The 144,179-nt window shown below is 29.7% G+C and overlaps 1 protein-coding gene and 1 long non-coding RNA gene across 2 annotated transcripts; one reads left to right on the forward strand and one right to left on the reverse strand.

Annotated features, from left to right (window-relative positions):
- The first annotated feature begins 14,891 nt into the window (after positions 1-14,891).
- Positions 14,892-101,698, forward strand: LOC127291666 (uncharacterized). The gene is made up of 4 exons (XR_007844641.1): positions 14,892-16,201; positions 36,270-36,350; positions 54,386-54,484; positions 101,521-101,698. It is a non-coding gene; the product is annotated as an uncharacterized LOC127291666 (long non-coding RNA).
- Positions 71,451-78,542, reverse strand: LOC127291665 (toll-like receptor Tollo). The gene has a single exon (XM_051320870.1). The coding sequence runs from the start codon at positions 77,998-78,000 to the stop codon at positions 74,101-74,103; it is 3,900 nt and encodes a 1,299-aa protein (XP_051176827.1). The 5' UTR covers positions 78,001-78,542; the 3' UTR covers positions 71,451-74,100.
- Positions 101,699-144,179: the final 42,481 nt, after the last annotated feature.

Raw genomic sequence — 144,179 nt, forward strand, 5'->3', positions numbered from 1 at the left:
GATTGAATGGCCTTATTTGCCAATTTTTGTTTTGTCAAAGAAAAAAATTAAAAGCTGTTTCTTTCTAATCCGTTTTTACAATATTTAATTTAATATTTCCTTGTAAATATAAATTTTTTTGTTACAAAAACTGAAAATTTGTCCCCTCCTCGATTAATATAAAAAAAGTGAATTAGATTCAATTGTAATTTTTCAACTTCTTTCACGTCCTCCGTAAGTTTCTTTCTTTTTCATTTATTTGACCTTTTCCATAATACTTGGAATATATATGCATATCGGTTGTAGAATTTATGTTTACCCTAGTTGCAGTCATATATATATATATATATATATGCGTAATGGAGTACTGACATTGGTTAAGTACGCATAATTATTTGCATGCACATTATTCTTGGAAAATGTAAATTTTATTAGAAGCTTTAAAGTTTAGTAATTTTGTGTGTCGACATTAGGAAAAGAAAAAGCCCAATTGAAGAAATTTATATATATATATATATATATATATTTATCACACACAAAACGTGAGTCACAATTACCATCACCACCAAACTACGTGACATCGATTAGTCGCTATCCTCCGATAAACCCGACAACTGTGGCTGGACGAATAATGTTCCTGGAATATTGTCCCTCTCTCTTTCTCTCTAACTTAAACGTCACGCAACGCATAACATTAAATTTTGCCTAAGCAAACCATGTCCTTTTTTGAACGTTAATTTATATTCTTAACTCGATATTTTTAATTCCAGACAGAGAGGAAGTGAAACGTAAAATCAATCTTTGTTTTTACAGTGCACTTTTAGTCTAGTTTTAACTCTTTGTTTTTATTTCGAAAAGCATTTTGACATTGTATTTATAAATTATTTTCTTTTTGTTTGAAAGCAATTTTTCCCTTTCCAAGTATGTATATATATATGCGTCTACATTTCTATTAATAAAGTGTAATTTAATTATTAACGTAGGGCTGATATGATATGGCAAAAAATAAATTTTACTCATTCAATACAGCAGATCCACTTGGAAAGATTCCCTGAAAAGTGCCCCCTGAGTGTTCTATCAGAATTCCGCCGGAAATTTCAACGTAATTGCGTCGGAATTCCATTGGAGTTCCAAAGAATTTCCGATGGGATTCCGCTTAATTTTTTTCAAAATTTTTAGAGTCCTAATTCCGTCGGAATTCTGTCAGAATTCCGTTGGAACTCGGTCGGAATCCCATAGGAAATTCTTTGGAACTCCGATGGGATTCCTACGGAATTATGTTGGAAGTTCCGGCGGAATTCTGATTGAACCTCCAGGGGGCACTTTCCGGGGAATCTTTCCAAAAAAATAGATTTTACTCATTCAATAGCAGACCCACTTGGAAAGATTCCCTGAAAAGTGCCCCCTGAGTGTTCTATCAGAATTCCGCCGGAAATTTCAACGTAATTGCGTCGGAATTCCATTGGAGTTCCAAAGAATTTCCGATGGGATTCCGCTTAATTTTTTTCAAAATTTTTAGAGTCCTAATTCCGTCGGAATTCTGTCAGAATTCCGTTGGAACTCGGTCGGAATCCCATAGGAAATTCTTTGGAACTCCGATGGGATTCCTACGGAATTATGTTGGAAGTTCCGGCGGAATTCTGATTGAACCTCCAGGGGGCACTTTCCGGGGAATCTTTCAAAAAAAATAGATTTTACTCATTCAATAGCAGACCCACTTGAAAAGGTTCCCCGGAAAGTGCCCCCTGGAGGTTCTATCAGAATTCCGCCGGAATTTCCAACGTAATTCCATCGGAATTCCAAAGAATTTCCGATGGGATTCCGACGGAGTTCCGATTAATTTTTTTCAAAATTTTTAGAGTCCTAATGACGTTAGAATTCCGTAGGAACTCCGTCGGAATCCCATCGGAAATTCTTTGGAATTCCGACGGAATTACGTTGGAAATTCCGGCAGAATTCTGATAGAACCTCCAGGGGGCACTTTCCGGGGAATCTTTCCAAGTGGGTCTGCTATTGAATGAGTAAAATCTATTTTTTTTAAAGATTCCCCGGAAAGTGCCCCCTGGAGGTTCTATCAGAATTCCGCCGGAATTTCCAACGTAATTCCGTCGGAATTCCAAAGAATTTCCGATGGGATTCCGACGGAGTTCCGAGTAATTTTTTTCAAAATTTTTAGAGTCCTAATGCCGTTAGAATTCCGTTGGAACTCCGTCGGAATCCCATAGGAAATTCTTTGGAACTCCGATGTGAATTCCGACGGAATTACGTTGGAACTTCCGGCGGAAATCTGATTGAACCTCCAGGGGGCACTTTCCGGGGAATCTTTCCAAATGGGGAAATACCAATTAAAATTAGTTAAAATTTTTACTAATTCACTTTTTTTTTTTTTTTTTTTTTTTTTGAATGAAATGAATTTGTTATAAGAATTATGATAATTTAAATATATCTTCAAAAAATATCTACATATATAAATATTTTTCCAAAGCCACTTCATTTTCAATGACAAAGCTTAAAATTGTCATTGGGGAAAAGGAAAAAATTCCCCGGACCCTCATATATATATATGAATAGATTTCATGGGCATCATTCTTCCCCCGTTCTTATATGTTATATGTGTCACAAAAGAAAGGACACACACACATAATGCATTGATCATCTTTTCCATTTTCATCTCGTGTTCCTCGAATTCGATACACTTTTTCGAGAAATGATTTCAGGATCACGTACAGACGCAATCGTTGAAGATGACACGACACAGGATCAAAATAGATTTTGACTCTTAAAAAGTGTCCCCTACAAAGGATATATATCTTAGTGCACCACAAAATTTCGTTAAGTCAAGAGAGAGAGAGAGAGTCTTGGTAGATTGTTGAATTGACTTTATTTATATATGGGGGGGATTGAAACAAAAATATGATTTATAGAAATATTTTCAATGTTTTAATTTGCCCAAAATGCATTTGTTTTGGAAGAGAGAGGGATATATGCGTCTCGACAATATTCAATAATTCATTTCAAGGCGAGTCATTAGGATTGAGAAATTAATATTGATGTGCATGAGTTTGCAAAAAGTTTTTATCCCAGAGAAAAATTACAGTTGAATCCACATAAGTAGTTTGCTGACTGCCTGTTTTACGAGTTAGTGAATATGCTGATGAGGGAAACTTTCTAAATTCGTACCCTCTGATATATGCATCGGATTTCAGCTTTTAGCTTTTCAGAGATTTATTTTCAATTACTGAAGCTAAAAAAAAAGAAAATATCCGTTAAAAATACATTTTCAAAATTAAATTATCACTGGACAAATTCAATTATTTGTATGTGGTATAATAAACTTATCTTTCACTCGGCAGATTTGTAAAAAAAAAATTTTTTTTTTTGTTTATAGAGAGATAATATTATTTTTTCTGCAAACGATTGTTTTTCTCTTTTTTTAATATAGTGATGTGTTAAAAAAAATGTATATAGGCACAAAATTGTATTTTATTATTTGTTTCTTTTTGCTTTAAAATGGGCGGAAACGCACTTTCGAGAGGTAATTTTGACCCTTGAGCACGTTTTCCTTAGGATTTACTCCCCGACATTAAAAGCAAAACAATCATCTTGTATAAATAGAGGTGAACACGTACAGGAAGAGGTAATTTAGAACGAACTTCACGTTTGTTTTATTTTTTACAAAAAAAAAAGGGGGTAAAATATTTTCAATTTTATATTTTTGATTTTTCATGAATAATTATAACTGGCAAATTCATGTAAAATTATACTTGTTTTTCAAATTAATTATTTATATAAAGTTAAGATAAAATTCGCGATGATTAACTTTTCTTGTTAATTATATAATTAAAAAATTTTAATTATAAGTTTATTTAAAGATTTAATACTGGTAGAATCTTACATCTATTGAATTAATAATAAGCTTTCAAAGCTTTTGAATTAGTAGCTGATTAATTAATTAATTTTCCTTCCTCATAAAAGGAAGGTTTTTTTTTAATTCACATTTAATATTGAATAAATTAAAGTTAAAATTAAATATAATTCAGATTTATAACTATTATTATTATTATTATTCTCTTTTTTAAAGTTAACTTATTTGTCATAGTTATATCTGAATAATAAATCTCATAAGGAAAGTTCTCGTTTGTTGAAATGCAAAATTAAGTGAATAATTCCAAGAATATTTACAGGACTTCATTTTCCCATTGTTTTCTATATTATACATAGTTAAACTCAGACATATTCAGACAGTTGACATTTTCAAACATTTGTAAGGTATGGTTATAGATATTCGGCTTTAAAGTCCTGAAACTCATTTTCGCGAATCACGTGCGGGAAAGAGGAAACCATTTTCAGTACAAAAAGGGATCAAAGTTAAACCCTTGTTGGCTTTTGATTCAATTATATTTTCCGTTGAAATAATAATACAGCCAGAGAGACTTATAACAAAAAAAAAGTACAAACAAAACTTTTGGTATTTTTTTTTAAATATTAAAAAATTAAATTATAATATATGAAACTATATATATTCGTGTGTGAATTTGGATATATAATTTTGACGATAGTTTCTGAATTCAGAACATAATATCAGACAGCAGGTTTCAAAGTTATTGGAATATCTTAGAACTTGGAAGGGTATTACTAATATATATCTGAATTTCGATATATATAATAGTTGAGACATTCTTGGCATTATAATACGAAAATTCTAATTTATTATTAAATATTAGAATATTTATATATATTCTATGAAATATAAATTTAATTATTTAAATATCAAGATTGGAATGTTAAATAAATATATACAGAGGGGGGAAAAAAAATGTGTAAAAATATAGTAAAAGCAAAATGAAAATGGCTTTGAGAATACAATATAGCCCAAAGGTGTGTTATATAAGTTCAAAGCGGAGAAATGAGCATTGTTCATACCTTTGCGAGATGCTCATTTGTCTGTTTTAAATGTGAAAATAATAATAATAAACATGCTCCCAAAGTGATTTTTCCTTTTCTCAAAATTCAGAAAAAAATGTAATATTTTTAGTATAAAAAGTTTTTTTTATTATAAATTATTTTTTTAATTAATTATTATAGAAATTTCATTACAATAATAGTAAAAATAAATAAATATACACTCAGAGAAATGATATATTTTTCTCACATCCTAATAAATATTTGATTCAAATAAATTTTTATTCTATTCAAATAAATTTTTATTTGATTTGAATAAATTTTTATTTGATTTAAATAAAAAAATTTTATTTACGCCAAATAAATAGGCTAATAGTCTGTGAGACAAATATACGTTTACTTAACTCAAATATATTATATTTAGTTCAAATAAAAAAATTTCTTTGGGTGTAAAAAAATTGTCTTTTGGCAATTCACGCACAAGAACCGAGAATTTTAAACTATGAATGGAATCACCATCCTGATGTATATTATTATACCTTTCTCATAACTACTTTCTTGAAAAAAAAAAAGTGATTTAAATCTGTCGGTGGAAACTGCGCTAACGAGGTGTTCCGCCAAGGTCGTTTTACATCAAGACTTCCGGCAGGTAACATCTGGTCTTGAAAGCATTTAACAGATATTGAAAGCTAGAATAAATATTGTTCTTTTCTTTTTCTAATTTTTTTTTCTTTTCTTTTAACAAAAAAAAAAAAAAGGCCAGTCTGACTTTTGTCAATCACTTTTTTTAATTCTTGATGAGTGTCCTAACGCTTTTAGAGGCATGAGAAAAATAAAAAAAAGAAAACAAATTAAGAGGGTTGAGAACTTGAAAAAACAATCTCGACGAAAAAACCGTGGGACATATGATGAAAATAGATTTTAATTATTACTTATTTTATTGAATTTTTTTTTTAAATTAACAAATATTTTTTTTGAAATTAATAATTTAATTGAAAGTTGAATGAGGGTGGGGCGAAATTAATATTGATAAGGGATATTGGAATTTAATTTTCAATATGAAAACGCGGTATAGACAAAAGGCGTTTCTCTCGTTAAAGAGAGACAGATTTGACTATATGTATATATAGTAGATAAATGTAGGTAGTGTGAGAACAGGGTGATTTGGCAAAGTTATCCGGGATGATTTGATCGCGGATATATATAGGTGTATATAGGGATGAGTATATATATATATATAAAGAGAGAAGGAGGGTCACGCACGGTGGTCTGTTGCGGTGTGGTCTCTGGGTCGCTGATAGCATTCTCACACACTCTCTTTTCTTTTTCCTTCTTGTCCGTCGTTCTCTTCTCTCTTCCTCATCTTCCTCATCTTCCTCATCTCTCCACAACTACCTTCCGATATTCGCTGCAACTACCAGTGAAATCGCGCTCCTCTCTCTCTTTTCCTCTCTCTCCCTCTCTTTCTCTATATCTCCCCTTTATACCCATGACCAAAGTACACATCCAATCTTTCCAATACTGGTAGTCGATATCGATACGCACCCTTTAGCTCTCGGAAATGCAATTTTCCTAACTGGATCTCCAATTTTCTCCTCCCTTTTGTAATTTTATTCTTTTAAAACGAAGAACAAAATTTTTCGTATTTTTCATGAGACTATAACTTTTATTTGCTCGTGTCTTTATTTTATATTTTTTTTCTCTCTTTCTCGATTCTAGGAAAATGTAATTAACTTGCGAGTTATCAATGTTTTAATTTTACGAATAAAGGAATATTGTGAAATTTATATATTGCGACTGTCAGTTTTATTAATCATGGTTATTAATAAAATGACATTCCTTTCTTCGAAAATTTTATGAAAGAAGTATATTATTAATTTGTTTTTTTTCCAGTAAATTTATAAAATAAGATATTATTATTTCTTTTTATTGGAGGAAATTTTATGAATACAGTATTTAATATTTAATATATTTATAATTCTTAATTATACTTATTGAGAGGAATTAAAATTTTATTGTTTCAGAAATATCTGATCCAATCCATGGGACTTGCTTCATTTATTCATCATTCATCGCTCCGGAATACCACCAATAAAATAGGGAAAAAGTTTCGAACAAAAAATGTATGGCGCACTTTTTGATTGGTCCAGCGGATGCTGAGCTACACACAAATAAATTTTTGAAAATTTTTCGAAAAATTAAATTTTCGAGATAATCGTTCGGGAATACCGCCAAAGTCTTTAGCAAAAAGTAGCGAACTAAAAATGTATGGCGCACTTTTTGATTGGTCCAGCGGATGCTGAGCTACACTAGAAAACAAATTTGGAAAAAATTTAGAAAAATTAAATTTGCGAGATAATCGCTCGGGAATAATGCCAAAAAATTGAGCAAAAAGTCTCGAACAAAAAATGTATGGCGCACTTTTTGATTGGTCCAGCGGATGCTGAGCTACACACAAATAAATTTTTGAAAATTTTTCGAAAAATTAAATTTTCGAGATAATCGTTCGGGAATACCGCCAAAGTCTTTAGCAAAAAGTAGCGAACTAAAAATGTATGGCGCACTTTTTGATTGGTCCAGCGGATGCTGAGCTACACTAGAAAACAAATTTGGAAAAAATTTAGAAAAATTAAATTTGCGAGATAATCGCTCGGGAATAATGCCAAAAAATTGAGCAAAAAGTCTCGAACAAAAAATGTATGGCGCACTTTTTGATTGGTCCAGCGGATGCTGAGCTACACTCACTAAAACTGGGAAAAAATTTTCGAAAAAAAAAATTTGCCAGATAATGACTCGGGAATAATACCAATAAAATAGGGAAAAAGTTTCGAACAAAAAATGTATGGCGCACTTTTTGATTGGTCCAGCGGATGCTGAGCTACACACAAATAAATTTTTGAAAATTTTTCGAAAAATTAAATTTTCGAGATAATCGTTCGGGAATACCGCCAAAGTCTTTAGCAAAAAGTAGCGAACTAAAAATGTATGGCGCACTTTTTGATTGGTCCAGCGGATGCTGAGCTACACTAGAAAACAAATTTGGAAAAAATTTAGAAAAATTAAATTTGCGAGATAATCGCTCGGGAATAATGCCAAAAAATTGAGCAAAAAGTCTCGAACAAAAAATGTATGGCGCACTTTTTGATTGGTCCAGCGGATGCTGAGCTACACTCACTAAAACTGGGAAAAAATTTTCAAAAAAAAAATTTGCCAGATAATGACTCGGGAATAATGCCAAAAAATTGAGCAAAAAGTCTCGAACAAAAAATGTATGGCGCACTTTTTGATTGGTCCAGCGGATGCTGAGCTACACTCCCTAAAACTGGGAAAAAATTTTCGAAAAAAAAATTTGCCAGATAATGACTCGGGAATAATACCAATAAAATAGGGAAAAAGTTTCGAACAAAAAATGTATGGCGCACTTTTTGATTGGTCCAGCGGATGCTGAGCTACACACAAATAAATTTTTGAAAATTTTTCGAAAAATTAAATTTTCGAGATAATCGTTCGGGAATACCGCCAAAGTCTTTAGCAAAAAGTAGCGAACTAAAAATGTATGGCGCACTTTTTGATTGGTCCAGCGGATGCTGAGCTACACTAGAAAACAAATTTGGAAAAAATTTAGAAAAATTAAATTTGCGAGATAATCGCTCGGGAATAATGCCAAAAAATTGAGCAAAAAGTCTCGAACAAAAAATGTATGGCGCACTTTTTGATTGGTCCAGCGGATGCTGAGCTACACTCACTAAAACTGGGAAAAAATTTTCGAAAAAAAAAATTTGCCAGATAATGACTCGGGAATAATGCCGAAAAATTGAGCAAAAAGTCTCGAACAAAAAATGTATGGCGCACTTTTTGATTGGTCCAGCGGATGCTGAGCTACACTCCCTAAAACTGGGAAAAAATTTTCGAAAAAAAAATTTGCCAGATAATGACTCGGGAATAATACCAATAAAATAGGGAAAAAGTTTCGAACAAAAAATGTATGGCGCACTTTTTGATTGGTCCAGCGGATGCTGAGCTACACACAAATAAATTTTTGAAAATTTTTCGAAAAATTAAATTTTCGAGATAATCGTTCGGGAATACCGCCAAAGTCTTTAGCAAAAAGTAGCGAACTAAAAATGTATGGCGCACTTTTTGATTGGTCCAGCGGATGCTGAGCTACACTAGAAAACAAATTTGGAAAAAATTTAGAAAAATTAAATTTGCGAGATAATCGCTCGGGAATAATGCCAAAAAATTGAGCAAAAAGTCTCGAACAAAAAATGTATGGCGCACTTTTTGATTGGTCCAGCGGATGCTGAGCTACACTCACTAAAACTGGGAAAAAATTTTCAAAAAAAAAATTTGCCAGATAATGACTCGGGAATAATGCCAAAAAATTGAGCAAAAAGTCTCGAACAAAAAATGTATGGCGCACTTTTTGATTGGTCCAGCGGATGCTGAGCTACACTCCCTAAAACTGGGAAAAAATTTTCGAAAAAAAAATTTGCCAGATAATGACTCGGGAATAATACCAATAAAATAGGGAAAAAGTTTCGAACAAAAAATGTATGGCGCACTTTTTGATTGGTCCAGCGGATGCTGAGCTACACACAAATAAATTTTTGAAAATTTTTCGAAAAATTAAATTTTCGAGATAATCGTTCGGGAATACCGCCAAAGTCTTTAGCAAAAAGTAGCGAACTAAAAATGTATGGCGCACTTTTTGATTGGTCCAGCGGATGCTGAGCTACACTAGAAAACAAATTTGGAAAAAATTTAGAAAAATTAAATTTGCGAGATAATCGCTCGGGAATAATGCCAAAAAATTGAGCAAAAAGTCTCGAACAAAAAATGTATGGCGCACTTTTTGATTGGTCCAGCGGATGCTGAGCTACACTCACTAAAACTGGGAAAAAATTTTCGAAAAAAAAAATTTGCCAGATAATGACTCGGGAATAATACCAATAAAATAGGGAAAAAGTTTCGAACAAAAAATGTATGGCGCACTTTTTGATTGGTCCAGCGGATGCTGAGCTACACACAAATAAATTTTTGAAAATTTTTCGAAAAATTAAATTTTCGAGATAATCGTTCGGGAATACCGCCAAAGTCTTTAGCAAAAAGTAGCGAACTAAAAATGTATGGCGCACTTTTTGATTGGTCCAGCTGATGCTGAGCTACACTAGAAAACAAATTTGGAAAAAATTTAGAAAAATTAAATTTGCGAGATAATCGCTCGGGAATAATGCCAAAAAATTGAGCAAAAAGTCTCGAACAAAAAATCTATGGCGCACTTTTTGATTGGTCCAGCGGATGCTGAGCTACACACAAATAAATTTTTGAAAATTTTTCGAAAAATTAAATTTTCGAGATAATCGTTCGGGAATACCGCCAAAGTCTTTAGCAAAAAGTAGCGAACTAAAAATGTATGGCGCACTTTTTGATTGGTCCAGCGGATGCTGAGCTACACTCACTAAAACTGGGAAAAAATTTTCGAAAAAAAAAATTCGCCAGATAATGACTCGGGAATAATGCCAAAAAATTGAGCAAAAAGTCTCGAACAAAAAATCTATAGCGCACTTTTTGATTGGTCCAGCGGATGCTGAGCTACACTAGAAAACAAATTTGGAAAAAATTTAGAAAAATTAAATTTGTGAGATAATCGCTCGGGAATAATGCCAAAAAATTGAGCACAAAGTCTCGAACAAAAAATGTATGGCGCACTTTTTGATTGGTCCAGCGGATGCTGAGCTACACTCACTAAAACTGGGAAAAAATTTTCGAAAAAAAAAATTTGCCAGATAATGACTCGGGAATAATACCAATAAAATAGGGAAAAAGTTTCGAACAAAAAATGTATGGCGCACTTTTTGATTGGTCCAGCGGATGCTGAGCTACACACAAATAAATTTTTGAAAATTTTTCGAAAAATTAAATTTTCGAGATAATCGTTCGGGAATACCGCCAAAGTCTTTAGCAAAAAGTAGCGAACTAAAAATGTATGGCGCACTTTTTGATTGGTCCAGCGGATGCTGAGCTACACTCACTAAAACCGGAAAAAAATTTTCGAAAAAAAAAATTTGCCAGATAATGACTCGGGAATAATACCAATAAAATAGGGAAAAAGTTTCGAACAAAAAATGTATGGCGCACTTTTTGATTGGTCCAGCGGATGCTGAGCTACACACAAATAAATTTTTGAAAATTTTTCGAAAAATTAAATTTTCGAGATAATCGTTCGGGAATACCGCCAAAGTCTTTAGCAAAAAGTAGCGAACTAAAAATGTATGGCGCACTTTTTGATTGGTCCAGCGGATGCTGAGCTACACTAGAAAACAAATTTGGAAAAAATTTAGAAAAATTAAATTTGCGAGATAATCGCTCGGGAATAATGCCAAAAAATTGAGCAAAAAGTCTCGAACAAAAAATGTATGGCGCACTTTTTGATTGGTCCAGCGGATGCTGAGCTACACTCACTAAAACTGGGAAAAAATTTTCGAAAAAAAAAATTTGCCAGATAATGACTCGGGAATAATGCCGAAAAATTGAGCAAAAAGTCTCGAACAAAAAATGTATGGCGCACTTTTTGATTGGTCCAGCGGATGCTGAGCTACACTCCCTAAAACTGGGAAAAAATTTTCGAAAAAAAAATTTGCCAGATAATGACTCGGGAATAATACCAATAAAATAGGGAAAAAGTTTCGAACAAAAAATGTATGGCGCACTTTTTGATTGGTCCAGCGGATGCTGAGCTACACACAAATAAATTTTTGAAAATTTTTCGAAAAATTAAATTTTCGAGATAATCGTTCGGGAATACCGCCAAAGTCTTTAGCAAAAAGTAGCGAACTAAAAATGTATGGCGCACTTTTTGATTGGTCCAGCGGATGCTGAGCTACACTAGAAAACAAATTTGGAAAAAATTTAGAAAAATTAAATTTGCGAGATAATCGCTCGGGAATAATGCCAAAAAATTGAGCAAAAAGTCTCGAACAAAAAATGTATGGCGCACTTTTTGATTGGTCCAGCGGATGCTGAGCTACACTCACTAAAACTGGGAAAAAATTTTCAAAAAAAAAATTTGCCAGATAATGACTCGGGAATAATGCCAAAAAATTGAGCAAAAAGTCTCGAACAAAAAATGTATGGCGCACTTTTTGATTGGTCCAGCGGATGCTGAGCTACACTCCCTAAAACTGGGAAAAAATTTTCGAAAAAAAAATTTGCCAGATAATGACTCGGGAATAATACCAATAAAATAGGGAAAAAGTTTCGAACAAAAAATGTATGGCGCACTTTTTGATTGGTCCAGCGGATGCTGAGCTACACACAAATAAATTTTTGAAAATTTTTCGAAAAATTAAATTTTCGAGATAATCGTTCGGGAATACCGCCAAAGTCTTTAGCAAAAAGTAGCGAACTAAAAATGTATGGCGCACTTTTTGATTGGTCCAGCGGATGCTGAGCTACACTAGAAAACAAATTTGGAAAAAATTTAGAAAAATTAAATTTGCGAGATAATCGCTCGGGAATAATGCCAAAAAATTGAGCAAAAAGTCTCGAACAAAAAATGTATGGCGCACTTTTTGATTGGTCCAGCGGATGCTGAGCTACACTCACTAAAACTGGGAAAAAATTTTCGAAAAAAAAAATTTGCCAGATAATGACTCGGGAATAATACCAATAAAATAGGGAAAAAGTTTCGAACAAAAAATGTATGGCGCACTTTTTGATTGGTCCAGCGGATGCTGAGCTACACACAAATAAATTTTTGAAAATTTTTCGAAAAATTAAATTTTCGAGATAATCGTTCGGGAATACCGCCAAAGTCTTTAGCAAAAAGTAGCGAACTAAAAATGTATGGCGCACTTTTTGATTGGTCCAGCTGATGCTGAGCTACACTAGAAAACAAATTTGGAAAAAATTTAGAAAAATTAAATTTGCGAGATAATCGCTCGGGAATAATGCCAAAAAATTGAGCAAAAAGTCTCGAACAAAAAATCTATGGCGCACTTTTTGATTGGTCCAGCGGATGCTGAGCTACACACAAATAAATTTTTGAAAATTTTTCGAAAAATTAAATTTTCGAGATAATCGTTCGGGAATACCGCCAAAGTCTTTAGCAAAAAGTAGCGAACTAAAAATGTATGGCGCACTTTTTGATTGGTCCAGCGGATGCTGAGCTACACTCACTAAAACTGGGAAAAAATTTTCGAAAAAAAAAATTCGCCAGATAATGACTCGGGAATAATGCCAAAAAATTGAGCAAAAAGTCTCGAACAAAAAATCTATAGCGCACTTTTTGATTGGTCCAGCGGATGCTGAGCTACACTAGAAAACAAATTTGGAAAAAATTTAGAAAAATTAAATTTGTGAGATAATCGCTCGGGAATAATGCCAAAAAATTGAGCACAAAGTCTCGAACAAAAAATGTATGGCGCACTTTTTGATTGGTCCAGCGGATGCTGAGCTACACTCACTAAAACTGGGAAAAAATTTTCGAAAAAAAAAATTTGCCAGATAATGACTCGGGAATAATACCAATAAAATAGGGAAAAAGTTTCGAACAAAAAATGTATGGCGCACTTTTTGATTGGTCCAGCGGATGCTGAGCTACACACAAATAAATTTTTGAAAATTTTTCGAAAAATTAAATTTTCGAGATAATCGTTCGGGAATACCGCCAAAGTCTTTAGCAAAAAGTAGCGAACTAAAAATGTATGGCGCACTTTTTGATTGGTCCAGCGGATGCTGAGCTACACTCACTAAAACCGGAAAAAAATTTTCGAAAAAAAAAATTTGCCAGATAATGACTCGGGAATAATACCAATAAAATAGGGAAAAAGTTTCGAACAAAAAATGTATGGCGCACTTTTTGATTGGTCCAGCGGATGCTGAGCTACACACAAATAAATTTTTGAAAATTTTTCGAAAAATTAAATTTTCGAGATAATCGTTCGGGAATACCGCCAAAGTCTTTAGCAAAAAGTAGCGAACTAAAAATGTATGGCGCACTTTTTGATTGGTCCAGCGGATGCTGAGCTACACTAGAAAACAAATTTGGAAAAAATTTAGAAAAATTAAATTTGCGAGATAATCGCTCGGGAATAATGCCAAAAAATTGAGCAAAAAGTCTCGAACAAAAAATGTATGGCGCACTTTTTGATTGGTCCAGCGGATGCTGAGCTACACTCACTAAAACTGGGAAAAAATTTTCAAAAAAAAAATTTGCCAGATAATGACTCGGGAATAATGCCAAAAAATTGAGCAAAAAGTCTCGAACAAAAAATGTATGGCGCACTTTTTGATTGGTCCAGCGGATGCTGAGCTACACACAAATAAATTTTTGAAAATTTTTCGAAAAATTAAATTTTCGAGATAATCGTTCGGGAATACCGCCAAAGTCTTTAGCAAAAAGTAGCGAACTAAAAATGTATGGCGCACTTTTTGATTGGTCCAGCGGATGCTGAGCTACACTAGAAAACAAATTTGGAAAAAATTTAGAAAAATTAAATTTGCGAGTTAATCGCTCGGGAATAATGCCAAAAAATTGAGCAAAAAGTCTCGAACAAAAAATGTATGGCGCACTTTTTGATTGGTCCAGCGGATGCTGAGCTACACTCACTAAAACTGGGAAAAAATTTTCAAAAAAAAAATTTGCCAGATAATGACTCGGGAATAATGCCAAAAAATTGAGCAAAAAGTCTCGAACAAAAAATGTATGGCGCACTTTTTGATTGGTCCAGCGGATGCTGAGCTACACTCCCTAAAACTGGGAAAAAATTTTCGAAAAAAAAATTTGCCAGATAATGACTCGGGAATAATACCAATAAAATAGGGAAAAAGTTTCGAACAAAAAATGTATGGCGCACTTTTTGATTGGTCCAGCGGATGCTGAGCTACACACAAATAAATTTTTGAAAATTTTTCGAAAAATTAAATTTTCGAGATAATCGTTCGGGAATACCGCCAAAGTCTTTAGCAAAAAGTAGCGAACTAAAAATGTATGGCGCACTTTTTGATTGGTCCAGCGGATGCTGAGCTACACTAGAAAACAAATTTAGAAAAAATTTAGAAAAATTAAATTTGCGAGATAATCGCTCGGGAATAATGCCAAAAAATTGAGCAAAAAGTCTCGAACAAAAAATGTATGGCGCACTTTTTGATTGGTCCAGCGGATGCTGAGCTACACTCACTAAAACTGGGAAAAAATTTTCGAAAAAAAAAATTTGCCAGATAATGACTCGGGAATAATGCCAAAAAATTGAGCAAAAAGTCTCGAACAAAAAATGTATGGCGCACTTTTTGATTGGTCCAGCGGATGCTGAGCTACACACAAATAAATTTTTGAAAATTTTTCGAAAAATTAAATTTTCGAGATAATCGTTCGGGAATACCGCCAAAGTCTTTAGCAAAAAGTAGCGAACTAAAAATGTATGGCGCACTTTTTGATTGGTCCAGCGGATGCTGAGCTACACTAGAAAACAAATTTGGAAAAAATTTAGAAAAATTAAATTTGCGAGATAATCGCTCGGGAATAATGCCAAAAAATTGAGCAAAAAGTCTCGAACAAAAAATCTATGGCGCACTTTTTGATTGGTCCAGCGGATGCTGAGCTACACACAAATAAATTTTTGAAAATTTTTCGAAAAATTAAATTTTCGAGATAATCGTTCGGGAATACCGCCAAAGTCTTTAGCAAAAAGTAGCGAACTAAAAATGTATGGCGCACTTTTTGATTGGTCCAGCGGATGCTGAGCTACACTCACTAAAACTGGGAAAAAATTTTCGAAAAAAAAAATTTGCCAGATAATGACTCGGGAATAATGCCAAAAAATTGAGCAAAAAGTCTCGAACAAAAAATGTATGGCGCACTTTTTGATTGGTCCAGCGGATGCTGAGCTACACACAAATAAATTTTTGAAAATTTTTCGAAAAATTAAATTTTCGAGATAATCGTTCGGGAATACCGCCAAAGTCTTTAGCAAAAAGTAGCGAACTAAAAATGTATGGCGCACTTTTTGATTGGTCCAGCGGATGCTGAGCTACACTAGAAAACAAATTTGGAAAAAATTTAGAAAAATTAAATTTGCGAGATAATCGCTCGGGAATAATGCCAAAAAATTGAGCAAAAAGTCTCGAACAAAAAATCTATGGCGCACTTTTTGATTGGTCCAGCGGATGCTGAGCTACACACAAATAAATTTTTGAAAATTTTTCGAAAAATTAAATTTTCGAGATAATCGTTCGGGAATACCGCCAAAGTCTTTAGCAAAAAGTAGCGAACTAAAAATGTATGGCGCACTTTTTGATTGGTCCAGCGGAAGCTGAGGTATAGGTCAAGTTAAATTTTTGGATTTTAAAATTTTTTTAAGATAATTGCATTTTATTTATTTCTGTTTTAATAATTCCGCCACAAATCTTGTTCGACGATTTTTTTTAATATCGTTTTTGTAGAGAATAAATTTACCTAACGTTTCTACATGTTTGTTGAATTAAAATTTATTTGGTGCAAGTAAATATTTACTTGATAATAGTCAAGTAGATTCTTTGAATCGAATAATTTTTTTTCAGTGTATGTATTTTTTTCTTTAGTTTAATTTTTTTAATTTTTGCTGTTGGTTTAATTTGGATTTTTATTATTTTTTTTTTGTATTCTCTTGCACCTCGTTATTTAAAGCATCTTTTTCGCAAATAGGTTTTCTTTCCCTTGTTTTGTGGGCTACTCTCTCTCTTTCTCTCTCTCATTTTCCTGTGATCTGCTTCGTTCAAAAGTTCTCATCTTTTGCGCGCGGGGTACAGGCCCCCTTATACCTTGTTGAGAAGTAGAAGTGGTGCCCCTCGAGGGGGTCAGTTAGGGGGCCTTATATATATATATATATATATAAAACCGAAGCAAGCGCCGTGATTTTTCGCCAACTCTCGCTCGTACAACATACAATTACTCGAAGGCCAGATTACTCCCTTCGTTTATGATCTCAACGCTGGGATCACACTGCACTGTAAGAAGAGTTGGGACCCGGGACGAACCTGGAAGCGTTTCAAAACGATGCGAGATACTTGAGAGAGAAAGAGAAAAAAAAGAGCAAGAGAGAGGACCTCGCGCAGAAAACTACGGTTAGTAAATTTAATCCGCGTTATTCCAGCCCGACTGGCTACATCGTTTTCCACGCCGACTTTGAGGTTGACTTGGGATCAAAAGTTTATACAAGGCACAAACTTTCTCGTATATATATATATTTTTTTTTTTTCCCCATCGTCTCTGCGCTGATTCTTTTATTTTTCTCTGCATTTGTTTTTTATCTTTTCCCAATCTCGAAATGAAGATTTTAATAAAGAAGTAATCCACTAATGCAGTTTGAAATTTGAAACTTCAATGAACTCTCGTCGTTGCCATTCCAAGTTGAAAAAAAAGAGAGGAAAAAAAAATAGAAAAGTCTAGGGAATGAAAAAAAAAAAAATATAGGAATGAGAAAATGCAACGATTGGACTCTGGACCTTTTTATGCTCTTTTCTCTTTCTAATTATTATTGTACTTAATGTGTATTAAAGGATACTTTTATCTCGGGTGAAATTTTTTGTTGCAAACTTTTTTACTAACAGGTTTTGTTCAAAGGGTAAAGTAAAATAATATATTTAGAAAGCTTTTCGATTGAATGTCCTTTTAGAGAAAGAGAGACGAAAAAAAAAATTCTATTAATCTTAAAACAATTGTTTTAATTTCTTTGAATCGATAATTTTAATTGAAAAATTCTTTTCCATGAAATAGAAAAAAAAACAGTTATCAACTGATAAGATTTCATTTTTAAATTGTATATAGTTTTATATTCTTAATAGCTACTATATTGACGTTAGATAAAAATAAATGGCGCAATTATAATATTTTCCTAGACTGGTTTTTTTTTAAAGTTTTCTTAGGACATCAGCGTTTGTTTAAATATACGTTTGTTGATTTGTTTAATATTATTCCAGAAACTTTTTTTTCAAAAATTTTTTACTCGCGCGGCTTTACTTTTATTATACACCCTGCTCTTTTTTTATTACCTGATAAGAGCGCGAAGATATTTTTAAAATGTTGGTCTCTTAATGTTTATCTGAAAATAGCTGCATATACGATTTATTGTTTTGAACGACGATGGAGAAATCTTAACAATTGTTTTTTATCTCTGTTGATTTAGGGGGTAGAGGGAGAAAAATAGAGAGAGAGAGAGAGATTTGTTACTATTAGGGAAGCAAAAGGTGTGTTTATTTAAGACAAAAATATTTCCTTCGAGGATGGCATTTTTATAGTTTTCTAACCGGCAACACAAGAGCAATTAGAGTGTTTTTCTTTTGCAAGGTAATTTGAAACGATATTTATATATTCCTTATTATATATTTGAGAAAATTTTGCCCCTAAGTTTTGAGAAAGTTCTCTCCTGTGAAAACATATGTATGCAGCTGGTAGGAGAATTTGTCTTTCTAAAAGGCTACCGAATCTGGTGGACCATTATTTCCTCATTGTACAAGGAAAAGACTTGTTTTTCTTAAAAAAAAAAAATACTTTCTAATAATTCCCCGCCTATATATATATATATATATATATATATATACTGCGAAATTACATTAGGAAATATAGGAAAGCCACAGAAGAGTAAATTAAGCAGGTATTTTACCTGAGATAATGATAGACATTTTCAATCAACCATTATATACACACACGCTTTTTTAGAATTCATCTTGTCGAGTTGAAATTATAGATATTACACCTATTACAATCTTTTCTCATATATAACAGAAAATATTCTTTAAAAGATATATATACAAATCATCAGTCATTTTGCTATTTATGTAAATTGTTCAGCAAATATGAGTCGAAATTTTGTCGCCTGGGGTTGTTCGAAATTTTTAGAAAGAGAGAAAAGGAAAAACAAAAAAATTTTCTAAAAATCACGAGAATATTTTTTTTTTTTTTTTGTTTCATCCAAATTTGTGAGGTTCACTTTTTTAGCAGAATTTCCATATTTAAAAAAAGTTTAATAACTTTTAGTCAAATTTTAATTAGTTAGAATTTCAACTAATTTTTAGTCATTTTTTTTTTACTAAAATTTTTGGTAAGAAATATTACTAATAGAGAGAAAAATGGAAAAACGAATAAAGTAACTTTTACTATACTTTAAAAGTAAAACCGGAATTATCCGCAGTTTCTGTCAATTTTTACACTCAAAAAAAAGGTATATTTGTCTCCGAGTCTACTAACTGATTTATTTGTTGCAAATATATTTCATTTCATTGAAATAAAAAATTTATTTGAGCCAAAGAAAAATTTATTTCTGACATATAAAATTTTTATTTACGCCAAATAAATAAGTTAGCACAGAAAATTAAAAGGCATTAAAATAAGCTGCAGCGCTTCTTATTTTAATCCAATTTTGCTTATTTTAATCCATTTTGGTATTAAAATAAGCAAAATTGGATTAAAATAAGAAGCGTTGCAGCTTTTTTTAATGCCTTTTAATTTTCTGTGAGTAGGCTTTGAGACAAATATACGTTTATTTAACTAAAATATATTTTATTTGGTTCAAATAAATCATTTCTCTGGGTTTACTCTAGAAAAATAGTAAAATTTACTATTTCTGGAATAATTTTTTACTATTTCATTAGTTAATTTTTCTATTTTTGGAGTAAATTTTACTATTTCTGGAATAAAAATTATCAGATGCGGACAGTTCCGGTTTTACTTTTAAAGTATAGTCAAAGTTACGTTATTCGTTTTATTTAAACAATTTTTTTATTATTATTCTTCTGTAGCTAATTCATTATTTTTCTTTTATATTAATAAAGGAATAAGAAAAGTTTTGAAAAACTTGTTCCTTTTTTTATATTATTACAATCAAAAAAATTGAAAAAATATGTCGATTCTCTAGATAAATATAGTAATCAGTCATAGTAAAATTTATTCTGTAGATATATAATTGGCTTAAATAAAAAAAAGAAGCAATTAGTAACGCTAGTCATTTTGTTTGGATTAAATGCATTTTTTTCTTACAAGTTATACTGATGATATCTGATAAGTCTATTTTGAAAAGAAATATATTTTCTTCCAATCGTTCAAGTATATAATTTTTCTTTCATTATATTAATTTTCAACTGTATACCACTACTGATCTGTTCCACCTGATAAATTCAGAATGGGAATATATATATATGAGTTTCTTAAAAAATTGATAGACATTTTAAAAAGGCCTTGTTAGGGGCACGAGTTTTTTGGATGATGGAATACAACAAAAGTGTATTTCTCGTAATGGGAATAATCGTTGGCAAGTGGCCAGAAGTTGAATACCTCTCTCTCTCTCTCTCTTTCTCTTGAGGTAAAAATGACGAGTTACGATCCTAAGCCTTCATTAAAAAAATCTGGCATATATGTAGTTCCCACTGTCAAAACCTACTAACTTCTAGAACCGCTCTCCTTTGACTTGTTATAAGGAAATTATAGCTATTTGAATCAGTCCCATATGGCAGCTGGATATAGTTAGTGTATATAAAAAAAAAACTAAAAAACGCCGCGGGTTAGCCAAACACATATATATGTAAGTTGATTTTTGTTTCGGTCCACAAATTCAGGTCGCGTATAACAATCTTCCGAGGGCATATGTATAATAAAATACCTGTTATATAAAGAACCACTAAATTGAATTCCTGAAAAATCATTCGTTGTCAGAGTCCAATTTTCTAAACTGAGTTTTTAATTAGCCGAAGCAAATTACTTTATTTATTGACCATTAAATGCACGAAATTAAAATAGGTACAAAATATTACTGTTTCTAAAAAAAAGCTTTTTAATGGCTTTTTAAAATTTTTATGTGAGAAATTCCTATGAAGAAATTTTTAAGTTTTTATGTTTAGGGAACATTTTCTTTTTTTTTGTAGAGAAATATTTTCCAATGATGATTATTATGAATTTTTATACAATATGAAAAGAGTTTTCTATTTTACTTGAATTTTCAGTTGCACTTTTTCACATGAAAAGCGTAATATTTCCTTCTTCACTCGTTTTTTTCCGCGCCACAGTCATTTTGAGTGCGAGAAAAAGCATTTGGAAACCCAAGGGAAAGTCTCGTGAAAGTACCTCGGTGTCCGTTTCTTTTTGAAAATTGTTTTACCATTCGATCAGTGCCTCGGGGAGGACCTTGCGGAATTCAATATATATATAATAATATATTATCTATATTATAGTTGAAATTTCGACAAAATATTTTTTTAATCTGTTTTTTTATATTTAAAAAGATTCTATAATTTTCGTGATTTTAATTATAGGCTGAAAAGTTGGAATTAAAAAAAAGGAACTATATATATAAAGAGACAAATTCCTATTGGGTCGATTAAATTACCTTTACTTTGGAATTAGGGAAAATGAGAAATTCAAAGCTTGCGCACCGACAGCAAGTTGAATTTCCTTGAAAGTTGGTCTTGATTTTAGAATTTGATTGAGCAGCGAAGGAACCACGATAATTTGATTTAATTAAAATTAACGTTCGTAAAACGTGGCGCTTATTATTTGTGAAAAAAAAAAAATAAACTCTCCCCCCCAAAAAAAAGAGAAAGAGGAGTCGAAAATTAAAATTAAAACTTCAAAGTAAATTCAACTTCCGCCAATGGCTCATTTCGTGCTCGCGCGCACTTTTCGTCTCAATTTCTACATTGCGGTCGGTCTCGTTTTTCAAGAGAGATCAAGAGGCGCAGAAATTAGTATCAAAAGTCAGTCGCTCTTTCATCGCTATATAACGGAAGCACCTGTCTCTTTCTCGAGTTGATCCCTCCCCCCCCTGAAATAAAAATAAAATAAAATAAAATCTAACCATACAATCAAGTTTATATGGTGGAAAAAGGAAGTGTTTTTAAAACACAGGATAAAGAGAGAGATGCGTTCAAACCGGGTTATTACATGCCTTGTTATATATATATACACATAGGGAGGAAAGAAGGGCAGGTGCTTCGTTTTAATTTTCGACAATTAAAGTGCTCGATCTTGTTGGACTCTCTCTCTCTCTCTCTTTCTTTCTTTTGTAACTATATATAATATCGACTCAAGGATGTTACTGATCCTTTTCGGCACACGCCAGATTAAGAATCGCGCGTTTCGAAGAAGCTTTATATGTAGTAGGTATAGTATATACTATAAACTTTAACCAAAACGATTGCTTTAAAACGAAAACCCTCAAATTATTCTTAACTGCCCAATTTTACGGGGGGAAAAAAAATTATACTTTTACCTTATTTTTTTTTTTTTTTCTCAGATAATATTTACCTTGAAAAGTTAAATAGTATTTGATCAAGAAATTTTATGAACTCCTAACTTGTTGTAATCTATATTCAAATTTAAAATCATACTCTGCTCTGACTGCGTGTATATATATACTTGGAAATTGAAATTTTTTTTTCTTTTTCAACATTCGCAAGAATTTAAAAATAAAAAAGTTTATTTTATTCATTTTTTGCTTCCTCGTGAAGGAAGCTTTGTTGTCCTTTTGTTTATTAAAAATTTTCAAAGTGTCGGAAACAAATTTTTCTCTATATAGAAACATGTTATATGAGATCCTGATCAATTGTCCGGATGTATGTATGTGTGTGTGTGGATCCCTTTTTTTGTTAGAAGATAATTGTAACAGGTTTTAATGGATTTAGATAAAATTTGTTAGGCTTATTTATCATATTAATCGCACTTGAAAAGATTCCCCGGAAAGTGCCCCCTGGAGGTTCTATCAGAATTCCGCTGGAACTTCCAACGTAATTCTGTCGGAATTCCATCGGAGTTCCAAAGAATTTCCGATGGGATTCTGACGAAAATCCGATTAATTTTTTCAAAATTTTTAGATTCCTAATTTCGTCGGAATTCAGTCAGATTTCCGCCGGAACTTCCAACGTAATTCCGTCGGAATTCTATCGGAGTTCCAAAGAATTTCCGATGGGATTCCGACGGAGTTCTGACGGAATTCCGATTAATTTTTTCAAAATTTTTAGAGTCCTAATTCCGTTGGAATTCCGTCAGAATTTCGTCAGAACTCCGTCGGAATCCCATCGGAAATTCTTTGGAACTCCGATGGAATTCTGACGGAATTACGTTGGAAGTTTCAGCGAAATTCTGATAGAATCTTCAGGGGGCACTTTCTGGGGAATCTTTCCAAGTGGAATATCTGAAAACTGACCAAAGGATTTTAAAAAATACCCAAAAAAACAAATTTTATCGTCTTTTTTCCAAAAATTTTTTTTTAATCGAAAAAATTTTTAAATAGAAAAATTTGAGGTTATATATATATATATATAATAAAATCGTATTCCTTACGTCAAGACAAATCGATCGGTATATATAAAGTATATAGTTTTAATTTAAATTTAAAGAATTAATGAAAGTTAAAAAATCAAAAAATCACATTTTGGCTATAAAATTTTGTGATTATTCAAATTTAAGTTTATAGATAAAATAGTTGAATTCCTTGCGTGGAAACGAATTGATTGTTAAATATAAAATTAAAATTTGAGATAAATTTAATAAATTAATGAAAGTTAAAAAATAGAAAATTCACATTTTAGCTGAAAAATTTTCTATTTATTTAAATTGAAGTTTAACTTGTTTTCATTGTATGGATTTTAAATTTAGATTTTCTACAAATAAAAAGAAATTTATTTTATCCAAATAATCGCAGTTACTTATTAAATATTTATTTGTATTAAATAAAATATTTATTTGTATCAAATAATTATTATTTGAGATGGTAATTGATACAAATACAGAAATTATTAGTTTAAATACAATTTATTTAATTTAAATAAATATTATTTGGCTCAAATAAATATTTACTTTGATTTTTTTGAACAAATACCAATTAATTGACTCAAATAATTAGTTAAAATACTTAAATAAATATTTATTTGATAATAAATTAATAATACATAAATAATATTATATAAAAAAATTAATTAAATATTATTTATTTAAATTACATAAATTAATTAATAATTAATAATACATAATTATTAATAATATGAAATTTATTTTGTGATCAAGGTGATACGATATTGTTTAATTTTTGTCTTCATTTAATGTCCTTATTATAAATAATTATTTAAGAACGGTAACAGTTTTTTTATCCTGTAAATTAAAATTTACAACTCAGTAATATACACTGAGAAAAATGTTTAGTATCATCTACCAAAGTTTGGTTCTCTCTACCAAATTTTTTATTTGATATATGTGCAACTAATCCGTTTGGTTCGGGCTACTAAATTTTTTCGTTGAATCATTTTGTTCGGTCTACCAAATTTTTTGTTTTGCACAACTAACTTATTGTTTTTAAGCAAACAAAAAATTTAGTTAAATGAAATTTTTTTTTTTATTTTCTCAACCAACTTATTTTTTTGTTTCACCCTTTTCTCTTTATATAACCTACCTATGCCTACTTAAATTAATTTCTATCGCGGAAAAAACCTAACACTGCTGGGGCTCGAACCCTCAGACTACGCAACGCTAGTCGAGAACGCTGACCACTACTCTACGAATCCTACTAACAATTTGAGATTAAATCATTTTCACAATGTATAAAAGCTTGAAAAAAACTTTCGTTCTTGTAACAAGTTTTATTTATTTATTTTCACTACATAAACTTTTTTTTTTAAAAAATGTCTGAAAAACATAAAAACTTCAACACTGAAACTTCACGACACGAACGACATATGGTTAATGTTGACATCCCGTGAATGGGAAGCGACGCCATATTTACGAGAAGAGCGCGTGCGCAATACAGCATGTCAGCTATTTAGTACTGGGAACCAAACTATTTAGTTCGTAAACATGAAAGCTTCAAATATATTTTTTGGTTGAGCCAACTAAACTTCCCGATTTATTGCCACTTTCTATTCTGTTGTGACAACCATATTTTAGTAACGCCAACTAAAAAAGCTCAACTAAATTATTTTCTTATTATTACGAAATTATTTTTCTCAGTGTAGTCAAGAAAAAATCCTTTGAAAATTATATTAATTATTACATATAAAGAATTTAATTCCTAAAGCAATATTTTCCACATACTTTTTGCCCTCACATATATTCCTGACAATTTAATTAATATTCTATTCCACAATCGTGAGAAGAAAATTTAATTAAATATAAATTTAGATCGATAATAATAAAACTTAATAAAAAAAATATTAATAACTATTTTTTGGTTAAAAAAAATACAAATTGTTTTTGAAATATTATATATATATATATATTCTTGACCGGAAATAAATACGGACATCTTATCAAAGTCGAGAGAGAGAGTTTTATTCCGACTATATTTATTTTAATTATTCTAATATTAACTTATCTTTGCAGGTGCGCGCGCGAGCATATTTATCTATATAAAAAAGGGCTTCATTGTTTGAGAGAGACACTATTCTTCTATCGAGATTATAAACTACTCCAATAACTATATATGATGATGATATAGTCGGCAATTCTCGAGCCATCTAATCTAAAAGATAAAACTTGCATTTCTTATATGATAAAAAAAAAAAATTTCCATGTAGCTCCGGTAGCGTATTTGAGATGCATCTTTAAAACTGCATGACTAAAGCAGTTTTAAAATATCCTCTTATGCACATCGGTATTTTTAGTTACTCTATATCTACTTCGAATTAGTTTTAATGTGAGCGCGCGCTCTTTTCATTTAAAGCGACGGAGATAAAGTTTGCAAAAAAAAAAATTTTCCTTATCTGTTAATTGTAATTATATCTAAGAAATTACAAAATATAATTATAAAATTAGGCTAAATAAAAATTCGGTTCCTTGCGAAAGTTTACCTTACTAAATTTTGGCTAAATTAAAATACAGAGAGTTAAAAAATTATATATAAAATTCGGCTAAATATAAAATTCCATTTTATTTAATTTCGTCCAAATAAAAATACTGCCAAATAAAATTCATCTAAATTCAAATTCCGAATATTGAAAATTTTACCCTATAAAATTTGGCTAAATACAAAATGTATAAAATTTTAATTAGTAAACTTTAGCTAAATAAAAATTACATTAATTTGCCATTATACTGTATAAAATTCGGTTAAATATAAAATTCTTTTTTTTTATTAAACTTCGGCTAAATAAAAATTAGATTTATTGTAAATTCTAACATATAAATTTCGGCATAATTAAAATACACATATTAAATTTTGGCTAAATAGAATTCACTTTAATGAAAATTCTTTTTAAGCAAAATTCTACTTTATAAATTTCGGCTAAATAATAATTGCGGATAATTGAAAAATTACCTTTCTAAAATTTGGCAAAATATGTATAAAATTTTAATCGGTAAACTTTGGCTAAATAAAAATTATATTAATTTATAATACTACAGTACAAAATTCGGCTTATTATAAAATGCTTTTTAATTGAACTTTAGTTGAATAAAAATTCGGTTCCTTGCGAAAGTTTAACTTACTAAATTTCGGCTAAATAAAAATTCGGTTCACTGAAAAATCGACCTTATAAATTTCGGCTAAATTAAAATACAGAGAGTTTAAAAATTCTATATAAAATTCAGCTAAATATAAAATTCCATTTTATTTAATTTAGGCCAAATAAAAATAGAGTTAAAATAAAAATACTGTCAAATAAAATTCATTTAAAATTCAAATTCCGAATAGTGCAAATTTTACCCTATAAAAATTGGCTAAATAGAAAATGTATAAAATTTTAATTAGTAAACTTTGACTAAATAAAAATTACATTAATTTGCCATCATACTGTATAAAATTTGGTTAAATATAAAATTCTTTTTTTTATTAAACTTGAGCTAAATAAAAATTCGATTTATTGTAAATTCTAACATATAAATTTCGGCATTATAAAAATACAGATATTAAATTTTGGCTAAATAGAATTCACTTTAATGAAAATTTTATTTAAGCAAAATTCTACTTTATAAATTTCGGCTAAATAAAAATTGCGTATAATTGAAAATTCAACCTTTTTAAAATTTGGCAAAATATGTATAAAATTTTAATCGGTAAAACTTTGGCTAAATAAAAATTATATTAATTTGCAATACAAGAGTACAAAATTCGGCGAAATATAAAATTCTCTTTAATTGAACTTTGGTTGAATAAAAATTCGGTTCACTGCAAATTCTGCTTTACAAATTCCGGTTAAATTTTTAAATTCGGATTAAGTAATATCGTATGCCTTTCATTTTCATTATTTATTTTAATCTTTAAATAATAATTCCAGCTTAATAACGATTTAATGTAATTCTATATAAATTAACAAGGGTATAGAAATAGCATTTTTTTTTTTTTGCGCAAAGGGCAATATTTTCAATAGCTTAAAATTAAATGAAAAAAGCTCTTTTATTAAATTTCTTATGCATCAGTTAGCTCTGGTATAAGGAACAAAATTATATGATGAGAATGAAGAAAATAGAATAGCGCAAGTTTTTCCTTTGACTCAATATTTCAAGAGAATAATATTTTTTTTTCTTCTAATTTTTGTTTAGTTAATTTCCTGATGAATTTTCTCGTTAATTTCTTCATCACTGTGTATAAAAATAAAAAAAAAAAAAAAGATGTTTGTTTTTTGTACTCCTATGGTGTATGTAAAGGGCTCAACGAATTAAAAATGTAGCATGTCATAGAGAGAGAAAGAGAGAGAGAGAGAGAGACCCTTCACGGCTGACTGATAGCCACGGTATCAATTTTCTCGGTAACAAAATAAATATCTTCTGGGTGTGCCGTTTAAGTACGTATTAAAATATGGCGTCCCTTGCTCGGGGCATCTATAACGACTATGCTCTCGTCTTTTCTCGTTGCTGAAGTCATGCCACTCCTGCAATCTTCAACACAGTATATATATATATGTATATATGTACAGGACGTTTCAGGGCCGCACGCCCAGATTTCATCTTCTTTTTTTGTTTTTTTTTTTGTTTTTTTTTAATAATTCCTCAGCTTTTATAGTCCAAAGTAGCATGGGACACACTGTAATTAATTTATCCTTCTCGATCATAAATTAATAACCTCATGTTATTATTAATTCTCAAGAATATAAACTCCCACTAGAATAAAATTAACTAAAAAATTAAGAATTGTAAATATATATATATATGTTTATAAAATTCTCGACAATTAATCAGATTTTGATTTAATTATGGCTTCTATACAGGAAATGTGTTGATTTATATTTAAATATTTACAAATAATATATAGGGTAAGTGTACCAATTACGGCGCGTTCATAAAAAATAACCCAGGTAAAAAAATTAACGTTACTAATGTTACTAACGTTAGTACCTAAAAAAAAATTAAGAGTTTCTAAAATATATTTTCACGAAAACTTTGCCACTACTTTCCCATTACCACTTTCACTTCCACTTAAACTTTTTATAATTTTCATTTCCATTTCTACTTCTACTTTTTCTAATTCTCATTCGCACTTCCATTCTCACTTCTACGCTTTCTAATTCTCATTCCCACTTCACTTCCACTTTTTCTAATTTTCATTCCCCATTTCCACTTCCACTTTTTTATATTCATTGCCACTTCCACTTTTTCTATTTTTCATTCCCATTCCTATTTCCACTTCCAGTTTTTTATATTCATTGCCACTAGCACTTTTTCTAATTCTCATTCCCACTTTCACTTCCACTTGTTCCAATTTTCATTCCCATTTCATCTTCCACTTTTTTATTTTCATTACAACTTTTTTATATTTTCACTCCCACTTCCATTCTTATTTTTTAAATTTTCATTACCACTTTCACTTTTTCTAATTTCCATCCATTGTAATTAAAAAACGTGGAAATGGTTGTGTAAATGGAAACTAGAAAGAGTTTTAGTCAAAATGGCAACAGCTAATGAAAATTAGAAGTGGAAAAAATGGGAGTAGAAGTGGGAATGAAAATTAGAAAAAGGGAAGTGGGAATAAAAATTAGAAAAAGTGGAAGTGGAAGTGGTAATGAAAATAAAAAAGTGAAAATGGGAATGAAAATTAGAAAAAGTGAAAGTGAAAGTGGAAATGAGGATTAGAAAGAGTGGAAGTGGAAGTGATAATGTAAATAAAAAAGTGGAAGTGAAAACGGGCATGAAAATTATAAAAAATGGAAGTGACAATGGGAATAAGAATTAGAAAAAGTGAAAGTGGAAACGGTAATGAAAATAAAAAAGTGGAAGTGATTTTCGACAAGTTTCTACAAAAATACAATTTAGAAACAGTTTCTTAATTTTTTTATAGGTACTAACGTTAGTAACATTAGTAACGTTAGTAATATTAGTAACGTTAGTAATGTTAATTTTTCTACCTGGGTAACTATTATTACTATTATATTTAATATAACTGTTGCAAAATGATTTTAAAAAATTATTTTAATCTTTTTTCGATACAATTACTTATAAAGATGCACATTTAAACAATTATTAATTTAATTATTATTTGTGATCAAATTTTTTTCCTCGCCGCAATTGAAACGTTTTTAAGATTTCCATTGGCTCCAATTTCGGCGAGCAAAGTACTTCAAAATATACGTAATTTTTTGGTCATCGAAATTGATACACCGAAAACTGATACAAACGCGCCGTAATAGAAAATTACGATATTAGTTTTAATTTCTTATATTTGTTTAAATAATCGATTTTTATAAAGTTTAATTTTTTTTAATATGTAAATAACATAAGCTAATAAAAGAATTGAAAAAATTATTATTATTAATTATTAATTATTAATAAAAATAAATATTTATTTAATAATAGTCAAGTAACAGAAAATTTGAATGAAATAATTTTTATTTATCGTTATAATTATTTGATGATTAATTAAGATCTAATTTATTGTCTCTCTCTCTCTCACTTTTTTTTTAAAAATTCCCAAACGTTATGCTCGATAAATCTGGGATCACTTTGGTGATCTCTCTCTCTCTCTTTATCTCTTTCTCTCTCTCGTGTGGTACAATTAAATTAAAGTTCATTTGTTAGAATTCAACCGAGTGGTACATTTGAGAAGTGAATCGAGAAGTAATAGTCTATTCTCTAATTTCATGGCTATTAGTTGAATTACACGTGGAGGGCCATGCGCGATTTCACGCTTTGTTCAACGCGTATATTCCATTCCATATATATATATATATATACATCGAAGAAGCTTTCAAGTTTTTTGGTAAAAAATTAGTTTCTTTTGCTCACAAAACACGCGATGTGTTAAAATTCATAGTGTTTTTTTTTTCTTTATTGTCGTCATGGATATCTATTCGAAAAGAAAGAGACTTTAATTATTCGGAAATTTAAAAGTTTAGAAAAAAGTATGATTGAATCATCAGAAAGAATTTTTATATAATAAAAATGCTTTGTCATTTTTGGAAATGTAAAATTTTTTTTCTACTTTTGTACTTGGTACAGCGATAAGTTTCACTGAAATAGAGATATGTTTTACTAAAACAAGGAAAGTATTTTCGCTATTCTAGAGTAACATATCGCTGTTCCAGATAAAGATTTTTTTTCCATATAAATAAGAATTTATCCTTTTTGGATTAATTAATTTTTTTGTCATGGATTTTCTATTGTGATTAATGTACTTTTCAGGAAATATGAGTTTTTATCGTGTTTGTAACGTTAAATTATATATCCAGTATTGTTGAAAGTTTCGAGAAAAAAAAAAAAAGAGTTTGAAGAAAAGTCTCTTCTTTTGTTCGTCTTCCTTGTTTTCTGAAACTGATGGGGTAAAAGTGATAGAGACTTCTCTTCGTTGTAGGTATATATGTATATACATATATGTGAAGGCAAACTCTGAGTCATATAAGTAACGTTAGGGTTGGACGAAGAAGGAAAGTTTTATTCCCATAAGAATTGTAGTGTTTCAACAATAAGGCCCTCGAGTATCAAAAGCCCCAATGTTGCTTGTTTCTGGTCCATTTTAATGGCCACAAATGAAGGGCTTGAGAGTCATAAGCTATTATACAAGAGAGAGAGATAATGTTAGAAATGTGATTTTTTTTTTAATTTTCATATCTTTCCTTTTTATATTATTTTATAAAAGCAGATTTATACAATTTTGCTCTCATTGAATATACCTTTCTTAGAGACTTTATCTTCTTAAATATAAATGATTTTGGGATTATTTAAAATTAATTACTTAATTCTAAATTAATTAAATTAAAATCGAATAGTATTTGAAAAATAATTATTTACTAATAAATAATAAAAAAAAATATTAATAATCCCACTTGGAAAGATTCCCCGGAAAGTGCCCTCTGGAGATTCCATCAGAATTCCGTCGGAATTTCATCGGAATGCCAAAGAATTTCCGATTGGATTCCAATGAAATTCTAACGGAAATACGTTTTTTTTTAATCTTTTGAGTCATACACTAAGATAATGTTTCATAAAAAATAAATTTTTTTTTAGTAAAGTTTCTATGATAAAAATTCTATTTTATAATAATAATAATTATTTTCTTAATGTAGGACTCTAAAAATTAAAAAAGAATTAATCGGAATTCCATCGGAATCTCATTGGAAATTCTTTGGAACTCCGCGATGAAATTCCGACAGAATTCCGTTGGAAGTTCGGACGGAATTCTTGTGGAATCTCCAGGGGAATCTTTGCAAGTGGGAATTGAAAATAATAATAGTAATAAAATAATAATAATAATACTGATAAATTAATTTATCTTTCTAAATATATAGACAAATAACTATTTATGAAATAAAAATCAGATTCTTTGGAAAAAGAACCATTTTTTTTTTATTACAAAATACACATTTTTCTATATAGTGAATATTAAGCTTTATGAAACAAACAATAAATGGACCAGAAAACTGTCGTTTCTCAAGTAGTTTGCCGCGTGTTATTAGAATATAAACATATCAAATAAATAGATTTCTCATGGGAAAGAAAGTGAATAAACTTTTCTTTTTTTTTTTTTTATTATTATTAAATTAGTGATTATGGTCTTGTAATCGAAAAAAGTTGGATCTTGTAAACAACGGAGGGAGTTTTTTTTTTTTCTCCTAAAATCAATATATCATCGCACTTCCTGATTCTGTGGGGTTCGTATAAGTAGGTCAATGGATATGCGACTAGCCAGCAGAGAATACATTTTATGCTAATATTACTCTTGTATTTTTTTTCTTCTTCTTTTTTTCTAATTAGAAAAGTTGAACTCTTATTCAACAAAAAAAAAAAATATATATATATATATATATTTCGTTGTAAACCCCATATAATTATATATGTGAAGAATCGTAAATATTTCCAAATGGAGTCGAGAGGTTGATAAATTTTGTTCTGTTGTACATATAAATTGGTTATAAATCATATGCATTTAAAGATATTTTTATTCTCAAAAATTTAAACGAATATTGTAAATGGGTTTAAATTTGGTCAAAAATTAAAAATATTTTACCGAAAAACTATTAACATTTTTTAATTATACTAGCTGTTTTTATAATTATAAAATTACGTGATTTATTAAAATTTGAAAGATACTTTTTTTTAACTTTTTAAAAAATTTGATTATGTAAATCTCTGTCTCTCGATTTATTAATTTGACATTAACATATATTTTTGAAATTCGTGTATAATGTTATTTGCAAAGTAAAAAAAAAAAAAAATTCTGCACGCGAATCTAAAAAATCTTCAAGTCAACATATCGTTACGCTAAATTGCGTGATATATCTTGACAGCTGCTATATACATATAATATCGTTTTCTCATTATACCATAATTTGTGTATAGCAAAAATATAAATTGGCACCTGCAAAATTATTTATCATAAAAATATATATATATATTTATTTTTTGTCGCATATCATTTATATAATTTCAGTTTGAAAATTTATTATTATTGCCAATATAATTATCACGTATATATATATGTGATCAGGGCTTAATGTGGCGAACGTTTCAATTTATTCAAAAGTCTGATCGAAATAATTTCACTCTCCATAATTATAATGTAAACTATATTTAAATTTTTACCGCAATTTCATTCATTTATTATTATGTAGAAAATATATTAACTTGATTTTGATATACTTTAAAGTAAATATATACATTTGTCTAAGAGGTAAATAAATATTTGTTTTAAATAGATTTTATTTGTTTTAAATTGAATTTTTTCATTTAAAACAAATAGGGGCCATGGGGCAGGGAGGGGGGTAAATTACCGGTAAAATTCCTATAGCCCCCTATAGGTTTACACTGAAAAAAAGGTTTGGTATTAACAACCAAACATTTAGTTGTGGTATTTAAGCAACCAAATTCACTCAGAAAAAAATTCGTTTGAAGCAACCAAATTTTGGTTAAATCAACAAAATAAATGCATTGATATATAGTTAACCAAACATTTGGTTGCATAAACCAAATGTTTATTTAGCCCAATCAAATTTTTTCTTTGTTCAAAAAATTTATAAAAAATAAACCAAACATTTATTTAGATCAAATAAATATTTATTTGACTTAAATACAAATTTTGTTTGAACTAACCAAAAAATTGGGTAAATATAAAAAAATGGTACATTTGGTTCAAACATATATCTTTTTTCTGAGTGTTTTTTTTTTTTTTTTTTTTGTTGAATCAACAAAATTTTGGTTGTCCCAATCAAACTTTACTTATAGGACAACAAAAATCCTTTTTTTATAATTTTCGTTGTGTCAAACAAATTTTGATTGAGACAATTAAAATTTTGTTGATTTAACAAAAAAATTTTTGGTTTAAATACCAACCAAACGTTTGGTTATCAATACCAAACCCTTTTTTCAGTGTATCAGTGTAACAAAAATATTTTTATTCGAATCAAATAAATTTTTTTATTAGACTTTTTTAAAAAAAAAAAAGCCTAAAATATATTTTTATTTGCTTCAAATAAATTATGTCTGTATAATAAAAGCAAAATATTTCTCTGAATATATAGTGAAAGTTTAAAAAATTTATTATTTCTAAGGAAATTATTTTTAATTTTCCACTTCTTTTTTATCACCAGTTTTCAATTATTAGAATACGACTGTAATAAATGTGACTAATTTACAGCATCCCCCCCTCACATTTTTTTTTCCTGAGAATCTTTGAGATTTCCCACTATATATATATAGGGGAGAGAATATATATATATATACATATATCTCTCTACTGGACATGGTGGGTTCAATTACTGGAAAAGGTTCAATTACATCGGCTTGCAGTTGAGTGTCTCCTAAACTAGCCAGAAGCTGAAACATTCCCCCCTTGACTTTTGGAGCAGTCATCAATAATTCATGTAACCGGAGGGTCCAAAGGAGGGAGGGAGGGGGGGAGGTCAATACTTAACATCAGGTTAAACGCAACCGTAGCAATCAGTGCTGGCATGCAAGGCAGATCCGGCTGACTCAATAATTACGTCTGATACCAGGTCGCCTTGTATATATATATATATGTATATAGAAAATGTAGGGAAACGATGATCCCCGTGAATATAAGAAGAAAGAGAGAAATGCGCGGGAGGAGATTGGACTGACCAAGATGAACCTTGGGTCCAGAATCCATATAGTGCCTTCTTGGTTTTGTGTATAGTAGACGGAAAAAAGTTTGCAGAAGAGGTGAGAGAGAGAGAAGAGAGAGAGAGAGAAAAGGAGAGGAGAAGAGATAAAAAGATGGAAAGAGAGAAGGAGAGAGAGAGAGAATATAGGGAAAGGTATATACTATATAGAAGTCCTCTGGTAAAGAAGAGAAAATAAAAGAGGAAGGAAGAGAAGAAAGAGCGCGATTGCGTGCGGGTGGTCCCCCGCGGCATGACTAGCTTGTTGTATAGAGCTGCACGTCAGATATTTCACTTTGCTTCTTATTCCCTTTAACCCAAATTTTTTTTATCCTTTTTTTTTTACCAAAAAATCTCTTATTTCCTTCTTTATCACTTTCCCAAGGAAAATACTTTTTCGACATGGAAAAGAGTATAACACAAAACTTTTCTATTAATGCTTGTTTACATGTCGCGATATTTACACTCGGGATGAAAATGATGTCGAACAAATTTTCTGAATGAAATCTTTATATTGAGAAAAACAAAATTCATATATATATATATATTTTTCAAAAGAATAAACATTATTCATTTACTCTATTTTTCATCAATATTTTAATCCGTATGAAAAGTTTTTCAATTCAATTTCGCGGGAATATTTTTCATCACATGAATCATAATAATAATTTATTATTATAGAAAGGAAAAATTGTAATTTGACTTTATATATATATAATAGAAAAGAGTTTTTCTATTTTGAAATATAATAATCGATTCTTTTGAAAGAGAAGAAGAGAAGGAAAAAAAAGAGAATTGTTTGTAGAGGACTTGTTATCGGGTGTTCCGACACTTTCAATTTCTTCAACCGGACACCTGTGAGACCTCCCGGGATTCTGGTTCTGCCGACGCAGCAGGCACTCTCTTTCTCTCTCTCCCTCTCTCTCTCTCTCTGAGACTTCAAGTCTTGTATTACCACATTCATGTCAACACGATGTCAACTACTTTCCAAGAAGGTTTATACACTTGGAAATTTTCGTTAAACGATTTTTTGATTTTTTGTATAAATAAACTCCCTGTCACTGTATGTGATAGATGTTATTTGGTATATTTTTAAAAAATCTTGAAAAAATAATTAAAACTTGTTTTAAATTATTTTTTTGTTCTGCTTTTTAGTTAGCGATACTAGCGCTCTAGCGGACAAATTGTTGCAACTCAGGTGAGAGATAATGGCGGACTACCTTTCTTTGACGCCGCACACATATTATAACATTTTGAGTGTAAATATGTTTTCAAAATTTAAATACTTTAACGGAGCAATTAAAAAAAATTTTGTCTTTGCCACAAACAAATTTCGTGTTCAAATTACCGCGAGCCATCGAATGACAAAAAAAAAAAAGAGAGAAATAAAATATAGAACAATTTGTATACGCAAGAGTTGTAAAAGCATCGAGCGATAAAAGTTGTTTTGAGTTGTGATTTTCATTGGCAATATAATTGATAGGGGCGGCATATCCAGACAATCGGGGTGGTCCGTCAACCGAATTTATAGTTAATTATGACATATGACCCTTGATGAGAAAGAGAGAGAGAGAAATTTCTGATGGCCACAAGAAATCTATGATTTAATACCCGTGATATTTCGAGAATACTCGAGAGTCTATTCAAAAAAGAAAAAAAAATCTCACCGAAAAAAGAATGTATGTATGTGAGAGAGAGAGAGAATCTAAAACCAGAATTTAAAAGCGGATCTAAATTTTTGACGAATGAGGGATCGCACTCATTGCCCAGAAGTACCCGATGAATTTTTCATGACCTATTACTTCATTTTTTTTTTTTTTTAATCTTTATTTATTTTTAGCCATTTAACTGGTATTACAATTTTCAATTTAATTTTCATTTTACAGAATTATGTGACCGAATTTCCGGAATGAATCTGATAACAAAAGGGTCAAATCTGATAATGTCGCGAAGATCTCCTGATTTTGGTAAGTGCTGTTCAATATCATTTTAATAATTTTTTACATATGTTTTTTAAAATGAAAAAACGAATTTAAAATTAAATTTTTTAATATATCTTGAAAATTTCCATTAGGAGAGATTAAAAGAATTTCAATTTACTCATTTTTAGACTAATTGAAATTCCTTTTTTGTGTTTTTTTTTTTTTTTTTTTTTTTGATCATGGGTCAAAGCAACAAACAATAGTTGTTTGCTTTATAGAGGTAGGATTTGTGTATAGCTGGGTAATTACGTGTATATAAACTGTTTGCATGTGAAGCTGTCTGTGAAAGAGTGAATCTGAATTTCAAAGCAAGTCCAACCCCTTCGAGAATTGAAATCAGCCGAATCAACCCTAAAACAAACTTCAGTATTCTCTATATCTCTCTATCTCACTTTATCAATATCAATATATATGTATAGACACAAACAATCGGTTGTTTTTCATATGATATATAAACAATTTCGCAATTTATTTTTTCAATGGAAAATATATATTTATTTTTTATTGTTCTTTTTTTTTTTAAAAAAAAAGAAAAGCTTGAATAATTGAAAATTAATTTTTCAAACAAAATAAATATTTATTTTACATTATATTTAAAAATAAAAATTACATTAAAAATATTCGTGGTAGAAAAAAAAAATATTTTTATAAAATACAAATTTTAATTTTAGGTTTTCTGATATCGAATTATTAAAATCGCGATAGTGGAAACATATATATATAATTCATGCATTATTTCGTCATGTGAATTGGTTAATAGATAGAGACTTATTTTTTTGAAGAAAAATTCCCCTGTTTGCAACTGAGTTATTGATCCTAACAAAAGAATTCATTTCATCACTTTCAATCGTTCAGAAGGACTTGGGATATCCAATGAGCTGAATGTATTGAATCAGGGGTGCGTATATATATATATATATATTGAAGGGATGAAAAAAATTCCCTTTTTCACTGAACGCAATCCACCGCAAAATACTTCTGGTATAGTGCTAATTAATTTTTCCGAATACGAATGTTTGAATTATACATCACATCCTTTTTTCAATCCCATAAAAATCGGGGTGGTACTTTTTCATTAAGTGACAAGTTTTATTTATCGTCTTTTTTCAATACACTATATAATTAATTTATTTTTTCTGTATACTAGAAAAAGTTAGCTGTGGCAGCGAACTATTTGCTGTCACATCAAATTACGTTATAGCCAATATACATATATATGAACAAATTTACTGTGGTTTCCAAAAAGTTTGCTGTGACAGTAATTTTTAAAAAATTAATACTGATACAGTGCAACCTCGATTATCCGAACTAATACTTAGACAGGACCGGGTTCGGATAAACGAAAATTCGGATAATAGAAATTTCAAACGTTTTTATATATAATTAAAGTAAAACAATGTCACAAACTATAATATATACTGAAAAAAAAATTTATTTGATTCAAATACTTGATTACTTAAGTATCATCAAATAAATATTTACTTCAACCAAATATAATTTTTATTTGAATTAAATAAATTTGTATTTTTGAACCAATAATTTCTGTATTTGAAACAAATACCGCATTTAATTGATTCAAATAATAATTATTTGTTACAAATAAATATTTATTTTAAATTAAATGTATATACATATATTAAATAATAGTTAAGATATAAATACTGCCGTGTTTTCTAAAAACTTAGGTAACTGCAAAAAAATCGAAAAATGAGTTTTTTATATCGTCGGAATCGTGGAAAAAAGATACACCTGTTAATGCAAATTATTTTTAAAAATTGTTAATATTATTAATAATAATTTTTGCATAAATAATTGAAAATACCGGTAACTGCAAAAATTGATGAGTGATAATTTGAGAAACTTAGGTAACTGCTATAAAAACTTGGGTGTCTTTGGGTGTTGTGACGTATTTTGTAGGTCGTGATTTGAAGAACTTAGGTAACTGCACCAGTGCCTAAGTTTCTCAAAACACGGACCTCATTTTTCGAGCCCTCGTCGCATGGAAAACTTAGGTAACTACAGAGTGCTATCAGAGCACTGTAGTTACCTAAGTTTTCTATGCGACGAGGCCTCGAAAAAGGAGGTCCGTGTTTTGAAGGACCAAGTAACTGCAAAATCTTATACATTTCTTTAAAATTACAATGTTTTTTGTGCAATTAATAATTTATAATGACAATAAATAATGAAATAAAAAACTCCAATACTATATATATATATATATATATATATATATATAATTATTATTATTATTAAGTATTAATTTTAATAAATAACATAAAAGCATTAATAAATTAAGAAAATGAAGTTCAGTAATATGTTTATTTCATGATTAATATATAATTAATTTAGTTCAATTATTTAAAAAATTAAAATCGTTTTTAATTATTTAAATAAACGTTAATAAAGCAGCGAACTACATTACCTACAACAATTTGACTTTAATATTGTAAAATTAAAATAAATTCAATCATTTAGTTTAATATTTGTAAAAAACAATAATTATAATGATAACTTTCGCATCTTATTAAATAATTACACTTTATTATTTATTATTTATTTTTATATTATTTTTTTTTATATTATTTTTTTTTATTTTATTTAATATAATTATTTAATATATTTTTACTATTTTTTAATTTCTTTAAGGAATTTAATTTTATTTTATATTATTATTTAATATATTCTGAGTTAATACAATATTTGACTCTAATATTGTATAATTAAAATAAATTTAACCATAAAATTAAATATTTGTAAAAAACAATAATTATAGTGACAACTTTCGCAGCTTATTAAATAATTATAGTTTATTATTTAATATATTTTTACTATTTTTTGCCCAGAAAGATGAAAATTCTTATATATTCCCTGCAGTTACCTAAGTTTTCTGTGCGACGAGAGGCCTAATACGGGCGCTCGTAGCACGAGGGACCAAGTAACTACCAGTTACCTAAGTTTCTCGTGCGACGACCCTCGAATCAGCATACCGGTAACTACATTTTTAATAATTTATTGAATGTTTAAACAAATACAACATTTATTTTTACATAATTAAAAAGAATAAATTTAGACGAATCGAAGGAACAAAACGGCATTTAAAAATTTTAATTAGGCTTTGCGGTACATATCAATGAAGTTTAAACAGTTTTTCGCGTTTTTCTCGAAATCTTTCATTCTGCAGTTACCTAAGTTTTTAGAAAACACGGCAGAATACATTAATAAAATGAAAAGACAAAAAAAAGTTCGGATAACAGAAGGTACGGATAACAGGGGTTCGGATAATCGAGGTTCCACTGTATTGCGCGTTTATCACATTTTTTTCGTACACAAACATTCTGCGCAGGCGCAAAATTTAGCCCACTTGTTTAGTACGTCAGAGGATTAAATTTAACCCTCCTGATTGGCTCTCGGTGTAGCCAGCCTCATAGCAAAAAATTTAGCTGTTGTTACTAATTTTGATAAATCCGATAGCAAATATTAGCATTTTTTAAGCAATTCCTTTTTTTGCCGTGTAAGGATAACAAAAATAGTTCGCTTATAATTTTGTTTATTAATTTTACATTAATAAGAAAATTTAACTTACTATAATTTTTACTGAAACTAAAAATTAAGATAATATTTCGGTATTATTAAAAAGTAAATATATAACACTGTTAATACTTCAATTAAGAGGTAAACATAATTAATGACTCAGAATCGTATGTGGCGCATTTATGTTCTTGATTATACATATATGATTCATTGTGTATTTTTCATTAAATATAATTTTTATACATTATTTAATTTGTAAACTATAGTTTCAGTATAGAAGAATTTAATGATAAATTTTATTATTTTAACGAAAAAGTATAAAATAAATTCAAAACTTAAAATTTCAAACTTAGAAATAAATTATAATAATTCCTTCATTATAATAGAATTTAAAATGGATAAACGTATAATAATTGGTTTTTAGAAAGTTGTTAAAATTTCTAACCCACTTGTAAAGATTCCCCGGTAAGTGCCCCCTGGAGGTTCTATCAGAATTCCGCCGGAACTTCCAATGTAATTCCGTCGGAATTCCAAAGAATTTCCAATGGAATTCTGACGGAATTCCGATTAATTTTTTTCAAAATTTTTAGAGTCCTAATTCCATCGGAATCCCATCGGAAATTCTTTAGAACTCCTATGGAATTACGTTGGAAATTCCAGCGGAATTCTGATAGAACCTCCAGGGGGCACTTTCCGGGGAATCTTTCCAGGTGGGAACTTAGAAATAAATTAATAATATTCCTTCATTATAATAGAATTTAAAAGGAATAAACGTATATAATTGGTTTTTAGAAAGTTGTTATAATGTATATAATATTCGAAAACCTACTTTGGGATATTTTAGGGAACATTAATCAACATAATTCGGCGCATCGTTCTCGCATGTATAATTTAAACCAACTGGTAATTGTCGACGTAATTAGTCAAGCACATTTCAACGCGATCGTACAAGTGCGCGCACATATTATATATATATATATACACACACGAGGAAGAATTTTAGTTAATGGATGTATAGCTTTATCTAAAGGACGATTTGTGCATTTGTTCCATTATCGATTACAAAATGAAATTGGATTATACTCATCACACGAATGGTTTGTTTTATTTAATAGAGCATAATTACAATATTGTTTATATAAACACAATCGATTAAATATAGTTACAATTATATATATATATATATATATGGTACAGTAGTTTTAGATAGAAACTAAATATAGATATTCTTGAAAACCATTAAAAAAAAATATATATGCCATATTGTGTTGATTTTTCAACTTTTGGTTTACTTAAGAAACAATAGTTATTATAAAGATAAATAAAGAATCCGTTTTTTTTGAAAAAACAGAAGCATTTTTATATTGTGTAGAAAAAAAGCTTATGATGTATAACATCTGTGATGGCGTGCGAGAAAAATGTAACCACTTATGGGCGTTTAATGGGCTTTTCCGTTTTGATGATAATCTTAAAATTGAAAACGGACTTTTGAATGACTCGACTAGATTTTCATGAGATATGTATATGTATATGGGAAATTTAAAGTAAAAGCTGACTAATTTCAATGCTAGGGAATATATATACATGTGCCAATCAGGGATGTTTTTTTTTCTTCTCGTTAACTCTTTTTTAAGTATTTTTCTAGTTGCAAAAATTCAATTTTTCTAAATTTACTTTTAATGTCCTTTTGTATATATATTTTTCGAACTATATTTTAAGTGCGGCTATTAAAATTTCATTTCTTTGAATGTTTCAAATATAAAGTAAAAACCGCATTTCAATGTGGTTGAAAAAACGTTTTTAAAATATTTCTAAACCGTTTCAAAAATTTCAGAATAAAAACATTTCGTTTATACAATGGTAAAAAAAATAAAAGCCACTTTTTTATTTTAATGTAATTCCATTAATAGATGGGTAGGATTTGTAATTGATAAAGTATGGATTTGTAAAATGAGATGGGGGACACGTTTTTTTTGGGGTTGGAAATAAACCGCATATAGGCATTTAAGGTACACAGCTGGTGCCAGAGCGCAAGCCTTGATGAAATATAATCTGTCAGTCGTCAATATGGGATTCGGACGATGAGACAGAAGAGACAAAAAAAAAAAAAATATATACAAGCGAGACAAAGACAATAAAATTTTAAAACATGGTTTTTTATATCTTGAAAATCAGATTCTATGTTAATGAATACTCGCATAAATAATTAATGCATTTCACACATAAATTCTGTTTCTCTGGAAATTTGAAACTATATTCCCTTCTAAAAACCGAGAAATTACGACAGTTCTTTTTCACAAAAACTAAAATCGAAAGAAAAATGTCCCGAGAATTTGTGACCGCACAGATTTCTCGCATTACCATATGGTCCATAACAGCTGGCATATTAGAAATTTTGGATTGTTGCCAGGACAATTTTCCCTATAGAAGCAGAGTTTGATTGCCACTTTTATTGCGATCTTTAATTCACTGTCATCGTTTGATTTGAATTTGAAATTTGCATTTGAAGGAACACGATCAGAGAGATAGATAGATAGAGAATATACACTTAGGGCAATACGTTGATTAACCCAAGACATTTACTCGTGACTCATTGTCAAGTCCGATTAATCTTACAGAACAATTGATTCTTATTAGCAGAAGTAAAATTACCATATGTCCTCAATTTCTATAATTTTCTCATTTATAATTTTGTTAAAAAATTATTCCCAAGTTATTAATACGAAAATTTTTGCCACTTGTTGATTATATACAGAATTTTTTTTTTTTTAACTTCAGACAATATGAATTTTTTAAAAATATATAATTTAAATCAAAAATCACTCAGACATTTATTGATATACTTTGGAAAAAAAATGGAAATAAGATTTTAATTAAATTTTCCGTCATTTTGGAGACAAAAAAAAAAAAAGGAAATTATAACACATGTCGTAAATGAGAATTTTTTTCTGGAAAAAAAAATATCTTTCTTTTTTTTCATTTGAGGTTTTAGATTATATATACACCTTGTAAAAGAGGACGAAACCCATTTCCTGTGGCCTTTCTGTGTACATTCCTTGTCAAGGAAGATGTGAACGTTAATTAAGAAGGTTGCCTTACCTCTTGGTGTATAAAAGCATTTATGAATCTGGGATTAAGCGTAATATAGAAACAGGTCAGGCAATACACACTTGCATTCCTCACAACGATGAACTTTAACACATTTATTACTCCCTTTTTGTGCGCCTCTTTTCAACATATATACATATATACCGGGAAAGATGTCTTCCATATGTTTTCCACAAGACTTCCTCACAATTTTGAAACAACCGCAATTCTCTAGATTTTTATACGAAAGAGCACTTATATTTGGAAAATTAACAAAGTCGCAAAGAATAAATTTCTTTTTACATTCTTATATATACAGTGAGAAAAAAAATTTAGTCTTTGCAACAAAATTGTTTAGTTAGGCAATTTTAGTTTTTGTAACCAAATTTTGGTTGGCTGAAACAACAAAATAATTTGGTCTAAAAAACCAAATGATTATTTGTTGTCCTAACCAAAATTTGGTTGCGACAACCAAATAATTTGATTCGCTCTCAGCTCATAACTTAAGAGAACAGTTACACAGAAAATTAAAATGCATTAAAATAAGCCGCAACGCTTATTATTTTAATCCAATTTTGCTTATTTTAATCCATTTTGGTATTAAAATAAGCAAAATTGGATTAAAATAATAAGCGTTGCAGCTTATTTTAATACCTTATATCTTTCTGTGTAGTTTAAATCTCTCACGAGGATGAGTAGTCCAGTGGTCAGAGCTCCCGACCTTCAGTTTTAAAACAGAGGTTCGATCCCAGGTGGAGATGAGATTTTTCAAAATCCACAAATATTTCAATTGGTTAAATATAAATTCAATGTTAAATTGATAATAAATAAATAATGAAAAAAAAGAAAAAGAAATAAGGTAGAATAAAATTTTTAATTTTACAAAAAAAACTGTTTGTTTGATTAACCAAACATTTTTGTTGACCTAAAAAAAAATTTGGTTGAACTAACCAAACATTTTTGTTATGCCAACAAAAAACACTCAACCAAATTTTTTGGTTGAAGCTCAAACAAATAGTTTGGTTGCTTAAATACCAAAAAAATTTTTTTGTTGGCCCAACCAAATTTTAGTTGCTCTGACTAAACATTTTTCTCAGTGTATATATCTTTCTATATATTATAAAAAGATTTCGCCGTCGCCGCCGCTGTTTCAGAAATTTTGACCTAGGAGGGGCGGAGTCCCCCCCCTCCTAAATTTTGAGGTAATGTTCGTTTCTAGACTCTGAATATAGCCGCAAGTCCCCTCCCCTCTTCCGCAAGAAATGACCTAAATTTTGAGGTTATGTTCGTTTCAAGGCTCTGAATATAGTCGCAAGTCCACCATCCCTCCTCTCATTTCCCCTCCTCCGTCAAAAATGACCTAAATTTTGAGGTTATGTTTGTTTTAAGACTCTGAATAAAGCAGTAAGTCCTTCCCCGCTTCCCTCATCTCTCTCCGTATTTCCCGTCAAAAATGACATAAATTTTGAGGTTATGTAAATTTCAAAACTTTCAATATAGCCGTAAGTGGAGGTTGAGTTTCTGCCAAAAATGACTTGAATTTAAAGGTTATGTTTGTTTCAAGACTTTTTAATAATTTATTCGTTTTTAGACAATTTCATTGAAATTATTTTTAAAAATAATTTCTTAATGTCGATTTTAATTTTAATAATATTTATTTAGATTTCAATGAATTTGTAATAATAATTCTTTGAAATAGATGGTTCATTTGGAAAAATAAGATCCTAGTATATATATATATATATATATATATAATATTAATAGAAATATGTAAATCAAAAGAAAAAAATTTGTTTGAATTAAAAATTTCAAAATATTAATATATTTTTTATTTACTCTTTTTCACCGCAAAATTGCATATATGCGAAAAACATTTCATCGACGAAAATTTGAAATCCTTTTTATATTCTATATATTTTTCTTCAATTCTAAATATTTGCTTTTCATTACCTAAAATAAATGTTTATTTGTTTGTGTGAAATTTTTGTAGAAAAATTGTAATTTTTCCAAATCAATTACTATCAGAAAATTTTTAATCACATTTTCGAAAAATGTTTGTTAAAAAAACGAAATTTTTTTTAATTTCGAAAAATAGGAAGAATAAATCAAAGGAGATATTTTCTATAAATGTTTGTTTATCTTTTCAAAGCGTCATAATCCTTCTTAGATTTATTGAAAGAAACGCAAACATTCTATATTAAGGATCAATATTAAAATATATTTTAAAAAAAGAGTAAACATATTCTTTCACCTTACTTTATTTCAGTAGTATATGTTTATCTCTCTTTTCTGTATAAAAATGTCCATTTTTGCACGCCCATTTTTATTTCCATATCGATTTTTATATTTTTGCGAGAAATTTCCAGATGAATTTTTTTTATAAATTGTAAAAGTAACGCGCATATATATATGATTTCTTAAAGAGAGACGCACCTGGAAAAATCTTTTCTTCATCATATCATTTTTATTCCGTAAACAAAAAAGCCATATCCATAGAAGATGCTGACAGTCTTCAATCCAATGACAAAATGCCTTGGTCCACGTTTCAAAATCTAAGTTGAAAAAAAAAAAAAAAATTAACCGTGGAGACCCGAGGTATCCGGTTAAATTGGTCACGGGATTGTACACGTGTTCGTTGCTATCCTTGTCGAATTGAGCTCCATTTTTCCCACAGAAACTCCTGACGATTCTACCATATATATATATATATGTACTCTATATACTTTTCGACCCTGATGCTTTTACTTCTCCATTCAAGACTATGCCCGAATAAAACTCGATAACTTTTCTTTCTCAACGAATTCGGATAATGGTGTATATATATACAAGACGTGAAAGCTGACGTTTTTTTTTTTTTAGAAAAAAAGATTTAAAAATTTTTATTACCGTTATTTACTACTGTATATAAGCTGCAAATGCACTATTCTTTTAAAAAATAGGAATTTTTTTTACTGTATGTGATCTGAATTTTATAAAGGTTATTTCTGACTGACAGAAAGTTCCATTAAAACGATTTTCGAAATTACAGAACTTTTACATAATCTATTATTTACTTAATATTTATTTTAAAATTTAAAAGAATTTTTTTTTTGATAGAATTTTTCTTATTTAGCAGAATAATTTGTTTAAATTTTCATTTTTTTACAAAACATTTAAACAAATTTTTATTCATCAGAATTTCATTAATCCGTGTTGAAATTTTGCCAGGGCTCAGATCGGGTCCGAATTAGGCCTAATTTGTAATCGCCCTAATTTGGCCCTGATCAGGTGAGGCGTTTCATTCCCCATTAGGGCCCTAATAGGTCAATTTCTACACGGGAATTAGCATTTTCTTTTCGTTGAATAATTTTTCGAATTATTATTTGACAGAATTTTCATTTAACCGATTTTTCCTCGGATTTTTTTTTATTACCGAATTTTTTGTATATTTAACCAAAATTTCATTTAAGAGAATTTTTATTTCATCAAATTTCTATTTTACAGAACTTTCATTTGTTCAAATAAATAAACAATTCGACAGAAATATTTGGGCGCGAATTTTAAAAAGTAATGTATAAAATTTTTCCGTTTGGTTATTAATTATAAAATTCGTAGCCAAAAAGTTTCTGGTGGAAGTTAATTTGAATAAATAAAAATGTCCGCCTCAAGGTAATATTACCAGGAATATTACTGTAATATTAACGGTAATATTACAGTAATATTACAGACTGATTTGAGTTATTCATAAAGCATAAAAAACGTAAATATATTATAAGTCAATTTGGCTTGTTGGTAAAACTCTGGACTCGTGTGCTTTGAGTTCGGGGTTCGATTCCCTGGATGGGTAGATTTTTTTCGTAAAGAAATGTTCCCATAATATTACTGTAATATTCTCTTGTAATATTACCTTAATATTCTCTTGTAATATTACCTTAATATTACGGTATAATATTACTGCAATATTACTGTAATATTACCTTAATATTAGCGCGTAATATTACAGTAACATTACCGGTAATATTACCTTGAGGCGGACATTTTAAGATCACTGTAAGATTACTGTAATATTACAACGTTATATTACATGTAATATTACCTTGATAATGAGGTTATATTACGTGCTTCTTGGGCAGTTTATTTAATTCAAATAAAAATTATATTTGATTCAAGTTAATATTTATTTGATAATAGTCAAGTAACCGAGTATTTGAATCAAATAAATTTTTTTTTTTTCAGTGTATTTTATAAAATCGAGATAAAATTCTCCTAAATAAAAATTCGTTTAAAATTGGCTATTCTGTTAACTGAAAATTGAACAAATAAAAATTTTGACAAACAAAAATTAGAAATTCTATAAAGTGAATTAAAAATTTTGCCATACAAAATCGATTTAATGAAAATTCTCTATTTAAAAAGTAATTCGGTTTAAAAAAAATTCTATATCTAATGAAATTCTTTAAAATAAAAATTCTAATAAATTAATTTTCGGTTTGAAGCGTTTTCATTTTTTTTGTAGAACCAAATTATTATGTAGATCGCCCAAAAATTAAACATGATATTAGTGACATGTCACATGTTTGTCCTCTTTGTAACAGGATATATACAATATATTATTTTCAAAATTGATTATAACGACAAAAATAGAAAAAAAAGTCACTCGGTGTGCGGTTTTTAGGGAAATATTTCCTATTCATATAAATAAATAGAGCTGAGAAAGCAATAACTCGAGCAATAGTACAAATAGAAAGAAATAGAGATTTTTGAAGGACATTTTGTTTGGAACATGTACATGATATTTTTGTCGTGTGTGTAAATAGTATATATATATATATACATATAGTAAGGGACTAGCAAATTCATGAGCTGTGCCAATATGCGGAGCACTACAAATCGCTGAACCCATCGCCTTTTCGGACTGTGCAAACAATTGGACATTTTTAAGGGTGCGCAGATGCGCGCCTCTCTTTTTCTCTCCTTCTCCTTTTTTTTCTCTCATTTTACTCGGTGCATGATCTCGCTTCCGGAACCACTCTTGTGTAAACATATAGATATATACATATATATTCGTATCGAGAGAAGGAAAATTTATGCACATTCATTTTCTATGTGGGCGAGTCGACAGGTTAGCGAATATCATCGAAATGCAGATAGCAACTTCCACGATCTTTGATATAATCATTGTTTTAATCACGTACAGCCCGAGGGAATTTAATAACGGTTTTGTAATTTATTTTAATAGGAGAGTAGCTTCGTTTGTAATTTGAATATATTATATTATAGTCGTGTGTTACAAATGGGAATAAATGGTTAGCTAAACAAACACAAGAGTTTTGAGAAAGGATGATTTGAATTGTTTTTTTTTTAAATCTTATTTTTAAGATTAATAAATAAATAAATAAAAACTAAATAATTAGTTTTTTAATAAATAATGTTCTATAATGAAAATTGGAAAGTTTCTTTCAAGTATACCGTGTTTCTTAAGTGTTCGAACTATATATAGCTAACCACTTGGAAGACATTCAAAACTTATAAACTTCACACGAGAGAAAAGTGTACTTCTACTCGCTAAACTTGAAAGTGCTTATGAGGTTGCAGCAGCTCATTTTCGAAAACGGCGTGTTCAATGTTTCGCAACTTCATCATCACTTTTAGTCTTTGCATTTGGTATATTTTTTTTCTCCCCCACTAAATAATTTCTAATCTGTTACGAATAACACAGGTTTACAGTGAATTTGTCACTCGAACAAAACATATTTTTTTCAATTAATATGTGTTTTTTGAGTAAGAAAATCATATTTTAAATTTTTTTCCCTCGTGCAATTTTTTTGTAACAGCAATTTATGCATTTTCCAGGTGTGACGTCACTTAAAGTCACCGGTAGAGAAAGCAGTTAATACAAATGTAAAAAATAAATCACTATTTGAAAGATAATTAAATTACCTTTCAAACCATTGGTCAACCAATAAAATCCATTCAAAATTGGCAGAGTTACAGTCGATCAAAGTTCAATTTTAAAGCAAATTTTAATGATTTTTAGACATTCGACTAAATTTCGCTAATTTTTTCAAAGTCAAACAATCAAAAAAAGGCAAGTTTTAAATTTTTTATTAATAATATATTTAATAACGAAACTTTTAAGCCTTTATAGACCTCGATCGGATAAAAAATGACAATTCTACACTACATTTTATTGAACAAAGTACTTTTTCACTTTTAATATATTTTCAAGTGATTTCGATCTACATATATCAGTTTTGTATAAAATTAAGTTAAGCGAAGCTCACTAAAATGAGTAGTCGGGGGTTTTCGGGGTCGCTGATTACGAATTCGAGATCAGTTTTTCAAAATTCAAAATGGCGGATCCAATATGGCGGACAAAATTTTAATAATTAGAAATGAATTTTGAAAAACAGACCTCAGATTCGTAATCAGCGACCACGAAAACCACCGAGTACTCATTTTGGTGTACTTAGCTCTAATTACTAAAATTTTGTCCGCCATATTGGATCCGCCATTTTGAATTTTGAAAAACTGACCTCGAATTCGTAATCAGCGACCCTGAAAACCCCCGATTACTCCCCCCGAAATCACTCGAAAATATACTAAAAGTGAAAAAGTACTTTGTTCAATAAATGTAGTGTAGAATTGTCATTTTTTATCCGATCGAGGTCTATAAAGGCTTAAAAGTTTCGTTATTAAATATATTATTAATAAAAAATTTAAAACTTGCCTTTTTTTGATTGTTTGACTTTGAAAAAATTAGCGAAAGTTAGACAAATGTCTAAAAATCATTAAAATTTGCTTGAAATTTGAACTTTGATCGACTGTAACTCTGACAATTTTAAATGGATTTTATTGAATGACCAATGGTTTGAAAGGTAATTTAATTATCTTTCAAATAGTGATTTATTTTTTACATTTGGATTAACTGCTTTCTCTACCGGTGACTTTAAGTGACGTCACACCTGGAAAATGCATAATTTGCTGTTACAAAAAAATTGCACGAGGGAAAAAAATTTAAAATATGATTTTCTTACTTAAAAAACACATATTAATGGAAAAAAATATGTTTTGTTCGAGTGACAAAAAAAAAAATTGAAATTTGTAAACCTGTGTAATATAAGTTTTTCATATTTTTTTTTTTCAGTAAAAGAGAAATTTTTTCAAATTACAAAAATTTTGCACTTTTTCCACTATTGTAAATTAGCAGCTGCTGATGTGGGGGATTGTTGGATTTAAAAATTTGAAGACTTCCGTTTCTATATGCTCGAGAGAGCGTTGAGGAATTTGTAAAAGCGCGCAAGCTGCGATTGTCTACAACTTAAAACGGCAATTAGTAAGGTACATGCGGACAAAAAAGGTTGTTTAAACGATGAACCATTCCGCTCAGAACCTTACCGGCGCCATCCGCTAACTTGTACAAATATTGAATTATGACCGCGCCTCCATCCAATCTATGTACCATACCGACAGGTTTGATTTTCTCTCTTTTTCTCTCTCTCTCTCTTGTTTCTTTTGATGTTTGACATGTGTGTACGCGGGTATTATGTATAGCTTCGTTTGCTTGGACACTTCAGAATGCCCTGTACCTGCATATATTTACAAAAAATGTCAAAAAAAAAACTCAGTAATTAAAAATTATTTTTCTCTCTCATGAATCAGAATTGTTTTTGAAAAAAAAAAAATAATCAAAATAAAAACTAATTGAAAACAAAATAATAAAAAATATTTCAATTTAATGGAAAAAAAAATTCTTTTAGACGAAAAATATTTTGACATAAACAAATAATCGTTTCATTTGATTAGAGATTTTTTTTTTTATGCAAATAAAAATGTTTTGTATTTCAAGGTGCACTTGTATGAATTTTTTTTTTTTTTCCATTTGACGGGGAAAAAATTAATGAAAAAATAGTTTTGGACGCATTTATAGAATGTGCTTTATATATATACACCGCGAGGCTATACGTCTACTGATGAATATTTTGAAATTCGCTTTGATGCCAATGAATGCTTATTCACCTCTTAATATTCTCATTTACGCTTTTCAAAAGTATTCGTAATTTTTTTTTTTTTTCTACTTTTTTTTTTTATTTATTGAATAAACATTTCGTCTGATTTCAAAGGAAAAATAAATGTAGTTCGATTATTTCGCCACAATGAAAATTTTATTTCACTAAAAAGAATATATATGTATATATGTGGGTGTGTATTGTGTGTGAATTTATCTTCAAATGGATACATATGGAAAGGCAGCTTTTCACTATAGTCATAAATGAAACATTGTATTCGTGCAAAAAAAAAAAAAAAATGCTTGCCCGCACACTTTTTTTTTCTATCAGAATTTTTGTATTTTTATGAATTTTTCATGAACAAATTCAAGTTCACAGTAGTGTGAAATATCAAGTTTTTTTTTTTTCACCAACAATATAGAACTAATTTTTTCCTATATTCTAATTTGCCCTACTGGTTTTTCGCAAACTTTTATTTATTTACTTTTTTCTGTTTTCTTTCTATTTTTTTTCGAATTTTTGTTTGTAATTTAATATAAAAAAATAAATAAGTCCTTCTTTAGTTTGTATAAAAATATTTAATTAAATTTTTATATATTTGATGACATTTTCAATTTACATATATTTGTTTTTTTTTTTTGAAAAAAATCACCGAGGATTAAATGACAATTTTATTTAAATTCTAATTGAAAGTATAAATGATGTAAATTATAGAAATTATTAAAGTCGTTAAAATGTTAAATGCACACACATTGGCGATATAAGTGTCGATCGTATTAAACACTTTTCTTTATGCTTCAGTGTAAAGTAATTCATAAATAACGACGCAATAAATAATCTGTCCTAAGGAGTGTAAATGTATTTTCAAATTGCAATTTTCAATGTTAGAAGTAGAATTAAATTGCAAACACACATATATATATATATATATATATATGTGTATTGAATCCGTAAAAGCTTCTACGACCTATTTATCTCGTGTCAGTGTACGATTTCAGTGTTACGTATTTTAACGATCAGCAAACACGCTATTCAGTTACATGGATTTCAAATTGTTCTTCCGTCGCTAAAGTGCTGATTTATGTATCTTTTAGCCCCCAGCTTTATTTTATTCTTTTTTTTTTGTTTTTGTTTAAAAAAAGAATAAATAAATAAACACTCGATTGTTGTCTCACGAATCGCGTGTTATTAATATCTCTTAATGGTTTGTTTCTGTTTATTGCTTAGGATAGAATTTTTATTTTTACACTTTGGAAAATTGCAATCGTATATATATAATTTGGAAACAGTTATGCATTTTAGTTGTTTTTTTTATTGAATATTTTGTTATGGTTATCAGTAGGAGATACAGAGAGGGGAGAAGATTATTTGTTTTCACTTTCCTCATTTCACTTCCTGGTTTCGATTTTCCAGTCTCTATACGGTTTTCACTTTTCCTTTTCTGTCTTCTATTACACACTGCCGACTTTTCACAATTCCGTTTCCTTTCATTTTTTTTTATAATCCCTACTTTACACTTTTTTTTACCTTTTTTATTATTTCCAAGTTCACTTCTTTTCAATTATTTATCTTTTTCTACTTACAATTTTTTTTTTTACTGTTTTTTGTTTCCTAATTCTACTTTCTGTATTCCTACTTTTTTATTTTCTGACCCCTACTTTTTCATTTCCTAATTCTACTTTCTGTATTCCCATTTTTTTAATTCCTGACTATTTTTTCATTTCTTAATTCTACTTTCTGTATTCCTGGTTTTCTATTTCCTAATTCTACTTTTTGTATTCCTACTTTTTAATTTCCTAATTTTTTATTTCCTAATTCTACTTTCTGTATTTCTACTTTTTTATTTCCGAATTCTACTTTCTGTATTCCTACTTTTTTGGTTTCTAATTCTTCTTTCTGTATTTCTACTTTTTTATTTCCTAATTCTACTTTTTGTATTCCTACTTTTTATTTCCTAATTCTACTTTTTGTATTCCTACTTTTTAATTTCTTAATTTTTTATTTCCTAATTCTACTTTCTGTATTTCTACTTTTTTATTTCCGAATTCTACTTTCTGTATTCCTACTTTTTTGGTTTCTAATTCTTCTTTCTGTATTTCTACTTTTTTATTTCCTAATTCTACTTTTTGTATTCCTACTTTTTTATTTCCTAATTCTACTTTTTGTATTCCTACTTTATTATTTCCTAATTCTACTTTTTGTATTCCTACTTTTTAATTTCCTAATTTTTTATTTCCTAATTCTACTTTCTGTATTTCTACTTTTTTATTTCCTAATTCTACTTTTTGTATTCCTACTTTTTAATTTCTTAATTTTTTATTTCCTAATTCTACTTTCTGTATTTCTACTTTTTTATTTCCTAATTCTACTTTCTGTATTCCTACTTTTTTATTTTCTGACCCCTACTTTTTCATTTCCTAATTCTGCTTTCTGTATTCTTAATTTTTTGTTTCCTAATTCTACTTTCTGTATTCCCATTTTTTTAATTCCTGACTATTTTTTCATTTCTTAATTCTACTTTCTGTATTCCTGGTTTTCTATTTCCTAATTCTACTTTTTGTATTCCTACTTTTTTATTTCGTAATTCTACTTTTTGTATTCCTACTTTTTAATTTCCTAATTCTATTTTTTGTATTCCTACTTTTTAATTTCCTAATTTTTTATTTCCTAATTCTACTTTCTGTATTTCTACTTTTTTATTTCCTAATTCTACTTTTTGTATTCCTACTTTTTAATTTCTTAATTTTTTATTTCCTAATTCTACTTTCTGTATTTCTACTTTTTTATTTCCTAATTCTACTTTCTGTATTCCTACTTTTTTGGTTTCTAATTCTTCTTTCTGTATTCCTGCTTTTTTGTTTCCTAATTCTACTTTTTTATTTCCTGATTCTACTTTCTGTATTCCTACTTTTTATTTTCAATTTCTAATTCTTTTTAATTATTTTGTACTTGAATCAATATTTTTTAATTATTAATTGATTTAGAATTATTCGTTACTTTAAAATCGCTATACATGCTTTGAAAACTAATTAAATTCGGAAAGAGAAAAATCGCACAGTCATGGAGAATCGAACCCCGGTCCTTGCTGTTGCAAATCCAGTGGGGAAGCCACCCAGCTACCTCAGGCGTTAATTCAGGCATGACAAATTTTACATATATACGGGACAATTTACTTCTCGTTTTCTTTTTCAAAAATCGAAATTATAAAAGTAAGGAAGTAGAAAACTAGAAAAAGGTATACATAATGAACCCTGAGATTTTCTAAATATATCGATTTGTAGCGCATCTAATTGAGAACTAGAAATATCGGAAATAAAGAAACAGATCACTTTTTTTTTTCTTTGAAAGAATGCTTTGTTAAATTGTAATTCGTATCCTGTCAATAATGAGAATTTTTTTTTTCTTTCTTTTCAGAGTGACCTTTAGAAATTAGTCATCAAAAAAATCATGTAATCTGCGTTGTCTGGATTTTTCGTATCATTGATGTGTGTCTGCGGTCCATGAAACAAATTGGTAAGTGAGTTTTGTATTTTTATATATATACATTTATATATATTCGTATCTCGTTTCATTCGCGAAGATATAAGGCTACAAGGCCGAAGGACGCAGATGGACAAAAACTACTGGAACGAGGTTAGGGTATATCTTTTCTGACCTGAGATATAGTATATCTATATATATATATATAGCTCTCGTGTGACTCGTGAGCGTCCGAGACGAACTCGGATTAGTCAAGGGCTGCGGGAGGCTGTGTACCACCCGGCATTTTTCGTCTGATCTATCCGTGCCGCGATCTTCGCGCAGATAGACCGAATCCAACACGGGAAAAAGAATTCCCCCAGCTGACACACGAACACGAATGGAAAATCGTTGTCGCATTGTGCGGTATATATTAATGTTAAAGAAAAGATTCTCTCCTGAAAACTACGTACATTTGCGGTTCATAAGAAAACAGAAAAAAAAAAAATAATTCTTTTCATTCATGCACTTCTTATTATATATATACTCAAGCGTATCGCGTTTTATTTTTTTGAGGTATCAAAGATCTATGATGCCCCTCACACCTGCTCTCTTGACGATACTTCCACATTTATTTATGCAGCCGGAGAATATTGCTTTCTTCTTTATCATGTGACGAAATTTTTACCTTGATTTTCAAACACCTTGCACGTTGATCGATTTTATTTTTCCTCCAATTCTTATGATGAATTGAAAAAATGAAATTTTGATTTTCTTCTTTCTTTCTTGTGGAGAAATATTGAAGGGGTCCTGGCAGGGCTTAAGTAGGGAAGCTCTAAATTCGTAGGAAACAGGGAACCCGATCGGGGCCACAGAAGAGCGCCCTACTTCAAGCCGATTAAAATCGAGTAAAACCGAAGCCCGACCAGGGCCTGATTTGACCCCGGTTTCCCTTCCTTATTGAAATTGCCATATTTGGGACAAAAATGGCTTGAAACGCCTCACCCAATAAGGGCCAGACCTGGGAAGCGTCAAAATGTGGCTTTATCTTGTGGTCCAAATCGGGAAAGGCCAATTTTATGGACGCCAGATTTGAACCAGGTTTGAGCCATGACAAATTTTCTACCCGGGCTGTTACAAACAGATCAGGGCCAGGTTTGCGAATTTCTACACGGGGTTTTTTTTTGTCTTCACAGGATATACAAAAACTACGAAAGTTTGCTGGAAAAATTTGCACAATAACTCGTGGAGAAATATTGAAAGGGTCCTGGCAGGGCCCAAGTCGGGAAGCTCCAAATTCGTAGAAAACAGAGAACCCTATCGGGGCCACAGAAGAAAGCCCTATTTCAGCCCGATTCAAATCGATTACAACCGGGGCCCGACCAGGGCCTGATTTGACCCCGGTTGGATTCCCTCCCTTATAGATATTGACATATTTGGCCCAAAAATGGCTTGAAACGCCTCACCCAATATGGGCCAGACCTGGGAAGCGTCAAAATGTGGCTTTATCTTGTGGTCCAAATCGGGTATGGCCAATTTTATGGACGCCAGATTTGAACCAGGTTTGAGCCATGACAAATTTTCTACCCGGGCTGTTACAAACAGATCAGGGCCAGGTTTGCGAATTTCTACACGGGGTTTTTTTTGTCTTCACAGGAAATACAAAAACTACGAAAGTTTGCTGGAAAAATTTGCACAATAACTCGTGGAGAAATATTGAAAGGGTCCTGGCAGGGCCCAAGTCGGGAAGCTCCAAATTCGTATGAAACAGGGAACCCTATCAAAGCCACAGAAGAAAGCCCTACTTCAGGCCGATTAAAATCGATTAAAACCGGGGCCCGACCAGGGCCTGGTTTGGCCCTGGTCGGATTCCCTCCTGTATAGAAATTGCCATATTTGGGCCAAAAATGGCTTGAAACGCCTCACTCAATATGGGCCAGACCTAGGAAGCGTTAAAATTTGGCTTTATCTTGTGGCACAAATCGGGTAAGGCCAATTTTATGGACGCCAGATTTGACCCAGGTTTGAGCCATGACAAAATTTATACCCGGGCTGTTACAAACAGATCAGGGCCAGGTTTGCGAATTTCTACACGGGGACAGAAGAGCGCCCTACTTCAAGCCGATTAAAATCGATTAAAACCGGGGCCTGACCAGGGCCTGACCAGGGCCTGGCTTGGCCCCGGTTCCCTGTTTCAACCAGGTCAGAGCCAGGATAGCGAATTTCTGCACAGTAAGAATAAAACCCGGGTAGAAATATTGTCATGGCCCAAACCGGGGTCAAACCTGGCGTCAATAAAATTCGCATATTTAATTGACTTAAATAGTAAATATTTGATAACAGTCAAGTTATTATTTAAAGTAAATAAATTTTTTCTGTAATAAATTAAATAATTTTTATTATAATTGAATTTTAATTATTTAAAAAATTAAAGATAAATTTTAAAAAGAAATATTTCTCTTGAATGAACATTTGTTTAATTTTTGCTGAAAGGAGAGAAGATTGAGGAGATTTTCTTAGTGTCGCTATATGGTTAGACTTTCTGTTTTTCGATGCGTCCTAAAAAGACAATGACGTCGAACTTCTTTTATATATAATGAAAGAGATTATATTTTTACGACAATGTTACGTTTTTTGTGGTTGCGTCCCTAAAGGCTATATATATTGGAAGCCAAAAGGAAGAATTTCTATTTTCGCTTTGCCCCAGTGTATAACCCCGTAATTATGTCCATTAGTCAGAGAATATATATATATATATATATATATATATATATATATATATATATATATATACCGTTAACATCACTTTATTTTCTACTGATTAGTTTTCAAAAAATTTTTACAAAAAAATACATCTCTTAAAGTGAAGATGATGAGGGAAATCGTTTTCAAACGAGTCGGTAATTACTTTCAAAATAGTGTCGCGCGCGTGAGTTAAAAACAATTTTTAATGATAATTTGTGTAGGTATAATTATATATACTTATTTTTCCATAAGTTAAAACATTTCTTTTTTAAGTTTTTAAATTTCTCTTTATTTTAATCCCATTTTTTCGTTAATTATCCTTAGTTAAGTTAATTTAATTTCATATTAAATAAAAATTTTATATATTTTTTTTCGGTGAATTTTATTTTGATTTCAAATATTGGTCAATTTTTTATTTTCTAACCACCTTTTTTTGAGAATCTATATTAGTGACATACGACGTCTTTGACCTTTTTTTTTTTTGTGATGCGAGAAAAGCGCACATAGGTCGACGGCGCAATCGAGCAGGAAGCTCTTCTCAAATCCGTATAGACTTTTTCGATCAACTTTCTTTTTTTTTTCTTTTTTTTTCGGTGAGATCCTCTCTTTGAACCATTCGGCAAAGGATATCTTTTCATCTCGTAAATTCGATTTATTACATCTGAAAACCGCGACTGTGTGCGAACTCGGAAACATGTCCTTGAACGCGCGAGATGAACTTTAATTGGAATTCAGCCAAGAGTATCGAAACCATATATATTGTATATAGTGTTTAATGATTGATTAACAATGTAATTTATCGAGTCATTTTTAGTCACACATTCGGAATTTATTGAAAAAAAAGCGTATATCAATAATAATTTATTAGTGGATGAAATATATATTTATTGGAGGAACTTTTGGAAATTTTGTTTTTAAGGAAAAATATTCATATGAAGCCTTTTTAAACTCATGCAGAAATTCGCTAACTTGGCCCTGACCTGGTTTGAAACAGGGAACCGGGGCCAAACTAGGCCCTGGTCAGGCCCCGGTTTTAATCGATTTTAATCGGCTTGCAGTAGGGCGCTCTTCTGTTCGGCCCCGATCGGGTTCCCTGTTTTATGCGAATTTGAAGCTTCCCAACTTGGGCCCTGCCAGGACCCTTTCAAAATTTCTGCACTGATTTCCAGGTCTGGCCCATATAGGGTGAGGCGTTTCAAGCCATTTTTGGGCCAAATATGGCTATTTCTATACGGGAGGGAATCCGACCGGGGTCAAATCAGGCCCTGGTGGGGTCCCGGTTGTAATCGATTTTAATCTGGCTGAAATAGGGCTTTTTCTGTGGCCCCGATAGGGTTCTCTGTTTTCTACGAATTTGGAGCTTCCCGACGTGGGCCCTACCAGGGCCCTTTCAAAATTTCTGCAATTATTTTCTTCTCCCGTGAAAAAGTTTTGCCAGGGCCCAGATCGGGGGTGGATCAGGCTGCCTTATTAGGAAATGAAACGCCGCGTCTGATGTGGCTCTGATTAGGAAATATAAATTTTCCGGTCGCCCTGATTTGGCTCTGATCAGATGTGGTGTTTCATTCCCTACTAGGGCCCTGGTAGGGCAATTACTACACGGGCTTCTTATGGGAATATTTATACCTATAATATAGTAATTTCGATTAAATGCCAACTAGGTTCATTCTCTCTTTATTGGGGTTAATCTTTTGTATATTTAAAAATGAATAGATTTTTGTTGAAAAAATAAATGAAATTGAAATTTTGAAATTTTATGCGGGCTTTTATATATATACATATGTTGTTCTCAATATTGTGTGTAGCATAAATTTTTATATATAGGGAGAGATAGGCAGTGGCCTTTTGTATATAGCCTTGACCAATGTGTGTATATGTGTGTTCGAAGATTCCTTGAACTGCGGCAGCCCTTCTCAACTCACAGATATGTGACGGACGGCTGCGAGGTTGATTAAACGATGAATAATGTGCCACTTGACGGGTTAATAAATATACCGTGGATGCAAGCAACAAAAATATAAGACAGGACAGCGAATGAGTTAAAAACTTGACAAACTCACACGGTTCTGAATATCTTCTTCCAAGTACGCGTATACATATATATATATTTATAAATATATATATATATATATATAAGCGCAAAGAACAAGCAAAATACCAAACGATGTTTTTCTCGACAATAATAGTCTTGGATTTCTTTTGTTTTGATAGCGCAAAGCGAACTTTCTCAGTATATATAAGATAACCAGTTTGCAACTTATCGACAGGATTTCCTGAACTCCAGTGTCATGTGAATGACAATTAGAATTGCATTTTTTTTGCCTGCTTTTCTGACAAAAAAAATTTTTATTTTAAAAAGATTATTTTTCTTTTTCACTTCTGCTTTTTAAAGAATATTATGGCTCATACACAAATGTAAATAAGCCGCACTTTATTTAAAGAAACGAAAAAAAAATGTTGTTTTTATACTTAGAAGAAGATTTTGTTTGAAAGAAACAAATTTTGATTGAATCAAAACTCTTTCTTCAATTGAAAAATTTATTAAAAGTAAATAAGTATTTAAATCTAGGATTTAATAAAAAATTATTTTATCGAAACATTTATTTAAAATAATCTAAAAATTATGTTAATAAAAAAAAATAGTATATATTATTTGATTCAAGGAAAACTTATTTTTTTGCATTTTTCACTATTTTTCAAAAATAGATGCAATTTCACGTTAGTAGAAGGATATAATCTTGAAACTCGTTATTCATCAGTTTAATCATCTATCACCTGTTCTTTTTAGTTCTATAACATATTATATATGGATAAACTGCTTATACAATGGAATACATCAAATTAACAATAAATCAAGTTACCTCTATGTATATATATATATATATATATTTATTGCTTTACACACGATCGGTAACCAATCAACTCAAAGTTACTTTATATTCCTGACGTCGCGAATTTCTGACATGTGTGAGCAATTATCATTAATATTATCTCACCTTATATACTCGTAGAGAATTTTCCTTCAATTTTTGTTTGCAAAACACATAGAGTTTTCAGTTAATTTTATATAGACTTCACAGATAATTTTCTATATTTAGAGATTTTTTTTTTATAATTCGTCTATAATAACATTTTATTTGTTTTAAATACAAAAAAAATTATTTAGAGCAAATACAATTTCTAGAATTTCGTATCCCAGGCCCGAAAACGTAGTTTCGCTTTGGCGTCCGTCCGTCTGTCCGTCGTACATGGTAACCGTTTCCATAGGAACAGTATTACTATGGCAACAGTTACTATGGCAACAGTTACTATGGCAACAGTTACTACGGCAACAGTTACTATTGTAACAGTTACTATTGTAACAGTTACTATAAAAAAAGTTACTATATGGCAAAAGTTACTATGGTAACAGTTACTTCGTATGGCAAAAGTTACTATGGAAAAAGTTATTATGGCAAAAATTAGTTACTAGGGCAACAGTTATTATGGCAAAAGTTACTATGGCAACCGTTACTATGGCAACAGTATTACTATGGCAAATTTTAGTTACTAGGGCAACAGTTATTATGTCAATAGTTACTATGGCAACAGTTACTTACTATGGCAAAAGTTACTATGGCAAAAGTTAGTTTCTGGGGCAAAAGTTACTATGGCAACAGTTACTTTGGCAACAGTTACTTACTATGGCAAAAGTTAGTTTCTGGGGCAAAAGTTACTATGGCAACAGTTACTTTGGCAACAGTTACTTACTATGGCAAAAGTTACTATGGCAACAGTTAGTTACTAGGGCAAGAGTTCCTATGGCAAAAGTTACTGTGGCAACAGTATTACTATGGCAAATGTTAGTTACTAGGGCAACAGTTATTATGTCAATAGTTACTATGGCAACAGTTACTTACTATGGCAAAAGTTACTATGGCAAAAGTTAGTTTCTGGGGCAAAAGTTACTATGGCAACAGTTACTTACTATGACAAAAGTTACTATGGCAACAGTTACTTTGGCAAAAGTTAGTTACTAGGGCAAGTGTTACTATGGCAACAGTTAGTTTCTGGGGCAAAAGTTACTATGGCAACAGTTACTTTGGCAACAGTTACTTACAATGGCAAAAGTTAGTTTCTGGGGCAAAAGTTACTATGGCAACAGTTACTTTGGCAACAGTTACTTACTATGGCAAAAGTTAGTTTCTGGGGCAAAAGTTACTATGGCAACAGTTACTTTGGCAACAGTTACTTACTATGGCAAAAGTTACTATGGCAACAGTTAGTTACTAGGGCAAGAGTTCCTATGGCAAAAGTTACTGTGGCAACAGTATTACTATGGCAAATGTTAGTTACTAGGGCAACAGTTATTATGTCAATAGTTACTATGGCAACAGTTACTTACTATGGCAAAAGTTACTATGGCAAAAGTTAGTTTCTGGGGCAAAAGTTACTATGGCAACAGTTACTTACTATGACAAAAGTTACTATGGCAACAGTTACTTTGGCAAAAGTTAGTTACTAGGGCAAGTGTTACTATGGCAACAGTTAGTTTCTGGGGCAAAAGTTACTATGGCAACAGTTACTTTGGCAACAGTTACTTACAATGGCAAAAGTTAGTTTCTGGGGCAAAAGTTACTATGGCAACAGTTACTTTGGCAACAGTTACTTACTATGGCAAAAGTTACTATAGCAAAAGTTAGTTTCTGGGGCAAAAGTTTCTATGGCAACAGTTACTTTGGCAACAGTTACTTACTATGGCAAAAGTTACTATGGCAACAGTTAGTTACTAGGGCATGAGTTCCTATGGCAAAAGTTACTGTGGCAACAGTATTACTATGGCAAATGTTAGTTACTAGGGCAACAGTTATTATGTCAATAGTTACTATGGCAACAGTTATTTACTATGGCAAAAAGTTACTATGGTAACAGTTACTTACTATGGCAACAGTTACTTTGGCAAAAGTTAGTTACTAGGGCAACAGTTATTATGTCAGTATAGTTACTATGGCAAAAGTTACTACGGCAACAGTTGATTTCCATAGCAACTGTTACCATGCGCCTGCTTCTCTCATATCTTATATTTATCAAGAATAAAATTATAACAAATTATAAATTCTATTTAGCACAAATAAAATTTTTTATTCATCTCCATCGAGATGAGAAAAGAGGAAGCTGATTAATATATGATTATTAAACTGAACAAAGACTTAAAACAAATGAATGTCCCTGTCTTTTGGTGCGGATATCTCTCTTTTCAGATGAATTAACGAATAGCGCGTGTGGTTTATATTAGGTACATATATAGGAATTTATAGACGATTCGCATGTCATCGTCATTCTGTTTATATGCACGAGGGGTTTTGACTTGGTATTTATTACAAACATATATTATTATTATAGCAGTATATAATTACTTTATTAATCTCTTAACTGGTGGATAGTGTTTTGTCCAAGCACAAGACTTTTATTGCATACTTATGCGGTGCATTTAGTACGTGCAAGTATGCAATAAGGATACTTGAGACTTAAGTTCCTAGTTCCTGTATATATATATAGAGAGAGATGGAAGAAATTATCCTTTGAGCTTTAAAAATTATTAACGTTGGAAGTTCAGTCTTTAAAATATTTAATGAACATTATTATATAGCTGTTTTTAATTTAAAAATATTCTTATGTACATTTTATACATATAATTAAATTGATGAATATCCATTTAATTTTTTGCTTTTTTTGGGGTTAAGAAAATAATGGAAAAACAACTAGGGGAAAATAATTTTTAACCCAAGCTCCAAAATCGCATGAAACAGGAAACCCGATCGGGGCCACAGAAGAAAGCCCTATTTCAGCCCGATTAAAATCGATTACAACCGGGGCCCGACCAGGGCCTGATTTGACCCCGGTCAGATTCCCTCGCGTATAGAAATTGCCATATTTGGTCCAAAAATGGCTTTAAACGCCTCACCCAATATGGGCCAGACCTGGGGAGCGTCAAAATTTGGCTTTATCTTGTGGCCCAAATAGTTAAAGGCCAATTTTATGGACGCCAGATTTGGCCCAGGTTTGAGCCATGACAAAATTTCTACCCGGGCTGTTACAAACAGATCAAGGCCAGGTTTGCGAATTTCTACACGGGTTTTTTTTTGTCTTCACAGGAAATACAAAAACTTTAACTAAAGTTTGATGGAAAAATTTGCACAATAACCCGTGCAGAAATTTTGAAAGGGTCCTGGCAGGGCCCAAGTTGGGAAGCTCCAATTTCGCATGAAACAGGAAACCCGATCGGGGCCGCACAGAAAAAGCCCTATTACAGTCCGATTAAAACCGCGGCCTGACCAGAGCCTGGTTTGGCCCCGGTTCCCTGTTTCAACCAGGTCAGGGCCAGGTTTGCGAATTTCTGCACGGGAATAAATAATAAATAAACCCGTGTAGAAATTACCCCACCACGGCCCTAGTAGGGAATGAAACGCTGTTCAGGTCCAAATCAGGGCGAAATGTGGATTTCCTAATCAGGGCCACATCAAGCGCGACGTTTCATTCCCTAATAGGGCACCCTAATCTGGCCCCTGGCAAAATTTCTGCAAAAATAATAAAATTTTTCAACCAAATTTGTTTATTTGGCTCAATCAAATTCATTCTTCATTCGAAAAAAATTAATAAAATAAATCAAACGTTTATTTTAGACTAAATATCGAATAAATTTTGTTTGGAGCAAATAAATATTTATTGGTATCAAACATTTGGAACAAATAAATATTTATTGGAATCAAACATTTAAAACAAATAAATATATTTATTGGAATCAAATTATATTTATAAATTATTTAAAACAATGAACAAAACTGATAGAAATGAAATCTAAAAAAAAAAATATTAGAGATTATTTTATTGCAGTGACATTGAATAGCGTGATATTCGAATGGGTTGTGTTTGTCATTCCTCTGTGGATCATAAACAATTACAAGCCTTGTTCCAGGCTCGTTGAATTCTCAATAGGCATTAACCGTCGTCGTCAATTTGCCTTTATCAATTGTCTCCTCTCGAGGCAAAAGCATATATATAGCAAACAGTCTCTGCGGCCGCTTCATCTGCTGCAAAACTTTCCAACACGAATTCATCCCAGAGTATTATATATATATATATGCTGCTACTTCTGCTCTCGTGCAATGCACTTAATTATATGATTCGTTGGAAGCAGAGTACATGGGAAGAAATCTTACTGGATTTAATAAAATCCTCCTGGGCTTAGGAAATGTCAGCGGTCAAATGAGTAACGCCAGGGACACAGAAATATGTTATACATGTTGACTCAATGGACATTGAAATTAATCTCCCGAGGGAGAGAAAAAGATAAAGAAAACGAGAGAGAGAGAGTGACGGTGATTTAGAAGCGTTAATTTCTGATTAACTATTAGATTATTTTAGCAGACATTGTACATTACATTTTCGTTGAATTCAAATTTCTCGCACATATACAAGAAAACATATTTTTATTCTAAAATTATATTTTTATTATTAAAATATTTTTAAAAATACAAAATAAATAAATTGATAATAATTTATTATAAATCTAAATTAGTTAAAACTTAAAAATATTTTTTTTTTACAATTTGTTTTATTCATACACTGTAAAAAAATTAGGGAGTTAAATTTTTCGAGTTAAAAATCAACTCAAAAAAGGAGTTAATAATGAAATTAACTCCTTAAAACCAACTCCCTAGGCATAAAATTAACTCCCTTCGCTTCAACTCCAAAAGGGTGGGATTTTTATAACATCCCCTAGGGAGTTGAAATTCAACTCCTTTTTTTTTACTGTGTATATTTCTTTGATTCAAATGAAAATTTGTTTGATTCAAATATAAATATTACTTTGATAAATAAATATTTCTTTGATTCAAGTGAATATTTGATTCAAATAAATATTTATTTAATCTAAATAAACATTATTTTTTTAAAATAAATTTTTCGAAAAAAGAATTTAAGTTAAATAAATTTTTTATTGATACAACCAAAACTTTGGTTAATTGGTATATATAGCAATTGATTATTTTTTGCTTAGAAATTTTTTCTATATAAATTCTATTTTTAAAATGGAAATATTTTGCTGTTTCTTAATTTGAGAAGTGTTTGATTTAGGAGGGAATTTTTTTTTGTTGGATTAAAAAATTTTATTTAAGATTATTCTCTTATAAATATAATATATATGTATAATAGGAAAAAGAAAAGAGTTTTGCCTCTTTTTTAAAAAAATGGGGTGGTTTTTAGCTTCAGTTACTTTGGGATATATATATATATTTGAATAAGAGGGAAAGATTTAACGAGCCTGGAATTTACATAACTTGTTGCATCGCACTATTAGGAACTAATATAACTTCACTCTGTGCCAAATTATTAATGGAGCTAAAAATACTTGCAACTTTCATATATAAGAGATTCAAATTTTTCATCTTTAATTCTCAATTTAAAAATAGTTTCATATTCTTGAAAATTATTTTTAAAAAAATCATTTTTCTCTTCTTTTTTTTCCTCATAAAAATTATTAGTTTTGTAATGAATTAAATAATTAATAATTATTAATAATAAATTAAACCCTTCTTCAATTGTCCAATTTATTACATTTTTTTTTAATGTAAATTTTTATACAGACTTGTTCGTTATCTGTTTTATTTATCTTTTAATGAAAAACCCGTATGACTTTTTTGATAAAATTTATATTTTCTACAAGTTGTTAGCAATATATATATTTATAAAAAGCTGTCGTGTAATTAAGTTCTCGATGTGGTAAAGTTTTCGAATTTTCTTTTTTTTTTTTGTCAATAAGAATATCGAATCAAAGTGAACTTGATTTGAAATTTATATATATATATATATAATACACAGAAAGTAGAGGAAATGTTCGTTTGAGTTTTCGATGAAAGTCGATTCTCTCGATTGCGGTATATGGTAAAAATTTCCCCAACTTTTGTTTACTCCCAAGTTTTTTCATTATTGTCGAATTTGGTTGAGAGAAAAAGAGAGAGAGAAAGAAAGGGAAAAAAGAGGTTTTCGTGCATTGAAATGGAAACAGCGTTTGACTGTTATAAAAAAAGTTATATTTTTGATAATACTGATCTCAATCGATTTTTCATATATTTATTTCCGTTTTGTTGTTTTTTTTTTTGAAATTAAAAAACAATAATTATAGCAATAACAATAAAAAATTAATTTCTAAATTTTAAATTGAATATTTTTGTAGTTTAGTAAAATAATAAATAAATTCTGAATAATTGGAATTTGTAATTTTTTTTTTTAAATTTTCATTTATTTTATTCATTTTATCCTGAATTTTTTTGCTGTTAAAAACATTATTATTTATATTTTTATTTGAAAACAATTATTTTTGCAATGATTTTATGTGTGAGATAATTTCTGTTTTTTGTATTATATATCGAAATGATTATATTGTGAATTTTTAATTTTGTTTCTTTCCTTTATATATTGATAATGCTTTATAAAAGGGAAACATGTGTATATATATAATAATTGTATATCAATCAGCTTCCGTGCAATTCTTTTATCCACGTTTTATATACCGCGCTATTCTCATGGTCATATATATATATTTGAAAAATAATTAATTTTCAATTATAAATTCTTTCCTTTATATTTTCATAAAAATATATGTTTGATATACAAATTATATACGACCTTAATCCAATATTTATTTTTAAACTTTTTTTTTTTTTATTATCAATCCTGAATTGAAATTTTTAATTATAAATAAAAATTATATAAATAATTTATAGTCATATTTAATATGAAAAAGGGGGGAAAATGAAGATATATATATATAAATATATAAATAAAAAATAAATAGTAAAATTATTCAAATTGCGATAAAATTTTATGTCATTTGAAATTTTGGGTATCATTTTTTTTTTTTAATAAACAAATTAAACACTGAAGCACTAAAAAGATGCGCTCATTAACGAGTATAGTTACTGGAACCGTGACTCTTTGCTGACGGAGCACGCGGGAGCAACCAGTAAAAGGATGCCCTTAATTGATGTAAGCTGACCGAGGGTAGATTACATCATCATCGTCTCGGAGCAGTATAGTTGTAATCGTACAGAGAAAAAAAATGTCGTTAGAATACCGTATAGGGTAATTTGGACCACCTAAGAAAAACTTCATATCTTTACGTATATATCTCTCTTACAACATATATATATATATATATATATATATATATATATATATATATAAATGTGTGTTACACTTCTTTTTAAAATTTTATTATTATCATTTGCGACATAAATTCAAAATTAGTATATTTTCTTTCTTATCCTATATCATATATATATGTAAAAACCAACAACAAAGGGAAATTATGAATTTTTAATTAAAGAAATACATCCCATAGATGCGGGGGGAAGATTATTATTTATATTCCTATATATATATGTTAATGATGATTAGTGAGAGAATTATTCTTGTTTGTTAATAAAAATGATTGTGGGACTTGTTCTCTTTGTGGAAAAAAACCGCACATTCTCTAAATTTCTCATACATATATATATATATATATATAGTTGAAGGACATTTGTATAATACAATAAATAATAATGCAAATTATTATTTTTTATTTAATAATTTTTAATTTGAAAAAAAAGAAGAATTCGATTTGCTTTTTAATAATAAATATATACGAAATGAAATCAATTTTCTTAAGAGAATCAGCTGACAAAGAAACTTGATGAATATAAGAGACGCGGGGTAGAATCGAATCTCAGTACCAATTATTGATCAATAAATCCAATTTCGATTATACTTGCGAGAGCGATTTGTGGGAGGGATATATATATATATATATATAGAAGGGGGAAATAAGATTGGGATCAAAAAAATATCAAATAATTGAACCTATTAAACGGCGTGCGATATGATTAAACGATATATATATATATATATAATATTCTGCGGGTCTTTTTTTCTTTTTTTTAAATAAGTTTCATTTCGGGGCCATTGGGTCAACTTTTTAATGAAAAACACATTTGCCCCCATTTTTTCCCCCTCTGATATAATTCATCAATCAGCGATATAATTATAATTTATCGTATATAAATATCTGTATATATACCTTCCATAAACCTTGAATTTTCAGAGTTCATTGTCCTCTTGTTTGATTGGTTGGAAATTTTCAAAAAGCGGGTTGAATTGTAAATTTTCAAAAATTTTTATAATTTTGTCAATCAAGTTAAAAAATATTCATTAAATAAGTAAAATAAAAATTTACTTAAGTGATTAATTAATTTTTTAATAATTTCTGAAAACAATAGTTAAACTAAAAAATTTTTTTATTCCTTATAAGGTCATCCAATTTAATGTCCTGGAAAAATAAGAAATTTGTCCTGGAAAGTCATGAAAAAGTCCTTGAATTTTAATTCAGATTTTTAGTAGACACCCTGATTTTTATTTAATTTTATTTCAATTTAAAAATATGATTTAAAGTTTGTTTTCCTTTAAAAAAAAATTCATTTCACTTATTATTTTTTGTAAACAAAAAAATTGTCGATCGCAATCGGTATTTTTAGGGACTAATTTTGATAATCATAGTGCATGGGAATCAATTGCCCCTTTGAGAGAAAGAGTTGATCGGTTAGATTGCAATGAAGTTATTGCCTCGTATGCTGTTTTGCTCTCTCTCTCTCTCTCTCTCTCTCTCTCTCTCTCTCTCTCTCTCTCTCTCTCTCTCTCTCTCTCTCTCTCTCTCTCTCTCTCTCTCTCTCTCTCTTTCTCTCTTTCTCACAAGCTAATAATGATTGTCTTGAACGACTATAGGGATCTCTTCTGTCGTCTTGTGCTTAATTGGCTGCCTCACTGCCAGTACGTTTGTCAAACCGCGCGTCGGTTACGTTCCAACTACTAAAATTCCACTCGCGAATGATTGAAAAAAAAGAAAAGAAAAGAAAAGAAAAAGAAATACCTTTTTCTTACACGCCAAACAATTTTGATCAGTGCCCTCATAATTAATTTAATTAATTAAATTCATTAAGATGATACGCCATACCATCCACTATTATATGCTCCAAGTCATACTACAAATATTTCTTTGTCTTCTTATCTTTACCAAACTTTTTCTTCTTAATTCTACCCCTTCTCGTCTTCTTCTTCTTCTTGTATTATTTTTATTATCTTATATTATTATTATTTATTCAATTTTTATTGATTTTATTATTTAGTTAAAATATTTATTAAAGTTACTATGGCGAAAGTTAGTTACTAGGGCAACAGTTATTATGGCAAAAGTTACTATGGCAATCGTTACTATGGCAACAGTTACTTACTATGTCAAAAGTTACTATGGTAAAAGTTACTTACTATGGCAAAATTTACTACGGCAAAAATTAGTTACTAGGGCAAAAGTTACTTTGGCAAAAGTTACTAGGGCAACAGTTACTATGGCAGCAGTTACTTTAGCAAAAGTTACTAGGGCAAAAGTTAGTTACTAGGGCAAAAGTTACTAGGGCAGCAGTTACTTACTATGGTAAAAGTTACTATGACAAAAGTTAGTTACTAGGGCAAAAGTTACTTTGGCAAATGTTACTAGGGCAACAGTTACTATGGCAGCAGTTACTTACTATGGTAAAAGTTACTATGACAAAAGTTAGTTACTAGGGCAAAAGTTATTATGTCAATATTTACTATGGCAACAGTTACTTACTATGTCAAAAGTTACTATGGTAACAGTTACTTACTAGGGCAAAAGTTACTATGGTAACAGTTACTTACTATGGCAAAATTTACTACGGCAAAAATTAGTTACTAGGGCAAAAGTTACTTTGGCAAAAGTTACTAGGGCAACAGTTACTATGGCAGCAGTTACTTTAGCAAAAGTTACTAGGGCAAAAGTTAGTTACTAGGGCAAAAGTTACTAGGGCAGCAGTTACTTACTATGGTAAAAGTTACTATGACAAAAGTTAGTTACTAGGGCAAAAGTTACTTTGGCAAATGTTACTAGGGCAACAGTTACTATGGCAGCAGTTACTTACTATGGTAAAAGTTACTTTGGCAAATGTTACTAGGGCAACAGTTACTATGGCAGCAGTTACTTACTATGGTAAAAGTTACTATGACAAAAGTTAGTTACTAGGGCAAAAGTTATTATGTTAATATTTACTATGGCAACAGTTACTTACTATGTCAAAAGTTACTATGGTAACAGTTACTTACTAGGGCAAAAGTTACTATGGTAACAGTTACTTACTATGGCAAAATTTTCTACGGCAAAAATTAGTTACTAGGGCAACAGTTATTATGGCAAAAGTTACTATGGCAATCGTTACTATGGCAACAGTTACTTACTATGGCAAAAGTTAGTATGGCAAAAGTTACAATGGCAAAAGTTACTATGGTAACAGTTACTATGGAAATTTTCTATATTGTAGATCGAAAAAAACTGATATTGATTAAAATTTGTCTCGTTAGGAATAATTTGTCAAAAAATTTATTTAAATTTTATTTTAAATTAAAATAATCTATCCTTTTTTAAATATATTCACATAAAAGGTAAAACGTTATACTTGAAAAAACTTTATCGTTGATTTTTTTTTTTTTCCAATGAAAAATACCGATAGGAAAGTATACTGAATTCTGAGTTAATGAATTCACCAAGTTTATTACCTGTCGTATATAACAAGAGTTGCAAATTGTGTGAGAGTTCAAAAATGTTGCACCGACAAGAAATTTGCCGCGCGCGCGCAAAGAAGAAAAGAAAATGTATATATATATATAGTTTCGTTAAAGTTCCAAGTAATTTTCTTTCCGTAAACTTCATGAGAAGAAAACCTCTGTTATATATATATATATATATATGAAAAGAGGTAAGAGTTCGCTAATGCAAGTCTTGCTTCGCAATAGCTCAATAAAGAATTACACGCGGGGCAAGTAAGTCGGGAAGCTATTACCGTTGCTTGCTTTCAAAGTGATTATAATTTTATAAACGAGAATTGGGTGTATATAGGAGGGGTTTATAATGAAATTCATACACGTGCAACTTTCTTATGAAAACGTTTTTTTTATTCTTCTATATGCCGCTTTCCTTCAAATAACGATTATTTCGTTTTTTTTTCACATTACTTTTTTTTTTTATACAACAAAACCTGACTAAAGAGCCAAAATACAATAGACAGCCAGAGCAAATATATTTACAGGAATATATTTATAATATATTTTTTTTTTTTTTATTTATATACGAGTTTATATTAAGCGCTCTATTTTTTTTATCTCTCATTCTCATTCCTATATTCATACAAAGTTTATTTTTTTTTGCGCTGAGATTTATATTATTTACAAAATTACATTATTTACAACGAATTTTTTTTTTTCTTATATTCTAATAAGCGTCGAGCGACTATCAATATGATAATCGCGAAAGTCTTAGGAACGAGATCTCACACGATTTGACCTCAATCTCGATATTTAAAACGCCACTACTAAAAAAAAAATGTACAATATTATTTCAGTTAATTCGAGAAATTTAAGTCATTGAGAATTCAAATTATACAATTGAAAAGAATTCGAAATTTAAATATATACAGTATTGTCAAATTAAAAAATATTTACAATTATATTTTTCATTTTCTCGATTTCTGTTTTCGCTGTCCATATTGCTTTTTTTAAATATTCTCGAAAAAAAAGAATTGGAAAATTTTGTCGGGGGTTTTTTTCAATACAATTTTTTTTTTTTTATTTACAAATTGACATTTAACTTTGTCGCTATATTCATTTCACTTGCACAAGTTTTTCAAGACTATATATAATATACATATATATATATATAGTCAAGTACAGTGTGGAATCCATAAACCACGTTTATTAAATCCCGTTAGGAATAATGTTGCATTTCGAACCAGCCGAATGACACATTATCAACCTTTGAAATCACGCTCACAATATTACAGTTTCTATGACTGTCGACGTTAATGCCTCTCTCTCTCTCTCACTCACTCACTCCTGTTATCGAACTATAGTACTACAAAACTTGATCATTCACCCGTAAAGGTTAACCCAGATCTTGCTTTACAACTGGATACTAATGCACATTGAGAAAAATTTACGATCTTGTTGAAAATCAACTGAAATCGAGAGAAAATAAAATTTTCATCAATTTGGAAAAAAAAGTCATTATGATTTTCTCGTTGTGCATCACAAAAAAAATTTTCAATAAATACAAAATCTTTTTTTTTTTTGTCGAATAAATACAAACATTTTTTTTACTATATATAATTTAAAATTATTTTCTCACACAAAATTAAAATTCACATGGCCCATGTAATATATACCTTTCTTATCTATTTTTATTATTCCAATCAGTAAAGAATTTGCTGTTGTGAAAAAAAATTTTTTTTTTGGAAAAATACTTTGAAAACGTAATTTAAATAAAAAATATTAACCAAATATTTACATAAAATTAAACAATTATTTTACCTTGAACTAGATCCATAAAAAAAAATTATGATAACGAAACAAATATATTATTTGGGCCAATTTTTTTTTTTATCAGACGCTAACATTGCATTTCTTCAATAATTTCCCTTTTGTCTTCAAAAAAAATTTCTCTCCGACAAAAATGGAAATTATTGATTTCGTAAAAAGAGACAAAAAATGGCACTATATTTGACTATACGATAATTTTGTGAAGCAAGTCTATCATTCACACACTCACACACACACAGACTTTTTTATTTTTCGAACATTTTACTCTAATCTTGAATAGTCTCGTCCTTTTTCTCTTTTTTTTTTTATCACAGTTACAACCATTCCTGACAGAAAAATTTCTCAGTTAAAAATAGAAATTATTTTTTAATACAATAAAGCACTCACATAACGTTCTATACGCTATAAATTTGGTAATCATTTCTCGTAACTTGATGTCGATTAAATTGATTAAATTTATGCGATTCAGGCATTTTAAATATGAGGAAAAAAGAATTTATAGGTGTCGAAATTAATTCTTTGAATAAAAACCGCAAAACCGGTTAAATATATACACACATATATATTTTTGTGTCGTGTGTGCGATTTTAGATGAATTAATTTTGACTCACCATTATTTACAATACGACGAAAAAAAAAACACGAAAATTTATGCTAATTTTAACACATTGTTTGCTTATTGGACATTAATCATATGCTAAAGATCGTTTTCAGTTCATTAATTTAATTCTACGAAAATCATATCTTTAGCGATTGTTTCTGAAATACGAGATTTTTTTCAAGTATTTTGCACCTTGAAGATTAGTTTAAATGTTATAATTACATTTTAATGTAACAATTACATTTAAAATAACCCGAAAATGATTTTTACTCGTTTTTTTTTAGTTGAAATTGTTACAAAAGCTTTTTTAGCATTTCATGTAAATAGAGAACCGGCTAAAATTCCTTTTCGATAAGATCTTGTCTTCACAAAAGAGAATTATAAACAAAAGATTCAATATCATCTATAGTCTAAAATTTACTCAAGCTTTCAAGATATACATGTATATATATCTTTCGTAGAAGGGAGATCTTGTTGAAAAGCAATTCCACTTTCGAGAAAGAAAATTAATGAGAAAATTACATTCTCATTTTGTTCTCGGTTCTGCGCGCGCGGTAGCGGTGAAACAATAATGCATTGTACAAAACTGTAAAGCCTCTGAGCGAACATTAATTCATTCAGTCAAGTGTGCATTTACGTTTGAGTGAAACAACCAAAAATTCTCGAAAAATAATGACAAAGGAACATAACAACGGCCCAACATTTATTGTCTCGAGAGAGAAAATAAAATTTAACCATAAGAGAAACAACTTACAAAAAAGAAATTATTTTTACAAATTCTCGTGATTTCTTTTTGGCCTCGAACAATTTTTTTAAAGAAATCAAAATTTATGCTTTAATTATGCAATAAAAAAAAATTCCTATTAAATTAAACAAAATAAGTACGAGGATTCATTGGGATCGATGAATTACCAAATGAGGGCGACGTGAGTACCGGAAGTTCAGGAATGGTGCTGTAAAGATGACTGCCCCTTGACGAGAGGCTGGGAGGACGTTGAACATTGCTACCATGCAATGCACTGTAATCACTGTTGATGTGATGTTGATGTTCAGCACCGCTGTCCTCGTCCTCAGTTCTACTGGATGCAGAACTCATATACGTTGACTGTGTAGGTGTTGGTGTTGGCGCATGAATTGGTACCAAAAGATTGTTGACTGGTTTTGTCCATGCATCAGCGGCAAGTGGAGCTGCCGTATATCTAGCCGGAATGCGATTTCTTTCAGACGTTGCACTTTTTGTTTCTCGCCTTTTGTCAGCTGAATCAGGCATTGCGTAACGCAATTTCTCCCAAAACCTCTTCTCACCCCAAACAATCACTGTACACGTTTGCAAAAGAAGTTGTAATTCAGGATCACGAAGTGGTGCCTCCGTTGCCAGGAGAATGATAATTCGTCTTCGTCTCGAAGCAGGTCGAATATTCTCCAAGGCTGTGTGAAGAGCCGTGCGGAATTCAATATTCTGCCATTCCTTCGTGAGAAATACTGGCGAAAATGCAATGATTATACGTCGTGCAGCGGCCGCTGCTGACGGTAATGTCTCCTGCGTTCTCGACGGTGGTAAATCACGCCAATGTAAGCAAAGAGCAAGACCCGATTGCTCGAGTTCAGCAGCCAAATAACGTGAAACAAAATCCTCATCCCTCTCGCTGTAGATAAAATAACCATCGTAAAGTCGATCACGTTCCTCCTCAGGTGGTGTGGCAACCTTGCCAAGCCTCAGGCCATAACGTGCATGTGCCCAAAGTCGAACATCCTGACGAAAAGCAAATGCCAATGCAACAAAGAGACAAACAGCAATTACCATGACTAGAGCACCAGCAAGTAGAGGTACAAAATTCCCTCCAACTAATGGACCTTCTTGAATGCCATGTGTCACAGCCTCCGTGGATGGATCACCGCAACGTCTCAAAGCCTCAGCAAGAGTTTCCGTACCGTCTTTACAATACATTTTCTCCGGATCGCCCTGATGTAACGCCAACCATCTACGCAATCGTGCAGCATTACCACAATCACAACTCCAAGTGTTACCCTCAAGTGATACCGCGGCTCCATGTCCAGCATCGGTTAAAGCATCCCATGGTCGAAAGTCCACAATTCTATTGTTGTCCAACTTGAGCAATTCGAGATTCTTCATATTGTTAAATGTCGCATTGTCCACCATTGCAATGGCATTGTGATCCAAGTAAAGTTCAGACATACGTTCAAGTTGATTAAATTCACTGCCCTTAAGCTCACGCAATCCATTACTCTCAAGATGAAGAACCTTGAGCGATTCAACACCATTAAATGTCTTATTATGAATCGATGATATTCCACTATTATTTAAATAAAGCACCTCAAGATGACGTTTACCAATAAACACATGATTACCCAAATCACCCAATTCATTTCCATCGAGATAAATCTCAGTCGCGTCCATTGGAATACGATCGGGCACAAATCGATAACCGGCATTTGAACAATCGACAACATTACTTGACCAACTGTGATCATGATAACATGAACAATTATCCGGACATGTCATTTCACAATCACAAGCATCAAAATCACAACAATGACACAATTCAAAGCAATGGGCCTCATATCGACAAACAAAATCTTTAGACTTGAGTGACAAGAGTGGTCGTCGTGGTGATGCGCGAGCGTGTACCATTTCACAAGTAATCGAATCAAGATCCATAACGCGTGGATGTTGCCGTAATCTTGCCAATTCATTTATACGCGGTAACCATTCCATGGTACAATCACATAAAATTGGATTATTGCCAATATAAAATGATGGCACTTGACGATTTCCTGGCACAAGTTGTAATTCAAGTGCAGCTACCTCCAAATGTTGAATCTCATTACCATAGAGCACAACTTTATCAAGATTTGTTTTATCCAAAAATGTACCGTCTGCAATTTTATTAATTTTATTATTATTCAAAAACAATGTTTCAATGCTATTTGGTATATTAATGTCTGATATTTCGGTGATAAAATTATAACTCGCGTCCAACATCTTTATTTGAAGATTATCCTGACGGGCATAATAATTGCCGAGTTTATTTATCTGATTGGCATGCATATCCAACCATGTTAAACTCGGTGGCACATCAGTATAATCAAACCAAAGTAATTTATTGTCCGATATATTTAACCATACTAAAGATGACAGTCCAGCGAATACACCGCGAATTTCCGTAAGTTGATTACTGTCCAATCTTATAGCGCGCATAACCGTATTTTTGGCAAATGCATCCGGTTCCACATGACGAATCATATTACTCGCAAGATTTAATACCTGAAGGGATGGTAATGACGCGAATGCATTACGCGAAATGTTCTCTAATTTATTATCCACTAAACGTAATCCATAAAGCTCGTTTAATCCAACAAACGACTCGTTATCGATCCGAGACACGCGGTTGTTACCGAGATCAAGGGTCTTCAACGACTGTAATTCTCGCACTGCTTCCGGCACATCCGACAGGGCATTTCCGCTCAACGACAAGTCTTGAAGTTTGCTTAAATTTTTAAACGCATGTCCCTCAATTCCACGTATTCTATTGTCATCAAGGAACAATTGTTCAAGACTTGACAATCCAACTGAATGTGATGCATCAAATGTGAATATTTTATTGTGCGACAATGTTAGTGAACGTAAATTTACAAGTGATGAAAAACACTTACTGCCAAGTGTTTCAATCACATTATGCTCGAGTTTAAGCACTTGTATATTGCGTAATCCTTTAAAAACATGAACATCAATCTTTGTCAATGCATTATAGGATAAATCAAGAAAAACTAAATGCATAAGACGAGAGAAAGTGTCACGATTTACCCAATGACTTGTCAATTTATTATTACTCAAATCAAGTGATTGTAGTTGCTCTAAATTTTCCAATAGACCCGGGGCCAATACAGTGAGTGAATTATTGCTCAATATAATTTCTCTTAAATCCTTTGTCCATGAAAATAGATCCGGTGGCAATGCAACTAAATTGTTACTTGACATATTGAGTGATTTGAGATTAATCAATCCACTTAGTGCATTATCGCCAACGGCGGCAATTTTATTATTTTGCAATTTAAGTACAGTTAAATTACGAAGACTATTTAGACAATTATCGGGCAAGGCACTAATGTCATTTCTACTTAAATCCAATGTTTTCAAACGTAATGGACACGATGATTCCCAATCGGAGAAGCCAAGCGATGGTATATCCTGTAACTTGTTGCTCGTGAGATTTAAACTGGCGAGGTTTCGCGTGGGACAAAACAATTCAGTTGGCAATGTCCATATATTATTTTCAGCTAGATCTAATCTTTCAAGATCTAATAGACCCTGCAATGCATCACGATGAATGTCAAGTGATGTCGCTGACCATTCACTATTATGCGTGCGAATTTCAAGAATTCGTAATTTGTGACTTGATGCAAATGCACCACCAGGTAGATAGCGGATTTTACAATGTTCCATACGAAGTTTCTCAAGCCGTGAAAGTGGAGCCAGAAAGCCGCGCGGTTCATCATTCATTTGACTTTCAAAGAACAATGCCTCGTTGCATTCTAATTGCAATGACATAATGGAATCGGATTGTGCCGATGAAAGATTTCCAACAAGTGCAGGTGCATTAGCAATGGTCCTTAAACGACAAACGAGGGTTCTTTCTTTTCCCTCTTTTTGCCAACTGCAACCTCTTGGCGCTTCCAAACTGCTGATACTGCGACCGGCAACCATTCCCACACTCAATATCAACATCACTATTCGTCCAAGATTCATTTTTGCAAAACTTTTTGATCATCACCGTGAATAGAATACTTGGAATTAATTTTTTCCAAATTAAAAAAAAAAGTTTTGTCACGCATACATTGTCACTAAACCACTTCGGTTTCTGCACAATTGTTTCCTAAACACTTGGTGCCATTTAGAGTTAAACACTGAATTTTAACACTGATTTAAATAGCACAAACCGACACAATCATCACTGATATCCTTTTTTGAAATAACACTAATTTTTGTTTGTTTGCGAACAACACTGAAAATATTTTTAAATCCTTGAAAGAATTTGTTAAATAATAAAATAGATTTTGTTTGAATTTGCTTTTAGCGCGCGTGTTATTCCGGGAGAGAAGGTTGTTGTACACAACATTCCTCCACGAGCATCGGAGAGCAACTGACTAAGACTGACTCAACGTTCCTACTAGTCGGCGATGCTGGGGTTTTGAATTCAAGCCGACGGTCATGCTCCCTGCATGACTGGCAGCGAATTTCTCTCTCTTTCTCTCTCTCTTTCTCTTTCCTTCTTGTTGCTTGTATTTCTCTCTCCCGACTCCCTCATCGTTTCAAAATCCCTACCGTCACAAATTATACTCCCGCCACCAGCAACGGAGAGTCGATTCCCACTCCAAACTAGTCTGAACTAGTCGCCGGGCCAGTACGCCCACGAATGCCAGAATGCATATACTGGCCTGTCACATAGCAGCGAACTAAACACGGACCTACATTGACCGGCTGCATGTCCTTATTTTATATATGCATATATATATTCCTCGAAAGGCTTAGGATCAACCAGCTTTTAAATATTTTAATCGACAAAACAATAAAATACTTACATTCAAGAATTAAGGAATTCTAAATTGTTTTCTATAGATAAAAATTTTTCATTTAAATGCAATTACTAATTGTTTAAAAAAACACTTGAACTTTGAATATTAATTTTTAATACTACCAATGCAGAAATTCGCCAACTTGGCCCTGACCTGGTTGAAACAGAGAAGCCGACCAGGGCCAAAGCAGCCCCTGGTCGGGCCCTGGTTTTAGTCGATTTTAATTGGACTGAAATAGGGCTTCTTCTGTAGCCCTGATTGGGTTCTCTGTTTTATGCGAATTTGGAGCTTCCCAATCTGGGCTCTGCCGGGGCCCTTTCAAAATTTCTCCATGGGTATGTACAGAAATTTTGCCAGGGCCCAGATCGGGGCCGGATCAGGCTGCCCTATTAGAGAATAAAACGCCTCGTCTGATGTGGCTCTGATTAGGAAATCTACATTTTTCTTGTCGCCCTGACCCGTGTAGAAATTGCCCTATCAGGGCTCTAGTAGGGAACGCAACGCCACACCTGATCAGGGCCAAATGTGGATTTCCTAATCAGGCGCAGCGTTTCATTCCCTAATAGGGCAGCCTGATCCGGCCCCGATCTGGGCCCTGGCAAAATTTCTACATTGAGATTTGCCCATGATCGGGTGTGGTGTTTCATTCCCTACTAGGGCCCTGATAGGTCAATTTCTACACGGGTCAGGGCGACAAGAAAAATGTGGATTTCCTAATCAGGGCCACATCAGGCGCAGCGTTTCATTCCCTAATAGGGCAGCCTGATCCGGCCCCGATCTGGGCCCTGATCGGGTATGGTGTTTCATTCCCTACTAGGGCCCTGATAGGGCAATTTCTACACGGGTCAGGGCGACAAGAAAAATGTGGATTTCCTAATCAGGGCCACATCAGGCGCGGCATTTCATTCCCTAATAGGGCAGCCTGATCCGGCCCCGATCTGAGCCCTGGCAAAATGTATACACTGGGATTTGTCCTTGATCGGGTGTGGTGTTTCATTCCCTACTAGGGCCCTGATAGGGCAATTTCTACACGGGTCAGGGCGACAAGAAAAATGTGGATTTCCTAATCGGGGCCACATCAGGCGCAGCGTTTCATTCCCTAATAAGGCAGCCTGATCCGGCTCCGATCTGGGCCCTGATCGGGTGTGGTGTTTCATTCCCTACTAGGGCCCTGACAGGGCAATTTCTACATTTAAAAATTAAATACACAAAAAATTTCCATTTAACTTATTCAAAGTTTAAATTTAAATATTTCTTTAATTTTCAATTCGATTCTAATATTCGAATTAAGGTAAAATTAATTTCAACAAACAATTAATTTAAAATGTTTAGAGTATTAATTTGAAATCACATTCTTTTTTTCTATGTATATATATTGGAAGTACATCAAACACTCTTCGACGGAAATCAAATATTTATTTTTTACTTGTGTGCCTTAGACTTATGGGATGGTCAACTTAAATATTTCAATCTCTCTCTCTCTATATATATATGCGTGTATATATATACGTGCACACTCACGGTTTTGCGAGTCCTTTCGATCTATCTTTTTCTCAACCGCAATATATTTAGCATGAGTTGATCCTCGCGCTCGAATAGTTGGAACGCGCGAAACCGAAATGTAATTTAGCACGAAGGAATGTAAATGAGGGATATCAAACACTTTCCTGGTAACGAGGCGTATATATGCGAAAATAATATCTATTTTTATCGTCCGACACTAAACTGAAAGGGGTAGATTATCAGTTACAATTAATGAGTAACAGGTGATTAAAAATAATGATTGATGGAGTTGTTTCCATATGTACATTATCGGAATAAAAAGTATATTTGCTAATTTGTTATATTGATTGAAACAGCAAATATTTTTTTTTTTTTTTTCATTTCACGATGAATATATAGACTTGTTTGAATTTATTAACTATGACACATGTATATAGTCATTTTTCTTCCTCTAGATTGACTAATTGTTTAAATTAGCATAAAATTTGAAAAAATATATCTATCTTCAAAAAAAGATATAAAATTTTCTAAATTCAAAGAACAATTCAAAGAAGAAAAAAATCTTGGAAATGATTTATTTTTGATTCGCTAATTCGTATATAGTGTAGATTTATATGAGCGAGGGAATTGAATTTTATTCGCAGAATGTAATAAATTATATTGTCAAGGCAGTAAAATTCTATTTGTGAGTCAAGCACTTTCTCTGAATGTTCGTAACATAAAAATGACATTGTTAGTTTTACCAAGGATAAACTGTCACAGTGTTATATACATGTAAAATGCCCCGGCACAAAGATATAGAATGCTTTGTCCTTCGTCCTAGGACACACAGTATCAGCTTAAACTTCGGCTGTGGAATGTAATGTAAACCATATAACCTTTTTTTAACGCCATCTCTTCTAGAACCTCTGAACTTTCAGAAAATTTATAATCTATAAAGAATTATACGAGTTTTATAAATATATTATGAGAATTTTGATTTACTATTATTTCAAAACGCAGACATTATTAATGTCAATGTGAAATCATTTTTTTTTTTTTTTTTTTAAATAAATTTAGTTTAGATTTGCGATTTTGTTGATAATATTGTCAAAATATCAATTTTAGAAATTTATCATACTATCTATATTTGATTTTGCAAATTCTAAAATCGGTGGTCAATTTGTCTGCGGATCGGGTTACGCGTTTAAATAACGTGCAGGTGAAAAGAATCTCTGCCGCTGTAGTATATTTCAAAAATTTTAGATCTATATCTATACGTGAAAAATCAACTAATTTGCATCATATATAAAATCTCGGTGAATCATTTTTTTTTTCACTATTATCTTTCGATCAATTCGGAAATCGTATAAAATCACATTTATTTTTATTCAGACAAATTTGACATTTTTTCAATACTATATAACGCAGTTTTATTTGCGTATTTTAAATTCGCTTCTTAATTTATAAACATTTTTCCATTCTATTTTCAATAAAAAAAAGGAAACAAAAGATTTAGAAAAAATATCGAAATTATAATTAAACGAATGGCTATCAAATATCCGTCTACTACTTTAACTTTAAACATTCTTAAGTTTAAGTACCTCCAAACTTTGGCGCTTTTAAATTTGAACTTACTTAAATTCAAGTGCATACAAACTTTGGCGCCTTTAACGTTAAACGTTCCAAAGTTAAAGTGCATCGAAACCTAGGAGTTATTAAATTTAAACTTTCTAAAATTCAAGTGCCTTTAAACTTTGGCGCCTTTAACGTTAACCGTTCCAAAGTGCAAGTGCATCTAAACTTTGGCGCCATTAACGTTGAACGTTTCCAAAGTTCAAGTGCATCCAAACTTTGAAGACAAAAATTTTTAACGTTGCGAAATTCAAGTGCAGCCAAACTTTAGTACTTTTAACGTTAAACGTTCAACTGCATCCAAACTTTTGTGCCGTTAACGTTAAACGTTCCAAAGTGCAAGTGCATCTAAACTTTGGTGCCATTAACGTTGAACGTTTCCAAAGTTCAAGTTTCAACGTTCAACTGCATCCAAACTTTGGTGCCTTTAACGTTAAACGTTCCAAAGTGCAAGTTTCAACGTTCAACTGTATCCAAACTTTGGTGCCTTTAACGTTAAACGTTGCAAAGTGCAAGTACATCTAAACTTTGGCGCCATTAACGTTGAACGTTTCCAAAGTTCAAGTTTCAACGTTCAACTGCATCCAAACTTTGGCGCCTTTAACGTTAACCGTTCCAAAGTGCAAGTGCATCTTAAATTTGGCGCCATTAACGTTGAACGTTTCCAAAGTTCAAGTGCATCCAAACTTTGAAGTTAAAAATTTTAAACGTTGCCAAATTCAAGTGCATCCAAACCTTAGCGCTTTTAACGTTAAACGTTTCAATGTTCAAGTGCATCCAAACTTTGGTGTCTTTAACGTTAAACGTTCCAAAGTTCAAGTGCTTGAAAACTTTGGAGTTTTTAAATTTGAACGTTCCAAAGTTCAAGTGCTCTTAAACTTTGGTGCCTTTACCATTAAACACTCTACAGTTCAAGTGCATCTAAAATTTGTGCGCCTTTAACGTTGAACGTTCCAAAGTGTAAGTGCATCCGAGTGCATCCAAACTTTAGCGCTTTTAACGTTAAACGTTTCAATGTTCAAGTGTATCCAAACTTTATGGTACTTTTAATATATAAACACTCCAAAGTTCAAGTGCAGCCAAACTTTGGAGTTTTTTTAAATTTGCACGTTCCAAAGTTCAAGTACGAATCCAAAAATTGTTATTTAAAAAAGAATTAAAATCTAAACGCTGATAAATTGATACTTAAATTTTACTTCCTTTTAAGTAAAAAATAATAAATATTAAATATATTTAAGAAAATAAATAAAAAAAGCATATGTATATGAAAATGCGACTTTTAACAAAAGGAAATTGGACCAATTTAGAGATAATCCATTTTTATTGCTAAATATGTAATACCGGAAGGAACATCTGGTATCTTTGGTCCAAGGAAGATGAGTTTTGTGATTTTTTGAACTAGTTTTCGTGAATAAACGAAGGGGGCATATGGTCAGGTTGTAAAGATGTGAAAAAGAGGGAAAGAGGGCACATTTCCGAAGTCGATATTCTATATACATATATACAGTATAAACTCCTTATGGTCGTTTGTGATATGATGAAGGAGAATATTGGCACTCATCGAGGTTGGAGGGAAAAAATGATAAAATAAACGATCTGGTTTCTGTACAAGAAGAATACAAGGAGGTGGGCTTCAGGCGGAGCTTTCATCGAGTACCGCCTTGGTATAGACCGCCCCAGAGTGGCCCATCTTTTTTTTTTATATATATATATAAAAGAGAGAACCCTAACATTTTTCCTTTACTTTTTTATTTTTTAAAGTGTGTATTTTGTTCCCGTGCCCTTAACTTATATACATATATAAGAATGGGGAGGAGCAGGAACGATGCTCCAGGTGTGCTCCAGGTGTGTTCTCTGATGCCGCAAGTAGTATAAGCCTCTTCGGCGTGCATCGTTCCTTAATGATTGTAATATTATCATCGCTAACTTTCTGAAAAATTGTAATTTTCGTCTGATCTTGTCAGTGTATATATGTATATTGTGTGGTGTGGTACATTGCACACACTGCAGCAGGGTGGTCCAAAGAATCAGGTTCCTTTTTTTTCAAACTTTTTGAAAGTACACAAATAATACAGGCGCGTAAGTCTTCAGCAAAATTAATCACCACAACTTCACTATATGTATATGTATATATGTATATACCCACCTGAAGCACTTTTTCTTCTTCAAGGACAAAATTATTATTATAGAAAATTACAGACCTTTACACAATTTTAATTGACTTGATTCTTTCGCTCAACGACATGTTATTTTGCTAACAAGTTTGTTTTACAGACGTTTCCGTTTTCAAATTAACCGACATTATATATGTATATATATATATATATGTTTTCAAGAATAAGCTAAAACTATCGTAAAATCCGATCGAAAATAAGTTTCCGTTTTTTTAAAAATTTATTTAACGATAGTAGAGAAAAAAAAAGAACTTCGTCTTGATTTTTTTGTTTTCGTACATTTATTATTTAATCTAAATCCCAGTGTTTATTTTAAAGTTGAGAAAATCGTCATTTTTTGAAAGCGCAACGAAACAAATCCTCTTTTGCCCCATCGACTGAAACCAAGCTTTTGTTAATCTCTTAAAAATACATTTTCTATCCTGCACATTGTCCGATGAACATATGAGGGATGTTTAGGCTTCGCCTCTGACGTGCTTTGCTTTTTGGAACATTTCAAATTCCGATATTTGACGGGATATCTCCAGGGCATATAATATTCTGGAAAATTCATTTCTTTCAAGAAATATGTCGATTCAAAATAGTAAAATTTCTCTTTAAAATATAGAATCTATTATTCGGCTATTTTGAATTTAAAATTAATTAATTTCATTCAAAAGATAATATTCGATTCAAATTAAAAAATAATTTATTCGTTTCCTTTTTTTTTTAAATACATGTTATTTCTTTTACTTGAACGGCGTGAAATTCTCGCATTGACTCCTATTTAACTAAAGTGGAACTGGACCAATATTTTTGAGGATTAGCATTTTGAAGGAAGTTGAAAAAACACTGGAATTCTTTTTTTTTTAGTCTCTCTGTAATATTTATGCTGAAGCGATAAATTTCTGTGATTCTGTGTTTATTTTCATGTTTATTTTGATAAAGAATGTCTGGCACGATAAAAGCTTTTGTTCAGGTGCCCAAAAAAGATAAGCCTCCCAAAAGTAAAGACAGCACTGACCCATACAACGAAGCACGTTTTTCCATATTGACCCTTCTGAAGAGAGAGAAAGAGAGAGAGAGAGAGAAAGAGAGAGAGAGCAGGTTTTTGGTTCATGCAAATTCGTCGTTGTAGTTCTTCGACTTCCTCCCATCAATATTATGGCCCAGCCTCCATCGAGTTTATTCTTATATGAATCTCCATGCGGTCGTGTACAAGGGGGTGAATATCCAACAGCGCGCCATAGGGATTAAATAAGATTAGGAGATTTTGACACTCCGACTAACTGAAGTCGACGGGTACCTCTTTAAAAATAACCTTCGTCCATATAAGTAAAAAAAAGAAGAGCGTCACGGATATTTTCTACTCGAAATCCCGGATTAAAATTTATAATTTTTTTTTTTTTTTTAATGAAAGTCAGACTTTTCAAAAGGACATTTTATATATTAAAATCATCTTTTTTTTCAGTGTCATTTTCTTTTAATTCACAAAAAAAGTGACAAATTGATCTTATTTTGCCATAGGAATAGTAGCAACAAGGAAAAATTTATTGCTATTTTTGTAGCGCCTTTCATTTTAGATTATACAACTCTCCTACTCTATTTTTAATTTAAATTATAACAATTTAAAGATTAATTTTAACACTTCATTTAAAAACTTAATTTTAATGTTGGCGTTTTTAACTTTATGAAAGTTTAAGTGCTCTCAAACTTTGGAGTTTTTAAATTTAAACGTTCCAAAATTCAAGTGTTTTCAAATTTTGGCGTCTTTAACGTTAAAGGTTCCAAAGTTCATCTAAACATTGCAGTTTTTAAATTTAAACGTTCCAAGGTTTAAGTTCACCCAAACATTGGTGTTTTTAAATTTAAACGTTCTAAAGTGCATTTAAACTTTGGCGCCTTTAACGTTGAACGTTCCAAAGTTCAAGTGCATCCAAACATAGGAGTTAATAAATTTAAACATTCCAAAATTCAATTGCCTTTAAACTTTGGCGCCTTTAATGTTAAACGTTCTAAAGTGCAAGTGCATCCAAACTTTGCAGTTTAATAATTTAAAAGTTTCCAAATTCCAATTCCTCCAAACTTTGGCGCTTTAACGTTAAACGTTCCAAAACTCAAGTGCTGCGAAACTTCAGAGGGTTTAAATTTGAACGTTCCTAAGTTCAAATGCCTCCAAACTTTGGCGCCTTTAAATTTGAACGTTCGTAAGTTCAAGTCCCTACATACTTTGGCGCCTTTAACGTTAAACATTCCAAAGTTCAAGTGCAGCAAAACCTAGGAGTTATTTAATTTAAAATTTCCAAAATTCAAGTGCCTTTAAGCTTTGGCTCCTTTAACGTTAAACGTTCCAAAGTGCAAGTGCATCTAAACTTTGGCACCAATAACGTTGAACGTTCCAAAGTTCAAGTGCATCCAAACTTTGCAGTTTAATAATTTAAACGTTTCCAAATTCCAATTCCTCCAAACTTTGGAGCTTTGACGTTAAACGTTCCAAAACTCAAGTGCTGCCAAACTATGGAGTGTTTAAATTTGAACGTTCCTAAGTTCAAATGCCTCCAAACTTTGGTGCCTTTAAATATGAACGTTCGTAAGTTCAAGTCCCTACATACTTTGGCGCCTTTAACGTTAAACATTCCAAAGTTCAAGTGCAGCAAAACCTAGGAGTTATTTAATTAAAAATTTCCAAAATTCAAGTGCCTTTAAGCTTTGGCGCCTTAAACTTTAAACATTCCAAAGTGCAAGTGCTTCTGCATTTTGGCGCTAATAACGTTAAACGTTCCAAAGTTCAAGTGCAGTTAAAAATTTTTAACGTTGCCAAATTTAAGTGCCTTTAAACTTTGGCGCTTTTAACGTTAAACGTTTCAAACTTGTAGTGCATCCAAACTTTGCAGTTTTTAAATTTGAACGTCTAAAAATCAAGTGCATCTAAACTTTGGCGCCTTTAATGTTAAACGTCCCAAAGTGCAAGTGCCTCCAAACTTTGAAGTTTTTGAATTTGAACTTTCCTAAGTTCAAGTACATCCAAATTTTGGCGCCTTTAAATTTGAACCTTCCTAAGTTCTAGTGCCTTCGAACTTTGGCACCTTTAACGTCAAATGTTCTAAAGTTCAAGTGCATCCAAACTTTGCAGTTTAAAATCTTTAATGTTTCGAAATTCAGGTGCCTCCAAACTTTGGCGCTTTTATTGTTAAACGTTCCAAAATTCAAGTGCTACCAAACTTTGAAGTATTTGAATTTGAACTTTCCTAAGTTCAAGTACCTCCAAACTTTGCCGCCTTTAAATTTGAACCCTTCTAAGTTCAAGTGCCTTTGAACTTTGTGCCTTTAACGTTAAACGTTCCAAAGTTCAAGTGCATCCAAACTTTGCAGTTTAAAATCTTAAATGTTTCGAAATTCAAGTGCCTCCAAACCTTGGCGCCTTTATTGTTAAACGTTCCAAATTTCAAGTGCTACCAAACTTTGAAGTTTTTGAATTTGATCTTTCCTAAGTTCAAGTACCTCCAAACTTTGGCGCCTTTAAATTTGAACCTTCCAAAGTTCAAGTGCCTTCGAACTTTGGTGCCTTTAACGTCGAACGTTTCAAAGTTCAAGTGCATCGAAACTTCGGTCCTTTATATTTTTTGTGTATTCTTAATTTTTTTAAATTTAAATATTTAATTTAATTCTCGAACTTGTCAGTTATAGTGACACTTACAAAATTTATGAACTTTTAAACACTTTGAAAGTATATGTATATTTTATTTTTACACAATCACTCAAAATTTCAGATTAAGATTTATATAATTTTTCATTTAGTATATATATAGTCTTAACTTTTCATAAGAACATATATATCTTTGAATAATTATTAGTACATATAATTATTATATAATGTCATATATATTAATCTTTTTTTTTTTAATGCCTTCTCTTAATTTTCTCCACAATTGAGAAATTCGTCATATGTGTTTGACAAATTAGAATAAAAAAGTGATATATGGAAAGAAGGAAAATCCTTTGAAGTATCAGTCATGTCTCCTCTTGTATGATTGAAAATGAAATTATGCGTATGAAAAGGAGTTTGCATAAATTAGCGAATGACCAAGTTATAAATGTATATGACACGTTACATATATATATATAAATTTGATACGCTGAGAAGAAAGAAACTGTGTTGTTATAAAATATGCATAACGTGATGTGAAGCTAACAATGAACTAAACACTCTTTCCCGGAATATACTTTGATATAATAATGAAAGTCTGAAAAGCGTGAGTCTCATCTAATCACATGCACAATGCAATATATATATATATATGTATATAACTAACTCAGCATTCTCAGAGCGATAGCTCCGTTTCGTAACTAGTAGGTCGTTGAATGCCTGATTATACAAGTGAAGTGAACGACTTTGAAAGATCGACTTTGGTCCTCACGAGAGCGCCAATTTACATATTTTTTCTCTCGTTATTATATTTCATGAAAATGACCACAAGTCACTCATAAACGGATCGTGTTGATTTTTTTCTTTTTTTTTTTTTTTTTTTTTTTTTCTTTACTACAGTTCAGTGAACAACTGGAGAACCGGATATATTGCATATTCATATTCTTTTCATAGTTTGGTTTTTTTTTTTTAGATTTAGACAAGTCGAATGACGATTTATGAATGTCGTTATTGAAATATTTGAACCTAACTGGAATGTCTAGGTTAATTATTCTCACTTTTTGCTTGTTGCTTTTCGTTATCAAGATATGGAATAATATAACACTCGTGTGAGGCAATTATATACATATATATATATATGAGGAATTTTTATTCATCGGTAATTTTCTAATAAAGTCTTTTATTAATGGCAATTCACACTATTTTTGAAAGATAGTTTTAGAATTATCATAAAAAAAATGAATCCCAAATTAAGATTAGAAAAAAAAAAGTTGTTTCCTCATATACCGGAGAATTAGAATTTAAAAAAGAAGAGGTTAATAAAACTCTATTGTTTGAATCATTATAATAGAAAATATATCCTGAAAGATATTTCGCTTCTTCAAACAGGAAACCTTTTTTTCCGTTCCTGTGACGACGACATTGCGACTTCCACGGGAAATGTTCCCGGAACGGATTGAAGATTAACTGTATACCTTTTTTTCTGTCTGACGTTTCAACGTAAAAACAACAGGGAAATGTAGCCTTAACGAGGACACGTATAGGAATAAAACGAAAGATACTAACGAATGCAGACAAAATAGAAACACATGTGTAAAATAAAAAAAAAATCAACTTTATTTTTAAAATGAAAGAAAGTGTATTTTTTAACTCACGCGCGATAATTGGTAATGCAAAGAGAGGGTTACAAGAGAGTGAGAGAGAGATGACTATTAAATATTTCTCTTTGAAATGATGAGAGAGTTTTTCATTCGGAAAAACTTTGTGACTGCGAGAATCCTTGGATAGATTAACTGTTACGCTTTTATATCTATATATATATTATACGAAAGGCAAACGCTGCAGAAATAACAACGAAATGTTGCTTTAACAAGACACTGCGAATGGATGAACGTATAGTATAATTGATTTGAAAAGAAAAGAGGCGTGTCCCGTACGCTAGTTTTTTTTTTTTTTTTTTATAAACGACGGGTTGCGACAGTCCCTCTTTTCACTCAATTTATATACCCTCCAGCTAAATGAGTCTCTTGTTTTAAAAAATATTTTTTCTGCGAATTATATATATATACTTTTAAATTCCGCGCAATTTTTTCTTTTATTTCCATTTTTATGCAATTCGATATTAATTTTCTTTCTTAAAATTCTTAATTAGAATTATTTTGTAGCAAAATATAATATATCCAATGCAAAAATCAAATTCTCTCATATATAATTAGATGATAATTTGATTCAATTTTAAAAAACATTTTTTTTTTTTTTTTTGCCTAATTGAATATTTAAAAAGAGATTGTTTTTTATTAAAATGAATTTGAACACGTTGGTGTAAACATATATATATATTGAACGTCCCACATTCCGAGCATCAAGATTATATTTTTGTTTGAATTATTATTTGTGCCAGAAAAAAAAAAGAGATGAAATTTAATTTGTCGAAAGGCGATGATGTTACTTTGAATATATATATATATATATATATATATATTATTATTCGATATAATTGATTTCAAAATATTGCTTGTAATGAAATGTATTTTAAGTTACTCGATTATAATCGTGAAAATTTGAAACTCACCAATCATGTTGCAACGCGAGAAATTTATATTCGTACACAAACTTGTGACTCATGACATTCTGATGATTTAGGATATAAAATATGTTGCAACTTATTTCTCTCTTATATATATATATATATACAAGACGAGGAACAACAATGTGAACATAATTTTTAATTTGCCACTATCTCTTATCATTTTAATAGATTGAGGACATGTTTCGTCATCTTTGGATTCTTTTTTTTTTCGTAAATTTGTCCTCAGGATATGAGATTTGTATTTACAAAAATTGCTTACTTTTTTCGTAATTTATAAAAATATTGTTGAAATTCTGTGCAGAATTTTAATCTCTTTCGTATTTTCATTTGTGAATATAATAATTATACACTATATACTCTTTGCAAAATTTGCTTTTCGAAAACTGCAGAAAGTGTATTAGTATAATATTATAACTTTATGTGCAACTAAATTCATTTTCAAAATTGAATTATATATAAATACAAATTTCATATACATATTTTGTGTAACTTCAAATAAATGTTAATTAATTAATTTAAGCAATGAACTTCAAATCAGACAGTGAATTTAATTAACTAAATTATTATTTATTGATAATTGTTATTTATTAAACAACTAGGAAAATTAAACGCGCGCAAGCGCGCCAAATTGTGTATTTAATTGTTTGTTATAAAGAAATTAAAGATTAATATTATCAATAATAATTTAATTTAATAGAATATTATTACATATTAAATGATAATAATGAAAATTATATATGTTTACAGGCCTCGAATTATACGACTTTTTTCAAAAATACGACTTTTATCGACTTATTTTAATAAAATGCGACATTTTTTTACATTTGAAAAAAAAATGTAAATAAAATACATTTTTTTAGTATAAAATTTATATCTTCTTCAGATCTTCTTCAATTCAATTATTTAACAAATTTTGAACTAAAATGATTCTTCACTAAATTAATTATTTTTTAATAATTTTAATTAAATACATCACAAATTCAATTATATCAAACATTATTTTTCAATTAAAATTTTTATGAAATTTAACAATTGCTTATAAAAAAAAAATTTTTAAATTTATTTAAAAAAAAAAATATCACAGTAAAATTGAATTTTTTTTTTTAAATTTCAATTCAAAATAAACTAAAATTCAATTATTACCCGAAATTTTAATTCAATATCAATTAAAAATCCAATAATTATCAAAAATTTTCAATTTAAAATTTAATTATTTGCCAAGTTTTCAATTTGAAATGAAATAAAATTCAATTATTTTCTAAAATTTCTATTCAAAATTAATTATCCAAATTTTCAATCAAAAATGAACTTAATAATTAAATTATTATCCAAAATTTCAATTAAAATTCAATTATTTCCCAAAATTTTCAATTCAAAATGAACTGAAATTCAATGATTTTCCAAATTTAAAATCAAATAAAATTTCATTATTCTCAAAAATTTGAATTCAAAATTAATTGAATTTTCAATAATTTGAATTTAAAAGCATCTAAAATTTAATTATTTTTAAAATTTTCCATCGAAAATTTTTTTTTGAAATTTAATAATTTCAGTAATAACTCTAAGGAAATTCAATTATTTTTAACTATTTTAATAATATTCTTTGAAAATTCAACTATCTGAAACCATTTTTCAATTAAAAATGATTTTCAAATTATTGTATTTTGTCCGCATTTTCTAATAAATTTTTAGTGAAATCATCTAAAATTTTAATTAAAAATCACTTAAAGTTTCAATTAATTTCAAAAATCTCAATTTTAAATCTTTGAAAATTCAATTAAATTTAAAAACCAAAATTTTAATTCAAAATCAATTAAAAATCCAATAATTATCCAAAATTTTCAATTTAAAATGAAATAAAATTCAATTATTTTCTAAAATTTCTATTCAAAATTAATTATCCAAATTTTCAATCAAAAATGAAGTTAAATTAAATTATTATACAAAATTTCAATTGAATTTCAATTATTTTCAAAGTTTTTAATTCAAAATCAAAGAAAATTCAATTATTTTCCAAAATTTCAATTCAAAATCAAAGAAAATTCAATTATTTTCCAAAATTTCAATTCGAAATCAAATAAAATTCAATTATTTTCCAAAATTTTCAATTGTAAATTAAATAAAATGTAATTATTTTCAAAATTTTCAATTCCAAATTAATTATTATCAAAATTTTTAATCAAAAATCAACTAAAATTAAATTATTATCCAAAATTTTAATTAAAATTCAATTATTTTCAAAAATTTGAATTTAAAAGCTTCTAAAATTTAATTACATATTTCAAAAATTTTCCATCGAAAATTTTTTGAAATTTAATTAATTTTAATTTAATATAATTTCATAAAAATGGTATTCAAATTATTGTATTTTGTCCGCATTTTCTAATAAATTTTTAGTGAAATTATCTAAAATTTTAATTAAAAATCACTTAAAGTTTCAATTAATTTCAAAAATCTCAATTTTAAATCTTTGAAAATTCAATTAAATTTAAAAAATATTTTCCAAAAATTGTTTTGATAAATTATTTTTAGTTCTGTAAAATTTAATAATTGTTTGAAAATTAACAATATATCTTTTGAAATTTAATTATTTCTAAAAATTTCAACTTTAACCCTTCGAAAAGGATTATTATTAAAAAAAAAAGATTTTTTATTTAAAAATCTGTAAAATATTTTTGTTAAAATTAAAAAACAAATCCACTTTTTTTTTGGAATATAAATCGACTAAAACGACTTTTTGTGTCTTTAAGTTGATTCGAGGCCTGTGTTTTGATAATTAATATTTAATAGGTAATCGTTGGCCCCTAGTACCTTAAAAATTAATTTTTAAAAATTGGCAATAATTGAATTTTCGAATTGGGAATTTTAAAGAAACTTATTCCGAAATTTGGAAACACAATTATACAACTTTGGCAAAATTGAGAAAAAGAATTGTCAAAATTTGACACGTTACTATTGAAAAAAACACGTGAAATCAGAAAAGGCCAACTTCAAGTTAGGACAGAAGGACAGACCAAGCATTTTATTATTATATAATTATTAATAATTTTTATTTATTAAATAATTTATAAACAAATGTTTCTTTAAAGAAAAAAATATTTTTTCCCCAAAATTTTGGAAACAAAAAATTTTTGGCAAGAGTTAACGGGACATTTGGTCAAAAAAAAAAAAAGTGTGTAAAACTATAATGGCCGGAAAATGGTGTCTCCTTAAAACATGAAATGGACCATTGAAATTGCGTTAATGTGTTCGCTAACCCGCTGTGCAGCATCTCAACGTTTTTTTTTTTCTTTTTTTTCCTTTTTGTCGGCACTTATGGAAGGTCATAAGTGAAGATAAACACAATACCGGAAATAAATTCTAACACAAGGTCATATTAGACATTATTTTTTTTTTTTTTTGAAGTATTTACGTAAATTTGAGGCAACATGCCGGTCGTGTGCGAGCGAGCGCAAAAGCACCGTTTCACTTTTTGGAAGTCATTTTCAAAAACTTGTCGATAATTCTGTAAAATTTTTTTTCTTCTTCTTCTTTTCTTTCTTAAATAACGTACAAGTCACGAAACTAAAAGAGCAACGGGAAAAAAGTCAGGGGTCTGTCTGAAAAATATCTTCTCATGTATATTATATATATATATGTATATATACCTGTTCAAGGATTTCAGGGAAAATGAATTTGGGATTTAACAGTTCTCTGACTTGAGGTGAATTCCTGCTTTTTCGAGCCCAAAGCTATTAAATGCACTTCAATCGAAATTTTTTCCCATAAGAAAAAGGAAAATAAAATTTTAAAAAAAAAAACCACCGAAAAGCATATTTTGGAAATTATATATTAATATGAAACTATTAAATTCCATTTAGAGAAAAAACAAAAAGAAAATAAAAATAATTCTTCTTTTTTTTTCTTCTAAAGAATTTTTTCGAGAAAAAAATTTAGAAATGAAAGTAAAATCCTTTTTTTCTAAATTAAAATTTCGAAAAATTATGGCAAAAAGAAGAGGGGGGGAAAAGTGTTTTTTTTTTTTAGTTGATTTCAGTGATCATTTTAAAGAGTCTTTTATAGCTCAATCAATCACGAAAACGAAAGTCGTTGGCGTTATATTACATGACGGAATTTGAGGAGTGAGAGAGAGAGAGAGAGAAACAAGTTACGGTATATAACGCCGAGGCCGCATCATTGACCCTGCCGATAGAATAAGTCAGGTAAGACCGTGAACACAAGTCCTGAGATCATCGTGGTGGCGTATGTACAGCTTTAATGCATTCATGAAATTCAATGTACCTTGTGCTATCGATGGGAACTTTCGTGATCGCTGACATGCACGAGCGACGTTATCTCTTTCTTTATCTAGCAACCCACGACAGCCAGATCGGGACTTCGAAGCCTTTGGAAAAACATTACCCATTCCGTGAGAATGGGATGGAACCTTATTCTTGGAATTATCCAAATTTAATTACGCGCACAATCCTTCCAATGTCCTTTTTTCAATATATATATTTATCTACCTCGTTTTTTTAACATAATTTTATTTCGTTGAAAATTCCCTTAAATTTATCTCTCATAATTTTTATTCGAAAAAATAAATCTTAATTTCTTAAAATTATTTTTTTTTTTACTTAAAAAAATTAATTACGTCATTTTCCAATTAGTAGCAATTTAGGAATTTTATTCTGTAAGCAGAATATTGTTTAGCAAGCAGTTTCCCTTGAAATCATTTAGCAATAAATATTATGTATATTGTTTAAGATATATAATGAAAGTTCACTGGAAAATATTTTTTTTTAGAATTATTTGGTAAATTAATTTATTTTAATATTCTTTGTTAAATTAATTATGTTTATTAGTTTCTTTTTTAAATAAAAGAATATTTCATAAAAAAAATTATTAACATTTTTGGAATTATTTAAAAAATATTCGGTAAAAAAAAAAATTGGACGCTCTACTCTCTAAATAAGAATTAGGATAAATTTTAACTAATTTGAATAATTGATTCATTTTTTGCTTTTGAATTAGTAAAATTTGAATTAATTAATAGTAGAAATTTTATTTTTTTTTACTATCCAATTAGTAAAATTTTATTAATTAATAGTAGAAAAAAAATTTTTGTTTACTATTGAATTAGTAAAATTTAACTAAATTCAAAAGCAAAAATTGAATCACTAATTTAAATTCATTTTTACTAATTCAAATTTAGAGAGTAAATCTGATTTAGCTAAGGAAACCTAGTTAATGAAAAATTTAAGTAAAAATTACATCTTGGCTGAATGTTTTTCACGAATTTAGTAAAAAATAACTAATTATTAGCAATAAATAGTAAAAATACTAATCTCTAAATTTGCTTTAGCGTGAATTCATTCACTAATTCAAATTAGTACAAATTTTCACTAATTTTTAGTAAAATACTATACAATTTGATTTAGTATTTTTTTTAATTTAAAAAAAAATTTTTTTTACTAAATTTTTTTTGAAAAATGTCTAAAATTAGTAGAAATTTCTAATTAGTATATGAATTATCACTAATTTAAAAAAGAGTATTATTAGAATTAGTAACTGAGTTTATACTAGAAAATTAGTTATTTTTAACTAATTCAAATTTAGAGAGTAAATTTGATTTAGCTAAAAAAACATAATTAATAAAAAAAATCGAGTAAGAAATTTAGTATAAACTATAATAGTAAAATCTTAGCTGAATTTTATTCAGAGATTATTGAAAAATATCTAATAGTAAAAAAAAATTAGTAAAAATACTAATCTCTAAATTTGCTTTAGCGTGAAGTCCTTCCCTAATTCAAATTAGTACAAATTTTCTCTAATTTTTAGTAAAATACTACAATTTGATTTAGTATTTTTTTAATTTAAAAAAAAAATTTTTTTACTAAATTTTTACTGAAAATAGTCTAAAATTAGTAAAAATACTAATCTCTAAATTTGCTTTAGCGTGAAGTCCTTCCCTAATTCAAATTAGTACAAATTTTCTCTAATTTTTAGTAAAATACTACAATTTGATTTAGTATTTTTTTTAATGTAAAAAAAAAGTTTTTTTTACTAAATTTTTACTAAAAAATGTCTAAAATTAGTAGAAATTTCTAATTAGTAAATGAATTATTACTAATTAAAAAAAGAGTATTATTAGAATTAGTAACTGAGTTTTTACTAGAAAATTAGTTATTTTTAACTAATTCAAATTTAGAAAGTAAATTTGATTTAGCTAAAAAAACATAATTAATAAAAAATCGAGTAAGAAATTTAGTAAAAAATTGCAATAGTAAAATCGTCTCGTTAGAGATTAATAAAAAATATCTAATAGTGAAAAAAAATTAGTAAAAATACTCATCTCTAAATTTGCTTTAGCGTTAATTCCTTTTCCTAATTTAAATTAGTACAAATTTTCACTAATTTTTAGTAAAGTACTACAATTTGATTTATTTAATTTTCTTGTACTAAATTTTTAGTGAAAAATGATTAGTAGAAATTTTCACTAGTTCAAATTAGTTAAATAAATTCTCACCAATTTAAATTTAGGGAGTATTAGAGTCAGTAACTGACTTTTTACTACCAAATTAGTTATTTGTAACTAATTCAAATTTAGAGAAATATAAAAATAAAAAAATAATAAAAAGAAAATAAAAAATAAAAAGAAATAAAAAATATAAAATATAAAATATAAAATATAAAATATAAAATATAAAATATAAAATATAAAATACAAAATACCAAATATTAAATATTAAAATTAAACTAAAAAATTCAAATTATCAATACTGTTGATTTACGTCAGTATAAATATCAATTTTGACTTTGATGGAATTTCAATAAAAAAAAAAAAAGAGAATTTTATATTTGACATGACATTTTGATAGGTACGACCTCCAGGAGAAATTTTTTTTTTCCATAGAGAGAGGTCGATTAGATCTCTTTTTTTTTTGGGAAATATGAAACGTTTCTTGAATTTATTATAAAAAAAAAAAAATCTAAAATATGAATGATAAATTTTTTTTAATCGCATTATAAACATTGTGTCATTGGAATAATTTTCAATTTATCTATCACCTCCTCTCGTTTTCTGAATATTATAATATATCTATGTAAATATAGGGTGATAAATAGCTAATTCTAGGTTGTTATTATTGTATATATATATTTATCTGTCCTTGCTTAAATGGGCGCACAGTTGGCGTAAAAATTTCAATGCTAAACTGTGAACAGAAAGTCACCCAGTTTAAGTAAAGCTTTATTTTTCCATCTGTGCTCATATTTGTATGGACAACATTTTGCCTATTTTGCCCGCCCCCTCTACACGCGACTAGAAATTTATTTCCTTTGAAAAATAAATCCTAGAGATTTAACAGAGAGGGGGTGAGGGGTATAAATCTAATAAATTGTATTAATTGACTTTGTTATATTGAAGAAAGAAAAGTCTTTTTCGCGACAATTGTTATAATTTATGATGACTCGTCAAGGTTCATAATATCCATTTTTGTCCAAGGTCTTTTACTCTCCTTTTAGGAGATTTAAAAGGACGAGTGCGACCTTCAAAGAAAATGTCTTAAATGACAATGTTTCGAAGGAAAAAAAAAAAAAAAAAAAAAAAAATTTCTCTACAAGATGAGGACAAGTCATTGTTTGAAGTATTAGTTTCATTCAAGGTAACTTATCGTTTTATGGATAGTTTTTCAAAAAACCTGTATTTTGCCACTTTTCTTTAGGTACGGTGATAAATTTTTTCGCTCGGAAAGAAAAGACGCAATTTGGACAAACAACTTTCACTGTATTTATTGTAATTTCGCGAGTAAAAAAAAATTTAATTGCCTTCGCTATAAGGGAATAATAAATTTTTTTTTTCTTCCTTTTTTTTGTACAAGATATTGTTATTCTGAGAAAATAATATGCATAGTCAAGCCTGTCAAAACCGAGTAGGCGACACCCTTAACAAACTTGTTCTAAGTGCAAGAGATTTATCAAGATTGATCACGCAATCACGTGCATATACACTTCGTGAAAAGAAGAAGAAGAAGAAAAGGACGAGAAAATGGGAAATAAAAATGAGAAATGAAAATAGAAATGAAAATGAGAAATGAAAATAAAAATAAAAAGTAAAAATCAAAAATAAAAAAGAAAAATAAAAAATAAAAATAGAAAAAAAGAAGAAAATAAAAAAGAAATAAAATAGAAAGAAAAGATTTTCAGATATCAAAAACCGATAATCAATACCTTTTTGAAAATTCAGTAAATCATCATTTGCCATTTATTTTCATATTCGATTTTTGGGCGGTTATCTTTCGGCATCGATTTGTGGAATAGAATATAAAATATATATCTTTGGCGCATTCATTTTGTCAACAGAATGGTAAAAAATGATATTCTTTACTTAGAATAAAAAAAAAATGCTTTTATGACTTTTTGTTTTGGGCGTTGTAGGTTTCCCGCTGGTTTTCAAACTAAACTCAACCGTCAACAACAACGGGGAACGTGTCAAAATAGGAATATCAGGGTCAAAAATGGGGAGAGTCACATTTATTGTTGGAACCCCCTCCCCCCACTCTCCTTTTCCTCTCTTCTTCCCTTTATGGGATGCTGGAGGCAAAATTGTTAACCTTCCTTTACATAAAAGGTTTTTGGACCTTTCCTTAACGATCCTTTTCAGCGGAATGTCGACCTCTACCTGCGGCACACTGTCCGTCAGGATTATCTATATATATATATCGTTCTGTGTGTTTGAACCTATCCGCGTTTTAAGTTATAATTAAATTTTCATTTCGCTTAATAGAAGTAGCCAGAATATGCATTCAGGCAAAAAAATAAAGCAGATTTTAAATCTTCATCAAAGATTTCTTTCCTGATGATTTTTAATTTTTTTTCTTTTTTTCTCTCTTTCTGCCCCTTTTAACAGATTGAAATCTTGTGCCAACATCGAAAATTGTTTCCATTAAAAAATTAGTGATTTATACAGAAGCGAGATTAAACATTTTTTTTTTTTGTTTCCGCGGTTATTTTTAAAAAAGAAAAATTCTCACTATTTTCAATAATATTAATAAAATTGAAAATATTTAAAAAAATTTTAAAATTTAAAAAAATTAAAATTTAAAAAATTTTAAAATTCAAAAAATTTTATTAGTTCATTTTTCGTTAGAAAAAAAAATTGACTATTTTCCGTCATTTATGTATAAGTTATTTTTATTTTTTTTTTTTTTAACTTACTGGAAGTGAAGATTTTAAAGGAGCTTTAATTAGAGAACTTTTGAAACCTTGTTGCATTCTGAGGAGGTGCTTTAGAGAAGAGGGAGAGGGGGGGGGCAAAAAAAAAAGGAAGAAGAAAAAAAAAATAATATTTTGCTTATGAAAGAAATTTAAAACCTCGCGCAGCATAATATTTTCTGTGTCAAAAGGTAAAATCCTTGGAACTTCTTATTTACGAGATTTCCGTTACTTCAAGTCGATTCCCTTTAGAAGTTTTAGAAGCGAGAAGAATGAAATCTCAATTTAAAGCTTGATAGAAAAAGTTTTTGCATCTTGAAAATTTCGAATTTTCTAGATTTCAGAGGTTCTTGTCATTACATATAATGTATTATATATATATATATATATTAGAGCAACAATTTTTATAAGGCTGAACAAAAAAATGTTTATTCAATATTTTTTTATTTGAGAATAACAAATATTTGACAGTAATTATTTATTTTTATCGTTATTCGTATTTTATATTTTTTTTTATATTGTATTTTTTTATATTGTATTTTTTATATTTTATTTTCTATATTTTATTTTTTATATTTTATTTCTTATATTTTATTTTTTATATTTTATTTCTTATATTTTATTTTTTATATTTTATTTTTTTATATTAATTTTATTGATTAATTAAAAATACTGAATATTTATTTTAATTTATAATGAGTAATTAATTTTTAAAAAAATTGTATCCACAGAAAATTAAAAGGCATTAAAATAAGCTGCAACGCTTATTATTTTAATCCAATTTTGCTTATTTTAATCCATTTTTGTATTAATAACAAATTATTATTATTTTAATACCAAAATGGATTAAAATAATAAGCGTTGCAGCTTATTTTAATACCTTATAATTTTCTGTGTTATTTTTTTTTTTTTTGCTATTGTGAAAGATTTTGCAAAGGAACTTTTAATTGTCCCCTTGACAAAAAAAGAGACTTCTCAGGAAACATTAAACTATTATTGTAGCTAATCTAGCAATTGTCTCAGTTATATTTAAACTCGTGAATCATTCTTCATTTGAATATATATTACAATTAAATATAGAACTGACATTAAATCTACGAATTATTAAGCAATATCAATAGTTTCAAATAAAAATATAAAATATAATAAAATAAATAAAAAAAAAAATATATTGTTACAATAAAAATTGAAACATTAAAATAAAAAGTATTATCTAAAATATAAAACATAAATTTACAATTAAAGAATAAATTTATTAAACATATTTGCAACTTTTTCTCGTGACGAGATATTTTCTTTTTTTTTTTGGTCCTAAAAGAATAAAAACGGTTGACTAACTTTTTTTCAATTTAACTTTTATCCTTTTCCCATTACAACTGATTATAAATTCTTTTTTATTCTTTGTCGGGAAGTGAAAAGTTGGAGAATTTTTGACATTATATAACTTAGAAACGTTCACTTTGGAAAAAGAGAGTGAGAGAGAGAGAGAGAAAAAAAAACTTGAGACTCATTCTTAATGAGAAACTTGAGAAACTAAAAAGATGTTTCATTATGCAAAAGAAAATTCTAAAAGAATTATTCCTTTGACTCGATTTGGTTAAAAGAACAAAAAAAAATCGTTATTAGAAAACATTGTTTATTTGACATATCCGATGACATTGTTTTTTTTTTAATCTAAGAAATCTACAGAGAAATAGAGGATGAACAAATAATATACAAAAAAAAAACTTTATTTTGCTTTGTCAGAGAGAGAGAGAGAGGCTAATATTCTTGCGCGGAGAAAAATTAGATTATAAAGAGAAAACTGACCCTTCTAACCCAGATTTTTTGTCGTATAATCCTAGAATTTTTTTTTTTTTTATTATTACAAACAAATAAACATTCAAAGACTTTTGTGTGTCAATTATTCTTTAGAATATATTTTCAAAAATTAAGTTTGATTTACAACTTATAGAAAATTTTTGTAGATGAATTTTTTTTTTTTTTTTGCAGGCAGAAATTGTTTGTTCGAGGTCATCATCCAGTTACGGAAAATCACTGCGGAGTTCAATGGAATAAATTGACGGTATGTGTATGCCTTTTTCACTTTCCAGGGGGTCTTTTCATTTCAGGACATTTTTTCTAAAGAGAGAGAGAGAGAGATAGAGAGAGAGAAAAAAAGGGTAAGGGATTTAGCTTTATACTCACTTTCTCTCGGAAAATTCATTAAAAATAAAAGTGGCACGACGGGGTCTATATAAGCATTACAAGCTAAAATTGGAAGAGACTAAATTAGGGTTGAATATATATACTAAATGTACGTGTGGGTTAAATAAAAAATATCAGGCTTAAATATCAAAGAATGTTGCAAAAGGAATATTTAATTCGAAACGAAAAATGTACTTTTCACTTTTTGTGTTAATAATAATAAAAAAAAAAAAAAAAAAAAAAAACAGCGACAGATAAATCAAAATTCGGAATTTCTGAAAATTTTTATAGAAACTAATTCGAACACGGATTTAACCCTTTGAAGCATACATTTTTCTTTAACAGGAATTTATCTTTGAAGTGCATTATAGGGGGGTTTTAAGGGTCGCTGATTACGAATCCAAAGCCAGATTTAAAAAATTTTCAAAATTCAAAATGGCGGATCCAATATGGCGGACAATTTTTTTTTTTTTTAAATTGATCATATTCGCTCGAAACTGGTTACTCAGGGGTTTTTGGGGTCGCTGATTACGAATCCGATGTCAGTTTTTCAAAATTCAAAATGGCGGATCCAATATCAAAAACACCGTAGTAACAATAAGTTTCAAGCAAATCCGATCAATTTTTCATTTTGTCATCCGCCATTTTGAATTTTGAAAGTCCAACGTCATATTCGTAATCAGCGACCTCAAAAACCCCCGCATAACAAGTTTTAAGCAAATTCGATCAATTCTTCATTTTGTTATCCGCCATATTGGATCCGCCATTTTGAATTTTGATAATCCAACATCATATTCGTCACGAGCGACCCAAAAACCCCCCGAGTAACAAGTTTCAAGCCATTCCTATAAATTTTTCATTTTCTCATCCGCCATATTGGATCCGCCATTTTGAATTTTGAAAATCTAACGTCATATTCGTAATCAGCGCCCCCAAAAACCCACGAGTTACAAGTTTCAAGGGAATCCGATCAATTTTTCATTTTGTCATCCGCCATATTGGATCCGCCATTTTGAATTTTGAAAATCTAATGCCAGATTCGTAATCAGCGACCCCGAAAACTTTATAGTCATTATTGTTAGGTTATTTCCTATTGTTGTTTAGTCACAATTACATTTATTGTAAAAAAAAACGCTATTTTTAAACTTAATTTGTTTATAAAATTTATTTTATAAAAAACACTTTTTTAATGTAGTTATATTGTAATAGATATTCTAAAATACATTTTAAATACATTTTGTTACTGAAATGTGTAAAATAGTGGCTGAATAAAAAAAGTGCAAGAAAAAAGGTGACACTCTGGAGTGTCACTATGCCGCAAAGGATTAATAAAAAATAATTGAAAAAAAACCTTGATTTTTATTATTATTGTTGTATTAATTTATTATTAAACTTTATTAATAAATAATATTAACAAAAAATAATAAAATAAAATAATTTTTGAAAATGTACAAATAAAAATAAATGCGCCTCCAGTATTAAAATTTCAAGTGTCTATAATTGTCTATAAATAATAATAATAATAGGAAATATTTTGTCAGGTGAAAATATAATATAATAAGTAAAAGTTATTATATTCACTTATGTCTTTTTATGTCGCATGATAAGAAAGCGGAATAAATTGTCTATTTTGATTAGAGATGAATTCTTCACTTTCACTCTTGTTTGAGGTCACCACAACAACATTTGATAGTTGATGAAAAGTTTATATATTCGAATTCATTGAAATCATTAATCATAGTTATGATCTCAGTAATAAACTACTAAGTCATTCTACTGTTAAATATCCAATTAAAGCGTTCATTTTAGATCTATAGTTTATAATATATATATATATATATACGAGGAGTATGAATTATTGTTCTATTATGCGAATCGATTTTAATTTTAATTTCAAAAAAAAAAAAATTATCTATTCACAAAATTCTTAATAATAGTAATAAGGCAAAAAAAAAATTATCTGTTCACAAAATTCTTAATAATAGTAATAAGGCAAAAAAAAAGTAATAAGGTGAAAAAAAAAATTATAATTACCTAAATGATTTGTTTTTTTTAATTTTTTATATTGTTTATAAATATTTGAAATTTTATCGATCCTTTGTTATTAATGTCACGGCAATCTAACATTACAATTGAATTATTGTTTTTTAATTTTTAATACTGTTTTTATTAAATTTTTGATAGAAATAAAAGAATTTTTTTTGTAAATGCAATCGCCTTCTTTGCGGGTGTTTCCATTAATTTAATTAAAGGCAAAATTTGCTTTGAAGACAAAACAAAAAAAAAAAAAAAAAACAACCTAACTGGGTTAAATATAAATTTTCTTTGAAAATTAAAAATTCTATACTTATCGTTATATATGAAATATAATTAAAAAGTAAAGAAAATTTAATTATACGAGAGACTTGAATCTTTAGTCATATAAAAACAATCAAATTATAAAAGCAAAGCTATATATCCTAGATCCTAGCATCTTTTTAAGAGTCTTTAAATATTTTTTCTTTTTTTTTCTCTCTCTTTCTCTCTTTTCTCGCTTCAATGAGAAAAGTTATTATTTTCTTAAAATATTGTATATTCTCTTTTTATTTCGCCGCTTATTCCAATAGGTGCGCGGTTTTATTGTATATATCGTTTTACTAAATTGCTTCAACTTTATAATTATAGTTTTCTAATATAATATTTTTATGCGCAATATTTGTTCTTGTAATATAATTAGAAAATAGCTTTGAAAAATTAAACAAGTTTGGAAATTTATATAATGAAAAAACATATGACATATTATTATAATCTTATATGTAATTTTAATGGCTCATTTTATGTTTCGCGAATATTTTTCTTTTTTTATTTACTTTGTTATACACGATAATAAATTCTTCCTGGTTAGTATGGAAAAAAACGTCGATACTTCACTCGTGCGTTACAATATTACGCAAAATCTGTATAGAGAAAAAAAAAGAAAATTAAAAATAACCAAGTTATAAAACGCAAATTTCTAAATTTTATATTTTTCACTTAATTTTCTTTATTTAAAAAATAGTTTTTTTTTAAAATGATAAAATTAAGTGAAAAACGAATGATTTATGATTTTGCAATATAAATATAAGATTACTTTTATATTTGCTAATTTCTCATTAACATTCGATATAAATTTTTTTATTTTTTTTTTTTAATAGAAATTGTATAAAAATATTTTTGCCATCATATTATAAAAGTGATAAGGTTAACGAAACAGCTGTTACTAGGAATGTATAAATTAAAATAAATTACATTAATGCACTGAAGTTTATCTTATATACAGTATAATAGTATATGAACCACACGAATTGTAACACATGAGATAATATACACAGATACATATACCTATATATATATGTATATATATATATATATATATATATATAAACTTATCTTGTGTATACTCTACGTTATACTTCAGTTGGACAAACTTCAGTTACATATGTATATACGAACTTTCTTTGCATGCAGTTTCACGAGTTTAGTTTAGATACTCTAGTTTGCGTGTACATAAATTTCACTTTTTTCCTCAAACACTATTTTAGAAGCTTTTAACATTTTATCTTTATTAGATTAATATTTAAGGTCACATATACTTATTTTTATACTCTAAAAACCTTATTTTTTTTTACGAAATTGGCATAATTTTTTTAATAAAAAAAAAACAATAAACAAAATATATTTTAAATATATATAAATAATAAAAAAAATATTTATAATACAAGAATAATAACAAAAAAATAAAAAAAATTTCTTGAAATAATTCGAGAAAGGAAAATTTAATTTTAAAATTAATACGAAATTTTTTGAAGTTATTGGCTAATTTTTTTTGAATTTAGTTATTATTTCAATCTTTTCTTATTAAGGGCATATTTAAAATGACACATAAAATGATGTCATATACCATTTGTATGTGTCATTAAAAATTCTCAAGTCGTTTAGTTTTTACGATCATATGAAGATATATGGAAGTAAAAAAAAAAAAGAATATATTCTGAAAACTAAATTTATTTGACACGTATTTTTTGTTTTCAAAGTATAAGGAAAAAAGGGTTCTAAAATTATTCATTGCCATATATTTTGCTATTATTTATTTGAAAATAATTAAATAAAAATATAATATATATATTATAATATATCTTCCTATATTACAAAAAGATATCGCCGCCGCCTCCGCCGCCGCTGTTTCAAGAATTCTTGACCTAGGAGGGGGGAGTCCCCCCTCTTCGATTTTGAGGTTATGTTCGTTTCAAGGCTCTGAATTTAGCCGCAAGTCCCCCTCCCTCCTCTCATTTCCCCTCCTCCGTCAAAAATGACCTAAATTTTGAGGTTATGTTCGTTTCAAGACTCTGAATATAGCCGCAAGTCCCCTCCCCTCCCCCGCCAGAAATGACCTAAATTTTGAGGTTATGTTCGTTTGAAGGCTCTGAATATAGCCGCAAGTCCCCCCTCCCTCCTCTCATTTCCCCTCCTCCGCCAAAAATTGACCTAAATTTTGAGGTTATGTTTCCTTTCGTACAAAGTACTATTATGATAAGAAAAAAGAAAGAAAATTATAATAAAAAAGAAAAAAGTAATTAGTTACGCTGTGCTGTCCTCAAAATTAAATAACAATTCTCGCAGGGCAATGACAAATCGCGGAGTATTAAAAAAACCAAGTTCAGGAGTTTTATAATAATTATTTAACCAAGTTTCTGTAAAAATAATTATATCATATTTAGTTATAATAAAAGTGAACAAGATAAATTTTCAATTTTGGTTCTTACCCCCCTGCATTTAAGGGTAAATACAATTTTTATTTTAAGAATAATAAAAAAAATATTATTAATAATAGTAATAATAATAATAAAATTAAACCAAGTCCACTTCTAGGCCTAAAGGCTGAAGCTTAATTAATAAATAAATAATAATGATAATAAAAAATGATTTTAATTTTAAAAAAAGAATTTGAAAAACAAAAGAGAAAACCACATCGCGACTAATCTGAATAGGAAGTTTCATTGGAAACTGTTTTTTATTTTCATATATATATACAAGAGACAAAAAATAAACTCCTCTTGAAATAATCACAGTTGAAATAAAATCGAATAAAGGTCAAAAATAAACAACTCTCTCTCTCTTTTTTTTACCTCGTGAACTTAAACTCATTTGCAGGATGACGTGGTTTCTTTTTTTTTATTATTATTCAGAAAAGTTATAGGGAGATGAAAAAAAAAAAAAAAACTTCCGAAAAATATATATATTCAAAGCAATGAAAAAAGAAATCTCGAGTACATTTTTATTCAATCGATTGACCGCTGCTGCGGTCACAAAAACCAAAAAGAGCTTAATCTCATAAATTTCTAGAGCAAGATCGAAGGGACTTTGAATACATTGATTACGTAAGGGAGCTTCTTTTTTTTTATATAAAAAAAATATATATATAGACCTTTCGTGTGCGGGTCCCCATATACCGGTCTAGACTTTTAATCCTTTAATCTGTTTACGAGTCTCTTGTGCTTTATGCCACAGAGAGAACGACATGCAATGGTTAAAAAGGGGTGAAAGGAAGAGAAAGAGGAACAGATGCTCTTTGGAGTATTTTATTTTATTTTTTTTTTTTGGTGGCAGCCGGGCAATCGATCGGCCCAGTTATAAGGCCCCGAAAAAGCACTGAAATGCATACTCTATATATATATATATATAGTTCCCTGGCCCTTCTTTATGCGCTCACGCATACCTTGTTTTGCATTGTAATCCTTGCAGGTAGCACGTTCCGCCTTCTATTGAATGCGACACGAGATTTTTTCCCCCCTCGTTCTCTCTCTCTCTCTTTCTCTCCATTGTCGCGTTTTGAAAAAAAAAATCTTTCATCAAGAGACAAGAAATTGTTATTTTCAATATGATTATATATTTATCGTAACCGCAGGATGTGGTTCAATAGTTTGCCTTTAAAAAATACGATGATAATATATATATATATATATATATATCCTTCTGAAAGATATATTGTTATTAAAGTTAGTATTTTTGATGTGATTACTAATTATTTCTTTTCAATTTGTATTGTTGATGAAAGGACAAATTTTTTTCTTTTCAATAGGAAAGAGATTTCAATTTAACTGATTTTCAGATATGCAATTTTTTTTACTCAAATTTGAATTAGTAAAAATTTTAACTCATTTGAATTGGTGACACATTTTTTGTTTTTGAATTAGTTAAATTTTACTAATTCGATAGTAAAAGATTTTTTTTTTTTATTATTAATTAGTTAAATTTTATTAATTTCTGCTTTTTGTTATTGTTTTTTATTAAGGTTTGTGTCGTCCGTCTGTCCGTCCGTCCGTTGTATACACAGAAAATTATAAGATTAAAATAGGCTGCAACGCTGATTATTTTAATCCAATTTAATCTAATTTTAATCCAATTTTGCTTATTTTAATACCAAAATGGATTAAAATAAGCAAAATTGGATTAAAATAATCAACGTTGCAGCCACAGAAAAAACTTGGACTCATTTTTGTTGCAACTCATTTTCTTTTGGGTATCGAAATGAGTATGGGACAAACTTCATGTTATTCAAAATGATATTGGCTGGAATTTCAGATTTCTAAGTTGGCATCATAAGCAGAGTAATTTTGTATTTCAATTATTGTTTCTAATATTTCAACAACACCAGAAAGATTATTTTGACCAGTACGAATATTTAGAAGTTTTTAAATAAAAATTATTTATTATTATTTACGTAGATAATAATTAATTTCATAAGTTTTTAAATTTACCGCTATTATTTAAGTTGGCAGTACCGTTCCTGTTGTCAAAACACATGTTTTCATTTTTCTAACCTAAAAACATATTTCCTTTATTATTTTATTACGGGATTACAAGCAATTTTTAATCAAATATATTAAGTCTAGCGTGTTATTTACTTCTTTGTAATTATTATATTTCATGTTTTTGTGCAAAATTATTCGTTATTTCACAATATTTTTCCATTTTTCTTTTTCTCAAAATGAAACTTGCCTGTTTCATTTTGATACTTTTACCTCAGAACTCGAAATGAGACAACCAGTTTCATTTTTGTTGCGAATCAAATTGAGTATAGAATCTATACTCAATTTGAATTCAGGTTTTTTCTGTGAGCTTATTTTAATGCCTTTTAATTTTCTGTGATGACATTAGTTACTGTGGCATTAGTTACTATGGCATTAGTTACTGCGGCATTAGTTACTGCGGCATTAGTTACTGCGGCATTAGTTACTGCGGCATTAGTTACTGCGGCATTAGTTACTGCGGCATTAGTTACTGCGGCATTAGTTACTGCGGCATTAGTTACTGCGGCATTAGTTACTGCGGCATTAGTTACTGCGGCATTAGTTACTGCGGCATTAGTTACTGCGGCATTAGTTACTGCGGCATTAGTTACTGCGGCATTAGTTACTGCGGCATTAGTTACTGCGGCATTAGTTACTGCGGCATTAGTTACTGCGGCATTAGTTACTGCGGCATTAGTTACTGCGGCATTAGTTACTGCGGCATTAGTTACTATGGCATTAGTTACTGCGGCATTAGTTACTATGGTAACAGTTTGTTACTATGGCATTAGTTATTATATATGTTTGCCATGGTAACTGTTACCATAGCAATCGTTACCATAGCAATCGTTTCCATGACAACCGTTGCCATGGTAACAGTTACCATGGCAACCGTTCATAAACATAACCTATAATTTTTTTTACATCCCTTTCAGAGCGCGCTACTTATATTCCGGCACGAATTTTCAAAATTGACCAATTACAAATCTTATTTGTTTTTTTTTTTTTTAATTGGTAATTTCTGTATTCCCATTCCCCGGAAAGTGCCCCCTGGAGGTTCTATCGGAATTCCGCCGGAACTTCCAACGTAATTTCGTCGGAATTCCATCGGAGTTCCAAAGAATTTCCGATGGGATTCCGACGGAATTAGGACTCTAAAAATTTTGAAAAAATAATCGAAATTCCGTCGGAATCCCATCGGAAATTCTTTGGAACTCCGATGGAATTCCGACGGAATTACGTTGGAAGTTCCGGCGGAATTCTGATAGAACCTCCAGGGGGCACTTTCCGGGGAATCTTTCCAAGTGGGATTGCATTAATTAAGGAATTTTGATTTGAAAAAAAAAATGAAACTTAATTGAACGTGTAAAAATAAATAAGTAACGAGGGTAATATATTTAATTTATAAATACATCAGAATTAATCAGTGTGGAAAATTTATATACACGAATGTATATATATATATTATAGTGATTATATTTTATTTAATTTTGAAAACAGTATTGTAAATGTATTTTCCATTTTATATTTTCATTCATTTATCAAAATACAAGTAATGCAATTTCAATTAACAAAAGTTCATTTTGGCTTTTAATTAAAACTCATGGCTTTAAAAGCCAGTTTCAACTCATCGAATATTTAACTAAAAATTTAATTAAATTTTTGTCTGTTTTTTTATTTCGATTCTAATTTTTTACTAATATTTATTAATAAAATTTAGTTATTTCAATTTATTTAAAAATTTTTTTTACAATTTATTAGAATTATAAATTTTTAAAAAATATTTGAATTTTAATAATATTTTTATGTTAATTATGAAAATAATTGAAAAAGTAATTTTCTATTGTCTATTAAATTTATTTCCATTATTAAAATATATCAAATATTTTAAGTATTTGTTTTGACAACATTAAATATCATCAAATAAATTCATGAAGAAGGAAAAAAACCAAATAGATTTACCAACAAAGCAAAACTGTTTGTCAGTTTTTTTTCTCCAATTCTTTATAGGAGTCTCATTCTCATCCTTTTCTTACTTTTTTTTTTTTTTAGAATGCATATATATCCATTTCTTTTGAACTTTAAAAACCTCGATACATCAATCTTTGAATAATTTTTCTGAAAACGTATATGTGTATTATACCTATATAAATTCCAACAGTGTCACAAATTCGTGAAAAGAAAAATCGTGCATGAATGGATTTGGCTTTTGCATTAAAATTTGACTTCTCAGCGGCGGCAGCTGTTTAAACCACCCACGTGGGGTTTTTTTTTTTTTTTTTTTTTTTGAGGGGAGAGAACTCGATGGGGAACCTTTACTGTGGTCCCAACATACATCAGGTGTTGATGCAAACACATCTATGGAATAGTAATGAAAAAAGTATATTATTATTTGAATGAATAAAATTTACACCACAACAGTGTTGGGACGACAGATATACATATAATATATAGACCGCACATTTAAAAATTATTAAATCAAGGCTTCAAAAGTAAAACTGTTAATATTTGTCATTGGTAAATTTCAATTTTTAAATTTCAAATTTCTTTTTTCATTTCTGTTTCTCATCAATTACGCCATCAGCATGACCGTGAAAACGATTGACATAAAAAAAAAAAACCGAGACGCGACCAACGAGTACAATATAAAATCTTATACAGGAAAAGGGATGGGCTGTGTCTTTTGTGTATATTTCGCGTGCATTCAGTGTGAAAGGGTTAATCTTATTGCGGGAATCTCTATCTCTATACACTCCCTCTTTGATATTGATTTATATATATAGAGAGAATTATTTTCAATTGCTTCGTGTTTCATATCATCTCGACCACACTGAGTATATGATTGACATGAATTGCTATACCAATACTCTATCTTCACCTTGAAATTTATAACGCAAGGTGTTTTATATACTTTCTTTTTATTATATCGCATAGAAATTTATTATTCGTTACAATGTTCTTCCTTTATTTTTTTTTAATTAAAATTATCCTGTATACACAATAAATTGGGGAAAAAATAAAATTGGTAGTTGAAAAATTAATTTTACATTTAAAAATAGCAAAATTTTTTATTCAAATAATCGACAAAAATTAACGTTACTAATGTTACTAATGTTACTAAAGTTAGTACCTATAAAAAAAAAAGAGTTTCTAAAATATATTTTCACAGAAACTTTGACACTACTTTCCCATTACCACTTTCACTTCCACTTAAACTTTTTCTAATTCTCATTCGCACTTCCATTCTCACTTCTACTCTTTCTAATTCTCATTCCCACTTCACTTCCACTTTTTCTAATTTTCATTCCCATTCCTATTTCCACTTCTGATTTTTTATATTCATTGCCACTACCACATTTTCTAATTCTCATTCCTACTTTTACTTCCACTTCCACTTGTTCCAATTTTCATTCCCATTTTCACTTCCACTTTTTCTAATTTTCATTCACATTCCTATTTCCACTTCCAGTTTTTTATATTCATTGCCACTACCACTTTTTTTAATTCTCATTCCCACTTTCACTTCCACTTCCACTTGTTCCAATTTTCATTCCTATTTTCACTTCCACTTTTTCTAATTTTCATTCACATTCCTATTTCCACTTCCAGTTTTTTATATTCATTGCCACTACCACTTTTTCTAATTCTCATTCCCACTTTCACATTTCACATTCACATTTCACTTTCACTTTCCCACAATGGAAGTGCGAATGAGAATTAGAAAAAGTGGAAGTGGTAATGTAAATAAAAAAGTGTATGCGAAAATGGGCATGAAAATTATAAAAAGTGGAAGTGAAAATAGGAATGAGAATTAGAAAAAGTGGAAGTGGAAACGGCAATGAGAATAAAAAAGTGGAAGTGATAATAGAAATGAAAATTCCTGGTGGTCGATTTTCGACAAGTTTCTGTAAAAATACAATTTAGAAACATTTTCTTCATTTTTTTATAGGTACTAACGTTAGTAACATTAGTAACGTTAGTAATATTAAAAACGTTAGTAATGTTAATTTTTCTACCTGGGACTACTTGAATCAAATAAACATTTTACTTGAATTAAATAATTTCTTGAAACCAAACAGATTTTAATAAATATTATTCGTTTCGAAATAAAAGTAATTTCCTCTTCAAGAAGTCTGAGGAGAAAAAATTTCAATAAAATTACAAAGATAAATAAATTAAATAAATGAAAATTGAGAAGAAAAAAATGTTAAATCAGCGAAAAATTTAAGAAATATAAAATAAATAAAAATTGTTAAAAATTATAAAAATAATATATAGAAAATAAGAAATTACTATTTATTTTTCATTATAATAAATAAATTTATTTTGTTTCTAAATTATTCGGAAAATTTAATAAAACAAACTCTCCATCCTTCTGTTTTCATCTCGAGGCAATTCGATTGAAGAACAATATAGACTTGGATTCGTTGAGAATTAAAATGGAATTTAAGGTAAGGGTTTTCTAATTAATTATATTTTTAGCCAGAATTTTTTTTTTTTTGGTCCTCTTTAAGGTCCTTTAATTATTTTTTTATGGTAATTTTATTATAAAATTACTAATATTTATAATTATCATCTTTAAAATTGATTAAAATTAAATTTATTATCCTTCCCACTTGGAAAGATTCCCCGGAAAGTGCCCCCTGTCGAGGTTCTATCAGAATTCCGTCGGAATTCCATCGGAGTTCCAAAGAATTTCTGATGGGATTCCGACGGAGTTCCGACGAAATTCTGACGGAAGTAAGACTCTAAAAATTTTGAAAAAAAAAATTAATCCGAATTCCGTCAGAATTCCGTCGGAATCCCATCGGAAATTCTTTGGAACTCCGATGGAATTCCGACGGAATTACATTGGAAGTTCCGGCGGTATTCTAATAGAACCTCCAGGGGGCACTTTTCGGGGAATCTTTCCAAGTGGGTTTAATTATTTTTTTTATAATAATATTATTAATAAATTATTATAATTTTTTTTTTGACACAAAAAACGTACAGTGGGCAACAAAATTTTATTTGGTTCAAATAATCGGTTACTTGACTATTATCAAATAATTATTTAGTTTTATTAAATAATTATTTATTTTAATAACAACTATTATTATAATTATAATTTATAATAATAGTTGTTATTAAAATAAATAATTATTTAATAAAACTAAATAATTATTTGATAATAGTCAATAAGTCAAGTAACCGATTATTTGAACCAAATAAAATTTTGTTGTCCACTGTACGTTTTTTGTGTCAAAAAAAAAAATTATAATTACAATTCTTAATCAGTTTCTCATATACAATTATCAGTTGTACAATTTCCTACTGACCCAGATTTCGATAGTATTATAATAATCTTCAAAATTCTTTCACAATATATATATATATATATATATATACAAGATATCTTGTTAAAAGAAAAATATATATATATATAATCTGTTCAAAAAAATATCAAACATATTTCTCTACAGAACGAAATAAAAAAATTTCTATATATATATAAGAAACACATCCTCGAGAAGAGAACTTGATGTTTTAAAGTATAGTCCTCTTCTATTCTCTCGGTCTTGAAAAACCATACAAGGTTTTTATTTCCTTGCTCTTGATTTCCCAACACAAAAATCTGTAATCCGTAAAAAAAAAAAAAAAAAAATCCCTCCCTGAGGCAACAAATCCTCTTGTTCCGCAATGTTTCCTCTTTGAAATCGATACAGGTTATCGAATTTTTTTTTTTTTTTTTTTTTTTAATCGTATATATACACTTTTTTCTCCTCCCCAATATGTTGTTTGCCCGGCATGTGTGGTCGATCGTATGTGTTAAAAATGATCATAAGGAAAAAAAAAAAAAAAATTGTCAGAGGGTGGATCCCTGCTAAGTGCCCCCTCCGATGAACCGCAAGCTGTCACAGTATAAAACCGCAGTTGTGTGTGCATCATCCGAGGAATACAAAAGTATGTTGGTCCATCGAATTTTTAATAGTAAAGTCAGCCTGAGGCGAGGTGTTAGGCCCAAAAACATACACAAAAGATTTGTGCTAACCGATCACGGCAATATTTTGACAATATACAATCGTTGATAGAGGCCATTCCCTTTAAAAATCCGTGTGGCATTTTTAAACAGTCACACACACATATATAAACAGATGCGCACACTAGGAAGAAGGTCACAATTATTATGGGAATCGAAGGAGGAGTTTTTGGGGACTCATTGTCCATCCAAAAAAAAAAAGCCGTGTGGCAAATGTCTCCTCCGGCTGCCTTTAAGATATTTTCAACCTATTCCTTTGGCCACAATGGCATGTTGCTATTGTTTACGTAATCCTATTATTTGACATTGTATCGCATTTATAAAACGGGAGGAACACTTTTCAGTGATCCTCTCATTCAAGTCACCTGAGGGCATGAGGCTGGTTTAAAATTCTCTCTCTCTCCTTGACTTTTCATTTTAAATTTGATGTGGACCACCAGCCTTCGTTTTTCAATTCTTTATAGATCTAGAACATTTTGTTGAAAGGAATAGAAATAAATCGAACAAATGCGGGAGGTCCTTTTGCGGGGAAAAAAAACGAGTAGCTTTGATTTTTCAAAAAAAATGGTATATATATATTTTTTTTTTGAATACAAGCTGTTTAGTTAAAAAGAGGCGGATATTTTGGCAACACTTCTTTTTTTTTTTTGAAATGATGAGCGCGCTTTTGAATTTTCCTCACTGTTTGTCTTTTGTATCACTCCTCTTACCACTTCCGCAAGATGTTTATACATGCTGTAAATCGATTGGACAAAAGGATTTTTTTTTTTTTAGAGGACATTTATATATGCCGTATACTTTGAATGTCGTTTTATACTTCTCCGAACAATTAATGGCCTTTCTTTTCAGTGAATTTTTACGGATGTTAAAAAAAAAAAAACTGATATGGTAAAAAATTTCGAGAAATTTTCATAAACCAAGAAAGTTGAAAAAAATTTATCGGGATTAAGGAAAAGTTTCATTGGAATTAAAATGTTTAATTGAAACAATTATTTTGATAATCTACAGTGAAAAAAAATTCAAATTATCGGTTACTCGACTTTTATCAAATAAATATTTACTTGAAACAAATAATTTTTAATTGATTCAATTAAATGGTATTTGTTTTAAATATAGAAATTATTGATTCAAATACTTATTTAATTTAAATAAAAATTATTTGGTTTAAGTGAATATTTATTTGATAATACATATAGTCAAGTAACCGATTATTTGAATCAAATAAATTTTTTTTTCAGTCTACTCCCTAAATTTCAATTCGTTAATTCGTTCACTAATTTCAATTCCTGTTTATTTAATATTAAAAAAAAAATTGCTATCAAATTAGTAGAATTTACTTCAAATTATTAAAAATTTTTACTAATTTAAATGATTTACTATACTAAAAGTTTCTTTACTAAAAGTTTCTTTACTAAAATTTACTTTCCTATTATCATATAAATATTTATTTGTATTAAATAATTTTCATTTGAATTAATTAAATGGTATTTATTACAAATACAGAAATTAGTGGTTAAAAAACACACTTCATTTAATGAAAATAAAAATTATTTAGTTCAAGTATAAATATTTATTTGACAATAGTCAAGTAACCGATTATTCGAATCAAATAAATTTTTTTTTCAGTCTACTCCCTAAATTTCAATTCGTTAATTCGTTCACTAATTTCAATTCCTGTTTATTTAATATTAAAAAAAAATTGCTATCAAATTAGTAGAATTTACTTCAAATTATTAAATTTTTTTACTAATTTAAATGATTTACTTTACTAAAAGTTTCTTTACTAAAATTTACTTTCCTATTATCATATAAATATTTATTTGTATTAAATAATTTTCATTTGAATCAATTAAATGGCATTTATTACAAATACGGAAATATTGGTTAAAATTAAAAAACACACTTCATTTAATGAAAATAAAAATTATTTAGTTCAAGTATAAATATTTATTTGACAACCGATTATTTGAATTAAATAAATTTTTTTTTCAGTTCAAAGAGTATATTAATATTTTTTTTTATAAAAATAAAATCGAAAAAAATTAATTTACATTAGAATTTAATAATAAAGGAAATACCATAATTTTTCAATGGTAGATTTTCTTCGCCTCCACTGAATTTTAACAAAATGTTCATTTTTATCAAAATATTTTTAATTAATAGAATTTTTATTTATCAGTAAAATTTTTAATTCAGAATAACAATAGATGAATAATATTTATTTAATTAATTAATATTAATTTAATTAATTAATATTAATTTAATTACTTAAATTAAAATTCTTTAAAATAAATAAAGTAACTTTCATTTATTTGGACAAATATAAAAAACATATTTGTGTGACCAAATTTTGAAAATTAATTATCAAAATAGTTAGCAGTTTATAGAAATTTAAAAGAAAATGTTTAAAAAATCGTGTAACAATTATTAATTGATATTAAATACTAAAAAAAAAAGTTTATTAAAAATATTTTTCCACATGAAAACAGATTTTTTTTTCGACATATTTCATCTTTCTTTGCAATTTGGGAATTTTTTTAATTCATGAAGTAAGGAAATTTTTTTTTGCGGGCCAATTCGGCTTGTTACAACCTCTGCATACAGGGGTTTTTGTTATATATATATATGAAAGAATTTGTTAAATTATTTACAGTATATTAAGCCCACAGGACTTAAGAATTCGCGCATTATACGCGCTTCTCATGCATTTCCGACGAGGATATATATATATATATATATACATAAAAAAGGGGAGAAGTCAATAGAATTTTTCGTCCAAGTTAAAAAAATTTTTTTTTCCTCTTTTTTTTATCTTTTTTTAATATACCTCCAAAAATTGTAAATTTATTTTATTGAACACGTCATTTTAAAAAGAGATTATCAAGTTTTATATCTTCCGAAAGAGAAACTTTTTGATTAACCATCTTCTTTTTCTTACATCCCTCCCCCCTCCTCCACTTTCCCCGAAAAAAAAAACCGTATTATGGTTAATAAAAGTATATTAAAATTCAATATTGTCGGTATAACTTAAAAAGCTCTTTTGAAATTATAGAAAATTTCCAAGTTAATTCATGGAAATATACAGCCTCATAAAATCTTTTGAAAAAAAAAAAAATTTCAATAGGAATTTATAAAGTGCAATAAAAAAAATAGTGTGAAGTATTTTTTTTTCTGAAATTATTTCTCGAAGTTAATTTTTTTTTAAGTTTGAGAAATAAAGAACTGTTTTTCTATATATATGTAATAGAAAAAGAAAAGTTAAGCCTAAAAATATACTATTCGCAGGAAATGAATAAATTTCGATTTATTATTTTTTTTTTGTGAAGTATTTAGTTACGCGTGTTACAATATAGTATTTTCTATTTAATTTAGTGTAATTTAATTCGTTACAAAAAAGTTAATAAATAAAAATGTTTATTATTTACTTTCATATTGTAAATTATATATATTTACAAAAAAATCTCTTTTAATTTTAGTAGATGAAAATTGACAATATAAAAAAAAAAAAGAGTGGAAAGTATTAAATAGAAAATACTTTCACCTTTCAATGACGGAAGTTTTTAATATCTATTATATTCGATTTTAAATCTAAATTAGAATTGTTCTTTATTGTCAGTATATATATATATATATATATATATATATATATACAATACCTATATATTTAGACAGAAAATTATAATCGTTAAAGTAAAAATAAAATCCAATTATGTTCTATTTTAATTTTTATTCCCAGAATACAATTATTAGAAATTTAATTTTTTTTTATTATAAAATATTGGGAAATTATTATTCGGAGTTTCATTGGAACAGCAATATGTTTCATTAAAATAGCAAAAGTTTTCGTTAGTCTAGAGAAATATATCGCTGTTCCAAATAAAATTTTTTTTTTTTTCGTATATAATTTGGACCTTTTTGTTGTCACAGAAAATTAAAAGGCAATAAAATAAGCTGCAACGCTTATTATTTTAATCCAATTTTGCTTATTTTAATACCAAAATGGATTAAAATAAAACAAAATTGGATTAAAATAATAAGCGTTGCAGCTTATTTTAATGCCTTTTAATTTTCTGTGGTTTTATTTTTTCGCACAGGAAAATTTTTTTCGTAAAATTTTATTGAAAATAAGAAAAGAAAAAATATATTCCGCACCCTTTATTGAATTTATTATATTGACAAATACTTTTTCTTCTATATTAGAAGATATTAAATATCGGGAGGATATAAAAATAATCACTGGGCGTTATATATATAGAAAAGTGAGTTTAATTGAACACACTTAAATAACCCCCATTTTTCTATATACTTTTTTTTGGGAGCACATATAGTCACTTTCGAAAATGGCAAACATTTCTTGTCTCGTATTACCCGCATTGGTATCTTCTTACTCTATGTGCCCCCTGTTTGACTTGAATGTACACTGCTCTCTCTCTATCTCGAAAATCGAAAGTACATTCGAGCCTGTTTAACTTGCTGTTATATTTGTTTAGTAATTCTAATGCTAAGTATTGGTCTATATATATATATATATATATATATATATATATATATATATTGAGGATTTGCGAGGAAAAACTTTTGACCACCCCTAAAATGGAAAAGCTATGTAACGTCAATCCCAAAACTTTAGCATGAGCGATCTAATGATCGTGAACAATAGAGAGATGAAACGTTGTTGAATGGACCATAGGGGTAAAATGGATTCCTGATTTTCTTTCATCTCGCAGGACTTGCGAAACTATATATATATATATATATATATATATATATATATATATATATACGATCCATTCTGTTGAAAAGTCATCCACATTAATGAAAAGTCAACAATATTGTTATATGTCAGCTTTGAAAATACATCTTTCTTCTCTCCCTTTTTGAAGGAAAAGTGCTTTTATATATTATCAGAAATCTGAATCCGCACCTGCATTAATAAAAATATATCTGCAGTTTTATAAAAAAAAAATATATATAGTTTTACAATTTTTATTTTTAAAAACGAGAAAATTATATTAAATTTCAAAATTATGAAATATATTTTTTTTTTATGAATCATAAAAAAAAATCTTTTAAATCTTAAAGGTTTTTTTTTCCACTTTTATGATTATACAATTAAAATTTTCTTTTTAATGACATTCTTTTCGAAATGAATTCCAAAAAATAAACTTTTCGTCATACATATCCAAAATTAAAAAAGTTTTCCTGGACAAGAATCATCAGGTCAAATATATATGAAAAAGTTTTTCAATTGAAAATAGTTGAAGGGGAAAAAATCCCTGATACGATATAATATATATTAATTTTTCAACTTGTTTTTCACTTTTATTTTCATTAATTATTATTAATATAAAAATAATCTTGTTCATTATCGTAAAATAATTTTATTTTATGAAAAAAAAAAATACTAATAAACATTAAATGAAATAATTTTATCATCTCTAAAATGACTTTTTTAAGAGAGAGATAGAGAGAGAGCGCTATATATTGAAATGTTTCGCGTCGTGAAAAATTTTTCACAGTATATAAACTTATTATATTAAAAATGTTGGAAAATTTAAAAATTGTAAGTGTATAGAAAAATTTTTTAAATGGAAAAAAAAAAGTTTAGCACTATGACATTCCAAGATATTCCGTTTCAACGAACATTGTTATTACGCTACAATAAATACGTATGTGTGTGTTCGCGTTTCCATGAATTTATCCAGTTGGCAAGAAAAGACGCGCCGTGGGCGAACAAGAAATCCACGCGTTTTCATACAAAAAGCATATATATATATATATGCTCTTTAACTCGATTCGCTATTAGAAGTGAAGAAATATACAAGAAGAAGAAGAAGAAGAGAAGAAAATGATGAGGAGGAAGAAGAAGAAGAAGAGTCAACTTTGGCCACAGAATCGACCTTCTCCCTTCTTTTTTTTTTTTTCTAGATCCACCATTCTCGGCATCAGAGATCTCCTGAGAATAGGCCACAGGGTATACATATAAGACGGAAAAGATACGCAGATAGCAAAACACAAAGGGAAAGAATCACTAACAATGACTCAACAATGAAAACCGTGCACCCTGCTGCCGTCATAGACGCTCTGGACTTTAAGCATTTTGTACCAGCACACAATTTCCTATATATATTATATTCCCACCATACCTGCAATTTTTGATGCCAGTCTGTCTCGCCTAAAGGAACGCCCTTGGCCTTTCCATCAAAACTCTATTTTTTTTGCACTTTTCTTCCCAAAAAGATCCTTTTGTTGTCACATCACCACATTTAACGTTTAATTTTCCTTTTCAAAAAAAAAATTTATACCGTTTATATTTTTTTTTTCTCAATACAACAAAGATTGTGCATTATCGATTTTTGAAAACTCAAACTACCGTTAAAATTTTAGTTAAACTATATAGAAAAAAATTTTCACTGAAAGTGCAAAATCTGTTTTTATCAGCAATCGGTAAAACAAATTGATTCGATTATTTAAATCAATAAAACTTCTGTTTTATCGACTGCTGGTAAGAATGATTTAAATCTGTTTTAGCAGCAAGTGGTAAAACAAATTCAATTATTTAAATCAATAATAATACTGTTTTACCGACTGATGATAAAAAAATAGTTGCATCTGTTTTAACAGCAAGCGGAAAAACAAATTTGGCTATTTTGATCAATAATAATACTGTTTTACCGGCTGATGATAAAAATTAGTTTCATTTGTTTTAACAGCAAGTAAAAGAATTTCGACTATTTAAATCAATACTAATTCTGTTTTACCAACAGTGAAAAAAAATTCTAGTTGAAATAATTAGAATTCTGGTTATTCTAACTGGAAATCTAATTAATCCTATTAGAATTTTGATTAGGGTATAAATTTTTTCTGCAGTGTAGCTTAAGAATTTTTTTTCTGATAAAACAGAATTAACAGTTGAAATCAATATAATATGTTTTATCAACTACTGACAAAATTGATTTAATTCTGTTTTATCAGTAATCGGTAAAACAGATTCGAATATTTAATTCAATAATAATACTGTTTTACCGGCTGCTGAGAAAAATGATTCTTTATCAGCAGATGATAAAACAGAATTATTGATTACAATAGTAGCATCTGTTTTACCATTAGCGGATAAAACAGTTCAGCTACAATTATTTTGTCAGTAAAATCCCACTTATTCAAATTTAGAGAATATTACCATTGTTTTTTTTATCACTAGAAAATCAAAATGCAGCCAACAGGAGCCAATTTACCCCATACAAATTTTAATTTACCTTTCTCAAACAGAAATCTTGTTTGAAAAGCCATTGACAGACATACACAGCAACGAACAAGGGACAAAAAAAAGAAGATGCCCATTTTGTAATTCGCATATATATATCTCAAGTATCACGCGTGATTCTGATGTATGACAGATATCGAGGGTTCAGTAGCAGGCTTTTCGATATCGTATATGCCCACACACTGCGAATGGCAAAAAAAAGAAAGAAAGAAAGAAAGGGAGAGGAAAGGGGCTTGAGCTTTTGCCCTGTGTGTGTGTGTGTGTGAAAACAACGAAATAGAGCATAAAAGTGGACTGAACGTGACGAGAAGGGTGAGGGTCGAACGATCACTTATATCAAGTGACTCACGAGTAAAAATGGTATATATCTGAAATCACACCCGTGTGCCATCCTCCGCATAACATCGTCAATTATTTATGAAATCTTTTTCAGAACGCCTCATCTCTTGTCTCTCTCATATTGATGTGAGATAAAAATTTTTGTTTCATAGATAACGGATTGCAACATATATGTACTCAAGGTCGTGACACTGTTTTTATGGTTCTTTCCGATAAGGAATTATTTATCAAACCATGCTTATAATATGGGGAAAAAAAAGAGGAACACATGTATGGCAAAAAAAGTTAAGCTTTTATCTGTTAAAGAGTTTTTTGACATTCATTCATTTCCTCTTTCGGCGAAATTTCTTTTTTAAGACACATTTTTGTACCCTTTGACCGCGATATTGTTGATTAGGTGATTGATTAAATTGTAGACAATATGAATTGTCTCTAAAAGCTGGGATTTTTGTCAAATACCAAATTCCAATAAAAAAAACTTTTAACACTAGTATTATACTTTTTAAATTATATGAAAACTATCCAGGCCCATGCCAAAGAAAATATTCACTATTCTATAATAATAATAATGAAAAATTAGTATAAAAATAAAAATATACAAAAATTACAGACACAGAAATCTACCTCACCGACTGATGGTAAAATAGTTTTTTTTTTGATAAATAAAAATATAAAAAATTACTGACATAGAAATCTATCTTACAGACTTATGGTAAAACAGATTTTTTGAAAAATGAAAATATAAAAATTACCGTCACAGAAATCTACCTTTTCGACTGATGGTAAAACAGATTTTTTGAAAAATGAAATTATAAAAAATTACCGGCACAGAAATCTACATTACCGACTGATGGCAAAACAGATTTTTTGAAAAATGAAATTATAAAAAATTACCGACTTGGAACTCTACCTTACCGACTGATGATAAAACAGTTTTTTATAAATGAAAATATAAAAAATTACCGTCACAGAAATCTACCTTTTCGACTGATGGTAAAACAGATTTTTTGAAAAATGAAATTATAAAAAATTACCGGCACAGAAATCTACATTACCGACTGATGGCAAAACAGATTTTTTGAAAAATGAAATTATAAAAAATTACCGACATAGAAATCTACCTCACCGACTGATGATAAGACAGTTTTTTTATTAATGAAAATATAAAAAATTACCGTCACAGAAATCTACCTTTTCGACTGATGGTAAAACAGATTTTTTGAAAAATGAAATTATAAAAAATTACCGACATAGAAATCTACCTTTTCGACTGATGGTAAAACAGATTTTTTGAAAAATGAAATTATAAAAAATTACCGGCACAGAAATCTACATTACCGACTGATGGCAAAACAGATTTTTTGAAAAATGAAGTTATAAAAAATTACCGACATAGAAATCTACCTTTTCGACTGATGGTAAAACAGATTTTTTGAAAAATGAAATTATAAAAAATTACCGGCACACAAATCTACCTTTTCGAATGATGGTAAATCAGATTTTTCGAAAAATGAAATTATAAAAATTACCGGCACAGAAATCTACATTACCGGCTGATGGCAAAACAGATTTTTTGAAAAATGAAATTATAAAAAATTACCGTCACAGAAATCTACCTTTTCGACTGATGGTAAAACAGATTTTTTGAAAAATGAAATTATAAAAAATTACCGGCACAGAAATCTACATTACCGACTGATGGCAAAACAGATTTTTTGAAAAATGAAATTATAAAAAATTACCGACATAGAAATCTACCTCACCGACTGATGATAAGACAGTTTTTTTATTAATGAAAATATAAAAAATTACCGTCACAGAAATCTACCTTTTCGACTGATGGTAAAACAGATTTTTTGAAAAATGAAATTATAAAAAATTACCGTCACAGAAATCTACCTTTTCAACTGATGGTTAAACAGATTTTTTGAAAAATGAAATTATAAAAAATTACCGGCACAGAAATCTACATTACCGACTGATGGCAAAACAGATTTTTTGAAAAATGAAATTATAAAAAATTACCGACATAGAAATCTACCTTTTCGACTGATGGTAAAACAGATTTTTTGAAAAATGAAATTATAAAAAATTACCGGCACACAAATCTACCTTTTCGAATGATGGTAAATCAGATTTTTCGAAAAATGAAATTATAAAAATTACCGGCACAGAAATCTACATTACCGGCTGATGGCAAAACAGATTTTTTGAAAAATGAAATTATAAAAAATTACCGGCATAGAAATCTACCTCATCGACTGATGGTAAAACAGTTTTCTTTTAAGAATGAAAATATAAAAATTACGGACATTAAAATCTACCTTACCATCAGTCGGTAAAGTAAATTTCTACGCCTGTAATTTTTATATTTTCATTTTTCAAAAAACTGTTTTATCATCAATCGGTAGTGTAGATTTCAGTGTGGATAATTTCGCTTTAATTTATAATGATAATCGATGGTAATTTTACTTAATATATACGCTTCATGTTATATATATACATGTACATGTGTTCGAAAGTTTGTCATATTTGATACAAGAAAATTATAAAATTTCTCCCTCTCATTCTCTTATATATATGCAAAGGAGTTATTAAGAAAGATTTCTGTTCGAGAATGGTAAATTAAGTTTGTAGACGTGTGTGCGGTGTGCTGCAAGCAGTTTTGCTTCTGTTGGCGCTCGCAAGAGAGCCTAGGGGTTGTGAACTTTGCTGAGGTTAAAGGGAAGGGGGTGGTATATACACTATATATATAGGATGTATCGCTAACGGAGACACATTGCGTTATTAGGATTATAAGTTATAATTCATGGCGCTACTCGCGCGCGAAATTAGGGTGGAACCAGGGCTTATGTTCGATACTATACTTAAAATAGGGGTGACTCGTGAATTTTATGTTTACCATCGGTTCATAGTCAATTTATAAAATTTATATGAAGAATCTTCAATTGTATCCCACAATATGTATAGTTCTATATATGTATCTATATATAGTCTATATAGTTTCAACAGTGATTTAATGTTTGCTTCAAGCTTCAATGTTGCATTCATTTTCTGTCGACTCACGTTTATTTGAATAATGGATGGCATTCTTATGGTAAAACGGCACTATATATATATATATAGTTATACGGAAATTGTTTCCTCCGGTTCTGTTCATTTGTTGCGATCTATTTCCTATTAGAAAGCAAATTTTCAATTTACATTGATGATTGTTATGATAAATTTAATTTTTTTAATCAGTTCCTCTTTTATTGATTGTTATTAAATAATAATTTTCAAAATTTTAATAATTAATAATTATATATATATAAATATTTTTATTGCATATTAAAATTATTTTAAAGCAAATTTTTTTAAAATTATTTATAAAAAAAAATTATTTGATTTTAATAATTTGTTATTTGACTATTATCACTAATAAATATTTACTTGAACTAAAAAATTTTTTATTTAAATTAAATAAATTATCTTTTTACCAATATATTTTTTCTATTTGAAACAAATACTACACTGAAAAAAAAATTTATTTGATTCAAATACTCAATTACTTGAGTATTATCAAATAAATATTTATTTTAACTAAATAATTTTTATTTGAATTAAATAAATTGTATTTGAACCAATAATTTCTGTATTTGAAACAAATATCATTTAATTGACTCAAATAATAATTATTAAATATTAAATAAAAAAATATAAGGTGAGGTTAAAGATGGAATATAGAGAGTGTAAAAACCTTAAAAAGGTGTACGCAGGAAATCTAAATAAATAAAATAAAAATATTTATCTGATAATAAGTATAACAAATTATTTGAATCAAATAAATTTAATAAATAACCAATTAATAATTTAGATAGTAATTATAATTTGAAGTATTGTATAATAATAATTTTGAATTACAATGAAATTGTTTAAAAAATTTTAATAGATATAAAGAATATAGAAGCTTTTAAGGGACAATCGTTTGGTTTTTGAAAATTTTTTTCCTTTTTGAAAAAGACAATGTATAATAATCGATCTATTTGTATTCATTCTATATATCACGAAAGTTGAATATAATAGTAGCTTTATGAGAAGTTTTGGAATTCTTATCACATGTGCTCCATTATTTGAAAAGACCCTTTTTTCCTAAAAATAAAAAATGCATGAAACGAGAGCCAAGAATATTGCCTGTGAGATGCTGCTGTACAATAATATTGCTTTTTCTCTCCCTTTCCCCCCCCCCTTCATATAAACTCATATATACATATATATATATATACACACACATACACTTATAAACAAAAGTGAGCGGGAATCCCAAAAATTACGAACTAGAATAGTGTCATATATTTATGCATTTATTTTCTCATTTTTACAGAGATTTCTTTTTCACCATTTTACAAATTCACTATTTTCAACTTTGTTTTTTATATAAACTTGAATTTTTTTTTTTAAACACACTGGTTTTTAAATCAAATTTTATTATCGTTTTGAAAAAATTGTTTTATAATAATTTTCTTATTTATTATTAATACTAAAAAAAACTTTATTTTTTTAAAATCAATTCATATATTTATTATTTATTTGAATAGTAATTTTTTTTATTAGTATAAATAATAATTTTCATTTATCTCGAGATTAAAAAAAAAAAAAAAAAAATTCAAGTACAAAGAAAATTTAATAATAAAATATATCAAAAACTTGAAAAAAAAATTGTGGTCATATAATAGGTGTCTCAGCATAGAAAATTGATATAAAGTTGAAAAGAAAATATAAATATTTTACTGGACAGTGAATTTGAAAAGATTGTGATTTCCAAAGAAAGATTTTTATCTTTGTAATTTAAAAAAAAAAAAAAGAATTGGCCATTTACTGCGAGAGAGATATTATGAAAAATGTGACTTATGTGTTGTGGTATCTGTTCACTATATATATATATAAAATAAATTGAGTATATAAGGGAGGAAGGATGGGGAACCCCCTCCCCCTTTTTTTATTGTCAGTGAGTCTGTTTTCTAACAAAGGAAGATCCCCCAGCGTTTTAGGCTATTTAAATGACTCCTGAAGTGCGGTAAAATTTGCTGCTGTTGTGTGCAGGGTGTCTATTGAACAAATATGAAAGATAATTTGATCATATGGCAAGTTGAATATTTATAAACGTCGTGCATTTTTGCCAATATATGAATTTTCATATACATGCGCGCGTTTTAAATATATATATAACAAGACAAAAAAAAGGGAACATAAACAATAATTCAATATTAATTTATTAATATTTATTTATCATTTATTAATATTTAATTGTTAATTAAATTAAATTAAATGAATTAAAAAATTTGTTAATTTAAAAAAATTTCTGAATATATTATTCATCTCATTATTGAAAGTTAGTTTTTCTTAATTTCCAAGAAAGATAAAGGAGATAAAAAACAATTATTAAGAAACATATTATTTTGAAAGTCTATTAAAATACATATTTAAAAGAGCGCACACGAGACTGATGTTGAATTTAATTTAAAGGAATTTCCCATGGTGAGAGGTTTGGTATATATTATAAAGTAGGAAGGCTGGAGGGGGGGGGGACTTTCTAGCCTAGAAATAATAAAAGGTCCACAAGAGAGAAAAAAAAGAGCGAGAGATATATCTAAACGAAGACCCCCTGTTATGCTGATCAACAGCTCATCATTTTCAAAAAGCGTCGTTAGCAACACAATGCGTTCATCAAAAAAAAAAAAAAAAAAAAAAAGGAAATGTGTGTTGTGAGTCAACAAATTTTTTTTTTGATTCTTCGCGCCCATGGAATATAATTTATTTCCAACAAACACTGTGACAGTTGTTACAAGTTGAATTTGCTTAGGGTAAATAAAAATAAAAGTATAAATAAAAATTCACGCGATTGTATAGTTATATTTTAATTGTTGAAAAATTTTAGAAAAAGAAGTCTATTTTTAAGAATTTTTGATTAGGTATTTGTGTTTACTTTCCCACGATTTTTTTTTATTTAATAATGTGGAATTTTTGGAATTTTATTATCAGTGGTAAAAGTAATTATTAGTCAGACTGTTTTAATTTTTACAAATTTTATAGTTTCAGTAGTAAACGTCAATTTCAGTCGGACAAAGGAGAAAATTCTTGTAATTTTGCTATTAGTAGTCAAAGATATTTTTAGTCGGACATTTTTTGAATTTTTGTTATTCTGATATTAGTAGTAAAGGGCATTTTCAACTAAAATCAGATTTTCTCAATTCCTATTTTGCTAAAAGTAGTAGAAGTCAAGTTTAGTCAGACAAGTAAGGAAATTGTAATTTTTTTTATTAGTAGAAAAGGTAATTTTTAATAAGACTTCTTTTTGAATTTTTTTAGTTTCGTTATTAGTAGTAAATGTCAATTTTAGTCAGACAATGTTTATAAAATTGGTAATTCAACATAAGTAGAAAAAGCCAATTTTCCTAATTTTTTCTCAAAATAGTAAAAGCCATTTTTAGTCAGACCGTTTGATTTAATTTGTAATTTTCATATTAGTTGTAAAAGTCGTTTTTAGTCAGACTTCTCTTTGAATTTTTTTTATTTTCTTATTAGTAGCAAAGGCCGTTTTTAGTCAGACAATAATGAAAAATTATTAAAACAAGTTGTAAATTCAGATGTTCATTACATGAACATTTTGCTTCCTCTTTACGATCAGCAAAAAAATTTGCTTCCTCGTAGAGAAAGCAAAATTTTATTGACAAAATGTGAATTTTTGATTTTTTCACTTTCATTAATTCTTTAAATTTACCTCAAATGTATACTTTATATATCGATCGATTCGTCTTGACGTAAGGAATACAATTATTTCATATATAAACTTCAATTTAAAAAATCACAAAACTTTATAACCAAAATGTGATTTTTGATTTTTTAACTTTCATTAATTCTTTAAATTTACCTCAAATGAATACTTTACATATATCGATCGATTCGTCTTGACGTAAAGAATACGATTTTATTATATATAACCTTAAATTTTTCTATTTAAAAATTTTTCGAAAAAAGACCATAAAATTTTTTTTTTGGAGTATTTTTCAAAATCCTTTGGTCAGATTTGAGATATTAATATGATAAATGAGCCTACTAAATTTTATCTAAATCCATTAAAACCTGTTGAAGTTATCTTCTAAACAAAAAAGGGATCCACACACACACACACATACATCCGGGCAATTGATCAGGATCTCATACAACATATTTCTATAAAGAAAAAAATTTCTTTCCGCCACTTTGAAAAGTTTTATAAACGAAAGGACTACAGATCTTCCTCCACGAGGAAGCAAAAAATTCAATTTTTCTTAGGCAGACGATTTTCTTGCATTTTCTTGCACAAAATACACCGAAAAGTGTAGAAAAAAATTGACACCCAGATCCGAGTAGAGGAAGACCATTTTTATGACCAAAAACGCATCCAAAACCATAAAAAACACTCCAAAAAAATTCAATTTTTCTTAGGCAGACGATTTTAGTGCATTTTCTTGCACAAAATACACCGAAAAGTGTAGAAAAAAATTGACACCCAGATCCGAGTAGAGGAAGACCATTTTTATGACCAAAAACGCATCCAAAACCATAAAAAACACTCCAAAAAAATTCAATTTTTCTTAGGCAGACGATTTTATTGCATTTTCTTGCACAAAATACACCGAAAAGTGTAGAAAAAAATTGACACCCAGATCCGAGTAGAGGAAGACCATTTTTATGACCAAAAACGCATCCAAAACCATAAAAAACACTCCAAAAAAATTCAATTTTTCTTAGGCAGACGATTTTATTGCATTTTCTTGCACAAAATACACCGAAAAGTGTAGAAAAAAATTGACACCCAGATCCGAGTAGAGGAAGACCATTTTTATGACCAAAAACGCATCCAAAACCATAAAAAACACTCCAAAAAAATTCAATTTTTCTTAGGCAGACGATTTTATTGCATTTTCTTGCACAAAATACACCGAAAAGTGTAGAAAAAAATTGACACCCAGATCCGAGTAGAGGAAGACCATTTTTATGACCAAAAACGCATCCAAAACCATAAAAAACACTCCAAAAAAATTCAATTTTTCTTAGGCAGACGATTTTATTGCATTTTCTTGCACAAAATACACCGAAAAGTGTAGAAAAAAATTGACACCCAGATCCGAGTAGAGGAAGACCATTTTTATGACCAAAAACGCATCCAAAACCATAAAAAACACTCCAAAAAAATTCAATTTTTCTTAGGCAGACGATTTTATTGCATTTTCTTGCACAAAATACACCGAAAAGTGTAGAAAAAAATTGACACCCAGATCCGAGTAGAGGAAGACCATTTTTATGACCAAAAACGCATCCAAAACCATAAAAAACACTCCAAAAAAATTCAATTTTTCTTAGGCAGACGATTTTATTGCATTTTCTTGCACAAAATACACCGAAAAGTGTAGAAAAAAATTGACACCCAGATCCGAGTAGAGGAAGACCATTTTTATGACCAAAAACGCATCCAAAACCATAAAAAACACTCCAAAAAAATTCAATTTTTCTTAGGCAGACGATTTTATTGCATTTTCTTGCACAAAATACACCGAAAAGTGTAGAAAAAAATTGACACCCAGATCCGAGTAGAGGAAGACCATTTTTATGACCAAAAACGCATCCAAAACCATAAAAAACACTCCAAAAAAATTCAATTTTTCTTAGGCAGACGATTTTATTGCATTTTCTTGCACAAAATACACCGAAAAGTGTAGAAAAAAATTGACACCCAGATCCGAGTAGAGGAAGACCATTTTTATGACCAAAAACGCATCCAAAACCATAAAAAACACTCCAAAAAAATTCAATTTTTCTTAGGCAGACGATTTTATTGCATTTTCTTGCACAAAATACACCGAAAAGTGTAGAAAAAAATTGACACCCAGATCCGAGTAGAGGAAGACCATTTTTATGACCAAAAACGCATCCAAAACCATAAAAAACACTCCAAAAAAATTCAATTTTTCTTAGGCAGACGATTTTATTGCATTTTCTTGCACAAAATACACCGAAAAGTGTAGAAAAAAATTGACACCCAGATCCGAGTAGAGGAAGACCATTTTTATGACCAAAAACGCATCCAAAACCATAAAAAACACTCCAAAAAAATTCAATTTTTCTTAGGCAGACGATTTTATTGCATTTTCTTGCACAAAATACACCGAAAAGTGTAGAAAAAAATTGACACCCAGATCCGAGTAGAGGAAGACCATTTTTATGACCAAAAACGCATCCAAAACCATAAAAAACACTCCAAAAAAATTCAATTTTTCTTAGGCAGACGATTTTATTGCATTTTCTTGCACAAAATACACCGAAAAGTGTAGAAAAAAATTGACACCCAGATCCGAGTAGAGGAAGACCATTTTTATGACCAAAAACGCATCCAAAACCATAAAAAACACTCCAAAAAAATTCAATTTTTCTTAGGCAGACGATTTTATTGCATTTTCTTGCACAAAATACACCGAAAAGTGTAGAAAAAAATTGACACCCAGATCCGAGTAGAGGAAGACCATTTTTATGACCAAAAACGCATCCAAAACCATAAAAAACACTCCAAAAAAATTCAATTTTTCTTAGGCAGACGATTTTATTGCATTTTCTTGCACAAAATACACCGAAAAGTGTAGAAAAAAATTGACACCCAGATCCGAGTAGAGGAAGACCATTTTTATGACCAAAAACGCATCCAAAACCATAAAAAACACTCCAAAAAAATTCAATTTTTCTTAGGCAGACGATTTTATTGCATTTTCTTGCACAAAATACACCGAAAAGTGTAGAAAAAAATTGACACCCAGATCCGAGTAGAGGAAGACCATTTTTATGACCAAAAACGCATCCAAAACCATAAAAAACACTCCAAAAAAATTCAATTTTTCTTAGGCAGACGATTTTATTGCATTTTCTTGCACAAAATACACCGAAAAGTGTAGAAAAAAATTGACACCCAGATCCGAGTAGAGGAAGACCATTTTTATGACCAAAAACGCATCCAAAACCATAAAAAACACTCCAAAAAAATTCAATTTTTCTTAGGCAGACGATTTTATTGCATTTTCTTGCACAAAATACACCGAAAAGTGTAGAAAAAAATTGACACCCAGATCCGAGTAGAGGAAGACCATTTTTATGACCAAAAACGCATCCAAAACCATAAAAAACACTCCAAAAAAATTCAATTTTTCTTAGGCAGACGATTTTATTGCATTTTCTTGCACAAAATACACCGAAAAGTGTAGAAAAAAATTGACACCCAGATCCGAGTAGAGGAAGACCATTTTTATGACCAAAAACGCATCCAAAACCATAAAAAACACTCCAAAAAAATTCAATTTTTCTTAGGCAGACGATTTTATTGCATTTTCTTGCACAAAATACACCGAAAAGTGTAGAAAAAAATTGACACCCAGATCCGAGTAGAGGAAGACCATTTTTATGACCAAAAACGCATCCAAAACCATAAAAAACACTCCAAAAAAATTCAATTTTTCTTAGGCAGACGATTTTATTGCATTTTCTTGCACAAAATACACCGAAAAGTGTAGAAAAAAATTGACACCCAGATCCGAGTAGAGGAAGACCATTTTTATGACCAAAAACGCATCCAAAACCATAAAAAACACTCCAAAAAAATTCAATTTTTCTTAGGCAGACGATTTTATTGCATTTTCTTGCACAAAATACACCGAAAAGTGTAGAAAAAAATTGACACCCAGATCCGAGTAGAGGAAGACCATTTTTATGACCAAAAACGCATCCAAAACCATAAAAAACACTCCAAAAAAATTCAATTTTTCTTAGGCAGACGATTTTATTGCATTTTCTTGCACAAAATACACCGAAAAGTGTAGAAAAAAATTGACACCCAGATCCGAGTAGAGGAAGACCATTTTTATGACCAAAAACGCATCCAAAACCATAAAAAACACTCCAAAAAAATTCAATTTTTCTTAGGCAGACGATTTTATTGCATTTTCTTGCACAAAATACACCGAAAAGTGTAGAAAAAAATTGACACCCAGATCCGAGTAGAGGAAGACCATTTTTATGACCAAAAACGCATCCAAAACCATAAAAAACACTCCAAAAAAATTCAATTTTTCTTAGGCAGACGATTTTATTGCATTTTCTTGCACAAAATACACCGAAAAGTGTAGAAAAAAATTGACACCCAGATCCGAGTAGAGGAAGACCATTTTTATGACCAAAAACGCATCCAAAACCATAAAAAACACTCCAAAAAAATTCAATTTTTCTTAGGCAGACGATTTTATTGCATTTTCTTGCACAAAATACACCGAAAAGTGTAGAAAAAAATTGACACCCAGATCCGAGTAGAGGAAGACCATTTTTATGACCAAAAACGCATCCAAAACCATAAAAAACACTCCAAAAAAATTCAATTTTTCTTAGGCAGACGATTTTATTGCATTTTCTTGCACAAAATACACCGAAAAGTGTAGAAAAAAATTGACACCCAGATCCGAGTAGAGGAAGACCATTTTTATGACCAAAAACGCATCCAAAACCATAAAAAACACTCCAAAAAAATTCAATTTTTCTTAGGCAGACGATTTTATTGCATTTTCTTGCACAAAATACACCGAAAAGTGTAGAAAAAAATTGACACCCAGATCCGAGTAGAGGAAGACCATTTTTATGACCAAAAACGCATCCAAAACCATAAAAAACACTCCAAAAAAATTCAATTTTTCTTAGGCAGACGATTTTATTGCATTTTCTTGCACAAAATACACCGAAAAGTGTAGAAAAAAATTGACACCCAGATCCGAGTAGAGGAAGACCATTTTTATGACCAAAAACGCATCCAAAACCATAAAAAACACTCCAAAAAAATTCAATTTTTCTTAGGCAGACGATTTTATTGCATTTTCTTGCACAAAATACACCGAAAAGTGTAGAAAAAAATTGACACCCAGATCCGAGTAGAGGAAGACCATTTTTATGACCAAAAACGCATCCAAAACCATAAAAAACACTCCAAAAAAATTCAATTTTTCTTAGGCAGACGATTTTATTGCATTTTCTTGCACAAAATACACCGAAAAGTGTAGAAAAAAATTGACACCCAGATCCGAGTAGAGGAAGACCATTTTTATGACCAAAAACGCATCCAAAACCATAAAAAACACTCCAAAAAAATTCAATTTTTCTTAGGCAGACGATTTTATTGCATTTTCTTGCACAAAATACACCGAAAAGTGTAGAAAAAAATTGACACCCAGATCCGAGTAGAGGAAGACCATTTTTATGACCAAAAACGCATCCAAAACCATAAAAAACACTCCAAAAAAATTCAATTTTTCTTAGGCAGACGATTTTATTGCATTTTCTTGCACAAAATACACCGAAAAGTGTAGAAAAAAATTGACACCCAGATCCGAGTAGAGGAAGACCATTTTTATGACCAAAAACGCATCCAAAACCATAAAAAACACTCCAAAAAAATTCAATTTTTCTTAGGCAGACGATTTTATTGCATTTTCTTGCACAAAATACACCGAAAAGTGTAGAAAAAAATTGACACCCAGATCCGAGTAGAGGAAGACCATTTTTATGACCAAAAACGCATCCAAAACCATAAAAAACACTCCAAAAAAATTCAATTTTTCTTAGGCAGACGATTTTATTGCATTTTCTTGCACAAAATACACCGAAAAGTGTAGAAAAAAATTGACACCCAGATCCGAGTAGAGGAAGACCATTTTTATGACCAAAAACGCATCCAAAACCATAAAAAACACTCCAAAAAAATTCAATTTTTCTTAGGCAGACGATTTTATTGCATTTTCTTGCACAAAATACACCGAAAAGTGTAGAAAAAAATTGACACCCAGATCCGAGTAGAGGAAGACCATTTTTATGACCAAAAACGCATCCAAAACCATAAAAAACACTCCAAAAAAATTCAATTTTTCTTAGGCAGACGATTTTATTGCATTTTCTTGCACAAAATACACCGAAAAGTGTAGAAAAAAATTGACACCCAGATCCGAGTAGAGGAAGACCATTTTTATGACCAAAAACGCATCCAAAACCATAAAAAACACTCCAAAAAAATTCAATTTTTCTTAGGCAGACGATTTTATTGCATTTTCTTGCACAAAATACACCGAAAAGTGTAGAAAAAAATTGACACCCAGATCCGAGTAGAGGAAGACCATTTTTATGACCAAAAACGCATCCAAAACCATAAAAAACACTCCAAAAAAATTCAATTTTTCTTAGGCAGACGATTTTATTGCATTTTCTTGCACAAAATACACCGAAAAGTGTAGAAAAAAATTGACACCCAGATCCGAGTAGAGGAAGACCATTTTTATGACCAAAAACGCATCCAAAACCATAAAAAACACTCCAAAAAAATTCAATTTTTCTTAGGCAGACGATTTTATTGCATTTTCTTGCACAAAATACACCGAAAAGTGTAGAAAAAAATTGACACCCAGATCCGAGTAGAGGAAGACCATTTTTATGACCAAAAACGCATCCAAAACCATAAAAAACACTCCAAAAAAATTCAATTTTTCTTAGGCAGACGATTTTATTGCATTTTCTTGCACAAAATACACCGAAAAGTGTAGAAAAAAATTGACACCCAGATCCGAGTAGAGGAAGACCATTTTTATGACCAAAAACGCATCCAAAACCATAAAAAACACTCCAAAAAAATTCAATTTTTCTTAGGCAGACGATTTTATTGCATTTTCTTGCACAAAATACACCGAAAAGTGTAGAAAAAAATTGACACCCAGATCCGAGTAGAGGAAGACCATTTTTATGACCAAAAACGCATCCAAAACCATAAAAAACACTCCAAAAAAATTCAATTTTTCTTAGGCAGACGATTTTATTGCATTTTCTTGCACAAAATACACCGAAAAGTGTAGAAAAAAATTGACACCCAGATCCGAGTAGAGGAAGACCATTTTTATGACCAAAAACGCATCCAAAACCATAAAAAACACTCCAAAAAAATTCAATTTTTCTTAGGCAGACGATTTTATTGCATTTTCTTGCACAAAATACACCGAAAAGTGTAGAAAAAAATTGACACCCAGATCCGAGTAGAGGAAGACCATTTTTATGACCAAAAACGCATCCAAAACCATAAAAAACACTCCAAAAAAATTCAATTTTTCTTAGGCAGACGATTTTATTGCATTTTCTTGCACAAAATACACCGAAAAGTGTAGAAAAAAATTGACACCCAGATCCGAGTAGAGGAAGACCATTTTTATGACCAAAAACGCATCCAAAACCATAAAAAACACTCCAAAAAAATTCAATTTTTCTTAGGCAGACGATTTTATTGCATTTTCTTGCACAAAATACACCGAAAAGTGTAGAAAAAAATTGACACCCAGATCCGAGTAGAGGAAGACCATTTTTATGACCAAAAACGCATCCAAAACCATAAAAAACACTCCAAAAAAATTCAATTTTTCTTAGGCAGACGATTTTATTGCATTTTCTTGCACAAAATACACCGAAAAGTGTAGAAAAAAATTGACACCCAGATCCGAGTAGAGGAAGACCATTTTTATGACCAAAAACGCATCCAAAACCATAAAAAACACTCCAAAAAAATTCAATTTTTCTTAGGCAGACGATTTTATTGCATTTTCTTGCACAAAATACACCGAAAAGTGTAGAAAAAAATTGACACCCAGATCCGAGTAGAGGAAGACCATTTTTATGACCAAAAACGCATCCAAAACCATAAAAAACACTCCAAAAAAATTCAATTTTTCTTAGGCAGACGATTTTATTGCATTTTCTTGCACAAAATACACCGAAAAGTGTAGAAAAAAATTGACACCCAGATCCGAGTAGAGGAAGACCATTTTTATGACCAAAAACGCATCCAAAACCATAAAAAACACTCCAAAAAAATTCAATTTTTCTTAGGCAGACGATTTTATTGCATTTTCTTGCACAAAATACACCGAAAAGTGTAGAAAAAAATTGACACCCAGATCCGAGTAGAGGAAGACCATTTTTATGACCAAAAACGCATCCAAAACCATAAAAAACACTCCAAAAAAATTCAATTTTTCTTAGGCAGACGATTTTATTGCATTTTCTTGCACAAAATACACCGAAAAGTGTAGAAAAAAATTGACACCCAGATCCGAGTAGAGGAAGACCATTTTTATGACCAAAAACGCATCCAAAACCATAAAAAACACTCCAAAAAAATTCAATTTTTCTTAGGCAGACGATTTTATTGCATTTTCTTGCACAAAATACACCGAAAAGTGTAGAAAAAAATTGACACCCAGATCCGAGTAGAGGAAGACCATTTTTATGACCAAAAACGCATCCAAAACCATAAAAAACACTCCAAAAAAATTCAATTTTTCTTAGGCAGACGATTTTATTGCATTTTCTTGCACAAAATACACCGAAAAGTGTAGAAAAAAATTGACACCCAGATCCGAGTAGAGGAAGACCATTTTTATGACCAAAAACGCATCCAAAACCATAAAAAACACTCCAAAAAAATTCAATTTTTCTTAGGCAGACGATTTTATTGCATTTTCTTGCACAAAATACACCGAAAAGTGTAGAAAAAAATTGACACCCAGATCCGAGTAGAGGAAGACCATTTTTATGACCAAAAACGCATCCAAAACCATAAAAAACACTCCAAAAAAATTCAATTTTTCTTAGGCAGACGATTTTATTGCATTTTCTTGCACAAAATACACCGAAAAGTGTAGAAAAAAATTGACACCCAGATCCGAGTAGAGGAAGACCATTTTTATGACCAAAAACGCATCCAAAACCATAAAAAACACTCCAAAAAAATTCAATTTTTCTTAGGCAGACGATTTTATTGCATTTTCTTGCACAAAATACACCGAAAAGTGTAGAAAAAAATTGACACCCAGATCCGAGTAGAGGAAGACCATTTTTATGACCAAAAACGCATCCAAAACCATAAAAAACACTCCAAAAAAATTCAATTTTTCTTAGGCAGACGATTTTATTGCATTTTCTTGCACAAAATACACCGAAAAGTGTAGAAAAAAATTGACACCCAGATCCGAGTAGAGGAAGACCATTTTTATGACCAAAAACGCATCCAAAACCATAAAAAACACTCCAAAAAAATTCAATTTTTCTTAGGCAGACGATTTTATTGCATTTTCTTGCACAAAATACACCGAAAAGTGTAGAAAAAAATTGACACCCAGATCCGAGTAGAGGAAGACCATTTTTATGACCAAAAACGCATCCAAAACCATAAAAAACACTCCAAAAAAATTCAATTTTTCTTAGGCAGACGATTTTATTGCATTTTCTTGCACAAAATACACCGAAAAGTGTAGAAAAAAATTGACACCCAGATCCGAGTAGAGGAAGACCATTTTTATGACCAAAAACGCATCCAAAACCATAAAAAACACTCCAAAAAAATTCAATTTTTCTTAGGCAGACGATTTTATTGCATTTTCTTGCACAAAATACACCGAAAAGTGTAGAAAAAAATTGACACCCAGATCCGAGTAGAGGAAGACCATTTTTATGACCAAAAACGCATCCAAAACCATAAAAAACACTCCAAAAAAATTCAATTTTTCTTAGGCAGACGATTTTATTGCATTTTCTTGCACAAAATACACCGAAAAGTGTAGAAAAAAATTGACACCCAGATCCGAGTAGAGGAAGACCATTTTTATGACCAAAAACGCATCCAAAACCATAAAAAACACTCCAAAAAAATTCAATTTTTCTTAGGCAGACGATTTTATTGCATTTTCTTGCACAAAATACACCGAAAAGTGTAGAAAAAAATTGACACCCAGATCCGAGTAGAGGAAGACCATTTTTATGACCAAAAACGCATCCAAAACCATAAAAAACACTCCAAAAAAATTCAATTTTTCTTAGGCAGACGATTTTATTGCATTTTCTTGCACAAAATACACCGAAAAGTGTAGAAAAAAATTGACACCCAGATCCGAGTAGAGGAAGACCATTTTTATGACCAAAAACGCATCCAAAACCATAAAAAACACTCCAAAAAAATTCAATTTTTCTTAGGCAGACGATTTTATTGCATTTTCTTGCACAAAATACACCGAAAAGTGTAGAAAAAAATTGACACCCAGATCCGAGTAGAGGAAGACCATTTTTATGACCAAAAACGCATCCAAAACCATAAAAAACACTCCAAAAAAATTCAATTTTTCTTAGGCAGACGATTTTATTGCATTTTCTTGCACAAAATACACCGAAAAGTGTAGAAAAAAATTGACACCCAGATCCGAGTAGAGGAAGACCATTTTTATGACCAAAAACGCATCCAAAACCATAAAAAACACTCCAAAAAAATTCAATTTTTCTTAGGCAGACGATTTTATTGCATTTTCTTGCACAAAATACACCGAAAAGTGTAGAAAAAAATTGACACCCAGATCCGAGTAGAGGAAGACCATTTTTATGACCAAAAACGCATCCAAAACCATAAAAAACACTCCAAAAAAATTCAATTTTTCTTAGGCAGACGATTTTATTGCATTTTCTTGCACAAAATACACCGAAAAGTGTAGAAAAAAATTGACACCCAGATCCGAGTAGAGGAAGACCATTTTTATGACCAAAAACGCATCCAAAACCATAAAAAACACTCCAAAAAAATTCAATTTTTCTTAGGCAGACGATTTTATTGCATTTTCTTGCACAAAATACACCGAAAAGTGTAGAAAAAAATTGACACCCAGATCCGAGTAGAGGAAGACCATTTTTATGACCAAAAACGCATCCAAAACCATAAAAAACACTCCAAAAAAATTCAATTTTTCTTAGGCAGACGATTTTATTGCATTTTCTTGCACAAAATACACCGAAAAGTGTAGAAAAAAATTGACACCCAGATCCGAGTAGAGGAAGACCATTTTTATGACCAAAAACGCATCCAAAACCATAAAAAACACTCCAAAAAAATTCAATTTTTCTTAGGCAGACGATTTTATTGCATTTTCTTGCACAAAATACACCGAAAAGTGTAGAAAAAAATTGACACCCAGATCCGAGTAGAGGAAGACCATTTTTATGACCAAAAACGCATCCAAAACCATAAAAAACACTCCAAAAAAATTCAATTTTTCTTAGGCAGACGATTTTATTGCATTTTCTTGCACAAAATACACCGAAAAGTGTAGAAAAAAATTGACACCCAGATCCGAGTAGAGGAAGACCATTTTTATGACCAAAAACGCATCCAAAACCATAAAAAACACTCCAAAAAAATTCAATTTTTCTTAGGCAGACGATTTTATTGCATTTTCTTGCACAAAATACACCGAAAAGTGTAGAAAAAAATTGACACCCAGATCCGAGTAGAGGAAGACCATTTTTATGACCAAAAACGCATCCAAAACCATAAAAAACACTCCAAAAAAATTCAATTTTTCTTAGGCAGACGATTTTATTGCATTTTCTTGCACAAAATACACCGAAAAGTGTAGAAAAAAATTGACACCCAGATCCGAGTAGAGGAAGACCATTTTTATGACCAAAAACGCATCCAAAACCATAAAAAACACTCCAAAAAAATTCAATTTTTCTTAGGCAGACGATTTTATTGCATTTTCTTGCACAAAATACACCGAAAAGTGTAGAAAAAAATTGACACCCAGATCCGAGTAGAGGAAGACCATTTTTATGACCAAAAACGCATCCAAAACCATAAAAAACACTCCAAAAAAATTCAATTTTTCTTAGGCAGACGATTTTATTGCATTTTCTTGCACAAAATACACCGAAAAGTGTAGAAAAAAATTGACACCCAGATCCGAGTAGAGGAAGACCATTTTTATGACCAAAAACGCATCCAAAACCATAAAAAACACTCCAAAAAAATTCAATTTTTCTTAGGCAGACGATTTTATTGCATTTTCTTGCACAAAATACACCGAAAAGTGTAGAAAAAAATTGACACCCAGATCCGAGTAGAGGAAGACCATTTTTATGACCAAAAACGCATCCAAAACCATAAAAAACACTCCAAAAAAATTCAATTTTTCTTAGGCAGACGATTTTATTGCATTTTCTTGCACAAAATACACCGAAAAGTGTAGAAAAAAATTGACACCCAGATCCGAGTAGAGGAAGACCATTTTTATGACCAAAAACGCATCCAAAACCATAAAAAACACTCCAAAAAAATTCAATTTTTCTTAGGCAGACGATTTTATTGCATTTTCTTGCACAAAATACACCGAAAAGTGTAGAAAAAAATTGACACCCAGATCCGAGTAGAGGAAGACCATTTTTATGACCAAAAACGCATCCAAAACCATAAAAAACACTCCAAAAAAATTCAATTTTTCTTAGGCAGACGATTTTATTGCATTTTCTTGCACAAAATACACCGAAAAGTGTAGAAAAAAATTGACACCCAGATCCGAGTAGAGGAAGACCATTTTTATGACCAAAAACGCATCCAAAACCATAAAAAACACTCCAAAAAAATTCAATTTTTCTTAGGCAGACGATTTTATTGCATTTTCTTGCACAAAATACACCGAAAAGTGTAGAAAAAAATTGACACCCAGATCCGAGTAGAGGAAGACCATTTTTATGACCAAAAACGCATCCAAAACCATAAAAAACACTCCAAAAAAATTCAATTTTTCTTAGGCAGACGATTTTATTGCATTTTCTTGCACAAAATACACCGAAAAGTGTAGAAAAAAATTGACACCCAGATCCGAGTAGAGGAAGACCATTTTTATGACCAAAAACGCATCCAAAACCATAAAAAACACTCCAAAAAAATTCAATTTTTCTTAGGCAGACGATTTTATTGCATTTTCTTGCACAAAATACACCGAAAAGTGTAGAAAAAAATTGACACCCAGATCCGAGTAGAGGAAGACCATTTTTATGACCAAAAACGCATCCAAAACCATAAAAAACACTCCAAAAAAATTCAATTTTTCTTAGGCAGACGATTTTATTGCATTTTCTTGCACAAAATACACCGAAAAGTGTAGAAAAAAATTGACACCCAGATCCGAGTAGAGGAAGACCATTTTTATGACCAAAAACGCATCCAAAACCATAAAAAACACTCCAAAAAAATTCAATTTTTCTTAGGCAGACGATTTTATTGCATTTTCTTGCACAAAATACACCGAAAAGTGTAGAAAAAAATTGACACCCAGATCCGAGTAGAGGAAGACCATTTTTATGACCAAAAACGCATCCAAAACCATAAAAAACACTCCAAAAAAATTCAATTTTTCTTAGGCAGACGATTTTATTGCATTTTCTTGCACAAAATACACCGAAAAGTGTAGAAAAAAATTGACACCCAGATCCGAGTAGAGGAAGACCATTTTTATGACCAAAAACGCATCCAAAACCATAAAAAACACTCCAAAAAAATTCAATTTTTCTTAGGCAGACGATTTTATTGCATTTTCTTGCACAAAATACACCGAAAAGTGTAGAAAAAAATTGACACCCAGATCCGAGTAGAGGAAGACCATTTTTATGACCAAAAACGCATCCAAAACCATAAAAAACACTCCAAAAAAATTCAATTTTTCTTAGGCAGACGATTTTATTGCATTTTCTTGCACAAAATACACCGAAAAGTGTAGAAAAAAATTGACACCCAGATCCGAGTAGAGGAAGACCATTTTTATGACCAAAAACGCATCCAAAACCATAAAAAACACTCCAAAAAAATTCAATTTTTCTTAGGCAGACGATTTTATTGCATTTTCTTGCACAAAATACACCGAAAAGTGTAGAAAAAAATTGACACCCAGATCCGAGTAGAGGAAGACCATTTTTATGACCAAAAACGCATCCAAAACCATAAAAAACACTCCAAAAAAATTCAATTTTTCTTAGGCAGACGATTTTATTGCATTTTCTTGCACAAAATACACCGAAAAGTGTAGAAAAAAATTGACACCCAGATCCGAGTAGAGGAAGACCATTTTTATGACCAAAAACGCATCCAAAACCATAAAAAACACTCCAAAAAAATTCAATTTTTCTTAGGCAGACGATTTTATTGCATTTTCTTGCACAAAATACACCGAAAAGTGTAGAAAAAAATTGACACCCAGATCCGAGTAGAGGAAGACCATTTTTATGACCAAAAACGCATCCAAAACCATAAAAAACACTCCAAAAAAATTCAATTTTTCTTAGGCAGACGATTTTATTGCATTTTCTTGCACAAAATACACCGAAAAGTGTAGAAAAAAATTGACACCCAGATCCGAGTAGAGGAAGACCATTTTTATGACCAAAAACGCATCCAAAACCATAAAAAACACTCCAAAAAAATTCAATTTTTCTTAGGCAGACGATTTTATTGCATTTTCTTGCACAAAATACACCGAAAAGTGTAGAAAAAAATTGACACCCAGATCCGAGTAGAGGAAGACCATTTTTATGACCAAAAACGCATCCAAAACCATAAAAAACACTCCAAAAAAATTCAATTTTTCTTAGGCAGACGATTTTATTGCATTTTCTTGCACAAAATACACCGAAAAGTGTAGAAAAAAATTGACACCCAGATCCGAGTAGAGGAAGACCATTTTTATGACCAAAAACGCATCCAAAACCATAAAAAACACTCCAAAAAAATTCAATTTTTCTTAGGCAGACGATTTTATTGCATTTTCTTGCACAAAATACACCGAAAAGTGTAGAAAAAAATTGACACCCAGATCCGAGTAGAGGAAGACCATTTTTATGACCAAAAACGCATCCAAAACCATAAAAAACACTCCAAAAAAATTCAATTTTTCTTAGGCAGACGATTTTATTGCATTTTCTTGCACAAAATACACCGAAAAGTGTAGAAAAAAATTGACACCCAGATCCGAGTAGAGGAAGACCATTTTTATGACCAAAAACGCATCCAAAACCATAAAAAACACTCCAAAAAAATTCAATTTTTCTTAGGCAGACGATTTTATTGCATTTTCTTGCACAA

This window comes from Leptopilina boulardi, unplaced genomic scaffold (genome assembly GCF_019393585.1).
Source record: "Leptopilina boulardi isolate dan_hultmark-lab unplaced genomic scaffold, ZJU_Lbou_2.1 LbouV2_150, whole genome shotgun sequence".
Lineage (NCBI taxonomy): Eukaryota > Metazoa > Arthropoda > Insecta > Hymenoptera > Figitidae > Leptopilina > Leptopilina boulardi.

Coding starts and splice junctions, on each gene's coding strand:
- LOC127291665 (XM_051320870.1), bottom strand. CDS start 78,000: ATGAATCTTGGACGAATAGTGATGTTGATATTGAGTGTGGGAATGGTT.